General features: G+C 42.9%; 1 protein-coding gene across 1 annotated transcript; it reads right to left on the reverse strand.

The window, feature by feature from the left end:
• Window positions 1-38273: 38273 nt before the first annotated feature.
• LOC149453981 (uromodulin-like) lies at window positions 38274-121656 on the reverse strand. Its single transcript, XM_089687967.1, has 19 exons — window positions 121537-121656; window positions 119507-119530; window positions 110840-110869; window positions 109942-110085; window positions 107120-107379; window positions 106916-107041; window positions 84165-84342; window positions 77783-77962; window positions 68047-68061; window positions 64815-65651; window positions 63170-63283; window positions 56846-57048; window positions 54009-54163; window positions 50676-50924; window positions 47682-47844; window positions 45288-45366; window positions 41835-41855; window positions 39967-39987; window positions 38274-38895 (listed from the first exon to the last, which is right to left on the reverse strand). Exons 1-19 carry the CDS (start codon window positions 121598-121600, stop codon window positions 38831-38833), a joined length of 2928 nt encoding a protein of 975 aa, XP_089544093.1. The 5' UTR covers window positions 121601-121656; the 3' UTR covers window positions 38274-38830.
• Between the last annotated feature and the right edge of the window lie 240 nt (window positions 121657-121896).

Genomic DNA, 121896 nt, shown 5'->3' on the forward strand with positions numbered 1-121896 from the left:
CAGGGACACAGAATTGTTACTCAGGGACAGACACAGAATTGTTACTCAGGGACACAGAATTGTTACTCAGGGACATATAATCGTTGAATTAAAGAGTATGTCAGACAACATGCAGAGGAGCGGCAGAGGAGGCAATGTTTTAGGAGCGAGCAGACGTGGCAGCAGAGGAAGGGGTCGAGGCAGCACTAGTCGCAGCCAGAGGCCATTGCTCCCGGTGTCATCCAGCGGTCGGGTCTCCACCGACAACCCTGCCGTCATCGATTGGTTGGCTCGGTCATCTTCCTCTTCCCAGGTCACCTCTGACACCTACAGCCAACGGTCGGTGGGTACGTCAGACACAACCGTTAGTTGGCATGGCCCGGGAGCAAGCCCACTGAAATCACGTGTCCTCGACCTGCCCCTGTCCTTTGGTGTTCCCTCACCAAGCGAAGTATCGCATGCTGTGGGCTCAGCCCCACTGTACAGTGAGGAAGAGCTAACAGAGGGCGGTCAGGAACGGGGGGAGACATCCGCCTCTTCAGCAGCCAGGCGAAGAAGTAGTGGCGAGGAGAGTGGCTCGGTAGCCGGTCTAGAGACAGGTCTATCTCCTGACCCACACGCAGCCGAGGGGGCTAGTAGTGAGGCGGAGACCCTAATTGATGATGATGAGGCTGATCGCACTTGGCAGCCTCGTCGTCATCAGGCTATTGCTTCCGCATCATCAGGAGAAGAGGGTGGCAGCTTGGCAGCGAGCAAAACAGTCGGTGGGTTGCCCAGGAGGCAGCAGGGTCGCAGCAGTGTCAGTGGAGGCAAACGGCCACGGAGTAGAGCACCAGCTCCACTGCAGCCTACCACCACGGCCAGTAGTGGTGCCGGTGTGCACGGAAGAAGTAGCAGTCAGCCAGTGAGGAGTATCGGTGGCAAAGTTTCCTACTCGGCGGTGTGGCAATTTTTCGTCAAGCCGCCCGAGGAAGTAAACGTAGCCGTATGTCGACTATGTGGCCAGAAAGTCAAGCGTGGCCAGGGGGCCCATGTTGAGACTACAGCGTTGCGGCAGCATATGCAGCGTCGCCATTTGGTGGCCTGGGAAAACCGTGATAAAGATACGGCGGTTCTGCCTGCCCCAGCCCCCGCTCCATCACCCGCTCCGTTACTTGCTCCGTCACCCGACGTCAATCGCCCTCTATCAGCCAGTCAAGGCTCCAACACCTCTGCTGAGGGGAGTTGTCGCTCATTGGCATCTTCCGCTCGTTCAGATGCTCCTTCTCCTGCTACTCCTCTTCACGGATTCCGTCAGCAGTCTTTCTTGGAATCCGTTTCCAAGAGACAACAGTTTGCGAGCACGCACCCGACGGTGCAAAAGCTGAACGTCCTCCTGTCCAAGTTGCTGGTGCTGCAGTCCCTCCCTTTCCAAGTGGTGGACTCAGCACCTTTCCGAGAAATGATGGCTTGTGCCGCGCCGCGGTGGAGAGTGCCAAGCCGTCATTTCTTCGCCAAAAAGGCAGTGCCAGCCCTGCATTCACATGTAGAAGAGATGGTGGGCCAGTCTTTGAGCATGTCGGTCTCTGCCAAAGAGCACGGCAGCGCCGACGTGTGGAGCTGTAACTACGGTCAGGGACAGTACATGTCATTTACGGCCCACTGGGTGAACGTGGTGCCGGCACAGCCGCACCAGCAACTTGGACAGGTCACGCCGCTTTTGCCTCCACGTTTGCACGTCCTTGGTCCACAAAAGATGTCCGCCTCTACCACCTCTTCTTCCGCCATGTCCTCAGCCGCCACCCCCGTGCCAAGTCCCATTACCCGACCGGCATATCACATGTGCAGGGCGCAACGGTGTCACGCTGTGCTGCACCTGGTATGCCTTGGCGAACGTAGTCACACAGGGGAGGAACTTCTCAGTGTAATGAACAGAGAAATCGACAGATGGCTGTCTCCGCGCAAACTGAAAATCGGAACCATGTTGACCGACAACGGAAAGAACATGGTGTCTGCTCTGCGTCAAGGAAGGTTGTGCCATGCGCCACAGGCAGGGAGTCCCTCGCATTCCTTGGCACAAATGGCTCATAGCATGCTCGGTTGCTTGCGTAGCGACAGCCGAATAATAACCATCAGACAGAGGGATGACTTTTGGCTGTCCACCTTGTTGGACCCTCGCTACCGTTCAAAAATGGTGGCCTTTTTCACACCTGCTGAGAGGGAGGCCAAAATAACGTACTATAAAAACCACCTATGTAGTCAGTTGGTCTCTGCCTTTCTGCGCCAACGTCCATCCTCAGACACTGTGGGCCCTGTGCGCTCGCGTTCTGCTGCCATGGCAGCAGGGGAGGGGTGGGGTGGTAGGAGCAGTGGCAGCTCCACCAGCAGCGGCTGCCTCAGTCTGCAGTCGATGATGAGTAGCTTTCTTCACCAGCGCAGTGAGGAAACTACTAACCAGCCGCAGCAGCAGCAGCATCAGGTGGACCTGGAGCAGGACCTCAAACAACAGGCTTGGGCCTACTTGGACAGATCCCTGCCAACCGAGGTAGACAATCCCCTTGACTACTGGGCAACGAAACTTGACCTTTGGCCCCAACTAGCTGAATTTGCCCTTGAAAGGCTGTCATGTCCGGCCAGTATCGTGGCATCTGAGCGCGTGTTTAGTGCGGCAGGAGGTATTGCAACTCCGCGGAGGACACGACTGTCCACCCAAAGTGTGGAGAGACTCACGTTTGTGAAAATGAATCGGGCGTGGATTAGTCTGGATTTCAAACCACCAGTTCCTGACACAACAGACTAAATCCGCCATGAATCATGCCCCAAACATGTGCCACTTTCAGGTCTCCTCACACACTGCTGGTGTGTTCCATTTTTTGTCATAGGGTGCTGGCAGATTAGGGGCCTCCCATTGCTGCTGCCAGGCCCGTAATCTGCCGTGGGCCCCTGTACCGCCTCCTCATGCTGCTGCCAGGTCCAGAGTCTCTCATGGGTCCCTGTACGGCCTCCCATTGCTGCTGTCTCCATCGCCACACTCTGCCATGTGCCACTTTCAGGTCTCCTCACACACTGCTGGTGTGTTCCATTTTTTGTCATAGGGTGCTGGCAGATTACGGGCCTCCCATAGCTGCTGCCAGGCCCCTAATCTGCCATGGGCCCCTGTACCGCCTCCTCATGCTGCTGCCAGGTCCAGAGTCTCTCATGGGTCCCTGTACGGCCTCCCATTGCTGCTGTCTCCATCGCTACACTCTGCCATGTGCCACTTTCAGGTCTCCTCACACACTGCTGGTGTGTTCCATTTTTTGTCATAGGGTGCTGGCAGATTACGGGCCTCCCATAGCTGCTGCCAGGCCCCTAATCTGCCATGGGCCCCTGTACCGCCTCCTCATGCTGCTGCCAGGTCCACAGTGTGTCATGCCATGTGCCACTTTCAGGTCTCCTCACACTGCTGGTGTGTTCCATTTTGTCATAGAGTGCTGGCAGATTACGGGCCTCCCATAGCTGCTGCCAGGCCCCTAATCTGCCATGGGCCCCTGTACCGCCTCCTCATGCTGCTGCCAGGTCCACAGTGTCTCATGGGTCCCTGTACGGCCTCCCATTGCTGCTGTCTCCATCGCCACACTCTGCCATGTGCCACTTTCAGGTCTCCTCACACACTGCTGGTGTGTTCCATTTTTTGTCATAGGGTGCTGGCAGATTACGGGCCTCCCATAGCTGCTGCCAGGCCCCTAATCTGCCATGGGCCCCTGTACCGCCTCCTCATGCTGCTGCCAGGTCCACAGTGTGTCATGCCATGTGCCACTTTCAGGTCTCCTCACACACTGCTGGTGTGTTCCATTTTTTGTCATAGGGTGCTGGCAGATTACGGGCCTCCCATTGCTGCTGCCAGGCCCGTAATCTGCAGTGGGCCCCTGTACCGCCTCCTCATGCTGCTGCCAGGTCCAGAGTCTCTCATGGGTCCCTGTACGGCCTCCCATTGCTGCTGTCTCCATCGCCACACTCTGCCATGTGCCACTTTCAGGTCTCCTCACACACTGCTGGTGTGTTCCATTTTTTGTCATAGGGTGCTGGCAGATTACGGGACCCCCATAGCTGCTGCCAGGCCCCTAATCTGCCATGGGCCCCTGTACCGCCTCCTCATGCTGCTGCCAGGTCCAGAGTCTCTCATGGGTCCCTGTACAGCCTCCCATTGCTGCTGTCTCCATCGCCACACTCTGCCATGTGCCACTTTCAGGTCTCCTCACACACTGCTGGTGTGTTCCATTTTTTGTCATAGGGTGCTGGCAGATTACGGGCCTCCCATAGCTGCTGCCAGGCCCTTAATCTGCCATGGGCCCCTGTACCGCCTCCTCATGCTGCTGCCAGGTCCACAGTGTGTCATGCCATGTGCCACTTTCAGGTCTCCTCACACTGCTGGTGTGTTCCATTTTGTCATAGAGTGCTGGCAGATTACGGGCCTCCCATTGCTGCTGCCAGGCCCCTAATCTGCCATGGGCCCCTGTACCGCCTCCTCATGCTGCTGCCAGGTCCACAGTGTCTCATGGGTCCCTGTACGGCCTCCCATTGCTGCTGTCTCCATCGCCACACTCTGCCATGTGCCACTTTCAGGTCTCCTCACACACTGCTGGTGTGTTCCATTTTTTGTCATAGGGTGCTGGCAGATTACGGGCCTCCCATAGCTGCTGCCAGGCCCCTAATCTGCCATGGGCCCCTGTACCGCCTCCTCATGCTGCTGCCAGGTCCAGAGTCTCTCATGGGTCCCTGTACGGCCTCCCATTGCTGCTGTCTCCATCGCCACACTCTGCCATGTGCCACTTTCAGGTCTCCTCACACACTGCTGGTGTGTTCCATTTTTTGTCATAGGGTGCTGGCAGATTACGGGCCTCCCATAGCTGCTGCCAGGCCCCTAATCTGCCATGGGCCCCTGTACCGCCTCCTCATGCTGCTGCCAGGTCCACAGTGTGTCATGCCATGTGCCACTTTCAGGTCTCCTCACACTGCTGGTGTGTTCCATTTTGTCATAGAGTGCTGGCAGATTACGGCCCTCCCATTGCTGCTGCCAGGCCCCTAATCTGCCATGGGCCCCCGTACCGACTCCTCATGCTGCTGCCAGGCCCATAATCTGTCATGGGCCCCTGTACCGCCTCCTCATGCTGCTGCCAGGTCCAGAGTGTGTCATGGGTCCCTGTACGGCCTCCCATTGCTGCTGCCAGGCCCGTAATCTGCCATGGGCCCCCGTACCGCCTCCTCATGCTGCTGCCAGGTCCTGAGTGTCTCATGGGTCCCTGTACGGCCTCCCATTGCTGCTGTCTCCATCGCCACACTCTGCCATGTGCCACTTTCAGGTCTCCTCACACTGCTGGTGGGTTCCATTTTGTCATAGGGTGCTGTATGGCCTCCCATTGCTGCTGCCTCCACCGCCACACTGTGGCTCCACACTCTGGTTTTGGCCCCGTGACTGCCCAAATGAGTGAAGTGTGCGGTGATTCTAAGATCGACGGCACTCATCTGCATGTCATACTGACTGATAGTATTATTTCTCTTCCCCAGCAGACTCCAAGGGCATTTAAATTAAAGGTACAGTGTTCTGCACTAATATAAAGGCTCTCTGAAGCCTAGAAACACCCTTTTATAAGTTAAATTCGCAGCGAATATATTCGACTCGAATCGAAATTTTTTCACGAATTCGCCGAATCAGTCGAATCGAATTTTTGAATAATTCGCTCATCTCTAGTATCATTATATTACTTTGGTCATGGCGGGGTGTTAAAAAAAAATCATTAATTAAAAAAAATAAAATGTAGTTTAACCACTTCCCATCTGGCCACTGTATATAAACGGCCGGATGGTGGCAGTGCTGGGGCGGGCTGGCATTCATAAATGGCACCCACCATTTTGGATTGTGCGCGCTCCCTGGGAGTACGCGGCACCTCAATCTGGTGCCCGCTGTGTCCTCTGGACACTGCGGAACATCAATCGCTGTACGGGACCTCTGTGTGAGGTCCCTATCATGTGATCACTGATTGGCCAATCAGTGATCACATGAATAGGTGTAAGCAAGATGTCACTTCTGACATATTTGCTTACTACGTGTGAAATCTGTGAATGATCACAGAGATCACATGGTACAAGGCTATTCACAACAGCCTTGTACCATGTGACAAGCTGTGACCAATCTCAGCTCACACAGAGAGAAAGAGAAATGATTGCTTTTACAGCCTTTATGGGTGTAAAAAGCAATCAGTGTAAAAAAAAAAAAAATCATCACCCCCCACAAGTAGTACAGTGTCACTATGGTGATACTGTACTGCTAGGGTGACAGTAAGTTTAAAAAAAACATAAATAATATAAAAATAAATTAAAATGTACACTATTTTGGAAAAATTATAATTTTTGGTTATAAATTAATTTGGGTTATTTTTTTTTACTAAAAAGATAACTGAATACATTTTGGCCACGATTTATGAAAAAAGATTATTTATTTGCAAAAAGAAAAACACTTTTTGTAAACATTTTTGGACTTTTTCATTTATATAGCAAAAAAATAAAAATCCCAGAGGTGAATAAATACCACCAAAATAAAGTTTTATCTGTCTCAAAAAAGCTAAAAAATTCATACGGGTACAGTGTTGCATGATCGCGTAATTGTCATTCAAAGTGCAACAGCACTGAAAGCTGAAAATTGGCCTGGACAGGAAGGGGGTAAAAGTGTTCGGACATGAAGTGGTTAAAAAAAATTGACTTTATTTTCTGGATCCTTCCAAAGCCTGGAGAGGCTGTCTGCTGATTCTGGGTCACAGGAGAGCACAAATAAGTGCACTCCTGTATACCAAGAGAAGTATGCCCAAAAAGCTTTTCTCATACTTCTTTTTTAAGACGGTTGAGCATTTCTTGGTCCTCCAGTCTGTCTTGTGACCCCAGTTGTTTTTTTTTTGCTTAGAGGGTCTTCAAATTGTTCTTGGTAAGAAGCTAATTTCTTGGAAGAATAAAGTGTTCAAACGTGTCCGTGGATCACCCATAGGTAGCTCTGATACCCCATCCTTTGCTAACCTCTTTATGGGTTATCTTGAATGTCAATACTTATACCCTTCAGAGCAGCGGTTCTCAACCTGGGGGTCGCGACCCCTTTGGGGGTCGAACGACCATTTCCCAGGGGTCGCCTAAGACCATCGGAAAACACATATTTCCGATGGTCTTAGGAACCGAGACACCGCTGCAGTCTCCGGCGATGTGTGGGCGGGATGATACGCTGCTGTCACCTGGCCACACCTCCGGGATCGCTCAGCAGCTCCGCCTCCTCGCCGCTGATTGGCCACCGGAACTGTAGCTCAGGAGAGGCACACAGGCGGCCAATCACCGGCGAGGAGGTGGAGCTTGGAGAGGAGGAGCCGAGCGGCAGCGCGCGTACATCAAAGAAGACCGAGGGAGCTGCCGGAGCGAGTGAAGAGGAGAGCGGCCAGAGAAGGAAGACAGCTGACAGGTAAGTGAGAGAGCGAGCCCAGGCTGGAGCAGGGGTCAGCAAAGTAAGTATCATTGGTGTCAGTGGGAGGAATAGTGCCCCATCATTTGTGTCACTGACACCAACGATGGGGCACTATTCCTCCCCCCACTGACACCAACGATGGGGCACTATTCCTCCCGCCACTGACACCAACGATGGGGCACTATTCCTCCCCCCACTGACACCAACGATGGGGCACTATTCCTCCCCCCACTGACACCAACGATGGGGCACTATTCCTCCCCCCACTGACACCAATGATGTGGCACTATTCCTCCCCCCACTGACACCAACAATGTGGCACTATTCCTCCCCCCACTGACACCAACGATGGGGCACTATTCCTCCCCCCACTGACACCAACGATGGGGCACTATTCCTCCCCCCACTGACACCAACGATGGGGCACTATTCCTCCCCCCACTGACACCAACGATGGGGTACTATTTCCCCCCCCCTGACCCCAATGATGGGGCACTATTCTCCCCTCCACCACACTGACATCAATGATGGGGCACTATTCCTCCCACTGACACCAATGATGGGGCACTATTCCTCCCCCCACTGACACCAACGATGGGACACTATTTCCCCCCCCCTGACCCCAATGATGGGGCACTATTCCTCCCACTGACACCAATGATGGGGTACTATTCCTCCCACTGACACCAGTGATGGGGCACTACTCCCCCCACTGACACCAGTGATGGGGCACTATTCCTCCCACTGACACCAATGATGGGGCACTACTCCCCCCACTGACACCAATGATGGGGCACTACTCCCCCCACTGACACCAATGATGGGGCACTATTCCCCCCACTGACACCAATGATGTGGCACTACTCCTCCCACTGACACCAGTGATGGGGCACTACTCCCCCCACTGACACCAGTGATGGAGCACTACTCCCCCCACTGACACCAATGATGGGGCACTACTCCCCCCACTGACACCAATGATGGGGCACTACTCCTCCCACTGACACCAATGATGGGGCACTACTCCTCCCACTGACAGCAATGATGGGGCACTACTCCTCCCACTGACACCAATGATGGGGCACTACTCCTCCCACTGACACCAATGATGTGGCACTATTCCTCCCACTGACACCAGTGATGGAGCACTACTCCTCCCACTGACACCAGTGATGGGGCACTACTCCCCCCACTGACACCAGTGATGGAGCACTACTCCCCCCACTGACACCAATGATGGGGCACTACTCCCCCCACTGACACCAATGATGGGGCACTACTCCTCCCACTGACACCAATGATGGGGCACTATTCCTCCCACTGACACCAATGATGGGGCACTATTCCTCCCACTGACTCCAACGATGGGGCACTATTCCTCCCACTGACACCAACGATGGGGCACTATTCCTCCCACTGACACCAACGATGGGGCACTATTCCTCCCACTGATACCAACGATGGGGCACTATTCCTCCCACTGACACCAACGATGGGGCACTATTCCTCCCACTGACACCAACGATGGGGCACTATTCCTCCCACTGACACCAACGATGGGGCACTATTCCTCCCACTGACACCATCGATGGGGCACTATTCCTCCCACTGACACCAACGATGGGGCACTATTCCTCCCACTGACACCAGTGATGGGGCACTATTCCTCTGATCTAAAACAATCCCAGAAAGACTCTGAAGCAGTGGTTCTCAACCTTTCTAATGCCGCGACCCCTTAATACAGTTCCTCATGTTGTGGTGACCCCCAACCATAAAATTATTTTCATTGCTACTTCATAACTGTAATTTTGCAGTGGGAGGAGTAGTGCCATGTCATTGGTGTCAGTGGAAGGAGTAGTGCCCCATCACTGATGTCAGTGGGATGAATAGTGCCCCATTGTTGGTATCAGTGGGAGGAATAGTGCCCCATCGTTGGTATCAGTGGGAGGAATAGTGCCCCATCACTGATGTCAGTGGGATGAATAGTGCCCCATCATTGGTATCAGTGGGAGGAATAGTGCCCCATCGTTGGTATCAGTGGGAGGAATAGTGCCCCATCACTGATGTCAGTGGGATGAATAGTGCCCCATCACTGGTGTCAGTGGGAGGAATAGTGCCCCATCACTGATGTCAGTGGGATGCATAGTGCCCCATCGTTGGTATCAGTGGGAGGGATAGTGCCCCATCACTGATGTCAGTGGGATGAATAGTGCCCCATCACTGGTGTCAGTGGGAGGAATAGTGCCCCATCACTGGTGTCAGTGGGAGGAATAGTGCCCCATCACTGGTGTCAGTGGGAGGAATAGTGCCCCATCATTGGTATCAGTGGGAGGAATAGTGCCCCATCGTTGGTGTCAGTGGGAGGAATAGTGCCCCATCGTTGGTGTCAGTGGGAGGAATAGTGCCCCATCGTTGGTGTCAGTAGGAGGAATAGTGCCCCATCGTTGGTGTCAGTGGGAGGAATAGTGCCCCATTGTTGGTGTCAGTGGGAGGAATAGTGCCCCATCGTTGGTGTCAGTGGGAGGAATAGTGCCCCATCGTTGGTGTCAGTGGGGGGAGGAATAGTGCCCCATTGTTGGTGTCAGTGACACAAATGATGGGGCACTATTCCTCCCACTGACACCAATGATACTTACTTTGCTGACCCCTGCTCCAGCCTGGGCTCGCTCTCTCACTTACCTGTCAGCTGTCTTCCTTCTCTGGCCGCTCTCCTCTTCACTCGCTCCGGCAGCTCCCTCGGTCTTCTTTGATGTACGCGCGCTGCCGCTCGGATCCTCCTCTCCAAGCTCCACCTCCTCGCCGGTGATTGGCCGCCTGTGTGCCTCTCCTGAGCTACAGTTCCGGTGGCCAATCAGCGGCGAGGAGGCGGAGCTGCTGAGCGATCCCGGAGGTGTGGCCAGGTGACAGCAGCGTATCATCCCGCCCACACATCGCCGGAGACTGCAGCGGTGTCTCGGTTCCTAAGACCATCGGAAATATGTGTTTTCCGATGGTCTTAGGCGACCCCTGGGAAATGGTCGTTCGACCCCCAGGTTGAGAACCGCTGTTTTAGATTATGGCAGAGATTCATTGGCCTCATCTTTCTGATCTATGAGGAGGCTGTGCCAGGTTTATTGAAGTTTTCTGATTTTCCTAATTCGCTTTCCAGGGATTATTTTCAACTTATCCTATACATCATCTTGCAATACATTTTGAAAGCTGAGTCTAAATGCATTTCATCAGTGCTCACCAACACCATATGATAGAGGGTTTACCCATCATGTAGTTTATGAGAGTTATAAGAATCTGCTCTGCAACATGATTGCGAGAAGAAAGTTGAAAACAGGTTTCTGAAATTCAAGAACTGGGATACCCTAATCGTACAATTGATCAAGCTTTGACCAAAGCACTAGAGAGAAGGAGGACCCCTCAACAATCACCTAGACCATGTCCTTTTTCATACAGGCATTTAATCAAATCTTTTTAAAATGTTCTTACAGAGAAACAGTTCGCTCAGCTATGTTGCCACTTTGAGAAACACCGTAGTGATAATAAAACATCTATTTAGACTTTGCGCAATGGTAGGGAAACCTGATTTAAACAAACCAGCGCTGTGAATTTTGCCAAGGTTACATATCAGGTGCATGAGATGAAAAATATGGCTAGAAGGGTTGTAGAGGCGGGCCTGCACAAATGCAGTACTGCCTAGTCCATGAACTAAAGTAGGAGGGCTGTTTTTGATAACTGGTATGGAAACAGTTGCAGTACCAAGCTGGCATGCAGGGAATGGTCATGTGCGTCTGTGTGTGTGTGTGGGGATGGTATGGGGGGACATTCTTCAGCTCTGGCAAAAATTTGGCATGGGAAGATTGCAACTGGTAGGTTGGAGGAGGTGAGTGCTTCTTTGGGTTTAAATGGGTTGTAAACCTCCAGTCGTGAAATCTGAATAGAACAGAGCACATACACTGAAGAAAATAAGTATTTGATCCCCTGGTGATTTTGAATGTTTGCCCACTCACAAAGAAATGGTCAGTCTAAAAATCGAATGGTAGGTGTATTGTAACACTGAGAGACAGAATAGCAACAAAAAATTCAAAAGAAATGCATGTCTAACAAATGATGCACTGAACGCATGTTCATGAGGGGAGGAAATATTTGATCCCCTATCATTCAGCAGGATTTCTGGCTACCAGGTGTCTTTCATAAAGGTAACAAGCTGAGATTAGAAGCAGTCTCTTAAAGGGACTGCTGCTAATCTCATTTTGTTACCTGTATAAAAGACACCTGTCCATAGGAGCAATCAAACAATCAGATTCCAAACTCTCCACCATGGCAAAGACCAAAGAGCTCTCCAAGGATGTCAGGGACATACACAAGGCTGGATTGGGCTACCAAACTATTGCCAAGCCGCTTGGTGAGAAGGTGAGAACAGTTGGTGCAATCATTTGCAAATGGAAGAAACACAAAACAACTGTCAGTCCCCCTAGGTCTGGTGCACCATGCAAGATCTCACCTCGTGGAGTGTCAATGATCATGAGAACAGTGAGAAATCATCCCAGAACTACACGTGAGAATCTTGCCAATGATCTCCAGACAGCTGGGACAACAGTCACCAAGAAAACAATTGGTAACACACTACACCGACAAGGATTGAAATCTTGCAGTGTCCACAAGGTCCTTCTGCTCAAGAAAGCACATGTCCAGGCCCGTCTGAAGTTTGACACTGAACATCTGAATGATGCAGAGGAGGACTGGTTGAAAGTGTTGTGGTCAGATAAGACCAAAATCGAGCTCTTTGGCATCAACTCAACTCGCCGTGTTTGGAGGAGGAGGATGAAAGTTCGAGTTGCCAAATGTCAGCCACCAAACCTTAATGACATGGAGAGGATCTGCCAAGACGAGTGGGCCAAAATCCCTTCTGAGATGTGTGCAAACCTGGTGGCCAACTACAGGAAACGTCTGACCTCTGTGAATGCCAACAAGAGATTTGCCACCAAGTACTAAGTCATGTTTTGTGAAGGGGATCAAATACTTATTTCCCTCATGAACATGCAGATCAGTACATAATTTGTTAGACATGCATTTCTTTTGAATTTTTTGTTGCTATTCTGTCTCTGTTACAATACACCTACCATTCGATTTTTAGACTGATCATTTCTTTGTGAGTGGGCAAACATTCCAAATCCATAGAGGATCAAATACTTATTTCCTTCAATGTCCATATCTGTGACAAAACTTTTCTTTGTTTCAACAGTTGCTATGAAATCCCATATTATATTAATGATGATCTTCTTTACTCCTTTACTGCTGGCCACCAACCGAAAGTTTAATATTACAGCCAGAAAGGGCTGTACACTTGCTATGGCCATGGCACCGCCTGTCCCACCCTCCCATTGAGATCAATGGGGACTCATCATACCCACGAGCCAATCGCTTGGCTCACAGTTCCGGAGCAGTCCTACAATGTAAAATTGTGATTTAGCAATTTAAAATATACAAGTTAAAAAAAAAACAGGCAGTAGTGCCTCCCAGACGACTGTCCGCTGCTGCTCTACTACCCTCCGAAAAGTGATCCACCACAGACTGATTTTCAGAGGGTGGTAAGTAGTGATGGGCTTGACGTTCGAGTCAAACATCGGCCGTTTGCATGTTCAGCAAACACACGAACAGTAAGGGCATTTGGCAGGCTATATGCCCTCCGCGCCCTGCAATGCACTGCTCTCTGACACTACACTGTGTTTGGCCACCAGGTCAGGTGCAATGCTTTGGCCAATCACAGCACAATTGGGTGAAGCTGGATCTGCCCAATTGCTTACATCTGACTCGCAAATGTCAGATATTGGCAAGTGCATGGAGGTTGCGGACAGGTCGGCAGGCGTCAGGTTTTTTTTTTTTTCATTTCGGCGACGTCATGATTGACGATGGATTACAACGATGGAACCATTTTTTTTTACTTTTTTAAATAAAGGACTTGTCAAAAAGTATTGTGTTTTTATTCACATTTTACACTTTGTTTGGTGAATGGGTAGGGGTACTATGTACCCTATACTCATTCACAAGGTGGGAGGGTGGGATCTGGGGCCCCCTTGTTAAAGTGGGCTTCCAGATTCCTAAGTCATAAGTCACCTCCCACAAACCCCCATAACAACAGCCCAGAGTCCCTAGCAACATGGGAGGGAGAGCCATGTTGAGGGCATGTGGCCTGGTATGGTTCAGGAGGGGGGGCACTCGATCATCCTCATTCTCCCTTTCCTGGCCTTCTAGGCCTGTGCTCGGATCAAGGACCTGGTATGGCTTTTAAGGGGAATCCCACACTTTTTCCCCCATATTTAGGAAGTGGGGTTCCCCTTAAAAAAATCTGCCAGACCTAAAGGGCATGGTATGGCTTTTAGGGGAAACCCCATGCACTTTAATATTTTTTTTTTTTACTGTGGGGTCCCTCCTAACCTTCCTACCAGATCTAAAGGGTCTAGTATGGATTTGGGGGGGGACCCCACACTGTTTTTTTTGTTTTGTTTTTTTAAATGTCAGCCCTGCTGCAGTAGTACATGCACTAATTTTCAGGCAGCTTTGAGAATTTTTTTCCCCATAAACTTGAATGGAAAATACCCAAACAGCAAGAAAATAGCATCATGGGCCATTGGGCAAAGTAATGCACTGAGGCCCCTACCAGCCTGCTCCAATTTACGCATCTACCTCCAGGAATTAAGCTATAAATAGTTGATAGATTTAAACATATATTTATTAGTACTTTCAATAAAATTGATTTTAAACAATAAGAAAACAAAACATAAATCAAAGACTAAACACAAATGGCACAGTACAAGGGGGAGAGAGACAGAGGGCACACTACAGGGGAAATCAGTAGGGTACAATACTGGGATCAGGAGGGCACAGCACAGGTTCTGGGAGTGTCACCAAGGAGGAAAACCTGAAGTTAAAAGAGGAGCATGTAACATACCATGAAAACATTTCAGCTGCCCAAAATTTTTCAAACCTAAGAATTGCGTTAGACTGTGGAACTGAACTGACTGTGACAATTACAAATTCAATTTGAAATCTCAAATTTACTCGAATCTGAATTATCAAACTAATTCAAAAATGTAATACATTTCCCCACGGGCTCGCACTACTATCACATTATTATGCCATCTAAGGACAAATGGGACTACAATTGATTCTTTCCCCCTCTAGTGCCCAGTCCTGGAACTGCTACATCTCTTCCTGTTAGCAGAGTGCATTCAGCTCTTGTACAGCTGAGGATCTTGGGATATGTTGTCTTATGGCCAATACATACTGTGTTCCTGAGTGCCGATTGGACTCTTTCTGACAACACTCTAGAGACACTGCATGCACCCACCTATGCATCTCAGTATCAGGAGATCTTTGCTTTGAGCATTTACTACAGTCTATCTGTTTTCTTCATTGAATTACCATTACTCACTACTGTATATGGGCCCCACCATTGCTAGCAGATATCAAGGGCTACTCTCACACCAGGAACTTTAAGCATCTCAGGACTCAAATTACTATTTCTACTTAAAGGGACCTCTTCACACCTAAGCCATTGTTATTCAAATTAGGGTGTCTATACCCATTAATGCCAGGGTTTGTATGTATATATATATATATACTGTGTGTATGTATGTACTGTGTGTGTATATACAGTGTATGTATGTGTATATATATATATATATATATTATTTTTTTTTTTTAACTTAAAAAATCTTGCATTATTATTTCATACTGTTGAAATATGTCTGAACTCAGAGTCAGAGTTACCGGGAGGCTTGCAAGGTCAGGGAAATCATTGGGGACAAGCATTATCAAGTAGCCCCTGCAGGGGTAGCGCTACATTTTGGATTTGTTGATATTTGTTGCTATGTCTATTTGGAGATTTATAAACATCCGAATTTCAGATAATCAAAAATTTTATCTGAAAATCGATTAGTTATGAGGCACACATGTCTATTGAGGATACACAGGGAAAAAATTACAACGGCCAAACAATTCTAATATGAGTGCAATGAGGTGATTGTAGCTGTATTCGTGCATTTGCGACAGAAACAATTGAGTACTGTCCGTGATACTTTTTTTATTTGCACTAACATACAATTTTGAGGACAAGCTTTCAGGGTATGTCCCCTTCTTCAAGGTCCAAGCAGTACTATACAAATCACAAAGTTTCAGCAGAATGTTAGAAGGGATGAGAAAAAAAAAAGAGGTTAGAGATAAGATACAGCAAAAGTGAGGGGGGGAGGGGATACTACAATCACACAGAGGGAGTTAAGCTTGAGCTAATAGTCATAAAACTGTTGGATAATGATTGAGGAATCCCATGTCCAAATTCAGGCCGTTATCTCTTGTGTCAAATAGAATTATCATTCTTAGTTTAAAAGTTTTTCTTTCCTGAATAGATTTGAAATTTCCTTTAAGAACTAAAATATTGAGGTCTCCCATTGTGTAGCCTGGTTGTGCGAAATGGTGTCCCACAGGTGTGCAGAGGTCATCTTCTTTATGTTCCTTGATGGTATGTCTGTGCAAATCCATCCTTGTTTGCAACTTCTGTCCTGTTTCGCCAACATAAGATCCTTTGCTGCATTTTCTGCACAGGATAAGGTACACAACATTACTGGAGGTGCAGCTGTATGATCCGGAAATATTGAAGATCCCTTTAGAGTGTCTGACACTTTTTGATGGATTGATTTGGTTGCACAGTTTTCAGCGTTTTCCATTGCATGGTGTGCTTCCATTATTTGTGACATCTTGATCAGAAGGAAGTTTCCTACTGATTAGTTTATTTCTGAGGTTGGGGGGTTGTCTGAAGGCCAGTATTGGGGGTTGCTGGAATATTTCTTTCAGAGTTCCATCCTCTGTTATAAGTTGTAAATCTTTGATTATTTTTCTTATCCCTTCTAGTGCTGGGTTGTATGTGGTTACTAGAGGTACACGGTTGTTTGTTTTTTTCTCTTTGTACTGAAGTAGGTTTTCCCTTCGTGTTCTCAAGGCTGTGTTTATGCCGGTGTTGATAGTTTTGTCCTTGTAACCTTTCTTATGGAATGCGTCTGCTAGTGTCCCAAGATGTTTATCTCTGTCTCTTGGGTCAGAACATATTCGGTGGTATCTAATGGCCTGACTGTGTATGATGGCACGTTTCATGTGTTGGGAGTGGAAGCTCGAACTGTGGAGGTTGTTGCATCTGTCAGTGGGTTTCCTGTATATTGAGGTGTGAAGCGTATCATCCCTGATGTATACTGTGGTGTCTAGGAAGTTGACGTGTGTGTTTGTGTATTCCGTTTTTAGTTTGATTGATGAATGAAAATTGTTAATCAATGAGTAAAATTGTTTTAGGTGTTCTTCACCTTCTGTCCATATGATGAAAATATCATCAATATAGCGATAATATCTGTATGGTTTTTGTTCCATGCTGTTCAGGAATTTTTCCTCCAGGTCAGCCATAAATAAATTGGCATATTGGGGTGCCATTTTACTTCCCATCGCAGTACCCATACATTGAAGATAGATGTCTTTATTGAAGGCAAAGTAGTTGTGTGTAAGTATGAATTCAATAAGCTGTGTAACATCCTCAGCAGTGTATTTGTGGTTTGGGGAAGATGATAAGGATCTGTGACATGCAGCTAATCCATCCTTGTGAGGGATATTACTATACAGGGATACTACATCCATAGTCACTAGAAGTGTATTAGATGGTAATTGCTGTATGTTGTTAATTTTGTTCAGAACGTCGGTTGTGTCTTGCAGGAAACTAGCAGTATTCTTGACTAACGGTTTTAAAACTTTTTCTATAAAGCCTGAGATTTGTTCGGTGAGTGTATTCATACCTATTATGGGTCTGCCTGGATTTCCTGGCTTGTGGACTTTGGGCAGCATGTAGAAGTCCCCGATTTCTGGATGATCCGGAATCGCATTTATAAGTTCTGAATGTAGGTGGGCTGGAAGTGTTTTAATGAGACCTTTTAATTGCTTTGTAAAGTCCTGGGTTGGATCATAATCCAGTTTTTTATAGTAGATTAGTAGATGGCATTGTCCAGCTGCCTCTGGCCTTCTTATATGTATTTGTTTTTGTATCCATCACAACAATTGCTCCCCCTTTATCCGCTGGTTTGATGGTGATGGCCTGATTATTGCACAAATCGTGTATAGCCCTTCACTCTAGTGGTGAAAGATTGTACAGAATTTTCTTTTGCTGGGTGGATATCAGGGATGTAGCTCGCAATCTGAAGCTATCAATATAGGTGTCCAGTTTGGGGTTGTGTCCTTGTGGAGGTGTGAAGCAGCTGTTCTTTTTCTTTGTGTAGCACTCCATTGTCCTAGGATTCCTTTCATTATTGTGGAAATATTCTTTGAGCCTTAGTCTCCTGAAGAAATCCTCCATATCTGACAATAATTGTAAATGATCCAATTTGGTGGTTGGGCAGAATGTAAGGCCTTTGGAGAGGATGGTTAATTCTGGTTCAGAAAGTTTATGATTGGACAAGTTGATGATTCCAAGTTCCTCTGTTATATCCACATTTTCAGTCAGGTCAGCATTTACACAAGGGATTGGGATTAGATTCCAGGTCACTGATAGTAGGAGGTATAGATGTTGGGTTGCTTTTATGTTTAGGTTGTATCCAAAAGGTCTGCTCTTGGTGCAGCTTCTGAAGTTTTTTTGGTCAGCAAAGGATCTTATGTTGGCGAAACAGGACAGAAGTTGCAAACAAGGATGAATTTGCACAGGCATACCATCAAGGAACATAAAGAAGATGACCTCTGCACACCTGTAGGACACCATTTCGCACAACCAGGCCACACAATGGGAGACCTCAATATTTTAGTTCTTAAAGGAAATTTCAAATCCATTCAGGAAAGAAAAACTTTTGAACTAAGAATGATAATTCTATTTGACACAAAAGATAACGGCCTGAATTTGACATGGAATTCCTCACTCATTATCCAATAGTTTTATGACTATTAGCTCAAGCTTAACTCCCTCTGTGTCAATGTAGTATCCCCTCCCTCCCCCCCCCCCTCGCTTTTGCTGTATCTTATCTCTAACCTCTTTTTTTTTTTTCTCATCCCTTCTAATGTTCTGCTGAAACTTTGTGATTTGTATAGTACTGCTTGGACTTTGAAGAAGGGGACATACCCTGAAAGCTTGTCCTCAAAATTATATGTTAGTGCAAATAAAAAAAAGTATCACGGACAGTACTCAATATGAGTGCAACAAACTGCCAATTATTACAATACACAGGAAACAAACGGACAACCAATACAATATGCACACATCAAACTGGCATTTCTGTCAATATGTAGGAAACAAACAAGCAATAATGCCTTACGTGGGCAAGAAATTGGAAATCATTTAAATATACTGTTAAGAAACAAGCAATGATTACAAAACAATTTGTTACAATATACAGCCCTAACTGCTCTGTATGCAATACTTTGCTGTTCCATCAAAAATATATCCCTGTAGTCATTTGTATTACCCACATCCTCTATCCATAACTCCCTTGTTCTCCTGTAACCTACTCTGTTACCTGTACACACAGAGCTTGCACCTTCCTCCTCTTATCAGAGGATACTGACTCTACTAGGGAGCAGTGCTGGGGATATGAGCTTTGAGGGGCAGCAGTGCAAGGGATCGACTTTTACATTTATTTTACAGCTAAATACTTAATAGCTCAGTAGCTAACTACTTAATAGCTCAGTAGTAATGAGATGTCAGGCACATAATAATTGCAGACATTGAAAATGTCATACAGTTGGGATGAGTAGCAGCTCATGCTGTGTGTTAGAAATACACTATATTGTCAAAAGTATTGGGACGCCTGCCTTTACACGAACATGAACTTTAATGGCATCCCAGTCAGTCCGTAGGGTTCAATATTGAGTTGGCCCGCTCTTTGCAGCTATAACAGCTTCAACTCTTCTGGGAAGGATCCACAAGGTTTAGAAGTGTCTATGGGAATGTTTGACCATTCTTCCAGAAGCACATTTGTGAGGTCAGGCACTGATGCCGGATGAGAAGGCCTGGCTCGTGTCTCCACTCTAATTCATCCCAAAGGTGTTCTATCGGGTTGAGGTCAGGACTCTGTGCAGGCCAGTCAAGTTCCTCCACCCCAAACGTGTTCATCCATGTGTTTATGGACCTTGCTTTGTGCACTGGTGTACAGCCATGTTGAAACAGGAAGGGGCCAAACTGTTCCACAAAGTTGGGAGCATGAAATTGTCCAAAATGTCTTGGTACATTCCCTTCACTGGAACTAAGGGGCCAAGCCAAACCCCTAAAAAACAACCCAGACAGCCAGACAGAGAAGCGTGATTAATCACTCCAGAGTCCAGTGGCAGCGTGGTTTACACCACTGCATCCGACGCTTTGCATTGCACTTGGTGATGTAAGGCTTGGATGCAGCTGCTCGGCCGTGGAAACCCATTCCAAGAAGCTCTCTATGCACTGTTGTGTTAATCTGAAGGCCACACAAAGTTTGTAGGTCTTTAGCTATTGACTCTGCAGATAGTTGGCAACTTCTGCGCACTGTGCGCTTCAGCATGCACTGACTCCGCTCTGTCATTATACTTGGCCTACCAGTTCGTTGCTGAGTTGCTGTTGTTCCCAGCTGCTTCCACTGTGTTATAACACCACTAACAGTTGACCGTGGAATATTTAGTAGAAAGGAAATTTCATGGACTTATTGCACAGGTGGCAACCTATCACAGTATGATGCTTGAATTCACTGAGCTTCTAGGAAGCAGTCTGCATGCCTAGGTGCTTGATTTTATACACCTGTGGCCATGGAGGTGATTGCAACACCTGAATCCAATGATTTGGAGGGGTGTACCAATACTTTTGGCAATATATTGTAGCTTATTTATTTACAACTCTGCGTAAAAAAAAAAAACATGATTTAAAAAAATTTGTGGCAAACGAATCTTCATGAGTCACTAGGTTTCTTACAAATGCCTTGGGGTGTCTGCCTTCCAAAATATGCTATTTTTGTGGGGTTTTCTACTGTTTTGGCACTCCAGGACCTCCAAAAATGTGATAGGTAGTCAGAAAATGAGATGCTTACTTTATGCCCCTTGAAAGGATGAAGGTGCTCCTTGGATTTTGCACCCCTCTATACTGATATGCTGCAAAGAAGTTTCACATAATGGTTTCACATATGTGTTTTGGGGTGTAATTCCAATTATGTCCTTTCTGTGCATTTAAAATCTCTTAATAATTGACAATTTTCTGTTAAAAAAAAAAGTAATTTCATTTTTTTCCAAAAACTTGTGGCAAAAAACATGACCTTCAAAAGACTCACTATGTTAGAGGGTTTGTTTTGTAAAACTGGGTTATTTTTTAGGTGTTTTTCTTGTCCTGGCAGTTCAAGAAATGTGTTAGGTAATCAGGAAATCAGGTGCAAAATGTATGCTTCTTAAAAGTCGGAAGGTGTTCCTTGGATTTTGGGCCCCTGCATGCATCTAGGCAGCAAAAAATGTCTCATGTGGTATTGACATACTTGGGAGAAGTAGAAGAATATGTTTTGGAGTGTAATTGCAAGTATACCTATGTTGTATGTAAAAAATAACTTGACATCTCTGAAAAAAATATCACATTTTTAATATTCCATAAAATAAAAGTTCCATAAAATTATGGCAAACCGTTAAAACTTGCAAAACATTAATCATACCTCTTATTAAATATCTTGAGCCGTCTACTTTCCAAAAAGGGGTCATTTTGAAGGTATTTGTACTGTGCTGGCATTTTATGGCCATATTTTGAGGACTTTATAACTTTTAAACAATATAAATAATATACACTGTTTTTTTCCCCAAAGAAATGTAGCAGAATACATATTGGCCTAATTTCAGAAAAAAAGATTAATTTTGAAAAGCTTTATATCAGTGCAAAAAAAAAAAAGAATAAAGTAAAAACTCAGTGGCAATTAAACACCACTAAAAGAAAGCTCTATCTGTAATAAAAATATATAAAATTAATTTGGATACAGTGTTGCATGACTGAGTAATTCTTAGTCAAAGTATGGAGAGGAAGGAGTTGTAACAAACTGTTCTTCCAAGTAGTTTAACTGTGGGTTTTTATTTTAACAAAAACAGCTGTCAATTTTAAGCTGAGCCACACTGGGGTTTTTTCAGTGTACTGTAAATGTACACTAAGACAGCTAAACAAATTCTCTTTACTGCACAGCCTGCAAAGGGGATCTATGACAATGATTCAGAACTATCCTCTTGTACATCTGCTTTTTTAAGGGAAATGTCACAAGAGGTACAGGGTTAGTGTAAGGGGTGGACTGACAACTTATGTGGCTCCTGTGTCCTTGACCAAACTCAAAAAGGCCTATGAAAAAGGTACCAGGGGCATCTCATGGGGGCCCCTATTGACCCCGGACCCTCGGGCAGTGCCCGAGTTTCCAAATGGTCAGTCCACCCCTGGTTAGTGTCAACAGTGAACTCTGCAATCCTTCAACGATACTGTTCCAGATGCACACAGATTTTCTGTTTAAATCCCCTGTATCCGTGCAGGCCCAATTGACATGAATGGGACTGCCTGCACCCAGCCCTTGCATGGGTGTATGCTGTGGTAGGCCCATGTGAATGAGGCCTTAGAGGCCTGTGTATTCCAGATAATGACATGCTATCCTTCCATATTTTTTTTAATTGTTTAACCATCAGACCAGACTGTTTCACTCCGTCTCTGCACAGGCCATTTTCAGATTTCAGCACTGTCAAACTTTAAATGACATTTACTCAGACATGCAACATTGTAACAATGTGACTTTTATATCATTTTTTGAGACAGAGCTTTTTTTGGTGGTATTTATTCACCACTGGTTTTTTTACTTTCTGCTATATAAAGGAAACCGAACATTTTGGGAAAAAGTGTTTTTTTTTTCTTAGTTTCAGTTACAAAGTTTGCAAATAAATAATCTTTATTCATAAACTCAGGTCAAAATGTATTCTGCCAAATTTCTTTGGTAAAAAAGAGTGTATATACTATTTAGTCTCTTTGAAAGTTATAGAGTCTACAAACTATGGAATATACAGTATATTTGAAAATTGATCAGTCCTGATATTCTGATCTAATTTCTTGTGGCCCTAAAATGCCAGAACAGTACAAATACCTTACAAAATGACACCTTTACTTTTTGGAAAGTAGACCAACCAAGGTATTTAGCAGAAAGCATGGAGGGTTTTCTGAATTTGTAGCTTTTTGCCACAATTTTTTTGAAAATGAAATAAATTTTTTTTTTTTCACAAACTAGTCATTTTAACAAGTTATTTCTCACACATAGCATAGGCATACTTAACCCCTTCACGCCTAAGGGTAAAACAAATGTAAATGCCTAAGCACAATTCTGCAACGTTGACGTGATAGTAAAACGTACATATCACAACTACTTTGTACATCCAGGTGGATTATACCTTGATTTTTTTCAGGACAAATTGGGTTTTCATTTGGTGGTAAATGGTAATGGATATCTATTGATTTTTTTTTATTATCAAATGACACCTGGCCCAAAATAGTAGAAAAAAATATTTTTTTTATTTAGCTGTGTGTTTCTTGTTACGACCATAACCTACCACCAAAGAACAACCCAAAATAAATTTTCCAGCTCTTGACGATTGCAGCAATACCATATATGTGTATGTTATTTGTTGTTAGTACCCGTAGTACAGCCCAGAAACAATAGTGCGCATTTTGTTTTTCTTTTTTTTTTTTACCTAAAACACACTGACACCAATTTTTTTTTAAATCCTGACCTTTGACCCTGACCTTGATCTAAACACTAACCCTGGCACTGAACTAGTTCAAACCTTGATCTAGGTATTTTTCTTTATTTTTTATTTTATTTTTTAATATTTATTTTTCTTTTTTTATAAACATTTTTTTTCTCTCTATGCCAGGAGTTATACAATGTATCTCTCTTCTCCATTCATAGAGAGAGAAAAAAAACAAGGTGGCCGGGCTGCACAGTGACTGATCACTGTGATAGCCAATCAGAGGCTATCACAGCAATCATGTGACCCGGGAGCACCGATCGTGCTCTCAGTGACACCACGATCTCAGTGCTGGGAGTGCGTTGAGCGGCGCGCTCCCAGCAAAAAGACAGGTAAGCAAAAATGCGGCCTCACGGAAAAAAGCCCAGTTCCGTGAGGCCGCATATTTGTGTGACGTCGGCGGGAAGGGGTTAAGAATAAAACTCCAAAAAACATTCTGCTACTACTCTTCCTGAGTATGTGGATACCACATGTGACACTTTTTCACAGTCTAACTGCATAGAGAGGCCCGAAATCCAAGCAGCACCTTTAGGCTCTCTAGAAGCTTAAATTACACATCTAATTTCCTGACATTTGTAGAGGCTCTGGAGCACAAGAATAATGGAAATACCTACAAAATGACCCCATTTTGGAAAGAAAACACCCCAACATATTTTACAAGAGGCATAATGAGTCTTTGGAAAATATTTTTGGCCACACGCTTTAGAAAAATGTGCAAATAAAATTAATTTTTTTTTTTACGCAAAGTTGTCAATTATAAAGATATTTCTAACATGCAGCATAGGCATTCTTGGAACGACATCCCACTACACATTTTACTACTTCTCCCAAGTATGGTGATACCATATATGTGAATCATTCTCACAGCCCAATTTCCTGCCTACCTTTCACATTTTTGGAGGCCCTGGAGTAGAAACGCCCACAAAATGACCACATTTTTGAAGATTAAACACCCCAACGTATTTATTTTTTTCCCATATATCACTATAGACCAAACAATGTATTTGTTATTTCCTTTTTATCCCATTGCTGGCCTCTAGGCAATCCCAGTGTTTGTCTGAGGTGATTCCCGGGGTTTATGGGGGAAGTGCACTCTCTTCATTCAAAGGAGGGGTATTTGGACATGGTGATCTGTGGCCACACTGGTCACAGAAACCAATCTCTACTTCAATTGTGCTGTGAGTATTGCAAAATTTCAGCCATACGGATATTATGTGAGGGTTTTTTGTCTTTTTATTTTTTTTGTATATTTAAAAAAATGCTTTTTTTTTAAATTTTGCTACAGATCTTATTGTATACAGAGTTACCCCTGAAGAAGGAGCTCCTAAACGAGTCGGGTACTCGGTCTAGAGTCTCTGCTTGTATGATATATTGCTGCATATTATTTTTGTAATAATCGATTGATATGTGGAAACTATTATGTTTTACCTTTTTAGATACTATGTAATAAAAGTTATTCTTAATTGTTTTTAAACTTTATTCATATATTGCCTGAAAAATCCCAATCCTAGGGAGTTTTTTCTCTATTTTTTTTTTTTTACAAATTTATTTCCATAAAAAATTCACCGTCCCCAGGGCAGTGCAGTGTCACTATGGTGACATTATACTGTTCTGGTCAGAGACAATGTATGCTGCAATGGCACTCCGTGTCTCTGATCAGTAATCAGAGCAGTACAATGTCACCATAGTGACACTGAACTGCTCCAGTGACAGTGATTAGTGACAGGCTTTTTTTTTCTTCACTTTTCAAGGTGTGGAACAGTACCCAACCCTATACTACACACTGTCTCACAAGTGATCGCTGTGAGAGGAGAGAATTGACAGGCTGCAACGTCACAGCCTCTGTCTACATGTGTGATCGTTGGTATAGGTCACAGAGCTCACATGGGACAGGGCCAATCACAGCAACCGTGATGTGTGATCCTTTGTGTCCAGTGGACACACAGACCACAGATCACACTGCTGCATGACCTTAAGGCAGCCATGCGTACCCAAAATCGGAAGACGTATGTAGACCAGGAGAATGGCACTTGTCTTGCCCAACCTTACTTGTACAGTAGCATTTGCACACTTCAACTTGTTCTTGTTCATACTGATTCTCTCTGGTACCTGAACGGTGCAGTTATTTTATGTGAAAAAAGTAAAAAAAAAAACAAAAAACCTGAAAATAAAGAATGACTAGCACATGAATTAATTACAGGCAGATATGTGCATATATATAGCAGAATACATTTTTGCCTAAATCTATGGTGAAATTTGATTTTTAAAATTAGATATTTTTCTTTTTTTACTAGATATGTTTTATAGCAAAAAGTGAAACATACAGTTTTTTTTTCAAAATTGTCGGTCTTTTTTGTGTGTGTATATGTGTGTGTGTGTATGTGTGTGTGTATATATATATATATATATGTAATATATATATATATATATATATATATATATATATGTAATATATATATATACACAAACTGTGTGCATAGGGAGGTTTACAGCCCAAACGAGTGGTCTTCTTACCCAGGAAAGACTGAACCTGGGAAGGCCATAGGGTACAGATTTTTTTTTTTGTCTTCAAGGTGTCCAGTGTGAGGATGAAAATAGAACGCTGAGTGAGGAGAGACAGCTGCTCATATGGGCTAGGAAAGAGGTTATTCAGAGAGGGTGGAGCTGAGCCATAGTAGGTTGACATGGGGAGGCCCAAGAAATAAATATATATATATATATATATATATATATATATATATATATATACAGTATATAGTGAGAATTGGCAGTATTGAATACTAGGAATATTTCCAATAGTAAATTTAACCGCTTCCCGACTGCCCTATAGCAGAACTACTGCTACAGAGCAGCAGGGCTGTGCAAAATCATGTGTATGTGTGTGTGTGTATATGTGTATATATATATATATATATATATATATGTATGTATATATATATATATATATATATATATGTGATTTTGTATTTCCTGGTAGTTGGTGGCTACAGCTGTAGATCACCGGGTGCCCGCGATCGCTGAGCATCACTGATGGGGGAGAGGTCTGTATGTAAACAATACAGATCTCTCCCCTGTCAGCACCAGCATGCTGCTTTGTATTGCTCTGCATAGCAAAGCAATACAAAACAGCATGCCTCCCTAGTAAAACACAGCCCACAGTAAAACGCACACAGTTAACCCTTTGAGCGCCCCAGATGTTAACCCCTTCCTGCCCAGTGTCATTAGTACAGTGTCCATGCTTTACATTAGCACTGATCACTGTATTGGTGTCACTGGGAATGTCAGTGGCAGTTAGTCAGTTCCCCCCCAGTGTCAAAATGCCGGCCGCAATCCCGCTATAAGTTGCTGATCGCTCCCATTACTAGTATTAAAAAAAACCCTAATTCCAGTATATATACCGCCATTTGTAAATGCTACAACTTTCACTTAAACCAATTAATTTACACATATTGGTATTTTTTTTCAGCAAAGACATGTAGCAGAGTGGCCTAAATCTATGAAAATTTTTGATTTTTAATTTTTTTTTTTTTTTACTGGATATGTTGTAAAGCAAAAAGTCAAAAATATTGTTTTTTTCAAAATTGTCGGTCTTTTTTTGTGTATAGCACAAAAAAATAAATAACGCAGAGGTGACCAAATGCCACTGAAAGAAAGCTCCATTTGTGGGAAAAAAGGACATAAATTTGATTTGGATGACCGTGCAAATGTCAGTTAATGTAACGCAGCACAGTACCGCAAAAAATGGCCTGGTCAGGAAGGTGGGGTAAATCCTCTGGAGGGCAAGTGGTTAAATCCTGGAGCATAACCTTGGAAACTATAGAAACAACAACACAGGTAAATCTCATGGACTAAGCCACATTGTTATTAAGGTGCTAGATTCGTTAGAGCATAAAATATTTAGTAGATCTGCTCAAGAGCAATAAAGATCTCATTACACCATATCTCATCCTACCAGCCTATGCTAGGTCACTGGTACAAGCATTAGTGCCAAATGCTGTAAACAATTTGACAAATATTTCCTAAGTATTTGCTGCCATCTACTGGCCAGCATGAGAGTAACAAGGTAAAAATAAATTATAAGGAGTGTTGGAGTTCATTATTATTATTATTATTATACAGGATTTATATAGCGCCAGCGCTTTACAATATAAAGAGAGACAATACAGCAATGATACAGTTCAATACAAGAGGGTTAGGAGGGCCCTGATCTTTGGAGCTTACAATCTAAGAGGTCATAGTTAATCATGGTTACATAGTCAATCTGGTTGAAGAAAAGTTCATCTAGAAAAGAAAATACACATATGCACTGAGGATGTGCATTGAGATGCAATTTTTTGAGCGTGCATTACATTTCATTTTTTTGCTTTTTCTTTTTTAAAACACATTGCTTTTTCTTTAACTTAACATGGTTTGCATTGAATTGTGAAAACAATAAAATGCTGCTGCCTTCAGTGCATTGGGGTAAAATTGGCTTTTTGGTAGTCCATGCATTGGGATTGGCCAACTTTGGCAAATTATTGTGAAAATAAATCGGTAATTTCAGTGAAAATTTACCATTCAGAGAAATGCATTGGAACCAATGGGTAAGGCAAAATGATGGTGACATGACATGCCCCTCTCCCTCTGTATTCCTCTTGCCTCCTCTTAGAAAGTGCTCGGAGCTGAGAGAATGTCTGTTAAGAAGTGTTCCTCTGCTTCATAGATATGTTGGCAGACAGCCAAGAGGGGAAAGGGGGGTGTTCCACATGACCTTTCAGCTAGGGTTAGAAAGCACCTAGCACCATGGGACAAATAGTTAAAACAAATTTTAATGATAGTTCTTCTTCAAAGAACATGTAAACCCAACATTTTATATTTCCGATAAGTGTCTACTGTACCATGTATGTATGAAAAAGTCTCATGTTCTTTTTGTATTGCTTCCTTTGTGTGAAAACCCTGGTGTTCCTGCCAGTCCCTCTGCTTTCCTCTTAAAAACTGACCACACTAAGCAGGACACAACATGATCAGTTCTCTAGCTGTGCCTGCTCTCCTCCAATGATCAGACTTGTCCTGGCACTCTTCCTCTGTGCAGCCTTTCACTTGGATTGTCAGTGTTCTGCTGTTTCTCCTCCCCTAGTTCTCTGAGCTCATTATGCAGCTGACAACAGAAGAAAACTGATCACTTATAAATAAAAACAGGGAAAAGGTATTTGTAATTTTTGTTATTTATTTTTTGTATCTATACACAAATGTTTCGCATTGGGATTGTTTAAAAGATGAGAGTTTGCATATACTTCAAGAATACAATGGGCTTCCAATGATTCATGAGGATTATGTATTCTCCTTTAAATTATTATGGGCCTGTTATTGTGCCAAAAAATGGCCCATTGGTAGCTTGGAACATGACATCAGATACTGTATAACTAATATAACCACTACTCTTTCTAAAAAAAAAAAAAAAACACCCTGCTGGGATAAAAATAGAAATATATATATAGAGAGAGATCGAGAGAAAGATAATAGATATATAGATAGATCTATACTGTGTGTAGTTGTAAATACTCAAAGTTTTTTTTATCTTCATGCATTGTATGCATGAAGGTAAAAAAAACTTCTGTGTGTAGCAGCCCCCCAACCCCCCTAACACTTACCTGAGCCCTATCCCAATCCGGCAATGTCCAGGGACTCTCATTACTGATTGGCTGAGGCAGCAGCAGTAGCCATTGTCAATCACAGTCAGTGAGCCAATCAGGAAAGGGAGGGGGTGGGTTGTGAATGGACACGCAGAGCCGCAGCTCAGGAGCGCACCTGCTCGGGTGCCCTCATAGCAAACTGCTTGCTATGGGGGCTCCTGACAGGAAGGAGGGGCCAGAGGAGGAAGATCCGGGCTGCTCTGTGCAAAACCAGTGCACAGAGCAGGTATGACTTGTTAAAAAAAAAAAAAATTAAGACTTTAGTATCACTTTAACTGATACTAACTATAGTGCTGAAAAAAGGGTAAACTATTTTAGTCACTACTGACCACTAACCCTGGGGAGGAGGGGGCTGATTTTTTACTGCCAATAACCATCGATCCAGGAGGAATCTGTTACTGACTGCCAATGCTGGTGGAGGGGAGAACGTTTTAGTTGCCACTGAGCACCAGTTGCTTGTGGCACAGTAGTTAAAAAAGTATGTTGTGGGTACTTAGACTGCCAAATATGTATGCAGTGTATATATTGAATAGTTACTCTATTTATCAATAATCTTTTAAGTCACATCTAGCAATCAGCCACAACTTGTTTACTATTGTGAAGAGGTCTTCTGTTGAAAGGAATGCAGATGTCGTAGGAGGTTGATGTGCATTTGTGTCTTAGTTAAAGTGTTACTAAACCCAGGACCCTGCATTCACTATATCTGGTCTCCCACAGTACATAGAACATGGAAATGCAATTATTTTCGTAAATTAAAACTACTAAATACCTTTTCTCATCAGCAGTTAGAGCAGTCTTGTGACTTCTATCAGTGTCCAGCAGAGCACTGGTTAAAGCTTGTAGGAGGAGTTTTCATTTTTCTCTAGGAGGATCCAGGACTCCCAACCTCTGTCTGGACAGTGCTGATTGGCGCTGTGCTGATCACATGCACTCTCCAAGAAAAGAAAAAAAAAACCTCTCTTGCAAGACACACCAAACTGAGCAAGTGCAGAGTGTCTCCACATGATATGCCTTATCAGGAGATAAAAGGAGGCACTGGAAGAAGAGGAGGATCAGAAAGTCAGGATCAAACAGCCTTTTTACACAATGCAGAGGATTAACCCCTTAGGTTCCACAGTGAGAATAACAAGCATGCTTTACTGCATATACAGACTGATTGTACTGTTGTGGGTTTAGTAGCACCTTAAAGGTGCTGCAGCAGTAACAAGCAGCATACTTCATATTTCTGTGCTTATACAGCTATTATTGTATATTAAATTCTCATTTTTATACAAGTTTATTTAATATGGAAGTGGTGTGTGTGTTGGGGGGGTAGTAGGGAGTCATTTCAGTGTTTTCCTCAAGCAGTCGAAGACCAAGGTTAATTCGTGCTCATCGAACAGAATTATCTTTCTGATCCAATGCCGTCCCTTTAACTAGGCTGTGGAAAGGCTGCTGATCCGTACTGATGTGTTTGCAGTAACACATTCTTATTTGCAGATGTTTTCTCACAGGGGATGCCCTTGTGTAACATCGATGCCCTAATTAAGACGTGCAATGCTCCCTAATTACGATAGCACTGGATAAGGAAATATAAAACACACTCTGCTTGGGAAAGTGTAGGAAAGTGACTTGGTAAGCGATACTTTGGGCCTCTTTACTAGTCCACTGAGCAAACTGGCCTAAAGGAAGCTGGGATCAGCTTATGCTCCTGAGATCATATTTGGAATGCAAGGGCCCATCCAAACTGCCACATTATTTGACTTGTGTAAACTGGTCAACTCACCTTTATTTCATTTGAATGTGTTTTATTTTGAGGTTTTGCAAATTAAAAAAAAAGAAAAGAATCAAATTGTTGTTACACAGACCTGGAGAAAACTAGAAAAAAAAGTGAAGGGATGGTCTCAGCAGTAACTTCTTCTACATTCCTTTTGGTCACGTACCTGGTGGTGGAACCTGATGTGGAGATGAAGGTGTCCTCTTACACCTCCTGTTCAGTGCCTCTGGTAGAGCAGACAGGAGGCATGAGAGCCAAGAGTGGCACGAGTGTAAGCCGTGTACCGGGGTGGAATCCCCAGGATACAGTGAAGTCACGAACGAGGAATGCAACCCCAACACCAGCTTTTGCCACAACAAAATTTTACTTAGATGTGGCAAATAAACACAACCACAAATGCTGGAAACATACAATAAATTTACATACACCCAGCCCAAAGGCTGAGAACCTTGTGCTGCACAGCACAGCGCCTCCTGATGGATGAAGGTAGAAGGTGTAGTTATTTACCGACTGGCGGGCACAACTAAGCTGCCACACCTTACCTGTTATTACCCTAAAAGAGCAGGAATCAGTGTATGGGTGTACGGTATGGGCTAGCCTGCGCTGCAGCACAACAGCTTACAATCTTACACAAATCTACAGTATTCCCTCTCCCATAACTGGTCCTGTAGCATGTGCCTGAGTATTCCTTCTGAGCAAAACACCAGTCTGGCTTGAGTTTGTGGGATTTTATCAGCTCTCCAATGTGAAATGTCACTTTAAGTTATGGAGTCCTTCCAATGATCAGTAATAACACTTGTGGCCTGGCACAAATAGAGACCCTAACTAACTAACTATAGGCCTGGACTCAGTCTTTAGGCGCCAACACTGAAATGAGGGGCGTGCACGATCTTACCGACCCGGGTCTGCTTTGCATCCGCTGGTGACTCTGAACAGAACAAATGTCTCTCCAACAAGCATGCGGTATCGCAGTGTATGTTGCTTTGTTCCTCTGCTCTCATCAGCATTCCTGGCAGCAATCTTCCTTTCTTTGAACAGGATCAGGGTCTTGGACACAATCAGCTTCACTTAGCTGCAGCTCTGGTTACTGAGGTATGCCCTCACACCTGGATGCCATCAGATTCTCTGCTCACACGGCTCCTGCATTCACCATCCTCCAAAACATGGCTTCTGTCTCTCCTTCCTGTTCTCTAAACTCTGTGTGAAAAACCCCACCTCTTCCTGAATATAGAAATATCTATGCAGTCTGAGGCTGTGTTAGGAAAACAGTGGCATCTTGTGGTTAAACCGCAGAATGTCATTCCAGAACATTTAATTTACTCCACACAATAATTTACTGCACACAAACAGTGTTCAAACAATGAGAGCTGTTTCCCCATCTCACACCCAGAGTTGAGATGTTGGCACCGGGGAGAGGAGAGAAGGGACAGTGCGGGTGAACAAGTCGTTGGACGCTGGGACAGGTAAGTGTGTTTATAGGCAGTTTCACCATTCCACCACTAGATGTCCTCTGTGCCTCATTTATAAATGAGATTCTTATACTGGAACTGAGCGCAAAAAGAGAAGGTTTGCTAAGACGTTAGAAAGGAAATTAAGAAATGTTACGTTTAAGGGTGGCCAAGCACACTTTTTGATTTTATTATCTGATCGATGTACAATTTGATCAAAATGATAATTTTGTTCGATCAAACTGATTGGCCAGATTGGAAATGTATTTCTTGTTTTGCAACAATAGGCATCCTTAAGATACTTTAATACATATGATTGTATTTCAACTAATCAGATTGTATGGTGGAAAGAAATGCAATTGATTAATTACAGTTGTAAGTTACAATTGCATCTTAACTATCAATCGAAATACACTTTCCCGTGTGTGGCATATCAGTTGTAGGGTTGTTGACTAGATTGATTCTTTCTATTCATCGGAGAAGTTGAACGTTTATCAAAGTGCATATGGCCACCATTGCAGTAATCACAAACCTACATTTGGCAGTATATAACCTCCCAGCATCCAGAAATTGGGGTGTGAGTTTAAACAGGAGTTTCATCAGACTGGAGAACTAATTCGGCTGTAGGAAGTATCAAAGTGTCACCAGCAAATCATAGCTGACAAAAAAAGCTTTTAATCAGAAAACAGGAAATTACGTGTTGCTTAACCTCCTTGGCGGTATGATTATTTCCGATTTTTTTGTGCTGAAAGCGGTACCATTTTTTTGCATGGAAATATGTAGTTTTTTATTGTAGGCTGTAATTTTTAGGAATAACTCACTGAAATCTGTATGAACAAGAGTCTAGTAAACATCCCGGGTATGATAAAATTTGAAACACGAAATCATAAATTATAATTTAATAATCATAAAAAATAATATAATAATAATAAATTTAATTCAATAATATAATCAAACCAAAAACACTGAAATTTGAAATACAGAGGCAAATTTGCACTACGCTGAGCAAAGTCGCAAAATCGTTTTCAGTGTCTGATGACTAATTTCCCCACGAATCATTACTCAATTCTGCAAGTGGTTCTGATTTACTATCGCTGTTCTCTAGCTGGTCTAAAACCGCTTTTGACATAAAGGAACGCTTTTTGGACGCCATGGACTTTTCTAAGTTTCCAGGCAGAAAGAACAGTCAAAATGCAGGCAGGGCACAGGACAAAGCAGTAGGGACAAAATGTATGTGAAATGCATTGAAACAGCAATGTTTTACTATGTAATAATTATTTTTAAAAAAATGACATTTTTTAAAAATTTCAAATTTGCCGCTGGCGCCCGTACGTCCCGACGTCACAGGGACCGGAACACGGAAGCCGGATGCCGGCATCAGCCGGAGGAGATGGCCGCGGACGCTGCAGGGGACACATCATGGGAGCGAAGGACAAGGTAAGTGCTGCAGGGACTCCCTGAGCAACGCCGCATGGTAAGCCCGAGTGTAGCTCGGGGTTACCGCTTTTGGTACTGACATTTTACCCCGAACTACACTCGGGAATACCGCTAAGGAGGTTAAAGCTTGTAGCTCCAAAAGGTCATGAGCTTCTTTGGGGCAGAGTCATGTGCTTTTGGTCCCTTAAGGCCTCATGTACACTGCTGCTCCTAAACATGCGTTTAGGAGTTTCTGGCGTTTTTCATCGACTCAATAAAAACCTATGTGTTCATGTACACATAGGCTTTTACCAGAGTTTAGGAGTAGCAGGGTTTAGGAACAGTTAAACGTTCCTCTCCTGAACGCAGAAGAAGCGCATTCAGGAGAGGAACATTTTGGCCAAAAAAATGCTACATGCGGCAAAACATGTCCAAACGCTAGCAACTTTTAGCGCTTGGGAGTTTGTTCATGTTTTGGAAAATACTCTGGCCAATCAAATGAAAAAAAAAACGTCCAAGCACTAACCGCGGTACCATGTATACATTCGTTTTTGCTGTGTTAGCATTTTTATGCTGCCAGGAGCTGAAACATCTAGGAGAGTTCATGTGTGCATGAGGCCAAAGACTTCAGTGTGAGTGCCTAAAATGCATGTAACGTGTTTTTTTAATTTAATTTTTTTTTTTGCACATTTTCATGTCTCTCCTCCTAGTAATTAGCTTTCCATTGGCTAAAACAAAAATAGTCAAGCGTGAAAACATGTGAAAAACAGACAAGCAGGTTGTGGCTGGGGCCCACTCACCCTGCACGTGGGGTTACCTTTGCATGTGTGCGTGCGCTCGTCAATGCCCAAGACCAGGTGGGGCCACATTCATGTGAACATCAAACATTATGGTGGTATCCTGACTTAGAGATGAGCCGTACACGGTGTGCAATAATATAACATATACAGATACTCTGTGAAACATGCTGTCCCAAGTTACTACACACTTTCCTTGATGTATGTTGCATTTAGTTGGGACTCCGCTGAACCTGTGCCCTCTCCACTAGTCCAGCGTACCTCTGTCACCTCACTCCCAGTGACAGAATGGGGTCCTGCTGAGCACTAAAGCAGACCTCATGTGCACTCTCACTTAACTCCTTCAGCTCTCCTGTACCATGCGGCTAGTCTATGGGGTCTCTGTACCACAAGTTTGGTCCTGGGTTTTAGACCAGGCTTAGAACATTAGAAAACATTACTCTCTTGTGTCAATGTCCATGCAAACATGACACAACTTTATCCAGGGGCGGACTGACCATTTGGAAACTCAGGCACTGCCCGAGCACCCGGGGTCAGTAGGGGGCCCCATGTGATGCCCCTGGTACCTTTTTCATAGGCTTTTTTGAGTTTCGGCATGGACACAGGGGCCCCATGATCCCTTATTGCCCGGGGGCCCCATGAGTTGTCAGTCCGCCCCGTCCCTAACTGTCTAAGCCTAGACTGCCCAAGTGTACCTTAATAAGGTGCATGTCAATGAATGGTGTTCTTCAAAACTGGAAGATTCCATCAATGTTCCAGTACTCCATAGCGCAGCAGCCCCTTCTCAGTTTCCTATGTGCCACAGCCCCTGGAACACAGTATATCATGTTTCGGTCCATCCGACGCCGCCAGGTTGCACCTCAGATTGTCCAGGAGCTCAGTGATGCCCTGGTCCAAACCCGGAGGAAATACCCCAGGACACCACCCATCCTCTCATTAGGAGCATGCCCCGACGTTGTCAGGCATGCATACAAGCATGTGGGGGCCACACAAACTACTGAGTACCATTTGGAGTTGCTGTGATGAAATTTCAGCAAAATGGACTAGCCTGCTGCATCATTTTTTCACTTTGATTTTTCGGGTGTCTTTGAATTCAGTCCTCTGTAGGTTGATAATTCTCATTTCCATCAAACGATGGGGCATCCTTATGTTCCTAACACATTACCCCGTCCATATCAGTATAGATCTCCAGTATGAGATTTTTCCCCGTTGAGATGTGATGTGTTTTCAAAGTGTTCCTTTATTTGTTTGAGCAGTGTATATTGTTGGGAAATTGATAACAGCAAAGGAGAAAAATTTGGAGCTCCTCATTTCAGATGACACACCCATTACCGTGTAGCCTCATAGACGGGGAAATTTCTAGGAAATGATAGATTAATCTTCCACTGATTTTAAAGTAGAACTCTGGAATATTTTTGTTTTAGTTTTGGGGAAAGTGAGGAAGGACTAACACAACTGCCAATTTCTATCTGTGTACTTATTGTGAATCTTTTTTCCCCTCATTTCCTGTGCCAGTGTTAGGGTCTCAAAGACAAACAGCAGATTTTTCTAATAGGGAAACAGACAACAGCAATGGAAAACATATTTTTTAATAAATTATGGAATTAGCACCCCTGATGATAAACAAGAATTAAGCTAAAGTTCCACTTAAAAAGTAACTCCATTTTTGTTAAGAAAAAAAACCCCAAAACAATCCCCTCTGGGTGACCAACGTACATTGCAGGGATTTTAACAAAAACGTTCTAAAAGATTCCTACCTTTTGTTGCCGTGACGAGTTTTTTTTTTTTTCACCAGACTGATTGCATACTCATTTTGAATGGAAGGATCTGGTTCATTTTTAATCAGCTGCTGCAATTTCTGTGTTTCAATAAAGAAAGCTGCACTGTCTGCATCCCTTTAGATGTATTTAACCTTTGTGGAGTATCTCACCAAAACATACTTTTCCATTGCAGGGGATGCCTAAAATCTGTTTTGTATCACAGTGCAGACTTCTAGGAAAATCAGTGAGCCAATCACACAAGTAGGAATAGGCATGTTTGTAGGTTTTCTGTACACCAACTGTGTGCACAATTCCCAGGTTGTTATATTGCATTGAATTTTACAGAAAATTGCAGAACTACAAATTATAAAAGAAAGGTGAGATGCAGTGGGGCAAAAAAGTATTTAGTCAGCCACAAATTGTGCAAGTTCTCCCACTTAATAAGATGAGAGAGGCCTGTAATTGGCATCATAGGTAGACCTCAACTATGAGAGACAAAATGAGAAAACAAATCCAGACAATCACACTGGCTGATTTGGAAAGAATTTATGTGCACATTATGGTGGAAAATAAGTATTTGGTCACCTACAAACAAGCAAGATTTCTGGCTCTCACAGACCTGTACCTTCTTCTTTAAGAGGCTCATCTGTCCTGCACTCATTACCTGTATCAATGGCACCTGTTTGAACTTGTTATCAGTATAAAAGACACCTGTCCACAACCTCAAACAGTCACACTCCAAACTCCACTATGGTGAAGACCAAAGAGCTGTCGAAGGACACCAGAAACAAAATTGTAGACCTGTACCAGGCTGGGAAGACTGCATCTGCAATAGGCAAGCAGCTTGGTGTGAACAAATCAACTGTGGGAGCAATAATTAGAAAATGGAAGACATACAAGACCACTGATAATCTCCCTCGATCTGGGGCTCCATGCAAGATCTCACCCCGTGGGTTCAAAATGATCACAAGAACGGTGAGCAAAAATCCCAGGGCCACACGGGGGGACCTAGTGAATGACCTGCAGAGAGCTGGGACCAATGTAACAAAGGCTACCATCAGTAACACACTACGCCGCCAGGGACTCAGATCCTGCAGTGCCAGACCTGTCCCCCTACTTAAGCCGGTACATGTCTGGGCCCATCTGAAGTTTGCTAGAGAGCATTTGGATGATCCAGAAGAGGATTGGGAGAATGTCATATGGTCAGATGAAAGCAAAATAGAACTGTTTGGTAGAAACACAACTTGTCATGTTTGGAGGAGAGAGAATGCTGAGTTTGCATCCAAAGAACACCATACCTACTGTGAAGCATGGGGGTGGCAACATCATGCTTTGGGGCGGTTTCTCCACAAAGGGACCAGGACGACTGATCCATGTACAGGACAGAATGAATGGGGCCATGTATCGTGAGATTTTGAGTGCAAACCTCCTTCCATCAGCAAGGGCATTAAAGATGCAACGTGGCTGGGTCTTCCAATATGACAATGATCCCAAACATACCGCCCGGGCAACGAAGGAGTGGCTTCGTAAGAAGCATTTCAAGGTCCTGGAGTGGCCTAGCCAGTCTCCAGATCTCAACCCCATAGAAAACCTTTGGAGGGAGTTGAAAGTCCGTGTTGCCCAGCGACAGCCCCAAAACATCACTGCTCTAGAGGAGATCTGCATGGAGGAATGGGCCAACATACCAGCAACAGTGTGTGTCAACCTTGTGAAGACTTCCAGGAAACGTTTGACCTCTGTCATTGCCAACAAAGGATATATAACAAAGTATTGAAATGAACTTTTGATATTGACCAAATACTTATTTTCTACCATAATTTGCAAATAAATTCTTTCCAAATCAGCCAATGTGATTGTCTGGATTTGTTTTCTCATTTTGTCTCTCATAGTTGAGGTCTACCTATGATGCCAATTACAGGCCTCTCTCATCTTTTTAAGTGTGAGAACTTGCACAATTGGTGGCTGACTAAATACTTTTTTGCCCCACTGTATATATTATATATATACACATTTTTTTTTTTTTTTACACTTTACTTATAGAACGTCAATTGAAAACCTACACTACACATTGTCCTTTACTTTTTTTTAATAATGCAATTTATTATATATACTGGATGGTCACATGAAATGATTGGCTCATTACACACATGCAGATTACATACAACAGTTATCTGTAAGGTCTCATGATTTGCCTTTGTCGAAAAAATTCAATTTCAAATCTATTCAAACACCATTTATTATATTTGTATGATATTTATTAAAAAGCATTTCTATAATATTTGTTTTCTATTCCAGTCTAATAGTAATTAGTGATAATTTTGGTCATCATAGACAGATAGAAAAAATGGTCATTACCATTAAAAAAAACAATTTTGATTCCTAAGATTCCCATTAACCCATATATATCCTCTATACATTATACCTGGGAGAAAGGTTATTAGTCTTATAGATGTTGCACAACGTTTGGACTTCCTTTGTTTTTTTGTTTTTTTTCTGATTTTCCTGTCTATGCAGGTCAGCAAACTTTTTTTTCCCCTCTATATGTCCCAATGTATTGTACATTTTATAATGTGTTCATCTTTTAAGTGATATAAGATTTAATTGATATGATGAGAACTCTGTACTTGTTGCTTCTTATATTTACCATCTTGCTGGGGCTTTGGCCTACTTTTCCTTTAGAAAATCTACTTTAGTGATTTATAGACTCCTCCACAATGTAGAGTTACACTGATCTACAAATCTGATGCCGATTCACACGGATGGGTCAGTATAATACTAGTACAATGCAAACAGGAAAACAATGGCGGAGATAAAAAGCTTTGCAGTTGGTACAGCAGTGCCTGAAAGACAAAAATAAACATAAATGGTCAATTAAAAAAAAGGTTTCCATAGGCATTGAATGATAATCACCCATTCTGTACATTTTCAGGTGACTCCTTGTAGGTAAGAAGTACTTCCAGATGAGGGTTCTTGGGAGTGACAACTATTTTTCCCTACCAAAAAGATATTACAAGAGAAATCTGTAGTGAACCTCCCCCTAGCAATATGTGTATAACAAATCCAACTGTTCTAATATAAGAGAGTGCCTACAGATTAATATGTCTAAGAAGATGTGATTATGCAAGGACATTCCACCCTTCTCTAGTGCCAATGGGCACCACTTGTTAAAGAAGAATTTTTTTTACAGAAGTAGATGTAGTACTTTGTCCCAATTTCCTAAGAGCCCTGTAACACTGGATGTGATGTCGGACAGGATGTCTTCCATTGGCAAACAGCCATCCAACACCAGTTAGAAAGGAGACAGCTGCTTTGCTACCAAACTTGTTTCTGGCTCCCAATAATGACAAGAGGAATGCAAAGGGAGGTGGACAGGCTTGAGTTAAACTGCTCTGTGAGGAATGTCATTGCTATTCAGGATCAGCCTAATGTGCGGGATAAGAGCTCATGCAGACAGTGTTTGTAGACTGTCAGTGGTCTGTTGCTTCAAGTATCCTTCCTATTCACTTATAGCAGTGTCATCTGTCAAGCATATGTGTAATGGGTTCATTTGGAGAATGAAACAGACCGAGAGCAGCTGAAGCTTGGCCAGTCTTCCAGATGGGCTCCAAACACACCTTTACATGAGAACTTAGGATGTTCTATATCCCATCATTGGGAAGGGGCTTCCTCAGATAAGACTAGTTTGTCTCATAGAATGAACAACCCCAATCCCTCTATACAAAGGAAGACCTCCACATTGAAATCCCACCTAACATCACTGAGTGTTTGAAAGGAACACACCTTCCCTGGAATAGGGATACAGATTACCTATTTAGTCCTTTTTATCTCAATGTGTTACTCCAACAGTCAACCAAGTGCAATCCACTATGACTAAAATGCACATCATTGTAACATTTACTTCAGTCTCTTACCTCCATCGGAAGACAGAACAGCTGAAAGTAAAGCATAAAAAATCAGACTTTTTTCATAGCAAAACTATGTTACTCATCTCATACATTCTAAAATAATCACATCAGGATATGATATCTATCTATCTATCTATCTATCTATCTATCTATCTATCTGATCACCTCTCCAGAGTAGTACAGTGTTACTATGTAACACTGTATTGCTCTGGTCACAGTGTGTTAAAAAAAAATGTAAAAAAGAAAAGAATGTAATAAAAAATAAAAATATTAAAAAAATTAAAAATAAATATATATAAACAGTTCCAGGAGTAGCCGCAGCACTCTATGCTTGAGATAAATGCCCAGGTGCTCACTCACAAATAAATCCATATAAATCCAGAACTTGTTTTAGATGCACTCATGGGTCTTGCAGAGGAGGAAAATCAAAAACTGCAGCATTTTTATTGTTAATGTTTCGATGAAGCTCAGTCCATTTTGAGAGAGATGGACTGAGATTCATCGAAACTTTGACAATAAAATCACTGCTGTTTTTTGATCTTCTCCCTCTGCAAGACCCGTGTGTGGCTAAAAAACAGTTTTGGATTTACAGATATATTTTTTTACATAATGTCACCAGTCAGTGTCCCTGATCACCACCACACCAGATATGCGATGGTGCTGTACTGCACTGGTGACAGTGTACAGAAAAAAATAGTGAAAAAGAAATTACATTTCCTAATTTTCCAAAAAAATGTTGACAAACAATTTCAACTTCAAAAAACTGCCATGCCTCTTGCCACTTGGGACTGTCTACTTTCCTAAAAGGGGTCATTCGTGGAGTATTTGTACTGTCCTGGCATTTTGGGCCTCAAAAAATGAGATCGGCCCTCAGTACATCAGGATTGATCGATTTTCAAACATATATCCCTTAGTTTGTAGACTCTATAACATTCCTACAAACTAAATTATATGCACTGCTTTGGATTATTTTCACCAAAGAAATGTTTCCGAAGTCATACATTTATGAAGAAAGATTATTTATTTGCATAATTCTGTAACCGATACTAAGAAAAACGCATTTTAAAAAAAAAAGTTCAGTCTTTTTTTGTTTATTTAGAAAAAATAAAAAACCCAGTGGTGATTAAATACCACCAAAAGAAATCTCAATTTCTGTGGAAAAAAATGAAGCAAATTTGATTTGGGTACAGCGTTGCATAAGCATGCCACAGTATGACAGCGCTGCAATCTGAGCATTGGCCTGGGTAGGAAGGGGGTGCCCGGTATTGAAGTGGTTAATTAGAAAAGATTAGGTATAGCAAACAAGATATACTCTGATTATATATCTGTTTGTCTTTGGATCAATTTACAAAGGAATTATTATAGGCTGGAGATACAAATGGAGATAACAGGTTCAGTACTTGGGTTTAGTATTATTAATATCAGGGATGAGAGGCGAAGAAAGGTATTATTTTATAGATTAATTTCAGTAGTTTCAACTCTGCTATATACACTCATAGCCTAAGTCTCCCGAAATATATTAATTAATCATAAATGAGGAGAAAAATTAGATAGAGTAAGTATCATGTTATACTCTATGGGTGGGGTTGACCATATTTATCTTTCAAGCTGTACTGTATTGTTAAAAAGTGTAGGAGAGATTATAAGGAAGGGGCACATTGAGAGAGGCCTCAGATAATACATAGCATAGTAAAGAAGTTTGAAAGAAAAGGGAAAAAGGGGAGGGAAGGCGTATAGGAGGGGATAGGGAGATCAAGGTGTCAGGAGGACAGAGTCATCAAGACAAATCTAAATTCACTTTTATTAAATAATCATATTTAAGGAAATTTCAATGTTTGCAGCTGATTGTAAAAAAAAAAAACAAACAAGCTCACCTCCAACAGATGACTCAACAGCTGAAAGTAAAATAAAGACAGAACAATTATTAACGTAAAAATACAATATTTGCTTTTTTTATACCTTTAAAGGTTTATTGTAATTCTAAAATATAGTTGTGCTCAAAAGTTTGCTTCCCCTTGCAGAAATCGTGAAATGTTGGCATTTATATTGAAAATATGACTGATCATGCCAAAAAGCTGTCTTTTATTTACTGATAATTATGATATGAAGCCATTTATTATCACATAATTGTTTGGCTCCTTTTTAATCATAATGATAACATAAATCCCTCAAATTGCCATTATCAAAAGTTTCCTTCCCCTAGAATGTTCAGCCTTGGCACAGACACACAAGGTGACACAAACAGGTTATAATGGCAATTAAAGGGTAATTCCCCACATCTGTGGCTTTTTAAATTGTAATTTGTGTCTGTGTATAAATAGTCATTGAGTTTGTTAGATCTCCTGTGGATGCACTGAGCAGACTACTAGCAGATACTCAGCAATGGGGAGCCGAAAAGAACTGTTGAAAGACCTGTGTAACAAGGTAATGAAACTTTATAAAGATGGAAAAGGATATAAAAAGATTTGCAAAGCCTAGAATATGATAGTCCATACTGTTCAATCACTTAGGCAGAAGTGAAAAGTTCAGGGATCTCTTGATACCAAGACAAGGTCAGGTAGACCAAGAAAGATTGCAGCCACAACTGCCAGAAGAATTGTTCGGGATACAAATAAAAACCCACAAGTAACCTCAAGAGAAATACAGGTTGCTCTGGATAAAGATGGTTACATACATATAGTTACATAGTTAGACGGCCTGAAAAAAGAAACGGCCATCCAGTTCAACCAAAAAAAAAGTTATAATCCTATACCCACAGTTGATCCAGAGGAAGGCAAAAACACAGCAAAGCATGATCAAATTTACTCCTGCAGGGGAAAAAATTCCTTCCTGATCCCCCGAGAGGCAATTGGATATTCCATGGATCAACTTTACCTTTAAATGTTAGTAACCAGTTATATTCTGAGTTATATATCCAAGAAAGATCCTTTTTTAAAGCATTCCACTGAGCTGGCCAGAAGCAACCCTTGAGGGAGTCTATTCCATATTTTCACAGCTCTCACTGTGAACAAACCTTTCTGTATTTGCAGATTAAATGTCCTTTCCTCCAGACACAGAGTGCCCCCTTGTCCTCTGTGATGACTTCAGGGTGAATAGCTCTACACCGAGTTCACTATATGAACCACTGATGTATTTCTACATGTTGATCATACCCCCCTTAATCTCCTCTTCTCAAGAGAGAATACATTCAGTTCCTCTAATCTTTCCTCATAGCTGATCTCCTCCATGCCTCATATCAGTTTGGTTGCCCTTGTCTGTACTTTCTCCAGTTCCCCAATGTTCTTTTTGTCAATTGGTGCCCAAAACTGAACTGCATATTCCAGATGAGGTCTTACTAATGATTTGTACCGGGGTAATATGATATTTCTCTCTCTGGAGTCTATACCTCTTTTAATACAAGAGAGGATTTTGCTCACTTTAGAAACCGCAGCTTGGCATTGCATGCCATTATTAAGCTTGTGATCTACCAGAACTCCCAGATCCTTATCCACCATTGATTCCCCCAGTTGTACCCCCCCTAGTATGTATGATTCATGCATATTCTTAGCCCCTAAGTGCATAACCTTACATTTATCAACATTAAACCTCATTTGTCACATAGTTGCCCAATTAAACAGTGCATTGAGGTCGGCTTGTAAGTTGGAGACATCCTGCAAGGACGTTATTCCACTGCAAAGGTTGGTGTCATCTGCAAAGACTGCATTTTTTTTGTAAGCAGCACAATATGACGATACTTGAACAAAAATGAGCTGCATGTTCGAGTGGGCAGAAAAAGGCCTTTACTGCACCAATGCCACAAAAAAGCATCAAGGTGTTGTCGGGCATAATGTAACTGGGCTTTTTTTGTGGCATTGGCGCAGTTAAGGCTTCTTTCTGGCAACTCGTCCATGCAGCTCATTTTTGTTTAAGTATTGTCATATTGTACTCCTGTGTTTGGTTCAGGTATTGTGATGATATGTGGGGAAAGAGTAGAATTGGAAATACAAGCTTTTAGTGAAGACATAAACTCAATAAAACTGTACATCAAGTTTACAATGGACGGCACAGAATAACAAATTGCTCTTTTATGTGTTACATGTCAAGAAAGGGTGTGGCTTGGACATATAAAGTGTCTGTAAAAGTTCATTTTCTTTTTAATTTAACAACAAACATGTCATACTTACCTGTCCTGTGCAATGGTTTTGTATAGAGCATCCCCGGTCCTCTTATTCTCAAGTCCTGCTGGAACTTCTGACCCTTCCCCCCTGATGAGTACCCCCAAGCAAGCTGCTTGCTCTGAGGGTACTCATGCATGCTCACGTCCGAGCCAACTCTGTGTGTCTATGAGACACACAGAGCGTGGTTCAGCCTCGCCAATGCTTCCTCCTCACTGGCTGTTATTGACAGCAGCAGGAGCCAATGACTCCTGCTGCTGTGTCTCAGCCAATGACTCCTGCTGCTGTGTCTCAACCAATGAGGAGGCAGGAACCTGGAAGAGCTTGTTATCTCATGCACATCTGTGGATCAGGATCGGGCTCAGGTAGTATAAGGGGTGGGGGGGCTGAAGGGGGGACCTTCACACTGAAGGTTTTCACCTTCATGCATAGAATGCATGAAGGTTAAAAACCTCCAGCCTTTAGAACCACTTTAAGTTTTCAGGAAGCTTACCCACCACCCAGTGAAAAAAATGGCCTTTATATGCTATTTAGCTTGTCACTAATATATTTAATTGCCTAGCAGACCAGTCACATTATTTATCTTTTTATTTATTTGATTGGATGAGACTTTGCAGTGACTTAACCTATACAGCAGACCAGTGACTGGTTTCTGTCCATTCACTAGTGGAGTAGCACAAGACTCTATACTGGCTCATATTGTGTTTAACTGGACATAGGATCTTTAGTCATTATACTGGGACATCCAGGAGCAGTCCAACTGAGGGGAGGGGGGTGCAGCAAACAAACATCAACACGCCCAAGTAAGAAATGGCTCAAGAAAGGTTCAACAGAACCAGAGAGCAGACATAACACCTATACCCAGAAATGGCATCAGAGGAGGTCTGACTATTCACCTGGTAATACTTAATAAACATGTGCTTAGAAGACCAGATGGCAGCCTTGCAGACCTCTGATGTTTTAAATGCCCATGAAGAACTAACAGATCCAATAGAGTTTGCCTTAACAGGAAAGGGAAGAATCTTATCTTTTAGAAATTAAGACTTTAGGCTTGTAGATGACTTGTCTAATCCACCTAGCAATGGTGAAAGCATGGCGGGAACATCTCACCTAAAAATGTATAGGATACATCTGATATTTCCAGAAAATCTCTTTATTAAAAATAGGTCTTACTTTTCTGGTGTATAGGTCCAATAATCATATTTTTCACATCAATATTGCCAACCGAAGCATATCTCATAGCTGGACAACTCTAAAACCAGAAAATTGGTCATCAAATTCTTACTCAGAAACAATAATAGAGATGTTATAGAGATATTACTATACAAGCAAACTTTTCTGTTTTTATGTTCATGATTATAAATTGTTTTCCCAGCTTTATGAAAAAAAGAGCCTTCGCTTTAATTTTACAGGTTATTCCACCAAATGTCCATAGCTGGCAGCCTCCTAGCAATCAGAGATGTTACAGTGAGTGGAGCCTGATGGGAAAGCTTAGATACCAATTCTCCATCCGGTCCACTCTCTCCTTGTAATTGACAGGAGCCAGTGGGCGGATTCCATAGCCGATAGTAGGCTGTCTGTTGGCTAAGGATCTATCCACTACCTGCTATCAATTACAAGGGGAAGAGGATATGATGGAGAACTAGTGATTGTGAATCCCCATCAGGCTCTCCCACTCCAAGATACAAAGTTCCCATCTGCAGCGTACCTATATGTCATGTAGAAGCACATCGGAATTCTAAAGAGTATCTTGGAGACTCTTCATGATTTCCTCTGATTGTGTTTGTGGAAACCTATAAGGCTTTAGATGAATGCTGCCTTTAATTCTTTTTAGAATTACCATATTTTTAAACCAGTTTAGTTTTAATTATCTGTAAAAATATTTCTTGTACCAAAACATTTAATAATGGATATACACTTGTTACTGATTTTGCAGATCATTCTGGATTTTCTAAAAAGAAAGATCAGTACTGATTATTAACGGATTGATGTCCGCCCACAGTACGTTCACTAAGGGCAGGTGGCACAGCCAGGCTGGATCATGTACAGGTACTCAATCCAGCCTCCACGGCTTCCAACTCCATGGCGGTAATTCATTGAAAACTGCAAGCTGACAGCCGCTAAGGCTGTCGGAACTTGCAGTTCATTCATTCACAGATGACTGTGAATGAATAATGCCACCATGTGAATGGAGCCTAGCACACTGTTTTCAAAAACTGACAGCTTTTATGGGGAACTTCTTGTACTTCTGTCAGTGGATGGGAGGGGAAGCGGGCAGATGTTGCAGTGTTGGGAACATGTTCCATATTCCACCCTAAAAATGAGTGGAACATGTAACATGTTCCCAAAGGTGAACTTATCCTTTAAGTGGAGCCCAACTAGCCTACCAGTATTCACAGTTGAAATGAAAAACTGTTTAACCTCCCAAAAACATTTACAATTCTTTTCAGTCTGATATGTGATTCTGTCAGGACCTGTGTCATTGAGACACCTGCTGGTGGTACTGTTGTTACTGGAATTGAAGGGTGTAGTTCTGGTGGCCACCAGAGGGTGTATCACAGTAGCTGGACTGTACAGGTAATTAGGCTGCACCTTATGTGGACTGCTGGGAGGTATATAAGCCTGCCCATAACTGAGGTTTAGTGCTTCAGTTTTTCTCCTGCAAGCCCTGTCCCTGCTTGAGCCTGAACTCTGTTCCTGTACCTGCACCTGACCCTGAGTCCTGTTCCTGTGACCTGCTCCATGCTCTCTTCACCCTGCATCTATCTCTCCCAGTACCTTGAACCCTGTTCCTCTTGTTTCCTGTCTTAGTCCTGACCTTTTCCTGCTTGTGTGTGCTTCCTCCGATTGTATGTAGTTAGGTTATCATTTGGTTTGCTGCACTTACACGTTTATTTTGTCACTTTACATTGTTATGGTTTATTTGTGTTGGTGTTGGTATTGTAAGAGTAATATTTATGTTAATAAACTCATTTAATCTAAGGCTGGCCATACATTATACAATTTTATTGAGATTTTTGCTTTAGATTTACCAAAAGCCATATAATATGAGGTCAAACCTAAACAACACTTTCAATTGTATCCAATTAGGCAGGCCCTTGTGCTACATAGTTGAAGGTAAATCTAAAGGAAATTGAGCAGAAATTGGACAGAAAATTGTAGTGTATGGCCAGACTTTATCAGGTACAGCCCACTGATCTGGTCATCCTTGCTCGATGCTTGCATTCCTGACAGATTCCCACCCTTCTACCACACCTCATATCTCATTTTCAGATTAGCCTCTCTAGCCTACTCATTAGACAATTAACCATCATCATCACTATGATAACTCATTGTCCAAACTGCAAGCAGGTGGCAAAGGACATTGTATTGCTGAAACAGTGGAATTATAGTTCTGGCTGTGCAGGGTGGCAGGGGTTCCTAAACCACAAGATTAGCCTAACAGATTAACAAAATCCCCTTTCAAGAGAAACAGTTCATATGTATCTATTTAGACTTTGGATTCAGCTGTTTTCCTGAATTCCCAACTTTAAAATATAGAACTGTACATTAACAATCAATACTCACAGTTGAGCAGACATTGCTGGAGGTGTCACACAAGCCGACCTGACAGTGTAAATAAATCTGATTTAAGCTTCCCATAAATTTAAACACTTGGAATAAAAAGCGACCTTTAAGGGACACTCCATTTTCCGAGACAGAGATTGTTGGGTCATTCTTGTTGGGGCATCTAAAAAAGATATTAACAGACAAAGATTAGAATATTTTCAACAATATCAAGATATAAATGTGAGTAGTTTCCTTTTTTGTCTATTCTTTTTCCTTTCAAAGTTTTCTTGTTCTGCAAGATCATTTTTATAAATATGAGTAGTATCCTTTTTATCAATATTCTTTTTCCTGTAGAAGTTTTCTTGATCTGCAAGATCATTTTTGGATTGTTCTGCACCCTTGATTAGATTCTGACACCAATGCTTTTACTTGACAGGCAAGTGCTAGAATGGGTTTGGAGTGCAAAGGGGAGGCCCATTCATTACACAAAAAAAGTCAAAATCATCTCAAACATGTCCTTTTCCTCTGTGTTGTGTTTTGGGTTTCAGACAAATAGTCCAAATAGCAATTGAAAAATGTAAAGAGACTTTAACAAAATCATGCAGCCAGTGTTAAAGATTAAAACGTTGCTATCTTCTCTCAACTTTTTTGTTGTCTAGCGAAATATCAAAGAACAACAAAAATACAAAAAAAATCATTGTAAAAAAAGAGCTAAGTGATTTTTAAACCTATTTATAGGGGATATTCTTTTTTTAAAATTGTATTAGTGCTTATGATCCTGCATTTTATAGTGAAATAAAGAAATAAAAAGAAAATTATTCAGAAATGTTCCTTTTTGTTTCTGTTTTTTTATTTCATTATTTGGCTGTTTTTTTGTTTTTCTTATTTTATATTTTTATGTATATTGGACTTTTTTCTCTGCATTTTCTGTTATATTTGTTATATATCAAAAAGTGTCAACTATAAAAGGCAGCAAAAATAAAGCTAAAAAAATGTACTATTGCAATAAATTGTTTGATTTGCTGTTTCTTGTCTAAAAATTCAGAAACAATTAATTGCTCCAAAAAGGTTGAAATGCACTTAAGATATATTCAAATTACCTAAATGTCTTTAAAAAATACCTTAAGCCGCAATAATTTTACATCCCTCACTGACACCAATGCTTTACTCCTGTAGAATTCTGCCAAAAACTAAAAACAGACAATTTTTCTGAAATTTTGGTAAAATTGGGCAATTTTGGGACAAGCACCGATATAAGGCTTGTTGCCTTGACCAATCCTTTTCCTGGTTGCTGACCATGTTTCTTCCTGTGGCCTGAACTGACCCATCTGTACATCCCATTGACTATGTTCCCGTGAGACCCCAGTCCCAGCCATCTCCTGCAGACAACTGCACTCATGAAAACGCAAGAACTCTTTTGTTCTTCCTTCCTTCAGTCTCCTATACTTCCTAGTCAGTGAGCACAGCATTCCTGGGGTCAGCCACATACCAGAAGGCTAGGCTTGCTTGGCTTATAGGAACTGGGACTGCTATAGGTGATGATACACTAAGCTATATTTCCTGAGCACTCATAAATAGGCGACCATTCAAGTACAGTACTTTGGTTTTGATACAATTGGTTGATTTGTGTGAAACACAAGATAAATTGTTTGGTATATAATCAGTCCAAAAAGTGAAAAATTCTCAAACATGTGGTATCAACACACACATAAAGAGTAGTAGAATGTATTTTGGGGTGTAATTCTAAGTATGTCCATGCTGTGTGTTAGATACTGTATATCTGTTTAAATTGAACTTAGTGTACAAAAAAAAGTCCTTTTTTCTGAATTTTACGAAAAACTTGTGGAAAAAAATGAAGTCTTCAAAAGATTCCCCATGCCTCTTAAAAAATCCTGGGGTATTTTATTTTCCTTCTCTGGGTGTTTCTACTGTTCTTGTGTTCCAGGGCCTCAAAAAATGTGATAGGTAGCTAGAAAATTAGATGTGTAATGTATCCCCATAGAATGCCTGAAAGTGCTTCTTGGATTTTTGTCCCCTCTATGTGGCTGGGCTGTGCAAAAAAGTCTCACATGTAGAATCATCATACCGTGGGAGAAGTAGTAGAATGTGTTTTGTGGTGTAATTCTAAGTATGCCTATGAATGAGTAAAAAAAAAAAAAAAACACATTTTCTTTTCTGAATTTTCCAAAAACTTTTGGCAAAAAATTATATTTTCATAAGCCTTTCAGAAAATACCTTGGAGTGTTTTATTTCCAAAATGTGGTAATTTTGTAGGTGTTTCTACTGCCCTGGTGCCGGGTACCTGAGTACCTTGTATTATTGTCACCCAGAGTGTATGAATGTGGAAGTGGTAATCTCCACCTTTATGGGCGGTGACTTTTCTAGCATCAGGTGATTTGACCACTCCTTCCCTTCATCATACAATATGGCCACCCGAGTAGCTCCGCATGGCTCTGAAGAAGAGGCAGGGCTTCGAAATGCATTAGCAGTTTGTTCTTGGAATGTTTTATTTCCAAAATGTGGTAATTTTGTAGGTGTTTCTACTGTCCTGATGCTTCAGGGCCTCCAAAAATGTGATAGGTAGTCAGTGTAATTTATGCCCCTTGAAAGCCCAAAGGTGCTCCTTGGACTTTGGACCCCTCTATGCATCTAGGCTGTGAAAAAGTCTTACACATGTGGTATCCCGATATTTAGGAGACATAGAAGAATAAGCCTATGCTGTGTGTGAAAAAAAATAACATTTTTTCATTTTCCAAAAATTTGTGACAAAAAATTAGGTCTTCCACAAACTCCCCATGACTCTTAATAAATACCTTGGAATGTCTACTTTTTAAAAAGGGGTCAAGAAAAATGTTTTTATTTTTTCCAAAATTTATATATTTTTTGCTTGTATTCATATTTTCATTGTTGCAGATCTAACCGGGTGCTCTGTATTTAATTGGCAACACAGGGAAAATGAAATCTTGATATATTTTTAGAAGAATAATATACAACACATCTAAATGAACTTACTGGTTTATTAGGATTTCATATCTGGGGCCGTAGGAATTGTCAGCTGTTGGGGTGGCATAGCAGTTTTTCATGATGAGCACAAACGGTGATGAAGCCGTAGCTCCGGTTACAATGACACCAACATATAGCATGGAGGAGGAGTCCAGCCACACTTGGGAGGCAGTATATGGGGCAGTGTAGCCTGAATCTTGGAATAGACCCATCGTAATTGTGAAATTTGCTGTTCCAGCTACATTGATAATAGCTGAGCTGTAACAAAATATAGTCATTTCATTAAATAAATTAAATTAATTAATTAAATATTAATAACCAAAAATGATAAAAAGACATGTTTGGGTGGATTTACTAAAGGCAAATAGAATGTGCACTTTGCAAGAACAATTGCCCCAGAGCTTATTAAATGAGGTTCACTTTGCAAAGAATACCCAATCACATGCAAGGAAAAAAAAAAAACACAGCATTTTTGCTTGCACGTGATTGGATGATGGAAGTCAGCAGAGTTTCCCCTCAATTACTAAGCTTTGGAGCAACTGTACCTACAAAGTTTGTTTGCCTTTAGTAAATCAACCCAGATGTGTTCATTTTTGCTCTTAGCTAGAAATAGTTTCTTTGATTTAGGATACATACAGTATTTTTTTTTTGCGCATAACACCAATATTAGGCATAGATGTATATCATCGCCAGCAAATGGTTAGCACTTCCGCCTGGCAGTAATAGGGTTGTTGGTTCAAATCCCAACCACGGCACCACCTGCGTGGAGTTTGCATGTTCTCCATGTGCCTGCGTGGGTTTCCTCTCGGTACTCCGGTTTCCTCTCACACTCCAAAGACATGCTGGCAGGTTAATTGGATCCTGTCTAAATTGCCCCTAGTATGTGTATGTATGAATGTGAGTTAGGGACCTTAGATTGTACACCCCTTGAGGGTTAGGGACTGATGTGACTGTACAATATATACTGTATGTAAAGCGCTGTGTAAATTGATGGTGCGATATAAGTACCTGAAATAAATAAACTAAATAAATAAATATCACTATCTTTTAAAAGAATTCATTCAAACCACGTCTCACTTTTAGAAGATTTGTAACCAGCCTCAGTCTATACTGCAAAGAGAATGTATTGTATGAAGATTGAGGCCAACTTACTAAAGGAGTAGAGAATTCTCATGCTATATATTTTGCAAATATTCATTCAATTTAATTCAATTTAATTATTAAAGTGTTACTAAAGTGTTACTAAACCCAGGACCCGCATTCACTATATCTGGTCTCCCACAGTACACAGAACATTTAAATGCAATTATTTTAGTAAATTTAAACTGCTAAATAACTTTTCTCCTCAGCAGTTGGAGCAGTCTTGTGACTTCTATCAGTGTCCAGCAGAGCACTGATGAAAGCTTGTAGGAGGAGTTTTCATTTTGCTCTAGGAGGATGCAGGACCACTGACCTCTGTCTAGACAGTGCTGATCGGCCCTCTCCCAAGAAAAAGAAAAAAAACCTCTCTAGCAATACACACCAAACTGAGCACGTGCAGAGTGACTCCACACGATACGTCTTATCAGGAGATAAGAGGGGGACACTGGAAGAAGGGGAGGAACAGAGAAGACAGGATCAAACAGCGTTTTTACACAATGCAGAAGATTAACCCCTTAGGTTCTACAGTGAGTATAACAAGCATGCTTTACTGCATGTACAGACTGATTTTGCTGTTGTGGGTTTAGTAACACTTTAAGTTAAAATTCCCTTTTTTGTTCTGCATATGATTAGATAATTAAAGTGAATATTCACACTATATCGATATTTGCACAACATAATTGCAAGTAAATTGATTATTTCTGCTATAATTGTTTGTGTATTTTTTTTATGCAGGATTCTATCTAGTTTTAAAGGGTCTGGGGTCATGGGCATAACAGCCTACATCCCATGTCACACAAAATACCATATATATGCTGATCAATATACACTCACTGACCATTTTATTAGGTACACCAGTTCTATTGCGTGGTAACACAAATTGCTAATCAGCCAATCACATGGCAGCAACTCAATGTATTTAGGCATCTAGACGTGGTGAAGACAACTTGCTGAAGTTCAAACTGAGTATCAAAATGGGGAAGAAAGGGGATTTAAGTGACTTGGTTGTTAGTGCCAGACTGGCTGAACTGAGTATTTCAAAACTTCACTGGGATTTTCATACACAACCATCTCTGGTTTACAGAGAATGGTCAGAAAAAGAGAAAATATCCAATGAATGGCAGTTGTGTGGAGGAAAATGCCTTGTAGAGGTCAGAGGAGAATGTGCAGACTGGTTGCTGCAACATTCAGATGGTAGGGCCAGAATATGGCAAAAACACCATGAAAGTATGAATCCATCCTGCCTTGTATCAACGGTTCAGGCTGGTGGTGGTGGTGTAATGGTGTGGGGGAGATTTTCTTGGCACTAGCAAGGTGGACCCAATAAAGTGGCTGGTGAGTGTTGGAATGCATACAGTCCCTTCATTTCTCAGCTCATCCTTCACATGTGGAGGAGAAGCCAGGAAGAAATGAATATGGTCTGTATTAGAAGAGGACAGGGTTGGGTAGTTATTGATAGTTTCATAGTCAGGGCTTAAAGGAGAACAAAGCAATACTAAAAGATACATAGGGCATTAAAGGCAAACCATCTAAAAAAAATTTCAAGGGTTCTACTTTTTCTGTTTTTGATGCTCTGGCTCATTAAAATGTTGAATTTGTGGAGGTTACCTAAGTTAAAATGAAGTTCTGGCCGACCTGGATAGTAACAGACATTGTTCACAGCTCTGGTTGTGGGGAGCCCAGCAATGGCAGACCTTAGTCTGGTCTCCGAGAGGCACCACTGATTTGTGAAGACAAAAGCCACATAGAGAACTGAATACACTGTAAGTCAGGGTGTGTGGCCTAATCTTTATACCGGCATCAATTTGCTGCTCATTCTACATTTGCAGCTTCCCAGCCTAAGGCAGTTTGGTGACAAACCAGGGGCACCAGCCATATGGAGTTTGTATGCACTAATATGACATGCCCAGTTCCCTTCAGCTGCTTTACAATGTTTAATAACAAATCAGTTTGTACTTTATCACATCATCCCTAGATTCAGTATATGTCTGCCTGTGTGACCGGTAGGTAGACTGTAATCCTGATGTATAAAGTGGAGCCTGATGTATACACCACTCTGGAATATGTTGGCGCTATATAAACATAAGAAATACATTTCTACAGACTGGACACCAATTGGGCAGTCACAACATCTGCCTACAATCTCAGCTCATTCAGCACTACAATTGTATCTAGGAAAGGTACCAAGGAAAAGTGACTCACACTACGTAGGTGCTGACAGCGGTTAGAAGGCTGATCTCCATATTTAATGGATAAGAGCAATGAAAGTCAATGGGGAACTCATCTCTAATAATCACTCCGTCAGATTGTGGTGTTAGGTATACAGTATTTGTATATGTGATATCAGTTCCATCGTTCTGAAAAAAAAAAAACATTTACAGTAGAAAAATGAAAAACTAAAATCCAGGCAATTTTTTTTTCATTTAAGTGAATAGGACATATTGTATGTTATTGTCAGGTAGTCATGTATCCATCATCTTTTCTTTGCAGCAGTGGTTCTCAACCTTCCTAATGCCGTGACCCTTTAATACAGTTCCTCATGTTGTGGTGACCCCCAACCATAAAATTATTTACCCAGTAATTATAATTCATGAGTGTCGTTTTACCTCCAATATTGCTGCTTTCAACACAGTAGCTGCTTTTAACAGAGTAGCTGCTTTCAACACAGCAGCTGCTTTCTACACAGTAGCTGCTCTTTACTCATCGGAAATATGTGTTTTCTGATGGTCTTAGGGGACCCCTGTGAAAGGGTCTTTCGACCCCCAAAGGGGTCATGACCCACAGGTTGAGAACCACTGCTTTGCAGCCTGCTGCTCGGTGTCAGCTGCCATCTTAGCCAAAGTGAGGCAACAAAACACATCAGTATATCAATAAAGTGACCAATGATTGGTTTACTGATCACTTTGTCTGTCTCTGTTGTATCCTCCACCATATAGATCATCCAATACCTGGGCTGAGTCACCTTTTACTGCTCATTTGGGTTTCCTATTCTCCAAGGGGAAATCCAGGGCTCCGTTACATTGTTACAGCTCCTGACCCTGATCTCTTCTAAGGCTGGCCATACATGGGTCAAAATTCGACCGATTTTTCATCCGAAAATCAGACCTAAGAATAATCGGCCGATTTTTGCTGTTAGTGGGTCAATGGCACCGGCCGATTTTCGTGGTTCCTCCCCTTTTCGGTGATCGGGCATGTTGGAAAATTCATTAAAAATGACCGATTTTTGATGATGGTCAAATCGTACGATAGTTTTTCCGAAAAGAATATGCGCATGATCAGTGACCTGGAAGGAACAGATGTTTCACCTGTTATATGGGGTGAATTTTATGACTTGGTCAGCCAATTTTCTAAATCATTGATGGCACCATCAGATTACCGAGGAATGATGTTTTTGATTTTTCAGACGAAAAATCGTTCAGAATTCGAATCATGTATGGCCTGCATAAATATTTCTGATTTACAAATGAGTTTATTGACTCTTATTGAGAAACTGGCAATCAATGCACATTCAGATTCCTCAAATGAGAATTTTAATTTCACACTAGTATTCACCAGACTTTTGGCTTTTGAATTGGGCAGAGAATGGGGAGAAGGGATGATGGGTAGGTGAATATCCCGGGGTTTACTTACTTTATCTAAATACCCCATTAGTGGTTTTCTGCTATCAGAACACTAGAGGAAGTGGAGCGACATCCAGTCTGGTGTGTCGCTCGGTGGGTGTGTGATTCGGGCGGAGACTGAGGGGGTGAGGTGGGGGGGTTGAGAGGGGTTGGGCTCCGTTTCCGCCATCCCCTTCTGCCAATCCCTCCACTGGCTTCCGATTGCGCAACGGATCAAATTCAAAATCCTAACACTGACGTACAAAGCTGTCCACCATACTGCCCCGAACTACATCACTGACCTAATATCCAAGTACCACCCAGCACGCACACTCCGCTCCTCACAAGACCTCCTTCTCTCTAGTTCCCTGGTCTCCTCCTCCCATGCCCGCCTCCAGCACTTCTCCAGGGTGTCACCCATCCTCTGGAACTCCCTGCCCCAACCCATCAGATTATCACCTACTCTCCTCTCCTTTAGGCGCACCCTGAAAACCCACCTCTTCAGGGAAGCCTACCCCATCCCCTGCTAACTTGCCGACCTCCTCCACTCTTCCTACCACTCCATCCCCCACAGCTATCTCCTCCTGTACCACCATCCCCTCCCTCCTAGATTGTAAACTGGAAAGAGCAGGGCCCTCGATCCCCTCATGTTTTGCATTGTATTGGTATTGTTCTGTCACATGTTCTGTCCCCCTTTGTAATGTACAGCGCTGAGCGAACTACTGGCGCTTTATAAATACTGTATAATAATAATAATGTATATTAGAAAAATATCAGGTATATGCTTTATTTTAATGAAATCATGTTCTTGTCTCTTGAAATACAGATAGGTTAATGAATGCATATCCAACTTGTCTCAAATGATGCAATTGCAGAAGTTTTGCCTGTTATATGGGGTGAACTTTATGACTTGGTCTGGCCGATTTTCTAAATCATCGATGGCACCTATATATAAACATAATCATGAAGTAATTCAAAAAGCAACTTAAAAGAAACATCCATGCACTTAGTGTGAATAGCAGCAGGGTCGCTCCATGTCCTCATGTCATTTTCTCAGAGTCCATTGAAAACATTTTTTTTTATGACCTGACTTCTCTATCATTGAGCTGTTCATTGAGTACAGATCATTAAATACACTTAGTGAAGTTGATATAATGCGGTGATGACTATGTTTTCATTCACACCTGTGCAAGAATGAGTATTTGTTTCCAAACAACATATAACCCTTGAATTGTAATGGGAAGCGAGAAGCCTTGGATTACAAAATGTGGACAATGGTAATGGAAACATTTCCTGAATAGAACATTCAGTTTAATTAAAATATGCATTTTATCTTTCTGTGTTTCCAGGATGATATCTTCACTTTTAGAATTAGGAAGTCTGTGTAACAGGACACCTATTATATCAAATCAGATTACTTGGTAGTCGACATCTACGTACCCCAATGGTTCCCCCACAACTACCATTTGCTGGCCGTGCGATGAAAGTGGTGTAACTTTTATCACTTCTTTCAGTGATTCCTCCACAGGAATAGTCTTTCAGATGAAAGAATGAGGTGTCATAACCCAGTTGCTCCAGGAGACATTTGCTGAACCTCACTTCTATATTCTCCAGACCACAGGTGACTTGCGGTGTACGGTCATCTACATAAGTAGAAAGAAGGAACATATTGAATGCTGAAAATAGGATGTCAAAGTATGAACCTAATTCAATGTCCTCCTAGGAGACCAGTACTGCAAAGATTAATGGTGTCCATTAACACAAAAACTGATTTTTAAAGGGGAGGGTTAATTTATATAGAGATCTCCTCTAAAAGAACCTGTTTAGAGCTGAAGGACATGCAGATGGTGCCATTCAGCCATGAGCATAATAACCAATATCTTTGGGGATAGAGGGACAAGCACATTGCTAATCTTTTATTCATAATGTTATCAATCTGAGCAAAAAAGCAAACTCTTGGATTAAATGAACCCAGGAACACTGCTGCTTAAGTGCAGGCTCTGGCTATGGAAATACATTTATTTATATATAAATTGGACTCCAAACCCTGAATTTCTGACTTCTGCCCAGGTCACCACTAAGCTCCAACCCCTCTTAATGTCATGCCCCTCCTCTTGCTATTCAAGTGTAAAAAGCCACAGCCTTTTATTATTCACTAAGCATTGGGATTTGGAAGAAGAATGGCTGGGGGTGTTGCTTTGAACAAAGAGGGGCCATGGATTAGTGCTGATTTGGATAGAAAGCAATGTTCTTAGTAAGGCTTGAACCTAAAATCTAAGGGGCTCAACAAAGGCACATAAACAGATATGAGGAAAAGAAATGGAATGTTAGCAATATTAGACCAGTAGGAGTTTGAAACAACTTTTTTTTAATTAATTGTCAAAACTAAGAAGCGTGCATAATCAGCCCGCTACAAAGATACCAGACTAGCACAGGCTACTATGTCGTTTTCCCCCATGACCTGTTCACTTATTAAGCATCAGTATTCTCTAAGCTGAATGCTAATCTGTTTGTAAATAAAATTTGCCTTGTTGAGCCGAAAATGATCCTATCCTGGGCTAACTATATTTTTTAAATTAAAAATAAATATTATAAATACAATAATTGGATCTATTTTTTTTAATTGTCGGTACTCCAGCATATTATGGAGAGCTCCAGCTAGCAATTTTGCCTGTTGTCCTCAAATATTTGGAATGGGCTTGGATGAAAGGCACTGGATTTATGGTGAGTACCAAATGGGTCTCTCATAGTGGTGCATCGAAATGAAAATTCTGGTGCCGAAAACGAAAATTCAAAATGCACTCTGCCAAAAACCGAAATGTGCAGTTTTTAAAAATTAATATATATTTTTGGGAAAAAAATACACTTTGATTAAAATAAACAATATATCCCCCAATTTTTTTGTAACATTTGAAAGAGGTTGTTAAGGCGAAGAAATAGATACCTAACATGTCACGCTTTAAAATTGTGCACGCTCGTGGAATGGCGTGAAACTGCAGTACTTAAAGATCTCTGTGGGTGATGCTTTAAAAATTTGTACAGGTTAGCAGTGTAAAGTTACAGAGGAGGTCTAGTGCGAGAATTATTGCTCTTGCTCTGACGTTCGTGGCGATACCTCACATGTGTGGTTTGAACATCATTTATATATGTGGGCATGGCTTACGTATGCGTTCACCACTACGAGCGAGCACGGGGGACAGGCGCACTTTAAACTTTTTTTTTTTAAATTATTTAATTTATTTTATTTTTTTGGTACTGTTCATTTAAAAAAAAATGAATCACTTTTATTCTTATCACAAGAAATGCAAGCATCCCTTGTGATAGAAATAATTAGTGACAGTTCCTCTTTATGGAGGGGTATGGGGTCAATAAGACCCCATATCTCTGCTCTGCAAAGTAAAGCATTGGATCAAAAAAAAGCATTGATCTAGTGCTTTACAAAAAAAATGGCCAGAACCGGAAGTGACATCGCTGCCAGTCCTCCAAGGGCATAGAGATGTGTGGCGGCCATCTTGCATTCACACATCTATGCCCAGCGCCGGTATCGATAGTTTTTCAGGTAAGGCCGAACTACCGAGCAGCAGCCGGTGGTGGTAGTGGCCGGCGGTGAGGGGCGGGCGGTGGTGAGAGGCGGGGTTTTTGCGGCACCTGTATCAGTGCTTTTTTTTTTTCATTTCGACCTACGGCCGAAAGGGATCTTTTTGGCCGAAACAAAACCAAAATTTTGGTGCATCCCTAGTCTCTCTCATTCTTTAAAAAAAATGTTTTTAAAAGAATGCAATGACTCCAGATAGGCTTCTTTTAACCTAAGAATCGCCTGCGCAGAATCCTTGGAAGAAATATAGGAACCAAAGGGTGAAAGAAAACCTCAAACCATAGAAACTAGAACCATAATAGCTTAATTTAAAAGAATAAAAAGCCAATCTGACATAAAACTCACACGAATATAATAAAATAAATGAATGTCCACATAAAAAGTTCACATACGAAACTATATAGAGTGTATGTGAAAAGTATATATCCCAGGGTAAAATTCTGCAGCAGATTAACTTGTGACTCAACCAATAGTTAAAGTGCGCACTCACCGGAAGTGCATGGATAATGCGCATGTAATATAAATCCTCAAGGTAAACAGGCTAATCCGGTGGACTTTTCCTCTATGGTGCAGTCATCAAGCCGTTGGGAGTAGTATAAAGAATCTGCTGGATCCAGAGGTCCCCTTAGGATTGGATAGGTGCTCAGCCTGAGTACAGGGCTCCTTTTCCTCTGGTCATGCTTGTAACTCTGGGATAACCTGTGGGCTTAATAACTCCATGAAAGAGTTATTACTCCTTATTACATGCGCATTATCCATGCGCTTCCGGTGAGTGCGCACTTTACCTATTGGTTGGAGTCACAAGTTAATCTGCTGCAGAATTTTACCCTGGAATATATATTTTTCACATACACTCTATATAGTTTCGTATGTGAACTTTTTATGTGGACATTCATTTATTTTATTATATTCGTATGAGTTTTATGTCAGCATATATATAATTTGTATTATCATTCATTTATTTTATTATTTATTCATTTAGCGCTACACCTATATTTTTGTTTGGATAATTGAGAGGTTTTTATTGGTACCTTTTGGTGTTTTAGCAGCTGTTTTTAGGAGCACTCATTATCCTTTTATTATAAAAAGCCAATCTGCTTTGGGGGGCAAGCTGCATTCCATGATTCAGGGCTTAGGAGGGAAAAAATCAGCTCTCTGTCCTATTCATGTGTTCTAAAGAAAGCTGGTGGAGAATTTATCCAGCAGCCAATACTTTGCTACCAGAGTTATTTTTCTTCATAGTTTCTCTTTAGTATACATGAATTGGACTGCTGGAGTCCTGATTTGTCATAATTTGCAGCTTCTGAAGCCCTGGGGAAGAGGGTGCAGCCTGGCACTGAAGCACATTATTCTGCTGGTTTCTTTTGGATAACACTTTTTGGAATTCAGACCCACAAGTTCCTTAACCCTTTCGCTTCCAAGCTCTGTGCTCCACTTAAATGGCCAGACCATTTTTGCAATTTTTCCATTTTTTTTTTATTTTTACCTTACAGCTTTCAGAGTTTGTGAAAAAAAAAACCCTAAACCATACATTTTCTGAAAGTATAGGACCAGTAGAATAAAAACAAAGGTGCTACTGATTTTTTTAGGCCCTGTGATATTTACACAAATGTTTATCAAGACAATTTTTTCGCTAAAAGTACACGAAAATCTTTATTCACGGACACAAACACAGCAATACTTAAAACAAATTCCTTATAAATTCCTACTAAATAAAAAAATGTGAACTGCATTGAGTTAATAAATAACAAATATTTGTACATTTTAAATTGCGCCTTTTTTGTGAAGTAAAAACTGAAGGTACGCAAAACTGTAGATAAACACAATCTACTCTAAACATCTGAGGTTACCATTTTTCCCATACAGCTTTCAGAATTTGTAAAAGACCCCCCCACACCATATATTTTCTGAAAGCACAAGACCTGTAGAATAAAAAAAATGTGCTACTGATTTTTTAGGCTCCAAAATAGTTGCGCAAATGTTTATCAAATTGCTATTTTCACAAAATATACACAAATCATTATTAGCGGACATAAACACAGCAAAATGTACACATTTCCTGCTAAATTCCTACTGAATATATCTCTAAAAATATAAATCTATATATCTAAAACTGTATTCAGTTAATAAATTACAAAGATTTGTAAATTTTACAATTGTGCCTTTTTTGTGAAATGGTGAAAGGTGCGCAAAACTGTAAATAAACACAATTTACTGTAAAAATCTGAGGTTACCATTTTTCCCTTACAGCTTTCGGAATTTGTAGCAGACCCCCCCAAACCACACAGTATATTTTCTGAAAGTACATGACCTAAAGAATAAATAAAATGTGCTACTGATTTTTTTAGGCCCGCAATAGTTTGAAAATGTTTATCAAATAGCTATTTTCAGTAAAAATACACTAAAATCATTAGTCGTGGACGCAAGCACAAACATAATTTACAAACGTCCTGCTAAATTCCTACCAAGGCTTTGTTTACAAGGGGAGTACTAAAGTGTATGTCCATGGAGGGCCATGGTTACCTGTACAGGGATGCCCAGGTGTTCCATGCATCCTCGTGCAGGCAGACCTATTCAGCAGCGGCTGCAGGAACTCCCAACCTAACATCCTTGTGGGTTTGGATGCACGGACCCAACAGTTGAGACCAGGAACATGCAGCTGGACCCATATGGATTCAAATTGGGAGCACTGGCTGCGTCCATGTAGCTGCTGCTCCCAATTGACATCAATGGAACTTCTTGCATGGGGATGCACGGAACATCTAGGCATCCCCATGAAGGTAAACACAGCCTCACAGGGGCGAACGCTGTAGTATGCCCTGTGTGAACAAGACTGGTGGCAAATGAATGGGCTGCTGTGCTGCGTGTCCCTCAAGGAAAAGGTGCATACACCTTTTATAAACTGCATCCGCACAAAGCGGTTCCCTCGCCTGTGAGCGCAGTGTGGAATGAGATGCCCCCACGTCATGCAAGAGAAACATGATGCGACTGCGGGTGTTTGTGGGAACAGGTGTGATTCCTGTACCCGCAACCAGCCCACAGCCACGGCTAGTGTGAACCAGGGCTCTCTATGTTGTTTTTTATTTTTTTTTAGGTATTTATTTTATTTATTTATTTATTTTACAATTTTATTTTTAATATATAGTATTTTATTTTGTTGGGGGGGGGGCTTTGGTGAAATATTAGAGGTCTGACCTCTCTTTTTGAGACAGAGCAAAGGACTGAGTTCAGTCCCTTTTTCTGTAGCCTCAGCTGCAATGCACAAGAATGGATATAAATCTCTGCATAGAGAGTATTATTCATTCATAAACTGATATATAGTAAACACAGTTTACTATGTGTCAGTGATCAGTGAACACAGAAGCGATCAGTAGGGATCGCGGTCTGTGTTCATTAAGGAAAGGAAGGGGGCTTGTAAACACATGTCCATCCTGACAGTGATCTCTCTCTGCAGCAGCAGCCGTTGGGAGGGGGGGGATGGAAAGCCTGCTGAGAGCACTGTGGAGAGGGGTGCCAGCGGATTGGTGAGGGGGGGGGGTCACTGCACAGGGGGGTTGAAACATTTGCGGGGGGGCTTCCTTTGCCACTCCCCATGCAGCAAAAAAGCCAGCAGGGTACAGAGAATCGGTGCCACAGGGTTTGGTTAGGTAGGGAAGGGGAAAAAGAATGTAGCTCAGATGACTTGTAGGTAACAGTGGGGGGGGGGGGGGAATCCCAGAGAATTAGTAGCGGCGGGGAAAGAGTGGGGGGGCGCCACATTTTAGGTGAATACCTCTGATCAGTGGTTTGTCATCTATTGATAGGAGCTATTATTTTGCTCAAAGGTGTCTGCTGAACAGTTTTGGTATAAGCTCATGGTCACTTAGAGGAGGAATGCAGGTCCGTATGGTGTATGGACCTGGCCAGCTGGAAGCAATGCTGAAGGTCCATATGCCATACGGACCTGGGAGAAAAAAGGTTAAAAGCTGTTTTGACAGCTTACTGTACCTGGGACATAGGATGAATGACATGCCAGAAGAATGCAAAAGACTACCACAAGCGAAGATAGCCCCAAAAATTCACTGGGAACATTTCCTAGTAAATCCTTTATGAGTAGATCACTTAGAAAAGTTATGAGAGCTCCTTTCATAGTTTTCAATAAATGGAAATCCTGATGTTTTATAACCTACCTGCTAGATTTCCTTGCTGTGACCCATATTTACAGTAACAGCCAGGAACACCACCCACAATTCTACATTCCTCATCCGGAGCGCAGTTTACCCCTGAGCAGCTATATTTAGATTCTAGAAGAGAAGGAACACAAATAATGTTTTATAAACTGAAAGAAAAGACAGCACATATGAATCATACGTGTGTGTGTGTATACATTCACTATATTGTCAAAAGTATCGGGACACCCCTCCAAATAATTGCATTCAGGTGTTCCAACCACCTCCATGGCCACAGGTGTATAAAATCAAGCACCTAGGCATGCAGACTGCTTCTACAAACATTTGTGAAAGAATGGGTCGCTCTCAGGAGCTCAGTGAATTCAAGCATGGTACCGTGATAGGTTGCCACCTGTGCAATAAGTCCATCCGTGAAATTTCCTTGTTACTAAATATTCCACGGTCAACTGATAGTGGTATTATAACAAAGTAGAAGCAACTGGGAACAACAGCAACTCAGCCACGAAGTGGTAGGCCACGTAAAATGACAGAGTGGGGTCAACGCACGCTGAAGCATACAGTGCACAGAAGTCACCAATTGTCTACAGAGTCAATAGCTAAATACCTCCAAACTTCATGTGGCCTTCAGATTAGCACAACAGTGCATAGAGAGCTTCATGGAATGGGTTTCCATGGCTAAGCAGTTGCATCCAAACCTTACATCACCAAGTGCAATGCAAAGCGTCAGTTGAAGTGATGTAAAGCACGCTGCCACTGGACTCTAGAGCAGTGGAGACGTGTTCTCTGGAGTGACCAATCATGCTTCTCTGTCTGGACGTGTCTGGGTTTGGCGGTTGCTAGGAGAACAGTACATGCCTGACTGCATAGTGCCAAGTGTAAAGTTTGGTGGAGGGGGGATTATGGTGTGTGGTTGTTTTTCACGGATTGGGCTTGGCCCCTTAATTCCAATGAAGGGAACTCTTAAGGCGTCAGCATACCAAGACATTTTGGACAATTTCATGCTCCCAACTTTGTGGGAACAGTTTGGGGATGGTCCCTTCCTGTTTCAACATGTCTGCGCACCAGTGCACAAAACAAGGTCCATAAAGACATGGATGAGCGAGTTTGAGGTGGAGGAACTTGACTGGCCTGCACAGAGTCCTGACCTCAACCTGATAACATGCCTTTGGGATGAATTAGGGATGAATTAGAGCCTTTGGGATGAATTAGAGCGGAGACTGCAAGCCAGGCCTTCTCGCCCGATATCAGTGCCTGACCTCACAAATGGGCTTCCCATAGACACACTCGTAAACCTTGTAGTCAGTCTTCCCAGTTGGGTGGGCTAACTCAATATTGAACCCTACGGACTAAGACTGGGATGCCATTAAAGTTCATGTGCGTGTAAAGGCGTCCCAATACTTTTGGCAATATAGTGTGTGTGTATACATATATATATATATATATATATATATATATATATATGTTCTTTAAAAAGTGTCTGCACTTTTTTTAACTCAAATATAAAAAAAGTGTAGAAACGTTTTGTAGATCCTACTATATATACAGCATATATAGAGAGAGAGATAGTATGTATATTCTGTATATTGTATATATTGTTTTATAAGTGAAGACAACACACTGAATTATGCTTTGTGTCAATACTTACCTGTACAATAGGCAAAGTTGCAGCGTAGTGTACTCTGCAGCTTATAGACATAAAATCCTCCTGGACACATTTTTACAGAAATATTATAAGGTCGTGTACAGCATCCGCCATACCAATTGGAACAAGCTGTACGGTTAACAATGATGTCACTGACTGTAGGGTGAGAGCCGTTCATCCAAATGGGGTTAGATGTCCCACAGCTGAATCGTGGTACACAGTGTTCAGAGATTTGCTGGTCATATATTCCGGTAAACCGATACCATCCAGACAGACCATTGTCACAATGATACCAATCATACCAGTACTCCCCGTAACTATTAGAATCATATGTATTAGAAGTACTGCGCCAGGGGTTATTAAGTACGGTGTGATTGGAGCAAGGGTCAATACAGGAATATGATCCAATGTACTTAATGCAGTCTTCATTAGAATGACATAGTGTTCCTTGTAAGCATTCATTAATCTCACAGTGTCTTCCATCTCCGTAATATCCATCGGGACAAGTACAGGTGTAAGATCCAGCATAATCATTTGTACATATAGCTATTGGATCACAATCATTCTGAGAGCTGTCTGCACAGTCATCAATATCAACACAGCCAAATTCTTCTTTATACTGAAATCCAGTGGGACAATCACAGGTGTGAGATCCGACAGTGTTTACACAGGAACCATACCCATAATAATGACAAGTGTTTTTGGAGTAGTCCTCACATTCATCTATATCATTACAAGATGTTCCGTCTCCAGCAAATCCCTCTTTACATGTGCACTCCCCGTATCCTCCAAATTCCGAGCAAGTGGCATTTGGGTGGCAGTCATAATCAGAACAAGTTCCTAAAAAAAAAGAAAAAAAGTGGGGGGGTTTTTGTGTAGGTGGGTTTCTATGAAATAGAAACATACAGTGAACTAATGTCTGGAAATACATATTCTAAAAGACTGGGTGCTGCAACAGACTTTTTCAGTCAGGTACAATGAAAGAAGCTGCCCCCGCCAAAACACACTATATTTTACCTCTTGCCGTTAAACCTGACCTCCCCTCTGGCGTTGTGAAGTGCTGAACACATTATCTCCCCTGAGACTGTCACGAAGGTCTCTGACCACAGATCTACTGTATTAAATCTATCTGGGCTTTAACATTTTCATAAATGCAGATGAAGGTATCTCAGCAACAGATAAGTGTGATAGGTGAACATAGGTTCAGAATGGGGGTCATAGCATCAGTCTGGGAGCAAATAAGGGTCAGGACCCTCAATGTTTTGGCAAGATTTATTATTTATAAGCAAATTAATTCCAAAAAAATCCAGTCAACTGCTTTAAAAAAGCACAGCAACCTGATAAACACTTTATAGACATGCACAAACCTCATAAGCTTCTAGTGGAAAATCTTTCAAATTATTTCAGAAGTAACAAGGGTGATGGCTTCATTTAAACCTCCATTAACCATATTACACTTAGTAATAGATGACTTTCCCCCATGTGTTCAGATAGTGGTCACTTATATTCTTTGGAAGACTGGCAATCACTAGACATTGAAAACAAAACCTTGCTCTAAATCCATTTGAAGCTGTTGGATTGGTTCAATTTCGTTAAACCTTTGAAAAAATGTTAGCCATAAGGAAAGTTAAAAGTAATACTTTTGAGAATATCTGGAAGCCTTAGGTTACTTGGGTTGGAGCTGGGTGCCCACAATATAACAGATGACCCAGAGACAAGTTCTCTGTAGAGAATAAGATTTTATATGTATTGTACTGTATTATTTATAATCACTTTCTGTATAATTTCCTTTCTTCTATTGCAAATGTTTTGTGCAACAAATGGAGTTTCAGATTTGTTAGATTCCTTATCATTTCCTTCCCTGGTGTCAGTAATTTCAAATTGGGATGGTGGATTGAAAAGCCCTGGGACCCTATGTGGATTCTATTCTGTACCTATAATTGGTATTGCCACAGTGCTCTTATCCCAATGGGGAATCTGAGTGATGTGTAGCCTACTTGCATACACTGAGGGACCTCCACTGGAAACCTTGGGGGTATAATGGTTGGATCAAAGATTTGGAGTGCCATGTCAGAATGTTAAAATCCAAACAGAAAGTTTTATTCCAAACAAACTCAATAGCCATTGTGTTTCAGGGGCGTCAGCCAACCCCCCCATCATCAGGGCTTAAGAGAATGTCTTTTGCAGGACATGAGCTGGAAAAGAGATCAGGATAATTGTGTACCAAATGTCTCAATCTCCTTGCTGTGTTCATCATTTTCTGAAGGAGGATCAAGACTTTTAGTACACATTTATCCTGTTCCTATTCCCAGCTCGTGTTCCCTAAAAGCCATTTTCCTAAGCCCTGATGAAGACGTGGGCTGAGTCCTCCAGAATACGTTGGCTATTGAGATCCTTGAATGCTTTGGAATAAAACCCTCCATTTGGTTTTTAACATTCTGGTGTTCGCTCCAAATGTTTGATATAACTATAATAATTTCAGTTTGGTTTTGCTTCCTCATACATTGATGTATGATTTGATATTTGAAGCATAACACTCAACTTATTAACCCTGACGTGTTCTTTTACCTGTGATTTTCAATTTTTTTTTATGTAATAGTTCTCATCTGTTCACCAATCACTTTTCCTTTTACAAAATCTAATTAAGACTAATTGTAACAGAAAATAGCTCTGTGACAGAATAAACCCGCCCATTGATCACTTCTTAATTGTGCATCTGTTTTGATTGAAAATCTTTCTCATCTCAGTGTTAACCTTTTCTCAGACCTAGTGACCTACATAATTCATCAATCATTTGCACTTTGCTGCAGGGGTCACAGATAGAGATACAAACTGTTGCATAGACTTTGCTAACTGGCACAATGGGGTTCATTTACTAAAACTGTAGAGTGCAAAATTTGGTGCAGCTCTGCATAGAACCCAATCAGCTTCCAGGATTTTGGGAAAGCTTAAATGAACAAGCTAAAATTAAAAGCTGATTGGCTGCCATGCACAGCTACACCAGATTCCAATGCTTCAATACGTTTCCCCCTTTCAGGGAGTACAGGAAACATTCAAACCTTAAAAAGTAATAGTTGTAGAAAGCAAACCAAACTAAAAGCAGAAGTTTTGTTCTGTATATTCCGGGGGCTGATGACCATATTGAATATCATCTATAGACTGAGCTCTATACAGATAATACAGCTGTACTATTAACATATAAGGAAATCAAAAAGCTATTGGGTGTTGGGCTTACCTGATTTGTCCATCCCTACAAAAAATGTAAAAATAAGAACATTAGATTTTGTTTCTTGGCATGCATCTCTTGTAATCAGCAAATCATCATTCCAGATAAAGTGGCATTTTGTGACAACAATAATTGTAAAGTACTCGTTTACACTCTGCCAACAAAACATTGCTCATATTCCACTCTACATGATGCTGTACTATGTGCTCTTAGCATTACATTCATACCGAATTGGGGTCCGTGCTTTAAAAACATGTACTCAATGATTGGTATATTCAGTTCATGTTGATTTCCGTCCATTGAACAGACGATAATAAGTAGGTACGTTAGAGTGGAATTTGAGGATTTTGAACATTGCCAGAAGTGGAAAAACTATAGCCATAGCAACCTGAGCAGATTCTTTGGGGCTTTGGGGTTTGAGGGGGCCTCATAAGTGAGGCTGTTGAGGTAAATTATAATGTGAAGTCTGCGGTCTGGAAGAGCTGACATCAGACCTACAGGAGAAATCATTAGGATCCCTAGTCACGGATCCTTCTTGATTTTATCTATTTTGTTTTGCCGTTTTAGCAATGTAAATTTATTGCTCATCCAATCAAAAATGAACCCTTTATACCTAATGCAGTCTTCTTGAGACTGTAATAAAATGCAAGAGTGTCTCTTCAGTAGAAAAAAAAAAAAGTCAAAGCATTGTCACAGCTAGTTCATGGATTTGTTGATAAAGTCATCCAATTGCCATCATTGCACCTACATTGTCTTGGTGGTCACATGGCATTAGGTATAAAGAAAGGGGTAATGGTTACCTTTAAGGTTAAGTTTTGGGTCACCTTTAAAAAAAAAAAAAAAAACTTTCCTGGGGCTGGTGGACAACCTGGCACATCACAGAGCTTCTAGGGCTCTTCTTGTGTTATTGTTGTTTTATGCTAGAAAAATGATTGTGGGACATATGGGCGGAGTCCTTGCTTGTCCACCACTGCTGAACCCGAAAACCCAACTTGACCTACTCTGAGATGGGAAAAGTCCTATGGTCTTCTTTATGGTACACATGGAGATCCATGCTCCGCTATCTTAGTACTGATACGGGGTGTACTCACCCTGTTTTTGAACCCCCTGAGATGGATGATGTTCTCATTCAGACTTTCTACGTGGAGTTGAGCATACCTCTTAATTACTTGTTAGAGTAGGGTATGCTTGGATGTTGTATACTTGTTGTGCCAAGCCTGGGTATGCCCAGCAGGCTCTGTTTTGTATTTAAATATTTTAAATGCAATAAAAAGAATTAGAAAAAAAAAATTGTAAACCTATTTTTTTAAAACAACAAGCATATCATACTTACCGGCTCTGTGTAATGGTTGTGAGCAGAGCAGCCTCAAACCTCCTCCCATTCTTGGCTCCTCTCTCCTTCCAAGTGCCCCCGATAGTCACCCACTTGCTATGGGGACACTCGTGCAGGCTTACTCCTAAGCTGCGCTGTGTGTGTTCATTGACACACAGAGTGTGGAATGACCAACCCCCCACTGCCTCTTCACTGGCTGTAATTGACAGCAGCAGGAGCCAATAGCTCCCTCTCTTGCCTCTCTGTCCAGTGAGGAGAGAGCTCCCAGGAACAGTGCTGGGTAGAGATCGAACTCAGGTAAATATAATGGGGGCTGGGGGGGGTTTACACAGTTTTTTTTTAAATGCAGAGAATGCATTTAGGTAGAAAACCCTTCGGCCTTTAGAACCACTTTAATGCCACTTTTTCATTTGACTACAATGCTGTCATTGTAAAAATGCCACATTTTTCACATATTGTCCTATTTTAGCAGAAATTGTAGCAAATTGAAAATTCCAAATCTTGCCAAATATAACTTAGAGATGAGCGAATTTCTCAAAAATTCGATTCGGCTGATTCGGCGAATTCCAGTGTGAAATTCGATTCGATGCGAATTTCTTCGCTACGAAGATGACTTATAAAAAGGGTTTCTAGGCTTCAGAGAGCCTTTAAATTAGTGCAGAACACTGTACCTTTAATTTAAATGCCCTTGGAGATGAGGAAAGAGAAGGAGAAGGAGAAGGATGAGAAGAAGGAGAAGGATGAGAAGAAGGAGAAGGAGAAGGATGAGAAGAAGGAGAAGGAGAAGGATGAGAAGAAGGAGAAGGAGAAGGATGAGAAGAAGGAGAAGGAGAAGGATGAGAAGAAGGAGAAGGATGAGGAGAAGAAGGATGAGAAGAAGGAGAAGGAGAAGGATGAGAAGAAGGAGAAGCATGAGAAGAAAGAGAAGGATGAGAAGGAGAAGGATGAGAAGAAGGAGAAGGAGAAGGATGAGAAGAAGGAGAAGGAGAAGGATGAGAAGAAGGAGAAGGATGAGAAGAAGGATGAGAAGAAGGAGAAGGATGAGAAGAAGGAGAAGGATGAGAAGAAGGATGAGAAGAAGGAGAAGGATGAGAAGAAGGAGAAGGAGAAGGATGAGAAGAAGGAGAAGGATGAGAAGAAGGAGAAGGATGAGAAGAAGGAGAAGGAGAAGGATGAGAAGAAGGAGAAGGAGAAGGATGAGAAGAAGGAGAAGGATGAGAAGAAGGATGAGAAGAAGGAGAAGGATGAGAAGAAGGAGAAGCAGAAGGATGAGAAGAAGGAGAAGGATGAGAAGAAGGAGAAGGATGAGAAGAAGGATGAGAAGAAGGAGAAGGATGAGAAGAAGGAGAAGGATGAGAAGGAGAAGGATGAGAAGACGGAGAAGGAGAAGCAGAAGGAGAAGGATGAGAAGAAGGAAAAGGAGAAGGATGAGAAGATGGAGAAGGAGAAGGATGAGAAGAAGGAGAAGGAGAAGGATGAGAAGAAGGAGAAGGAGAAGGATGAGAAGAAGGAGAAGGAGAAGGATGAGAAGAAGGAGAAGGATGAGAAGAAGGATGAGAAGAAGGAGAAGGATGAGAAGAAGGAGAAGGATGAGAAGAAGAAGGAGAAGGATGAGAAGAAGGAGAAGGATGAGAAGAAGGAGAAGGATGAGAAGAAGGAGAAGGAGAAGGATGAGAAGAAGGAGAAGGATGAGAAGAAGGAGAAGGAGAAGGATGAGAAGAAGGAGAAGGATGAGAAGAAGGAGAAGGATGAGAAGATGGAGAAGGAGAAGGATGAGAAGAAGGAGAAGGATGAGGAGAAGAAGGATGAGAAGAAGGAGAAGGAGAAGGATGAGAAGAAGGAGAAGGATGAGAAGAAAGAGAAGGATGAGAAGGAGAAGGATGAGAAGAAGGAGAAGGAGAAGGATGAGAAGAAGGAGAAGGAGAAGGATGAGAAGAAGGAGAAGGAGAAGGATGAGAAGAAGGAGAAGGATGAGGAGAAGGAGAAGGATGAGAAGAAGGAGAAGGATGAGAAGAAGGAGAAGGATGAGAAGAAGGAGAAGGAGAAGGATGAGAAGAAGGAGAAGGATGAGAAGAAGGAGAAGGAGAAGGATGAGAAGAAGGAGAAGGATGAGAAGAAGGAGAAGGATGAGAAGAAGGATGAGAAGAAGGAGAAGGATGAGAAGAAGGAGAAGGAGAAGGATGAGAAGAAGGAGAAGGATGAGAAGAAGGAGAAGGATGAGGAGAAGAAGGATGAGAAGAAGGAGAAGGAGAAGGATGAGAAGAAGGAGAAGGATGAGAAGAAAGAGAAGGATGAGAAGGAGAAGGATGAGAAGAAGGAGAAGGAGAAGGATGAGAAGAAGGAGAAGGAGAAGGATGAGAAGAAGGAGAAGGAGAAGGATGAGAAGAAGGAGAAGGATGAGGAGAAGGAGAAGGATGAGAAGAAGGAGAAGGATGAGAAGAAGGAGAAGGATGAGAAGAAGGAGAAGGAGAAGGATGAGAAGAAGGAGAAGGATGAGAAGAAGGAGAAGGAGAAGGATGAGAAGAAGGAGAAGGATGAGAAGAAGGAGAAGGATGAGAAGAAGGATGAGAAGAAGGAGAAGGATGAGAAGAAGGAGAAGGAGAAGGATGAGAAGAAGGAGAAGGATGAGAAGAAGGAGAAGGATGAGAAGAAGGATGAGAAGAAGGAGAAGGATGAGAAGAAGGAGAAGGATGAGAAGGAGAAGGATGAGAAGACGGAGAAGGAGAAGCAGAAGGAGAAGGATGAGAAGAAGGAAAAGGAGAAGGATGAGAAGATGGAGAAGGAGAAGGATGAGAAGAAGGAGAAGGAGAAGGATGAGAAGAAGGAGAAGGAGAAGAAGGAGAAGGATGAGAAGAAGAAGGAGAAGGATGAGAAGAAGGAGAAGGATGAGAAGAAGGAGAAGGATGAGAAGAAGGAGAAGGATGAGAAGAAGGAGAAGGATGAGAAGAAGGAGAAGGAGAAGGATGAGAAGAAGGAGAAGGAGAAGGATGAGAAGAAGGAGAAGGATGAGGAGAAGGAGAAGGATGAGAAGAAGGAGAAGGATGAGAAGAAGGAGAAGGAGAAGGATGAGAAGAAGGAGAAGGAGAAGGATGAGGAGAAGGAGAAGGATGAGAAGAAGGAGAAGGATGAGAAGAAGGAGAAGGAGAAGGATGAGAAGAAGGAGAAGGATGAGAAGAAGGAGAAGGAGAAGGATGAGAAGATGGAGAAGGAGAAGGATGAGAAGAAGGAGAAGGATGAGAAGAAGGAGAAGGAGAAGGATGAGAAGAAGGAGAAGGATGAGGAGAAGGAGAAGGATGAGAAGAAGGAGAAGGATGAGAAGAAGGAGAAGGATGAGAAGAAGGAGAAGGATGAGAAGAAGGAGAAGGAGAAGGATGAGAAGAAGGAGAAGGATGAGAAGAAGGAGAAGGATGAGAAGAAGGAGAAGGAGAAGGAGAAGCAGAAGGAGAAGGATGAGAAGAAGGAAAAGGAGAAGGATGAGAAGAAGGAGAAGGAGAAGGATGAGAAGAAGGAGAAGGATGAGAAGATGGAGAAGGAGAAGGATGAGAAGAAGGAGAAGGAGAAGGATGAGAAGAAGGAGAAGGAGAAGGATGAGGAGAAGGAGAAGGATGAGAAGAAGGAGAAGGAGAAGGATGAGAAGAAGGAGAAGGAGAAGGATGAGAAGAAGGAGAAGGATGAGAAGAAGGAGAAGGAGAAGGATGAGAAGAAGGAGAAGGATGAGAAGAAGGAGAAGGATGAGAAGAAGGATGAGAAGAAGGATGAGAAGAAGGATGAGAAGAAGGAGAAGGATGAGAAGAAGGACAGTTCTGTGACAGTTTCTGTCTATTTCTGACAGTTCTGGGACATTCACTCCATACAGCTGTTTCAACCGCTGTATGGAGGGAATGTCATGGAACTGTCAGAAATAGACTATTAATGACAGTTCTGGGACTGTCCTTCCATGCAGCGGTTGAAACATTGTATGTATTTGTTTCCATAAATGGATCCATTTATGGAAACAAATACATACAATGTTTCAACCGCTGTATGGAAGGACAGTCCCAGAACTGTCATTAATAGTCTATTTCTGACAGTTCTATGACATTCCCTCCATACAGCGGTTGAAACAGCTGTATGGAGTGTATGTCCCAGAACTGTCAGAAATAGACTATTTATGACAGTTCTGGGACTGTCCTTCCATACAGCGGTTGAAACATTGTATGTATTTGTTTCCATAAATGGATCCATTTATGGAAACAAATACATACAATGTTTCAACCGCTGTATGGAAGGACAGTCCCAGAACTGTCATTAATAGTCTATTTCTGACAGTTCCATGACATTCCCTCCATACAGCGGTTGAAACAGCTGTATGGAGTGATTGTCCCAGAACTGTCAGAAATAGTCTATTTCTGACAGTTCTGGGACATTTACTCCATACAGCTGTTTCAACCGCTGTATGGAGGGAATGTCATGGAACTGTCAGAGTCCCAGAACTGTCATTAATAGTCTATTTCTGACAGTTCCATGACATTCCCTCCATACAGCGGTTGAAACAGCTGTATGGAGTGAATGTCCCAGAACTGTCAGAAATAGACTATTTATGACAGTTCTGGGACATTCACTCCATACAGCGGTTGAAACATTGTATCTATTTTTTTCCATAAATGACATTCTGCAGATACACTTAGAGGAGCGCTGCAGATACACTTTTTGCCGGCTTGGAATTATTCTTATTTTCATCCTACTTCTTCTTTTTCTTCTTATGAGGATGAGGATGAGGATGAAGAAGAAGAAGTAGGATGAAAATAAGATTAATTCCAAGCTGGCAAAAAGTGTATCTGCAGCGCTCCTCTAAGTGTATTTGCAGAATGTCATTTATGGAAAAAAATAGATACAATGTTTCAACCGCTGTATGGAGTGAATGTCCCAGAACTGCCATAAATAGTCTATTTCTGACAGTTCTGGGACATTCACTCCATACAGCTGTTTCAACCGCTGTATGGAGGGAATGTCATAGAACTGTCAGAAATAGACTATTAATGACAGTTCTGGGACTGTCCTTCCATACAGCGGTTGAAACATTGTATGTATTTGTTTCCATAAATGGATCCATTTATGGAAACAAATAGATACAATGTTTCAACCGCTGTATGGAAGGACAGTCCCAGAACTGTCATTAATAGTCTATTTCTGACAGTTCTATGACATTCCCTCCATACAGCGGTTGAAACAGCTGTATGGAGTGAATGTCCCAGAACTGTCAGAAATAGACTATTTATGACAGTTCTGGGACTGTCCTTCCATACAGCGGTTGAAACATTGTATGTATTTGTTTCCATAAATGGATCCATTTATGGAAACAAATACATACAATGTTTCAACCGCTGTATGGAAGGACAGTCCCAGAACTGTCATTAATAGTCTATTTCTGACAGTTCCATGACATTCCCTCCATACAGCGGTTGAAACAGCTGTATGGAGTGATTGTCCCAGAACTGTCAGAAATAGTCTATTTCTGACAGTTCTGGGACATTCACTCCATACAGCTGTTTCAACCGCTGTATGGAGGGAATGTCATGGAACTGTCAGAAATAGACTATTAATGACAGTTCTGGGACTGTCCTTCCATACAGCGGTTGAAACATTGTATGTATTTGTTTCCATAAATGGATCCATTTATGGAAACAAATACATACAATGTTTCAACCGCTGTATGGAAGGACAGTCCCAGAACTGTCATTAATAGTCTATTTCTGACAGTTCTATGACATTCCCTCCATACAGCGGTTGAAACAGCTGTATGGAGTGAATGTCCCAGAACTGTCAGAAATAGACTATTTATGACAGTTCTGGGACTGTCCTTCCATACAGCGGTTGAAACATTGTATCTATTTTTTTCCATAAATGACATTCTGCAAATACACTTAGAGGAGCGCTGCAGATACACTTTTTGCCGGCTTGGAATTAATCTTATTTTCATCCTACTTCTTCTTCTTCATCCTCATCCTCATAAGAAGAAAAAGAAGAAGTAGGATGAAAATAAGAATAATTCCAAGCCGGCAAAAAGTGTATCTGCAGCGCTCCTCTAAGTGTATCTGCAGAATGTCATTTATGGAAACAAATAGATACAATGTTTCAACCGCTGTATGGAAGGACAGTCCCAGAACTGTCATTAATAGTCTATTTCTGACAGTTCTATGACATTCCCTCCATACAGCGGTTGAAACAGCTGTATGGAGTGAATGTCCCAGAACTGTCAGAAATAGACTATTTATGACAGTTCTGGGACATTCCCTCCATACAGCGGTTTCCGGCAAAAAGTGTATGTGCAGAGTTCCTCTATTCTGCAGATACACTTAGAGGAGCTCTGCAGATACACTTAGAGGAGCTCTGCACATACACTTTTTGCCGGCTTGGAATTATTCTTATTTTCATCCTACTTCTTCTTCTTCTTCTTCTTCTTCTTCATCCTCATCCTCATCCTCTTCTTCTGAGGATGAGGATGAGGATGAAGAAGAAGAAGAAGAAGAAGAAGTAGGATGAAAATAAGATTAATTCCAAGCCGGCAAAAAGTGTATGTGCAGAGCTCCTCTAAGTGTATCTGCAGAGCTCCTCTAAGTGTATCTGCAGAATAGAGGAACTCTGCACATACACTTTTTGCCGGCTTGCAATTATTCTTATTTTCATCCTACTTCTTCTTCTTCTTCTTCTTCTTCTTCATCCTCTTCTTCTTCTTCTGAGGATGAGGATAAAGAAGAAGAAGAAGAAGAAGAAGTAGGATGAAAATAAGATTAATTCCAAACAGGCAAAAAGTGTATGTGCAGAGCTCCTCTAAGTGTATCTGCAGAATAGAGGAACTCTGCACATACACTTTTTGCCGGCTTGGAATTATTCTTATTTTCATCCTACTGCTTCTTCTTCTTCTTCATCCTCATCCTCATCCTCAGAAGAAGAGGATGAGGATGAGGATGAAGAAGAAGAAGAAGAAGAAGAAGTAGGATGAAAAGAAGAATAATTCCAAGCCGGCAAAAAGTGTATGTGCAGAGTTCCTCTATTTCTGACAGTTCTCTCACAGCTTCTTCACATGTACAGCGGTTGAAACATCTGTATCCTAAATGGAAACTAATAGATACAAATTGTATCTATTAGTTTCCATTTAGGATACAGATGTTTCAACCGCTGTACATGTGAAGAAGCTGTGAGAGAACTGTCAGAAATAGAGGAACTCTGCACATACACTTTTTGCCGGCTTGGAATTATTCTTATTTTCATCCTTCTTCTTCTTCTTCTTCATCCTCATCCTCATCCTCTTCTTCTGAGGATGAGGATGAAGAAGAAGAAGAAGTAGGATGAAAAGAAGAATAATTCCAAGCCGGCAAAAAGTGTATGTGCAGAGTTCCTCTATTTCTGACAGTTCTCTCACAGCTTCTTCACATGAACAGTGGTTGAAACATCTGTATCCTAAATGTAAACTAATAGATACAATGTTTCAACCGCTAAACATGTGTTCCTTCTGTCAGAGAACTGTCAGAAATAGCGGAGCTCACTGCAGGGACACTTTTGCCGGCTGATCGGGAAATGTTCGATTCGCGCACCCGAAGTAGGCAAAATTTCGGTTTCGCCGCGAATCGAATATTTCCTGAAATTCGACTCGAATTCCGGTTCGCCTGGTTCGATTCGCTCATCTCTAAATATAACCTCCAATGGTACTGGTTAAATGCTCCATATAGAGAGTTATAGGATACTTTATTATAGAGAAAGGTCAATAACAACAATAAATTGGTAGAACATCGTTCATCACCTTGCTAAAAATTGATTGTGAAGTTCCTGACAGTTCTACATAAGACAGCGGGTCAAAGAATTTTTAATAAATTGGGACACAGTCTGGATAACGAAAAAAAAAAAAAACAAGCAAGAGCCTGTGAGTTTCTTACACATTAACAATGCAGTGATGCTTTAAGAGGGTACTCCAAAAAAAAAAGAAAAATCTGTTTAATTTTGTACAACAATTTAAAAGAGAGCCTGTGCTGCCTTAACTGTAGCTAACTGCTGTAAATGGTTGATTTTCTATCTTCTATTCTAGCCTACCACAACAATCTCCATACATCGCCTTCTCTCTCAACCGCCATGGGGAGAGATGAACTCTAAGAGGGGGCTCCCTTTCATACCAGAATGGAAAGTACATTTTGCAACATCACAGCAAAAAGATTGGCTCAATGGAGGTCACTTGGCTCCTAGAAGACATTTTGGTGTCCGAACTGCCAAAAAACACAACAAAATCCAGATTCATATGTACCTGAATTTAATATATCCATGAAATCTGACCTGAATTTAACATTATCCAAATATCAGGACTGACTCTATTAGACAAGTCATAGGAGGGGACCTGTCAAAATCAGGATTATTTATTTAGACCGATATGATAGAACTTACCAGTAAATCCCAATATTTGAACAAAAAGTGATGAATACCCTTGAGCGTTCAGAATCCAGGATCCCGCAGCTGGACTTTTTACCAAATGGGAATTTAGAATAGCAACATCATAGAAGTAACGGTAGAAGACGTAATAGCTATAATAATATTGTGGATTTTTTTCAAATGTAAATGTGTGTCCTAAAATTAAAAAAAAGGATAAATAGATACAATTCAAATACACATATACATTGAAAACAAAGTTAACCACTTGCCCTCCAGAGGATTTACCCCCCTTCCTGACCAGGCCATTTTTTGCGATAGAGCTGCGTTACTTTAACTGACAATTGCGCTGTAATGCAACGCTGCACCCAAATTTATGTCCTTTTTTCCCACAAATAGAGATTTCTTTCGGTGGTATTTGATCGCCTCTGTGTTTTTTATTTTTTGCGCTATAAACAAAAAGACCCCAACAATTTAGGGTAAAATTTATTCTACTACATGTCTTTGCTAAAAAAAATCCCAATACGTGTAAATTAATTGATTTAAGTGAAAGTTATAACGTTTACAAATGGCTGGGTTTTTTTTTTTTCTACTAGTTATGGCGGTGATCAGCGACTCATAGCGGGACTGCGGCGGCCATTCTGACACTGGGGGGGGGGGGGAACTGACTAACTATCACTGACATCCCCAGTGACACCAATACAGTGATCAGTGCTAATAAAAAGCACTGACACTGTACTAGTGACACTGGGCAGGAAGGTGTTAACATCTGGGCAATCAAAAGGTTAACTGTGTGCTGTGTTAGTGCTTTCAACTGTAAGCACACTGCTATGCAGAGCCATACAAAGCAGTGTGCAGGAGCTGACAGGGGAGAGATCTGTAGTGTTTACATACAGTTCTCTTCTCCCCCGACGGTATTACTCAGTGATCACTGGGTGCTGGTGATTAATCACCGTCCGGGACCTAGTGATTGACAGCCAAGGCCACGAATGGTGGTGCGGGTAGGGTGTGCACGCGGTCCGTGTGTGCCCACTACCTGGAAATGCAAAACCACATATACAGACCTCAACTATGAGAGACAAAATGAGAAAAAAAATCCAGACAATCACATTGGCTGATTTGGAAAGAATTTATTTGCAAATTATGGTGGAAAATAAGTATTTGGTCAATATCAAAAGTTCATCTCAATACTTTGTTATATATCCTTTGTTGGCAATGACAGAGGTCAAACGTTTCCTGTAAGTCTTCACAAGGTTGGTACACACTGTTGCTGGTATGTTGGCCTATTCCTCCATGCAGATCTCCTCAAGAGCAGTGATGTTTTGGGGCTGTCGCTGGGCAACACGGACTTTTAACTCTCTCCAAAGGTTTTCTATGGGGTTAAGATCTGGAGACTGGCTAGGCCACTCCAGGACCTTGAAATGCTTTTTAACGAAGCCACTCCTTCGTTGCCCGGGCGGTATGTTTGGAATCATTGTCATGTTGGAAGACCCAGCCACGTTTCATCTTCAATGCCCTTGCTGATGGAAGGAGGTTTGCACTCAAAATCTCACGATACATGGCCCCATTCATTCTGTCCTGTACATGGATCAGTCGTCCTGGTCCCTTTGCAGAGAAACCGCCCCAAAGCATGATGTTGCCACCCCCATGCTTCACAGTAGGTATGGTGTTCTTTGGATGCAACTCAGCATTCTCTCTCCTCCAAACATGACGAGTTGTGTTTCTACCAAACAGTTCTATTTTGGTTTCATCTGACCATATGACATTCTCCCAATCCTCTTCTGGATCATCCAAATGCTCTCTAGCAAACTTCAGATGGGCCCGGACATGTACTGGCTTAAGCAGGGGGACACGTCTGGCACTGCAGGATCTGAGTCCCTGGCGGCGTAGTGTGTTACTAATGGTAGCCTTTGTTACGTTGGTCCCAGCTCTCTGCAGGTCATTCACTAGGTCCCCCCCGTGTGGTCCTGGGATTTTTGCTCACTGTTCTTGTGATCATTTTGACCCCACGGGGTGAGATCTTGCGTGGAGCCCCAGATCGAGGGAGATTATCAGTGGTCTTGTATGTCTTCCATTTTCTAATTATTGCTCCCACAGATGATTTGTTCACACCAAGCTGCTTGCCTATTGCAGATTTAGTCTTCCCAGCCTGGTGCAGGTCTACAATTTTGTTTCTGGTGTCCTTCTACAGGTCTTTGGTCTTCACCATAGTGGAGTTTGTAGTGTGACTGTTTGAGGTTGTGGACAGGTGTCTTTTATACTGATAACAAGTTCAAACTGGTGCTATTGATACAGGTAATGAGTGCAGGACAGAGGAGCCTCTTAAAGAAGAAGGTGCAGGTCTGTGAGAGCCAGAAATCTTGCTTGTTTGTAGGTGACCAAATACTTATTTTACACCATAATTTGCAAATAAATTCTTTCCAAATCAATCAATGTGATTGTCTGGATTTTGTTTCTCATTTTGTCTCTCATAGTTGAGGTCTACCTATGATGCCAATTACAGGCCTCTCTCATCTTTTTAAGTGGGAGAACTTGCACAATTGGTGGCTGACTAAATACTTTTTTGCCCCACTGTAGAAGCAATGATCTATATATTGTTTGCTGTGTATCAGAAGGGTCTGTGCAGTTAATGTATTTTAACAGAGATGAACCCACCAGACAAAATGATAAACTGGACATGGACTAAGGCTCCTTTTTGATTTCCAAACATTTTGCACTCATTTTAGACCAGGATATGGAGAAAGGGCAGGGGTTTTAATAGATCCAGAGCATCCCTAGGTACCTGTATTGAAATGTTTTGGGGTTTGCAGAATTGTATTATTATTATTATATAGGATTTTTATAGCACCAATCGTTTACACAGCGCTTTACAACATAAGGGCAGACAGTACAATTACAATACAATTTAATACAGGAGGAATCAGAAGGCCCTGCTCAAGTTTACAATCTAAGAGGGAGGGTCAAGGTAATAACTGTGGGGGATAGGCTTATGGAGAAAATGCATTTAAAGATATTGGGTAGGGGCAGAGTAGTCCTCTGTGAAGAGATGAGTTTAAAAGTGAATAGAGTAGGAGATGTTCAGACAGACTTTGGTAGGGAGTTCCATAGGATGGGAGAGGCTCTCAAGAAGTCCTGGAACCAGGCATAGGAGGTGGTGACAAGGGAACTAGAGAGCAGGAGGTCTTGGGAGGAAAGAAGAGAAGGGTTTGGTTGATATTTTAAGACAAGGTTAGTGATGTAGCTGGGGGCTGAGTTGTGGATGGCTTTGTTGTTGTTAGTATCTTTAATTGAATTTGTTGGGTGAGTCAAAGCCAATGGAGGGATTGGCAGAAAGAGGTAGCAGATACTGAACGGTTGCTAAGGTGGATGAGTCTGGCAGCAGCATTCATGATGGACTGAAGGAGGGATAGCCTATGTAAATGTTAGCCAATGAGGAGGGGGTTGTAGTAGTCGAGGTGGGAGATGACCAAAGAGTGAAGCTTGTCGTATCATTGTTTAGGAAGGGGTGTATTTTAGAGATGTTGTGGAGGTTGAGGCAGCAAGACTTGGACAGTGATTGGATGTGGGGCCAACAGGGATAGCTCAGAGTCCAGGATTACACCTAGCACCTTGGCAGGCGGGGACAGGTTGATAGTTGAGCCACTCAGCTTGACGTAGAAGACAGGGGAAGGGGCATGTGAGAGAGGAAATATTATGAGCTCGGTTTTGGATAGTTTGAGTTTCAGGGAGTGGTGTGACATCCAGTCTCATATGTCTGTCAGTAAATTAGTGATGTGTGAGGAGACTGAGTGTGAGCGGAGAGGTAGAGAGATAGATTTGGGTATCATCAGCATTGAAATGGTATTGAAAGCCATGGGAGTGAGGAAGTATAGATTGAGAATAGGAGAGGTCCAAGAACAGAACCTTGGGAAACCCCGACGGAGAAAGGTAGAGGAGAAGAGGAAGCAGAGTTGTAAGTGACACTGAAGGTGTGGTGAGATAGGTAGGATGAGAACCTGTGAAGACCTGGCCATGAACGCCTATAACAACTCGCTGTCAACCGCCCTTGCCTCGCTAGCGCCTTTAACCACACAAAACATCAGACCCCGACCGCTCCAGCCCTGGCAGACTGATCACACCAAAACTCTCAAACGGCGCAGTCGTGCGCTGGGGCGACTATGGCGCAAAACCAGATCCCAACTAGCATTCACCCGCTATAAATCTGCCTTCCATACCTACACCTCCTCCCTCCACGCTGCCAAAGAAGCCTACTTCCTGACCCTCATCAAGTCCCTCTCCTCCAATCCTCGCCAGCTCTTCTCCACCTTCAACTCTCTACTCTCCCCGCCCCCACCTCCACCCAGCACCTCACTCACCGCCCTTGAGATTGCCGACCTCCTCCACTCTTCCTACCACTCCATCCCCCACAGCTATTTCCTCCTATACCACTATCCCCTCCCTCCTAGATTGTAAGCTCCAAGGAGCAGGGCCCTCGAACCCCTTGTGTATTGCATTGTATTGTTATTGTACTGTCGCATGTTCTGTCTCCCATTGTAATGTACAGTGCTGAGCAAACTGTTGGCGCTTTATAAATACTGTATAATAATAATAATAATAAGAGTACAGTCACAAAGACCAAAGGAGTAGAGTTTTTTGGAGGAAGAGGGAGTGGTCTACTCTGTCAAAGGTAGCAGAGAGGTCTAGTAGTAGGAGTACAGAATAATGTCCATTGGTTTTAGTTGTTAGTAGAACATTTGTGAGTTTAAGGAGAGCAGTTTCTGTAGAGGGTTGAGGGTGAAATCCGGGCTGAAGGGGATCAATTAGGTCATTCTCAGTGAGATAGTCGGTTGTAGACCAGACGTTCAAGGAGTTTGGTGGAAAAGGGGAGCAAGGAGATGGAGCATAAGTTGTTAAGTCTTTTTTCCCTTTGCCTGCTCCACAATTGAGCTTTAAAGTGGAAATTCACCCATAAGGGGAAATTCCACTTTTCTGCCTCCTCCTCCTTTCCTCTATCACTTTTGGATAATTTCTTTTGGGGGGGGGGGGGGGTAGCAGGTACTTAGTTTTGATAGGCACTCGCTCCCACTTGCCTAGGCAATCTGTGCAGGAAGTTCCCCCATCTTTGCCTACAGCCTCCTGGAACATGTCACAGGTCCGAGGAGGCTGTGGGTCCATTCACAACACGCAGTGTGACTCATGCATGCACAGTGGGAAGCCAGGAGTCACAGCCACCTTAGCCACATTAGACATGGCAGCGCAGAGAATCTGAAGACAGGTGAAGATCTGGACAGGTGAGGAAAAGTACATAGTTACATAGTTTGGCTGAAAAAAGACAAAAGTCCATCCAGTTCAACCATTAAAAAAAAAGGTTATAATCCTACACTCACAGTTGATCCAGAGGAAGGCAAAATAAATTCAGCAAAGCATGATCCAATTTGCACCTGCAGGAAAAAAAATTCCTTCCTGAATCGACATGTGCCTGGCCCAAAGTGTCCTTTTATTAAAAGTTGGCAGGTAGAACATTTGTAGCTGCTGACTTTTATTTAATTTTTTTTTCGGTGAGGGGGGCTGAAGATCTTCTTTAAGTGCTTTTTCTAATTCCTTTCACTTTCTAGTTCCAATCTAGAAAACCAGGGCACCGAAAAGCATCTACAACATGATTGCAACAATTTAATCTTTGTGTGATACTTGGTATTATCACAGTCACATTCAATATACAGGATGTTAAAGGTGATGAGGCCCCACTATGGAACCAAACTGTGGTCAGAAGTGGCATCCATTAAATATAAAAGTGTTTCCGTTATACTGTCAGTCTACTCCAGGCTAAAGCAAAGCACACAAATCCCATACATTAATGTACACTTTTCCCTGATAAAGTGACCACTAAAGAACCATAGAACATATTAAATGTGTGTTTTAACTTGTTTTTATGATCAATAAATACTGACCTTCCTGAATAATCCATTTGGAAGCATTTTTTTAATTTTTGCATCTCTCTACAAGTCTATGGTAATGCAAAACCTGCTTGATGAAGTTAAATGTAGGTCAGAAGAAGGTTAATTGCAGGTCAAATCCACCTGTCACTGATTTCTGAAAGGTTCACAGAAGTATTTCAAACTGATTTCAATGTGACACCATCAACACAAGCTCAAAGCCCATCAACGAAGGCGCTTAGAATGAATTGGATCCAGGGTCACTAATGCATAAAATATGTTCACATCTCAGGTTTCTGGAGAACCAAGAAGAGATGAATTCCCTTTTACTAAGTTTGGGTTTGACTTTAAAATAAAGTGAAACCCGCTGACAGGACTCTTTCTGTGAATTTAGACATCAGTTTTATCCTCTCACAATTGCTGGGAATGATGCAGTACTGTATATGCATTCAGAAATTCTTACTGTAAATTTACAGTCAGGAACGTACCATTTGGATCAGAAAAATTAAGAGTGAATGTTTCATCTCCTGTTATCAGTAAATTTGTTACGGAAGTTGTAACGTTAAACAGGTCAGTATAATTGTCAGTGGCATTTTTGTAGACATTCAGGATGCGCACAGATGAATTTAGAGGTTTAGACAACAATAATTCCAATGAGTGCAATACCTGCCAAAAAATAAGAGAGAAAACATTTTATTCAAAACAAGCATATAAAATGTATAAAGGAATACATTTATGGGCACAAACCCTCCGATATCATTGAAACCCACATTTATTTCCCATATACACCCAGATATAGCAGTCTATCTCAGTATATCAAAGGCTAAAGATAACATTGAGCCATGATATTTGGTGATTTGTCCTACAGGAATTGGTCTAGTGGTCACTACTTTAATATCTCTTAGTTAGCCTTGACCATAGTGCACAACATACTGACCTGGGAACCAAAAAGGAGCCCTGGGTTGGGTGTTCTTGCAGTCTGAATCGGGTGTGATATGGCAGGCTCTCATTATCAGTGAAACACTATGAGACTCTCACTGAGCAAACATTGAGCTTTTACAGAATATATCAGTTCCCAGTTTCATCTAATGAGGTTTAAGAGAGAAAAAAGCAGGATCATTCCCTTTTTGAAACGCCGGCCTCTGCAAGATTTTCTAAATTTATTATATGGCCGCTGTTACATTTGTTGGCACCTTCTACTTTGAGTCAGTGAATGTTTTGAAAAGAAAAATCATCAATACTTAGGATAAGCTTCTGGTTCAGTCTAAACCCTCAAACTGAATTCTGGCTGTTCAAGGGGTTTGGCAAACAGCAAAGCTAAATGGGTGTTGGCCATGTTGAACCTCTGGATGCAGTGGGAAGTGGTACATTTAGTAATACCGCATCTAAATGTGCAAGCATCTTAACAACCAGTGACATATCCACACCTGGCCCATTCTGTTGTCAGCCTGCGATTTCTGGTTGACAGTTGAATGCAAACAAAGGGTTGAGGATAGCGTAAAACAAACATCTACATGTGCCAGCATCCTAGCAACCAGTGTCATATCCTCACCTGGCCCATTCAACTGTTAGCCTAGGATTCCTGGCTGAAAACGGAATGTAAACAAAGGGGTGAGAATAGTGTAAAAAAAAATTCATACCAGAACCTTTAGATTTGGTATGGATTTTAAGGGGAAACCTAAAGTTACATAGTCTGGCTTAAAAAAGACAAAAGTCCATCCAGTTCAACCATAGAAATAAAAAAAGTTGTAATCCTATACCCACAGTTGATCCAGAAGAAGGCAAAAAACCCAGCAAAGCATGCTCCTGCTGGGAAAAAAAATTCCTTCCTGATCCCCTGAGAGGCAATCGGATATTCCCTGGATCAATTTTACCTATAAATGTTAGTATCCAGTTATATTCTGTGTATCTAAGAAAGAATCCAGGCATTTTTTGAAGCAATCCACTGAGCTGGCCAGAAGCAACTCTTGAGGGAGTCTATACCACATTTTCACAGCTCTCACTGTGAAGAAACCTTTCTGTGTTTGGAGATTAAATCTCTTTTCCTCCAGATGTAAAGAGTGCCCCCTTGTCCTCTGTGATGACCTCAGGGTGAATAACTCTACACCGAGTTCATTATATGAACCACTGATGTATTTATACATGTTGATCATAACCCCCCCCCCCCCCCCTTAATCTCCTCTTCTCAAGAGAGAATAAAGCAATGAAAAATAACTGGCCCTTTAAAAACTTTGTGACCTCCTCTTCTCAATAGAGAATAAATTCAGTTCCTCTAATCTTTCCTCTTAGCTGAGCTCCTCCATGCTTCTTATCAGTTTGGTTGCCCTTCTCTGTACTTTCTCCAGTTCCCCAATGTTCTTTTTGTAAATTGGAGTCTATACCTCTTTTAATACAAGAGAGGATTTTGCTCACTTTAGAAGCCGCAGTTTGTAATTGCATGCCATTATTACTTGCTTCCATACAGGGCACTTTTACCCCCTTCCTGCCCAGGCCAATTTCCAGGTTTCAGCGCTCTCACACTTTGAATGACAATTGCGCAGTCATACAACTTTGTACCCAAACTAAATTTTTATAATTTTCTTCACACAACTAGAGCTTTCTTTTGGTGGTATTTAATCACCGCTGGGGTTTTTATTTTTTGCTAAATTAACAAAAAAAGACCAAACATTTTGAAAAAAAACCCACGTTTTTCTTTGTTTCTGTTATAAAAGTTTGCAAATAAATAATTGTTCTTCATAAATTTATACCAAAATGTATTCTACTACATGTCTTTGATGAAAAAAACCCAAATAAGTATTTATTATTTAGTCTGTAGGAAAGTTATAGAGTTCACAAACTATGGGATATATCTGAAAATTGATCAATCCTGAAGTACTGACAACCAATCTAATTTCTTGAGGTCCAAGAATGTCAGAACAGTACAGATATCCCCCAAATGTCAGAACAGTACAGATATCCCCTAAATGACTCCTTTTAGCAAAGTAGATGGTCCAACATATTTCGTAACAGGCATAACTAGTTTTTTGAAGTTGTAATTTTTTTGTCATAATTTTTCTGAAATGAAGAAATAAAAAAAAATATTTTGACTATTTTTTTTTTACATACTGTCACCAGTGCAGTACAGTGTCGTCATATAACTGGCATGGCAGTGATCAGGGACACTGACTGGTGACAGTATTAAAAAAAATTGATAATTCTTTTTAATTTTTTTATTATTTATTACATTGTTTTCTCTTTTTTTAAGATTTTTTTTTCATATTTCACTATGACCAAAGTAGTATAATGTTACCATAGAAACATTGTACTACTTTGGGGAAGTGATCTATTTTTTTTCTTTTTACACAATTTGCTTATAGCAAAGAATTACTTTGCTATAAGCAAGCATTTACCTGAATGAAATCGATTCATTCAGGATTTTTTTTTTCTTAACTGTGATTTGGCCACAGCTAATCACATGACACAGCTGGGCTGTGATTGGCCCATTTGGCCCAGCTTGTGCATGTGATCGCTGTGACCAATTACAGCTAGCCACACTTGTATATAATGGATGGCATGAAAGGAAGCCATCCATTGTATACAGCTGTAATGTGACCTGCTGTGATTGGTCACAGCAGGTCACATGGTACTGGCAAAGGGGCCGGTACACAGATCTGTCATCGGCCATGTCTGAGGTACACGACCGGTGACATATCACGCCGCTGCGCGGCTCTGCGGGCAGGCAAACTGTGCATGCCAGAAAGGACGCCATATGGCGTCCACCCGGAGGGACGAGCTGCTCGCCCGGCCGCCATCTGGCTATAGACCGGGCAGCAACTGGTTAAGCTTGTGATCTACCAGAACGCCCAGATCCTTCTCCACTATTGATTCCCCCAGTTGTACCCCCCCCTAGTATGTATGATGCATGCATATACTTAACCCCCAAGTGCATAACCTTACATTTATCAACATTAAATTTCATTTGCCACATAGTTGCCCAATTAAACAGAGAATTGAGGTCGGCTTGTAAGTTGGAGACATCCTGTAAGGACGTTATTCCACTGCACATCTTGGTGTCATCTGCAAAGACTGAAATGGGATGTTCAATCTCAGACCCTATATCGTTTATAAATATATTAAAAAGTAAGGGTCCCAACACTGAACCTTGGGGTACACCACTGATGACCCTAAACCATTCAGAGTATGAATCATTTACCAATGCTCTCTGAATACGATCTTTTAGCCAGTTTTCTATCCATTTACATATGGATTTTTCCAAATCTGTAGACTTTACCTTACAGATTAGCAATGTGGGGGGAACTGTGTCAAACGATTTTGCAAAATCCAAGTATACCACGTCCACCGCCACCCCTCTGTCCAAGTATACCACGTCCACCGCCACCCATCTGTCCAAGTATACCATGTCCACCGCCACCCCTCTGTCCAAGGTTTTGCTCACCTCCTCATAAAAAGAAATCAGATTTGTTTGACAACTTCTGTCTTTTATGAATCCATGCTGTCTGTTGCCTAAAATATTTTTTTACAGCAAGAACTCATCTAAGTGGTCTTTTTATTAAGCTCTCCAGTATCTTCCCAACTATAAGTTAAACTAACAGGTCTGTAATTTTGAACCCTTTTTAAATATAGGCACCTCATTGGCCTTACGCCAATCCAGTGGTACTATGCCAGTCATTAAAGAGTCCCTAAAGGTTAGAAACAATGGCTTTGAAATGACAGAGCTTAATTCTTTAAGGACCCGTTGGTGTATGCCATCTGGTCCAGCTGCTTTATTCACCTTTATTCTGTCTAAATATTTTTGGATCCTATCAATTGGACCATATGGAGCTGTGTCAATACCATGCCCATTATGGTCAAGAGCTCCCCCATGCTCCTTTGTATATACAGAAATGTATTAAATACATTTGCCTTCTCTTTGTCCCCAGTCTCTCACTCTAGATTATTCTGTAAAGGGCCTACATGCTCGGACCGGACCTTTTTACTGCTAATATATTTGAAGAATGTTTTGGGGTTGGTCCTGCTATCTTTTGCAATCTGTTGTTCGTTTTCAATTTTTGCAGCCTTTATTTCCTTTTTGCATTTTCTGTTATATTTTTTGTAATGTTTAAACTCCATTTTTATATTGAATAAAAGCTCTTTTCTTATTATTTATAGCCTTTTTAACTTTGGCCGTAAGCCACATAGGTTTGATTTTCAGCCTTTTAAACTTGTCCATGGGAATATATTTTGCAGTGTGTTCACATACAGTCTTTTTAAAGAACTCCCATTTCTGTGTTCATCAATGCCAATATTCCCTCCCAGTCTAAGTCTTGGAGAGCAGCTCTCAGCCTTGGAAAATTACCTCTCTTGAAATTGAGCGGTTTTATTTTTCCTGTATGTGCTTGCTGTTTACAGCTAACAATAAATTAAATCATGTTATGGTCACTGCTACCCAGATGTTCTTTTATATGAACATTCTTAATAAGCTCTGCATGGTTTGATATTACCAGGTCCAGCAGAGCATCATTCCTAGTAGGGGCCTCTATGAACTGTACCAAAAAATTGTCCTGTAGTAGGTTTAAAGATTTTTGCCCTTTAACTGTTCCTGCAGTACCATTACTCCAGTCAATTTCCGGGTAGTAAAATCTCCCATTATTATCACTGTCCCAGCAATTGCAATCTGTGCAAGGAGCTGAGTCTCCACCTCCTCATTAACACTGGGAGGCCTATAACAAACTCCAATGATTACCTTTGTAGTATGCACCCCCATGTGTAGTTCCACCCATAATACTTCAGCCTCATCACACTCTCCATCAACTACGTCCTCATTCACACTCACTCTGAGATCACTTCTCACATAGAGACATACACCACCACCTTTCCTATTTATCCTGTCTCTCCGAAAGAAAACATAGCCAGGAATATTAATGGCCCGGTCATGCAAAGAATGAAGCCAAGATTCAGCAATACCAATTAAATCATAGCTCTCTTCATGCAATAAAGCTTCCAACTCACCTATTTTGCTTGGCAGACTTCTGGCATTAGTGAACAAACTTTAATCGATTGACACTAGAGATGAGCGAATCGAAGTAGGCGAAGTGGAATTCGAGTCGAATATTGGAAAATTTTCGATTCGCGCCGAATCCGAAAAATAGCCTACTTCGGACGCGCGAATCGAAATTTTTCCTAAAATGGCGGCGGACATGTGCGGCGACGGAGCGGGGATGTCTGGGAAGGCGCACAGACAAGGCGCGCTGACCCATAATGCATTCCTTAATGACATGTGATCGCATTAGCCAATCAGCAGCCAGGCAGCCAGCACTGTGTAATGGTCGAGCTATAAATAGCGGCCATTTTAGAATTCTTCATTTGCCTCCAGTCATTCAAGAGAGGCAGACCGCTCTGTATTAGGGACAGAGTTAGGGCCACAGAAACGTTACTTGGGGACAGAGAAACGTTACTTAGGGACAGAGAAGCATTACTCAGGGACACAGAATTGTTAATGAGGGCCACAGAATCGTTACTTAGGGCCAAAGAAACGCTAGTTAGGGCCACAGAATTGTTACTCAGGGACAGACAGAATTGTTACTGAGTGCCAGAGAATTGTTACTTAGGGCCACAGAAACGTTAGTTAGGGCCACAGAATTGTTACTCAGGGACAGACACAGAATTGTTACTGAGGGCCACAGAACTGTTACTTAGGGCCACAGAAACGTTATTAGGGCCACAGAATTGTTACTCAGGGACAGACAGAATTGTTACTGAGTGCCAGAGAATTGTTACTTAGGGCCACAGAAACGTTAGTTAGGGCCACAGAATTTTTACTCAGGGACAGACACAGAATTGTTACTGAGGGCCACAGAACTGTTACTTAGGGCCACAGAAACGTTAGTTAGGGCCACAGAATTGTTACTCAGGGACAGACAGAATTGTTACTGAGTGCCAGAGAATTGTTACTTAGGGCCACAGAAACGTTAGTTAGGGCCACAGAATTGTTACTCAGGGACAGACACAGAATTGTTACTGAGGGCCACAGAACTGTTACTTAGGGCCACAGAAACGTTAGTTAGGGCCACAGAATTGTTACTCAGGGACAGACACAGAATTGTTACTGAGGGCCACAGAATTGTTACTTAGGGCCACAGAAACGTTACTCAGGGACACAGAATTGTTACTGAGGGTCACAGAACTGTTACTTAGGGCCACAGAAACGTTAGTTAGGGCCACAGAATTGTTACTCGGACAGACACAGAACTGTTACTGAGGGCCACAGAATTGTTACTGAGGGCCACAGAACCGTTACTTAGGGCCACAGAATTGTTACTCAGGGACACAGAATTGTTACTGAGGGCCACAGAACCGTTACTTAAGGACACAGAATTGTTACTCAGGGACAGACACAGAATTGTTACTTAGGGCCACAGAATTGTTACTGAGGGCCACAGAACCGTTACTTAGGGCCACAGAATTGTTACTCAGGGACACAGAATTGTTACTGAGGGCCACAGAACCGTTACTTAGGGCCACAGAATTGTTACTCAGGGACACAGAATTGTTACTTAGGGCCACAGAAACGTTACTCAGGGACACAGAATTGTTACTGAGGGCCACAGAACTGTTACTTAGGGCCACAGAAACGTTAGTTAGGGACACAGAATTGTTACTCAGGGACAGACACAGAATTGTTACTGAGGGACACAGAATTGTTACTTAGGGCCACAGATACGTTACTCAGGGACACAGAATTGTTACTCAGGGACAGACACAGAATTGTTACTGAGGGCCACAGAACTGTTACTTAGGGCCACAGAAACGTTAGTTAGGGCCACAGAATTGTTACTCAGGGACAGACACAGAATTGTTACTGAGGGCCACAGAATTGTTACTTAGGGCCACAGAAACGTTACTCAGGGACACAGAATTGTTACTGAGGGTCACAGAACTGTTACTTAGGGCCACAGAAACGTTAGTTAGGGCCACAGAATTGTTACTCGGACAGACACAGAACTGTTACTGAGGGCCACAGAATTGTTACTGAGGGCCACAGAACCGTTACTTAGGGCCACAGAATTGTTACTCAGGGACACAGAATTGTTACTGAGGGCCACAGAACCGTTACTTAAGGACACAGAATTGTTACTCAGGGACAGACACAGAATTGTTACTTAGGGCCACAGAATTGTTACTGAGGGCCACAGAACCGTTACTTAGGGCCACAGAATTGTTACTCAGGGACACAGAATTGTTACTGAGGGCCACAGAACCGTTACTTAGGGCCACAGAATTGTTACTCAGGGACACAGAATTGTTACTTAGGGCCACAGAAACGTTACTCAGGGACACAGAATTGTTACTGAGGGCCACAGAACTGTTACTTAGGGCCACAGAAACGTTAGTTAGGGACACAGAATTGTTACTCAGGGACAGACACAGAATTGTTACTGAGGGCCACAGAATTGTTACTTAGGGCCACAGATACGTTACTCAGGGACACAGAATTGTTACTGAGGGCCACAGAACCGTTACTTAGGGCCACAGAATTGTTACTCAGGGACAGACACAGAATTGTTACTCAGGGACACAGAATTGTTACTGAGGGCCACAGAACCTTTACTTAGGGCCACAGAAACGTTACTCAGGGAAAGACACAGAATTCTTACTCAGGGACAGACACAGAATTGTTACTCAGGGACACAGAATTGTTACTGAGGGACACAGAATTGTTACTGAGGGCCACAGAATTGTTACTCAGGGACACAGAATTGTTACTGAGGGACACAGAATTGATACTGAGGGACACAGAATTGTTACTGAGGGACACAGAATTGTTACTCAGGGACAGACACAGAATTGTTACTGAGGGCCACAGAACTGTTACTTAGGGCCACAGAACTGTTACTTAGGGCCACAGAAACGTTACTCAGGGACACAGAATTGTTACTCAGGGACACAGAATCGTTTAATTAAAGAGTATGTCAGACAACATGCAGAGGAGTGGCAGAGGAGGCAATGTTTTAGGAGCGAGCAGACGTGGCAGCAGAGGAAGGGGTCGAGGCAGCACTATTCGCAGCCAGAGGCTAGTGCTCCCGGTGTCATCCAGTACAGTGAGGAAGAGCTAACAGAGGGCGGTCAGGAACGGGGGGAGACATCCGCCTCTTCAGCAGCCAGGCGAAGAAGTAGTGGCGAGGAGAGTGGCTCGGTAGCCGGTGTAGAGACAGGTCTGTCTCCTGACCCACACGCAGCCGAGGGGGCTAGTAGTGAGGCGGAGACCCTAATTGATGATGATGAGGCTGATCGCACTTGGCAGCCTCGTCGTCATCAGGCTATTGCTTCCGCATCATCAGGAGAAGAGGGTGGCAGCTTGGCAGCGAGCAAAACAGTCGGTGGGTTGTCTCCATCGCCACACTCTGCCATGTGCCACTTTCAGGTCTCCTCACACACTGCTGGTGTGTTGAATTTTTTGACATAGGGTGCTGGCAGATTACGGGCCTCCCATAGCTGCTGCCAGGCCCCTAATCTGCCATGGGCCCCTATATACCGCCTCCTCATGCTGCTGCCAGGTCCAGAGTCTGTCATGGGTCCCTGTACGCCCTCCCATTGCTGCTGTCTCCATCGCCACACTCTGCCATGTGCCACTTTCAGGTCTCCTCACACTGCTGGTGGGTTCCATTTTGTCATAGGGTGCTGGCAGATTACGGGCCTCCTATAGCTGCTGCCAGGCCCCTAATCTGCCATAGGCCCCTATATACCGCCTCCTCATGCTGCTGCCAGGTCCAGAGTCTGTCATGGGTCCCTGTACGGCCTCCCATTGCTGCTGTCTCCATCGCCACACTCTGCCATGTGCCACTTTCAGGTCTCCTCACACTGCTGGTGGGTTCCATTTTGTCATAGGGTGCTGGCAGATTACGGGCCTCCTATAGCTGCTGCCAGGCCCCTAATCTGCCATAGGCCCCTATATACCGCATCCTCATGCTGCTGCCAGGTCCAGAGTCTGTCATGGATCCCTGTACGGCCTCCCATTGCTGCTGTCTCCATCGCCACACTCTGCCATGTGCCACTTTCAGGTCTCCTCACACACTGCTGGTGTGTTCAGTTTTTTGACATAGGGTGCTGGCAGATTACGGGCCTCCCATAGCTGCTGCCAGGCCCCCAATCTGCCATAGGCCCCTATATACCGCCTCCTCATGCTGCTGCCAAGTCCAGAGTCTCTCATGGGTCCCTGTACGGCCTCCCATTGCTGCTGTCTCCATCGCCACACTCTGCCATGTGCCACTTTCAGGTCTCCTCACACACTGCTGGTGTGTTGAATTTTTTGACATAGGGTGCTGGCAGATTACGGGCCTCCTATAGCTGCTGCCAGGCCCCTAATCTGCCATAGGCCCCTATATACCGCCTCCTCATGCTGCTGCCAGGTCCAGAGTCTGCCATGGGTCCCTGTACGGCCTCCCATTGCTGCTGTCTCCATCGCCACACTCTGCCATGTGCCACTTTCAGGTCTCCTCACACACTGCTGGTGTGTTGAATTTTTTGACATAGGGTGCTGGCAGATTACGGGCCTCCCATAGCTGCTGCCAGGCCCCTAATCTGCCATGGGCCCCTATATACCGCCTCCTCATGCTGCTGCCAAGTCCAGAGTCTGTCATGGGTCCCTGTACGGCCTCCCATTGCTGCTGTCTCCATCGCCACACTCTGCCATGTGCCACTTTCAGGTCTCCTCACACTGCTGGTGGGTTCCATTTTGTCATAGGGTGCTGGCAGATTACGGGCCTCCTATAACTGCTGCCAGGCCCCTAATCTGCCATAGGCCCCTATATACCACCTCCTCATGCTGCTGCCAGGTCCAGAGTCTGTCATGGGTCCCTGTACGGCCTCCCATTGCTGCTGTCTCCATCGCCACACTCTGCCATGTGCCACTTTCAGGTCTCCTCACACTGCTGGTGGGTTCCATTTTGTCATAGGGTGCTGGCAGATTACGGGCCTCCTATAGCTGCTGCCAGGCCCCTAATCTGCCATAGGCCCCTATATACCGCCTCCTCATGCTGCTGCCAGGTCCAGAGTCTGTCATGGGTCCCTGTACGGCCTCCCATTGCTGCTGTCTCCATCGCCACACTCTGCCATGTGCCACTTTCAGGTCTCCTCACACACTGCTGGTGTGTTCAGTTTTTTGACATAGGGTGCTGGCAGATTACGGGCCTCCCATAGCTGCTGCCAGGCCCCTAATCTGCCATAGGCCCCTATATACCGCCTCCTCATGCTGCTGCCAAGTCCAGAGTCTGTCATGGGTCCCTGTACGGCCTCCCATTGCTCCTGTCTCCATCGCCACACTCTGCCATGTGCCACTTTCAGGTCTCCTCACACACTGCTGGTGTGTTGAATTTTTTGACATAGGGTGCTGGCAGATTACGGGCCTCCCATAGCTGCTGCCAGGCCCCTAATCTGCCATGGGCCCCTATACCGCCTCCTCATGCTGCTGCCAGGTCCAGGCGAACGTAGTCACACAGGGGAGGAACTTCTCAGTGTAATGAACAGAGAAATCGACAGATGGCTGTCTCCGCGCAAACTGAAAATCGGAACCATGTTGACCGACAACGGAAAGAACATGGTGCATGCTCTGCGTCAAGTAAGGTTGTGCCATGCGCCATGTATGGCTCACGTGTTCAATCTGGTTGTCAAGCGGTTCCTAAAATCCACCATCCCACTGCAAGACATCCTTAAAATGTCACGTAAACTTTGCATGCATTTCAGCCATTCCTACACCGCAAAGCACACCCTCCTTGAGCTGCAGCGGCAGAACGGAATTGCACAGCATCGCCTGATCTGCGACGTTGCAACAAGGTGGAATTCAACCCTACACATGTTAGACCGCCTTTACGAACAGCGAAAGGCCATCACCGATTTCCTGATGTTACAAGCGGATAAAGGTACTCCCCTGTGTAACTTCGATGTCAGCCATTGGCAGCTCATGCGTGACACCTGCCGCTTGCTCAGGCCCTTTGAGGAGGCCACGCTATTCGTGAGTCGGCAGGACTATGGGATGAACGACGTCATTCCTCTGTTGCACGTCCTGGAACAAATGCTGTTAACAATGGCTGGTCAGGGTGCGGTAGACGTGGCGCACAGATCTCAACGCCACATGACCCCTGTGGGGGCAGGACAGGAAGAAGAGGAGGAGGTAGAGGAGGACATTGGTGCTCAGGAATTATTGAGTGAAATGGGTGGTTTTTCCACTCAGCGGACAGGAGTGGAGGAGCAGGAGCATCTGGTAGAGGAGGAGGAGGAGGAGACAGAGGACCCAGACGCACCGTGGCAGTATGCTGTGGAGATGGAGGCAGGGAGTTTCTCGCATTCCTTGGCACAAATGGCCCATAGCATGCTCGGTTGCTTGCGTAGCGACAGCCGAATAATAACCATCAGACAGAGGGATGACTTTTGGCTGTCCACCTTGTTGGACCCTCGCTACCGTTCAAAAATGGTGGCCTTTTTCACACCTGCTGAGAGGGAGGCCAAAATAACGTACTATAAAAACCACCTATGTAGTCAGTTGGTCTCTGCCTTTCTGCGCCAACGTCCATCCTCAGACACTGTGGGCCCTGTGCGCTCGCGTTCCGCTGCCATGGCAGCAGGGGAGGGGTGGGGTGGTAGGAGCAGTGGCAGCTCCACCAGCAGCAGCTGCCTCAGTCTGCAGTCGATGATGAGTAGCTTTCTTCACCAGCGCAGTGAGGAAACTACTAACCAGCCGCAGCAGCAGCATCAGGTAGACCTGGAGCAGGACCTCAAACAACAGGCTTGGGCCTACTTGGACAGCACCCTGCCAACCGAGGTAGACAATCCCCTTGACTACTGGGCAACGAAACTTGACCTTTGGCCCCAACTAGCTGAATTTGCCCTTGAAAGGCTGTCATGCCCGGCCAGTAGCGTGGCATCGGAGCGCGTGTTTAGTGCGGCAGGAGGTATTGTAACTCTGCGGAGGACACGACTGTCCACCCAAAGTGTGGAGAGACTCACGTTTGTGAAAATGAATCAGGCGTGGATTAGTCTGGATTTCAAACCACCAGTTCCTGACACAACTGACTAAATCCGCCATGAATCATGCCTCAAACTTGTGCCACTTTCAGGTTTCCTCACACACTGCTGGTGTGTTCCATTTTTTGTCATAGGGTGCTGGCAGATTACGGGCCTCCTATAGCTGCTGCCAGGCCCCTAATCTGCCATGGGCCCCTGTACCGCCTCCTCATGCTGCTGCCAGGTCCACAGTGTCTCATGCCATGTGCCACTTTCAGGTCTCCTCACACTGCTGGTGTGTTGAATTTTTTGACATAGGGTGCTGGCAGATTACGGGCCTTCCATAGCTGCTGCCAGGCCCCTAATCTGCCATGGGCCCCTATACCGCCTCCTCATGCTGCTGCCAAGTCCAGAGTCTCTCATGGGTCCCTGTACGGCCTCCCATTGCTGCTGTCTCCATCGCCACACTCTGCCATGTGCCACTTTCAGGTCTCCTCACACACTGCTGGTGTGTTCAATTTTTTGACATAGGGCGCTGGCAGATTACGGGCCTCCTATAGCTGCTGCCAGGCCCCTAATCTGCCATGGGCCCCTATACCGCCTCCTCATGCTGCTGCCAAGTCCAGAGTCTGTCATGGGTCCCTGTACGGCCTCCCATTGCTGCTGTCTCCATCGCCACACTCTGCCATGTGCCACTTTCAGGTCTCCTCACACACTGCTGGTGTGTTCAATTTTTTGACATAGGGTGCTGGCATATTACGGGCCTCCTATAGCTGCTGCCAGGCCCCTAATCTGCCATGGGCCCCTGTACCGCCTCCTCATGCTGCTGCCAGGTCCACAGTGTCTCATGCCATGTGCCACTTTCAGGTCTCCTCACACTGCTGGTGTGTTGAATTTTTTGACATAGGGTGCTGGCAGATTACGGGCCTCCCATAGCTGCTGCCAGGCCCCTAATCTGCCATGGGCCCCTATACCACCTCCTCATGCTGCTGCCAAGTCCAGAGTCTCTCATGGGTCCCTGTACGGCCTCCCATTGCTGCTGTCTCCATCGCCACACTCTGCCATGTGCCACTTTCAGGTCTCCTCACACACTGCTGGTGTGTTCAATTTTTTGACATAGGGTGCTGGCAGATTACGGGCCTCCCATAGCTGCTGCCAGGCCCCTAATCTGCCATAGGCCCCTATATACCGCCTCCTCATGCTGCTGCCAAGTCCAGAGTCTGTCATGGGTCCCTGTACAGCCTCCCATTGCTGCTGTCTCCATCGCCACACTCTGCCATGTGCCACTTTCAGGTCTCCTCACACTGCTGGTGTGTTGAATTTTTTGACATAGGGTGCTGGCAGATTACGGGCCTCCTATAGCTGCTGCCAGGCCCCTAATCTGCCATAGGCCCCTATATACCGCCTCCTCATGCTGCTGCCAAGTCCAGAGTCTGTCATGGGTCCCTGTACGGCCTCCCATTGCTGCTGTCTCCATCGCCACACTCTGCCATGTGCCACTTTCAGGTCTCTTCACACTGCTGATGTGTTGAATTTTTTGACATAGGGTGCTGGCAGATTAGGTGCCTCCCATTGCTGCTGCCAGGCCCGTAATCTGCCATGGGCCCCCGTACCGACTCCTCATGCTGTGACGTTGCAACAAGGTGGAATTCAACTCTGCATATGTTAGACCGCCTTTACGAACAGCAAAAGGCCATCACAGATTTCCTGATGTTAAAAGCGGATAAAGGTACTCCCTGTGTAACTTAGATGTCAGCCATTGGCAGCTCATGCGTGACACCTGCGCTTGCTCAGGCCCTTTGAGGAGGCCACGCTATTCGTGAGTCGGCAGGACTATGGGATAAACGACGTCATTCCTCTGTTGCACGTCCTGGAACAAATGCTGTTAACAATGGCTGGTCAGGGTGCGGTAGACGTGGCGCACAGATCTCAACGCCACATGACCCCTGTGGGGGCAGGACAGGAAGAAGAGGAGGAGGTAGAGGAGGACATTGGTGCTCAGGAATTATTGAGTGAAATGGGTGGTTTTTCCACTCAGCGGACAGGAGTGGAGGAGCAGGAGCATCTGGTAGAGGAGGAGGAAGAGGAGACAGAGGACCCAGACGCACTGTGGCAGTATGCTGTGGAGATGGAGGCAGGGAGTCCCTCGCATTCCTTGGCACAAATGGCCCATAGCATGCTCGCTTGCTTGCGTAGCGACAGCCGAATAATAACCATCAGACAGAGGGATGACTTTTGGCTGTCCACCTTGTTGGACCCTCGCTACCGTTCAAAAATGGTGGCCTTTTTCACACCTGCTGAGAGGGAGGCCAAAATAACGTACTATAAAAACCACCTATGTAGTCAGCTGGTCTCTGCCTGTCTGCGCCAACGTCCATCCTCAGACACTGTGGGCCCTGTGCGCTCGCGTTCCGCTGCCATGGCAGCAGGGGAGGGGTGGGGTGGTAGGAGCAGTGGCAGCTCCACCAGCAGCAGCTGCCTCAGTCTGCAGTCGATGATGAGTAGCTTTCTTCACCAGCGCAGTGAGGAAACTACTAACCAGCCGCAGCAGCAGCAGCATCAGGTGGACCTGGAGCAGGACCTCAAACAACAGGCTTAGGCCTACTTGGACAGCACCCTGCCAACCGAGGTAGACAATCCCCTTGACTACTGGGCAACGAAACTTGACCTTTGGCCCCAACTAGCTGAATTTGCCCTTGAAAGGCTGTCATGCCCGGCCAGTAGCGTGGCATCGGAGCGCATGTTTAGTGCGGCAGGAGGTATTGCAACTCCGCGGAGGACACGACTGTCCACCCAAAGTGTGGAGAGACTCACGTTTGTGAAAATGAATCAGGCGTGGATTAGTCTGGATTTCAAACCACCAGTTCCTGACACAACTGACTAAATCCGCCATGAATCATGCCCCAAACATGTGCCACTTTCAGGTCTCCTCACACTGCTGGTGTGTTCCATTTTTTGTCATAGGGTGCTGGCAGATTACGGGCCTCCCATAGCTGCTGCCAGGCCCCTAATCTGCCATGGGCCCCTATACCGCCTCCTCATGCTGCTGCCAGGTCCAGAGTCTCTCATGGGTCCCTGTACGGCCTCCCATTGCTGCTGTCTCCATCGCCACACTCTGCCATGTGCCACTTTCAGGTCTCCTCACACTGCTGGTGGGTTCCATTTTTTGTCATAGGGTGCTGGCAGATTACGGGCCTCCCATAGCTGCTGCCAGGCCCCTAATCTGCCATGGGCCCCCGTACCGACTCCTCATGCTGCTGCCAGGCCCGTAATCTGTTATGGGCCCCTGTTGTCGCTTGTTGGCATATTCCGCTCGTTCAGATGCTCCTTCTCCTGCTACTCCTCTTCACGGATTCCGTCAGCAGTATTTCTTGGAATCCGTTTCCAAGAGACAACAGTTTGCGAGCACGCACCCGACGGTGCAGAAGCTGAACGTCCTCCTGTCCAAGTTGCTGCTGCCAGGCTCGTAATCTGTCATGCGCCCCTGTACCGCCTCCTCATGCTGCTGCCAGGTCCAGAGTGTGTCATGGGCCCCCGTACCGACTCCTCATGCTGCTGCCAGGCCCGTAATCTGTCATGGGCCCCTGTACCACCTCCCCATGCTGCTGCCAGGTCCAGAGTGTGTCATGGGTCCCTGTACGGCCTCCCATTGCTGCTGCCAGGCCCGTAATCTGCCATGGGCCCCCGTACCGACTCCTCATGCTGCTGCCAGGCCCGTAATCTGTCATGTGCCCCTGTACCGCCTCCTCATGCTGCTGCCAGGTCCAGAGTGTGTCATGGGTCCCTGTACGGCCTCCCATTGCTGCTGTCTCTATCGCCACACTCTGCCATGTGCCACTTTCAGGTCTCCTCACACTGCTGGTGGTTTCCATTTTTGTCATAGGGTGCTGTATGGCCTCCCATTGCTGCTGCCTCCACCGCCACACTGTGGCTCCACACTCTGGTTCTGACTGCCCAAATGAGTGAAGTGTGCGGTGATTCTAAGATCGACGGCACTCATCTGCATGTCATACTGACTGACAGTATTATTTCTCTTCCCCAGCAGACTCCAAGGGCATTTAAATTAAAGGTACAGTGTTCTGCACTAATATTAAGTCTCTCTGAAGCCTAGAAACACCCTTTTTTAAGTTAAATTCACAGCGAATATATTCGACTCGAATCGAAATTTTTCCACGAATTCGCCGAATCAGTCGAATCGAATTTTTGAATACTTCGCTCATCTCTAATTGACACCTTGTTCACACGTATTTTGCATATTTTTTATTTTCATACAAATGGTAGCAATTCCACTGGTTGTTTGTAACATGGGAACCTTCTTATCATCTGCCATAGCCTCCCCCCATCTTTCCCCATTCCACCCACCAATAAGTACTGACCCCTGTCTGATCTGTCTTCCCCATTATAATCTAATTCTCCCTCCCCCCTCGATCCTAGTTTAAATACTCCTCCAGCCTCCAAATAAACCTCTCCCCCAACACAGCAGACCCCCTTCCATTTAGGTGCAGACCATCTCTAGCATATAGGTTACACCCCAATGAAAAGTCAGCTCAGTGTTCTAGAAACCCAAATCCTTCTCTCTTACACCAGGTCTTCAGCCATGCATTGAGTTCTCTAATCTCCCCCTGTCTTTCCTGAGTTGCGCATGGCACAGGTAATATTTCAGAGAATATCACCTTGGAGGTCCTTCCCTTCAACTTGCAGCCTAGTTCTTTAAATTGATTGTTAAGGAACCTACATCTTCCATGTATTTTGTCATTGGTTCCAAAATGAACCAAGACAGCTGGGTCATGCCCAGCCCCTCCCAGTAATTTTTCAACTCGGTCCACCACATGCAGAACCCTGGCACCAGGGAGACTGCAAACCATTCGGTTGAGGCGATCCTGGCGACAAATTATTCTATCAGTCCTTCTGATCAACTGTCTAGGCCTTCCTGCACTACCCTCACCACCCCTCCCAGATGGTCTGCCCTCCCGGCTGTTAGGAATAGCAGTGACATCCAGGGCTGCCACCCCTGAGCTTGCCACCCCCACATCTTCATCCAACTGGGCAAATCTGTTTGGGTGCTCAAACCCAGGGCCAGCCTTCCTTTTCTGTGAGCCCCTACCACTCCCTCTCATTGCAGTAACCCATCTTCCTACCTGATAATCCTGATTAGTCTCCACATCAATCCCATTAGCTACCTGCTCAGAGAACAGAAGACCCCTTTCAAGGTTGATAGCTCTGCCCAGTGTTGCAACTTTCTCCTCCAGACCTCTAACGCGAGATTCCAGAAGGGCAAGCCGCTAACATCTGTTGCAGCGGTATCCATCCTGGAGCTGTTGCTCCATTGCTGCATACATGCGGCACACCCTTAACCCTGCTAGCACTCATATCCCAGTTACAATATTAACAGGAAAGCTCAGTTGTCACTTACAGGTTAGTAGACTCCTGTTATAATCTCCTGTTTTCAACTAAAAAACAAGAAAAAAAACAATGGTCCTCCATACAATGCGAACCAGACCCTTTGCTATAGGTAAATGGAATCACTTGCCATTTTCTTTTTTCAAACAGAACAAAGCAGCTGGAAGCTGTCATTGACTGTAGTTGCAATTTAAGGGTTTTTGTTTGTAAATGTCAATTTTGCTGTAGAAGGCTATATATATATAATACAGATGTGTCACTTTACAGGCAGGTTTTGGCTTCAGGGGTGTTCGGATCTGGCACTCAAACTTTCATTAGGTTTGCAAACACCCCCCTAATGAGAACCCTGGGTATTTGGCTCATTACTACTTCTAACTTTCCATCTGTTTAGTAAACTGCAAGTTACACTTACTCTGTGTCTGATCACTAGTCTGATTGCCTATCCTGTTAAAACCACTTTAAGACCACCCACCCGCATTGTACTGTGGATGAGCATTTCCCATAGGCACAGTGACATACCTGTACATCTCTGCTCTCTTCTGGGTTCAGGAGCCCCCTCCCCACCTCCCGGTGGGATTAGACTCAGCAGGGTTTTGTCAGCAGGTCCCAGCCATTGATTCATGGCCAGGACCTGCTGATCAGCTGTGTCCAGTCACAGCCAAGAGCCCTGTGTTGACAAAGAACACAGGGCTCTGTACAGAGAGAAAAACCTCTTTAAAAATAGATTTTTAGTAAAAAGCAGCGCATAATACATTCATTAACACTTGTTAGGCACACAGGTAACCCCTTGATTATCCTATAGATGTTAACCCCTTCCCTGCCAGTGTCATTGGTATAGTGACAGTGTATAGTATTATCACTGATCAGTTAGTCAGTTCCCCCCCAGCATCAATGAGCGTCAAATTGCCGGCCAGACATCACAGTCCCACTATAAGTTGCTGATCGCTGTCATTACTACAGCAGTATAATACAATAAACAAGAAATGCAGTATACAGTAAATACCATCGTTTGTATACACTATAACTTTGACATAAATCAATTTACACTTACTGAGTTTTTTTTTTTTTTTTTTTACCATAGACGTGTAGCAGAATCCATTTTGGCCTAAATTTATGAAGACATTAGATTTAAAAAAAAAAAAAAAATATATATATATATATATATATATATATATATATATATATATATAGATATATATATATATACAGTGGGGATCGAAAGTTTGGGCACCCCAGCTAAAAGTTTGTATTAATGTGCATAAAGAAGCCAAGGAAAGATGGAAAAATCTCCAAAAGGCATCAAATTACAGATTAGACATTCTTATAATATGTCAACAAAAGTTAGATTTTATTTCCATCATTTACACTTTCAAAATAACAGAAAACAAAAAAATGGCATCTGCAAAAGTTGGGGCACCCTGCAGAGTTAATATCTTGTACTGCCCCCTTTGGCAAGTATCACAGCTTGTAAAGGCTTTTTGTAGCCAGCCAAGAGTCTTTCAATTCTTGTTTGAGGTATCTTTGCCCATTCTTCCTTACAAAAGTCTTCCAGTTCTTTGAGATTTCTGGGCTGTCTGTCACGCACTGCTCTTTTAAGGTCTATCCATAGATTTTCAATTATGTTGAGGTCAGGAGATTGTGAAGGCCATGGCAAAACTTTCAGTTTACGCCTCTTGATGTAATCCCCCGTGGATTTCGAGGTGTGTTTAGGATCATTATCCATTTGTAGAAGCCATCCTCTCTTTAACTTCAGCTTTTTCACAGATGGCATCAAGTTACCATCCAAAATTTGCTGAAATTTTATTGAATCCATTTTTCCTTCTACTCGTGAGATGTTCCCTGTGCCACTGGCTGCAACACAACCCCAAAGCATGATTGATCCAACCCCATGCTTAACAGTTGGACAGAGGTTCTTTTCATTAAATTCCGAGCCCCTTCTTCTCCAAACGTACCTTTGCTCATTCCGGTCAAAAAGTTCAATTTTAACCTCATCGGTCCACAGAACTTGTTTCCAAAATGCATCAGGCTTGTCTATATGTTCATTTGCAAAGTTCAAATGATGATTTTTGTGGTGAGGACGTAGAAGAGGTTTTCTTCTGATGACTCTTCCATGAAGACCATATTTGTACAAGTATCTCTTTATAGTGGAATAGTGTACCACAACTCCAGTGTCTGCCAGATCTTTCTGGAGGGATCGTGCAGTCAAACGTGGGTTTTGAATTGTTTTTCTCACAATCCTGCGAGCTGTTCTGTCTGATATTTTTCTTGGTCTTTCAGATCTTGCTTTAACTTCCACTGTTCCTGATGACTGCCATTTCTTAATTACATTCCGAACAGAGGATATTGACATCTGAAAACGCTTTGCTATCTTTTTATAGCCTTCTCCAGCTTTGTGAGCGTCAACTATTTTCAGTTTTCTAGACAACTGCTTAGAAGAACCCATGGTGCTGATTGTTGGGGCAAGGTCAGATGACTCTGGGCATTTAAAACCTTTGAGATTGACATAACCTGGTCTTCCCAGACGATGATTGAGAACAATCCATGACACTGGCAGATCTCAGCTTGGCAAAGGGGGCAGTGCATGCTATAAATTCTGCAGGGTGCCCAAACTTTTGCAGACGCCATTTTTTTGTTTTCTGTTATTTTGAAAGTGTAAATGATGGAAATAAAATCTAACTTTTGTTGACATATTATAAGAATGTCTAATCTGTAATTTGATGCCTTTTGGAAATTTTTCCATCTTTCCTTGGCTTCTTTATGCACATTAATACAAATTTTTAGCTGAGGTGCCCAAACTTTCGATCCCCACTGTATATACACACCGGTGTGTGTGTATATATATATAGATTTATATATATATAGATATATATATAGGATATGTTTTCTAGCAGAAAGTAAAAAAAAAATTTTTTTTTTCAAATTTTCATTTTTTTTTCATTTATATGGTGAAAAAAAATCAATTGGTGATCAAATACCACCAAAAGAAAGCTCTACTTGTGTGGAAAAAAATTATATAAATTTCATTTGCATATAGTGTTTTGCATGACCGCTCAATTATCACTTAAAGTAGCACAGTGCTAAATAGCACAAAATTTGCTGACGATGAAGAGGGTAAACCCTTCCGGAGCTCAAGTGGTTAAAGTTCTAATGGGTAAATTAAACAGTGTAAATTAGAAAGTGACTCGCTTCACTCTCATTTAATACAATAGGAAAATAGATTATATTGTGGTGTATACAAACAAAAATAAATTTTTCTGAGGACGTACTATCCTGAACACTAATCACTTGTAAAATATATCTGTGGCCACCAGGGGCTTGTGTTAAATATGTTAGGACAGGATTAACCTTGAAGGCAATTAATTAATGTAATAAAATATTATAACAACTAACAAAATATCTTGGTACAGGAGTAGTACATAACCCTTGGTGGTACACATGAACTAGATGGACCAAATATGTACAAAATCACATAAAAAGCAAGACAAACAGCAATGCTGAATGTACTTAAAAAGATTTTAGAGGCAGGGCTATTGTCTAATGTCAATTTGATATCTGCTGGGAAACCAAATACTGTAAAACAAGAAAAGAGAGAGAAAGAGGCACAACCTCATGACATAGCAGAACCTTGGAAGGGGGGGGGGGCTGCATGCTGTTTTTTTTTAACACAGAATTGCCAGCAATTTTAAAACTTTTTTTCCTTTGCAAATGTCAGTGCTACTGCAGCATGTTCTGCACATCACAGAGATACCCCTTCACAGGCAGGATTAGGACACCCACCAGTCATGTTATTTAAAAGGGCAGTGCCTACTCCCCCCCAACTATTTTTTATGCTCCCTTACCTATTAGCCCAGAAAATTGGCATTTTTAATTCAACAGATTCATTTTCCATTCATTTTAATGGTGTTTGGGTTGAGGTTTACCATCTGAAATTCTTTGAAGTTCACCAAACATCTGCTGAACTGAACCCAGGGAAGTTCTGAGCATTGTGAATTATTATCTCTAAAGCAGTCTACAGATATATACAGTATATTTGAATTTTAAAAAAGCCTCATCCAAAGAGAAGACCATCACCTTTCACCCAAAAGAATTGGCCTCTTACCAGAAATTTTGACCACCCAAAGGATTGGCCAAAATACACAGTATAGTATATCCAGCTGATACAGCACAAGGTCTTCAGTGCAGACTGTTCCCGGTCATAGTGTGCTCACCAGGCACCAGGAATCTTGCCCATCAGAACTCAGACTAGGAGAGAGAGAAGAAGAACAAGGAGCTTGTCAAAGTCTACTGCCCTGCAGTATTCATGTGCTAACAAGGAGCAAGCTAATACAAGGAGAAAGCAATGAGATGTAGAGTTTGCTACTCAGAGTATCTATAACTTGGAGACATGTCTGTGATTATACCAGGAGCAGTCTGCACTGAAGAACTTGTGATGTATCAGTTGTATATACTATACTGTGTATTTTGGCCGATCCTTTGGGCGGTCAAACCTTCTGGTAAGAGGCCAATTTTGGGTAGAAAGTGATGGTCTTCTCTTTGGATCAGGCTTTTTTCTTTATGCACCAACTTCTACCTGCATATATGAATCCTATATGGACTTTGCTGCCACTTATGTGCATTTATTATTAACCTTTTTAGCTATACCATTAAGATGCATGTATAGATAGCGCTGCAATTGTTTGTTATTATTTAAGTCTTTGCCTGTTTAATGTGCAAGCTGCTTTATCATGTTAATAATTTAGATTCTAAGTTCAAGTTCTTTTTAAACATATTTGAATTTGAGCCTCATAGATAAAGTGTCCATCACCAAAATGTTTTTGTCTTCACTAATACTGTATGCTTCCTATACTTCTAATAAACATCTTACCTTATAATAATCATTATAATACATAGGAATAAATTCTCCAAAACTAAAAGATGAAATGTCAGTAAATAAATCAATCTGGGAAGCACTCTGTATACAATCCCACCATGGGTAATAGAAAAAAAAAACCTGTAGAGAAAAATAAAATGTTTAGCTATGGATCAGAGATACGTAGATGATGTATGACTTTGCATGGAAGATTCTTACTTGGGACTTCTTTTCCTCCAGCAATGTATGAACATCAGACAGAAGCCGAGTGTCATTGTAATCTGCCATGGAGCCAGATGTAAATACCCAAATGATGGACTCAGCAGGGGAAATCTCCAGAGCTCTCTTCAACCCATAGAGGGTGGACTGATTGCAGTTTGATAGATGGTAATAGTAAATATAAGCAGTGTCATCCCATTCATTTCCTGTTATGCTTTCCAAGAAATCACTCTTGTCGTTGGTGATGGTTTCATTGGTTTCTGAAAGATAATTAATCTTTCATTAAGAAGTAGAATTGTAATGCTCAAAATAAAGTTATAAAGACTAATAGTAGCATAAGGAACGGTAAGAGAATAAAACTGCCCCTCACAGTCTTGATATCCTCAGCTTAGCAATGTAGTTTGGTAAAATCAACTGTGCTCAGAAAAAAACTTTGCACTTAAAGAGTCTAATTATATAAATGTTTAGTCTACATCACTTCTCTGTGACTGCCAAATATCTCTGAGTAATTTGATTGGCCAAAACAAGTAGTGGAATGTTGTACATATCACACTCTTATCCCGCATTGCTCATAACCTACTCCTTACTGCTGCACTCTGTATGCTGTGCTTTATGTTGTACTCTATACTATATGTTACATAATCCTGATCACTACACCCAATAAACTGTGCTGCTCATTACATGTTCTACTCCGTATGCTGTGCTATCCATTACATATCCCTGAACTCTTCACACTGTAAGATGTGCTATATATTACATACCCTTGACCTCTGCACTCGATAAGTTGTATTGTGCATTACATACTTCTGACCAAAGTGTCTGTTGTTTCAACAGTTCAAGTGATTGTAAAGCTTTAGGTTTTTTTTTTATTAAATAATAAACATGCCAATGGCTCCCACTGCTCTCAGCCAAGCCTGTGAGAGTGGGTAGAGGGTAGAAGAGCTGCTGCAGATGAGCACAGTGCTGGAATGAGATGGGTCTCCAGGGGATTTGTTATTAAAAGTTTTTTTTCCCTTAATACAGAGACTGCATTAAGGTAAAAAACCGTTTATGGCCACTTTAACCACTTCCTGACCACCCGATAGCAGTTTTCTTAACTGTGATTTGGCTACAGCTAATCACATGACACAGCTGGGCTGTGATTGGCCCAGCTTGTGCATGTGATCGCTGTGACCATTCACAGCTAGCCACACTTGTATACAATGGATGGCATGATATGAAGCCATCCATTGTATCCAACTGTCATGTGACCTGCTGTGATTGGTTACAGCAGGTCACATGGTACCGGCAAAGAGGCTGGTACCTAGATCTGTCATCGGCCATGTCCAAGGTACACTGCCGGTGACAGATCGCGCCGCTGCACGGCTCTGTGGGCATGCAAACTGCGCATGCCCGAAAGGACGCCAGATGGCATCCACCTGGAGTGGTGAGGGTTTTTGCTGGCCACCATTCGGCCATAGGCTGGGCAGGAACCGTTTAAGAGCAAAAAGTCCAAAATATTGTTTTTTTTCTCAAAATTGTCAGGCTTTTTTTTATAGCATAAAAAATAAACAAAATGCACGTGTTCAAATACCACCGAAAAAAGCTCAATTTGTGGGGAAAAAAGGCCATAAATTTCATTTGGGTGCAGCATTGCACAACCATGCACTTGTCAGTTAAAGTAACGCAGCACTGTAACGCAAAAAATGGCCTGGTCAGGAGGGGGGGGGGTAAATCCTCAGGAGGGCAAGTGGTTAATGCTTGTTTAGCATTCTTCAGCTATTTAAGGTCCCGATTAATGAAAGGCTCAGACAGTGTGTTACCTCTATGTCTATAATCTATTTGCAGAAAAGCAGATGAAATGAAAGAGTCATTATTTTTAAATATTACAGTTTGTCTTGATGTGTTTAGGGTCCCAACAAAGCAGTTACATTGGTGGGTCAGTGGAACATCTAGGACCTTCTGTAGACAGTCACCATAATTCCATATGCGTTTGAGAAGGGGTGTCAGTTCCTAAACCCCTCCTAACTATCACTTCAGAGGCTGAGTCAGGGGTGTATTTAACAGAAGGCAAACAAGGCATTTGCCTAGGGTGGCACTTTTCTGGGGGGCAGAAGCTTTTTACAGGGGGGCAGTACCGTCCCCTGAAAGAAGGAAAGGAAGAAGGGACACACGCAGCAAGGGGATCTAAGAGAGGCTGCAGGCTGTTAATGGTGTATGCAGAGCCTGACTCGTGTCCGGAGCTGTGAAGGTGAGTGTCTTATCTCTTGCCGGAGTGGGGGGGTGGCTTTGTTAGTGTATGGGGGGCGGTGGTAGTAAAAGGCTCTCTCGGGTGGGGGGGCTGGGGTGTTGTTCGTCAATGTCACGCTCTCTTCATGGGATAGAGGGGGTCTTGGTCGGTGTCAGGGTCTCTGTGGGGTGAGCCAATTTTTGTGTTGCATAGGGCAGCACGAAACCTAAATACACCACTGAGCTGAGTGAGTTATCAGGCAAAGGATTTGGACATCCCACAGGTCCTTATATGTAGGGTGTAGAATGCGCATCGGTTCAGGTGCAGGAAGAAAGGAAATGTGCATCAAGTCACGGGTGAAGGATAAAAAAAAGTGAGTGTTGATTCAGAATCAGAAAAGTAAAAAGCTGTACATTGGTGCCGGGATGGAGGGGGAAGAGCTGAGCATCAGTGCAGTGCCAGACAGTGAAGAAGTCCATGTGGGGTTGAGAGCAGATGGACACTTTGTGAAATTCACCTCAATGGTCAGCTTACCTGTACTCATAGACAGATACCACTGAAATATTGTAACATGTTACAATGAAACAACTAAAGTACTGATTTTCGTGTTTACCTGCATAGTCCAGGGTTACTGAAGTATATTGCCGTGTGACACAGGGGAATCTCGATGATACAGAATTCAGACCTTTCTCCAAGTAGTATGAATGTCCCCAATACAGCATATACGCATCAATCAATACAGTAAAGGAGGTACCCTCTGTAACACAAATTGATCAGATAAAACAATGTTCTATTGATAATTTATTAATCATATTTAGAATCACTTTGTAGCAAAGTCTCTCGGGTCTCTTTTGGCACTGAATTTGGCAAATGCATGTTGCTGGAGCTTCAGGTCAGCTCAGGATGGCGGTGACATGTTCTCTTTTTCTGTTTAGACAGTTCAGCAGTAGAATTGATAATAATTGATAAAGTTGAACTTCTTGAATGTTTGGACATGTACCAATGGAAAAATGTTTTTGTCTGGCACAGTGGTCATTGGGGGGGGGGGGGGGCTTAATGGTACCTGGAAAACCCCTTTAATTGGATGACAAATATCCATCTCTCTATATGAGTAAGGGAGGGTATATACCCCAACTTCATTTAAAAAAATGACCACAGTAAATAGACGCACATAAACATTAAAACATAATTGCATGTCGCCCAGCAGTGCAGATCTGTGTCAATCACAATGAACTACTTCAAAGCAAAAACCTGCTGATCCCGCTAACCCATTTACACCCATCTCCTCCACATCCCCACCCTGTGACTGAACAGCGAAGGAGAAGCATCACACAAATCTCTTTGTGACTCTTCTCTCTCCTTCTATCGGCATGCTTCATTCACTGCAGTACATCAGATTTGCTCCATGGGTTGCTTCTCCATCTTCCAATTTGGGTCTCAAAGAGACTGATGCCAAGTTAAATTCAGGAAATAGAGTTCTTGTATCAGAAATGCCTTACATGATGACTTACCCCTCTGTGTACAGCTGTAGCCTTCAGTACCTGAAGAAAATAAGTTATTTTATTTATTATAATATTCATTTTTTATGTATTTATAATTATTAGATCCCTGCAAAGCATTCTTCTCTACACAAAGTGGCAACAACGTCAACTGTTCTGTTTGCTTAAAGTCAACTACCCGCTCCCATCATAAAAGTCAACACCCCCCTCCATCATAAAAGTCAACTCCCCTTCTCATCATAAAAGTCAATTCCCTCCTCGCATCATAAATGTCAACTCCCCCCTCGCATCATAAAAGTCAACTACCCGCTCCCATCATAAAAGTCAACTCCCCTTCTCATCATAAAAGTCAATTCCCCCCTCGCATTATTAATGTCAACTCCCCCCTCGCATCATAAAAGTGAACTCCCCCCCTCGCATCATAAAAGTGAACTCCCCCCCTCGCATCATAAAAGTGAACTCCCCCCTCGCATCATAAAAGTCATCTCCCCCCTCGCTTCATAAAAGTCATCTCCCCCTCCCATCATAGAAATCAACTCCCTCCTCCATCATAAAAGTCACAACCCCCCTCTCATCATAATAGTAAACTCCCCCCTCCCATCATAGAAATCAACTCCCTCCTCCATCATAAAAGTCACAACTCCCCTCTCATCATAATAGTAAACTCCCCCCTCCCATCATAAAAGTCAACACTTCTTCCCATCATAGAAGTCAACTCCCCCTCACGTCATAAAAGTCAACTCCCCCCTCACATCATAAACATCAACTCCCCCAACCCATCAAAAAAATCAACTCCCTCCACGCATCATAAAAGTCAACTCCCCCCTCGCATCATAAAAGTCAATTCCCCCCTTGCATCATAAAAGTCACAACCGCCCTCTCATCATAAAAGTCAACTCCCCCCTCACGCCATAAAAGTCAACTCCCCCCTCACATCATAAAAGTCAACTCCCCCCTCTCGTCATAAAAGTCAACTCCCCCCTCACATCATAAAAGTCAACTTCCCCCTCACATCATAAACGTCAACTTCCCCCTGACATCATAAACGTCAACTCCCCCACGCATCATAAAAGTCAATTCCCACCTCCCATCAAAAAAATCAACTCCCTCCACGCATCATAAAAGTCAACTCCCCCCTCGCATCATAAAAGTCAACTCCCCCTCGCATCATAAACGTCAACTCCCCCTTCGCATCATAAACATCAACCCCCCCCCATCATAAAAGTCACAACCCCCCCCTCCCATCATAAAAGTCAACACTTCTTCCCATCATAGAAGTCAACTCCCCCTCACGTCATAAAAGTCAACTCCCCCCTCACATCATAAAAGTCAACTCCCCCACACATCATAAAAGTAAATTCCCAACTCCCATCAAAAAAATCAACTCCCTCCACGCATCATAAAAGTCAACTCCCTCCTCGCATCATAAAAGTCACAACCCCCTCTCATCATAATAGTCAACTCCCCCCTCACGTCATAAAAGTCAACTGCCTTCTCTCGTCATAAAAGTCAACTCCCCCCTCACATCATGAAAGTCAACTCCCCCCTCACATCATAAACGTCAACTCCCCCACGCATCATAAAAGTCAATTCCCACCTCCCATCAAAAAAATCAACTCCCTCCACGCATCATAAAAATCAACTCCCCCTCGCATCACAAAAGTCAATTCCCCCCTCGCATCATAAACGTCAACTCCCCCCTCGCATCATAAACGTCATCATCATCTCACGCCTTGACTACTGCAACTCTCTTCTCATTGGCCTACCCAAGTGCAGGCTCTCCCCGCTCCAGACCATCCTGAACTCAGCGGCCAGACTCATCCACCTCACCACCCGCTCCACCTCTGCCACCCCCCTCTGCCTCTCCCTCCACTGGCTCCCGATTGCCCAACGCATCAAATTTAAACTTCTAATCCTGACCTACAAAGCCGTTCATAACACTGCCCCTGACTACCTCACTAACCTGATCCCCAAGTACCACCCTACCCGTACCCTTCGCTCCTCACAGGACCTCCTTCTATCCTGCTCCCTGGCCTCCTCCTCCCATGCACGACTGCAGGACTTCTCCAGGTCCTCCCCTATCCTCTGGAACTCACTGCCCCAATCCATTCGACTGTCGCCTTCCCTCCCCACATTCAGGCACTCCCTCAAAACCCATCTCTTCAGGGAAGCCTACCCCACCCTCACCTAACGGCCATCCTCCCTCATTCCTCCCACCACTTCATCCCCCTCAGCCACTTCATTCCCCTCAGCCACTTCCTATTGTTCCACTACCCCCTCCCTCCTAGATTGTAAGCTTGAAAGAGTAGGGCCCTGTTACCCCTCGTACGCTGTCTGTTTTTGTTGTACTGTGCCATGTATTGTCCCCCCTATTGTACAGTGCTGAGCAAACCCTTTGGCGCTATATAAACTCGATGTAATAATAATAACGTCAACTCCCCCCTCGCATCATAAACATCAACTCCACCCTCCCATCATAAAAGTCAACTCCCCCCTCCATCATAAAAGTCAACTCCCCCTCCCATCATAGAAGTCAACACCCCCCTCCATCATAAAAGTCACAACCCCCCCCTCATCATAATAGTCAACTCCCCCTCCCATCATAAAAGTCAACACTTCTTCCCATCATAGAAGTCAACTCCCTCCTCATGTCATAAAAGTCAACTCCCCCCTGACATCATAAAAGTTGAAACCCCCCTCTCATCATAATAGTCAACTCCCCCCTCACGTCATAAAAGTCGACTCCCCCCTCACATCATAAAAGTTGAAACCCCCCTCACATCATAAAAGTCAACTTCCCCCTCCATCATAAAAGTCAATTCCCCCCTCCCATCATAAAAGTCAACTTCCCCCTCCAATCATAAAAGTCAATTCCCCCCTCCCATCATAAAAGTCAACTCCCCCCCTCCCATCATAAAAGTCAACTCCCCCCTCTCATCATAAAAGTCAACTCCCCCATCCCATCATAAAAGTCAACTCCCCCATCCCATCATAAAATTCAACTCCCCCATCGCATCATAAAAGTCAACTCCCCCCTCGCATCATAAATGTCAACTCCCCCCTAGCATCATAAAAGTCAACTCCCCCCTAGCATCATAAAAGTCAACTCCCCCCTCCATCATACAAGTCAACTCCCCCCTCCATCAAACAAGTCAACTCCCCCCTCCATCATGCAAGTCAACTCCCCCCTCTATCATACAAGTCAACTCCCCCCTCCATCATACAAGTCAACTCCCCCCTCCATCATACAAGTCAACTCCCCCTCGCATCATAAAAGTTAACTCCCCCTCCCATCATAAAAGTCAACTCCCCCTCCCATCATAGAAGACAACACCCTCCTCCCATCGTGAAAGTCAACTCCCCTCCTCCCATCCCAAAGGTAGACTTGCTCTCTGATCATGTTAAGTGCGTATATCTTTTTTCTCCTCCAGTATATTTTTTTTGGTTTTTTTTGCACAAGGTTTTAGACCTACAAAAAGAAAATGGATGAGTCCTGAATATGCTGGGGGCTAGGCCCTGTCATGAATATCATGAATATGCTGGGGGCTAGGCCCTGTCATGAATATCATGAATATGCTGGGGGCTAGGCCCTGTCATGAATATCATGAATATGCTGGGGGCTAGGCCCTGTCATGAATATCATGAATATGCTGGGGGCTAGGCCCTGTCATGAATATCATGAATATGCTGGGGTGTAGGCCCTGTCATGAATATGCTGGGGTGTAGGCCCTGTCATGAATATCATGAATATGCTGGGGGCTAGGCCCTGTCATAAATATGCTGGGGGCTAGGCCAGGGGTGGGCAAACTTTTTGACTTGAGGGCCGCAATGGGTTCATATATTGGGCCGGACCAAGAGTAGATGAATGATGTGTATGTGTCATCCATAGTAAGTATAGTAATATTCTCCCATAGTAAGCATAGTAATTAATCCCCCATATAGTAATTCATCCCCCATATAGTAATTCATCCCCCATAGTAATTCATCCCCCATAGTAATTCATCCCCCATATAGTAATTCATCCCCATATAGTAATTCATCCCCCATAGTAATTCATCCCCCATATAGTAATTCATCCCCCCTATAGTAATTCATCCCCCCTATAGTAATTCATCCCCCATATTAATTCATCCCTCATATAGTATTTCATCCCCTACAGTACTATTCCCCCCCAAATAGTAAGCCAAGTCCCCCCTGTGTCAATTCACTTACCTTTGCTCCGCGCGTTCCTCTCCCCGTGTTCCTGCGCCGTTCCGGTCTTCAGGGCAGACTGTGAGAGGAGCCTAGCTCCCCTCCCCTCACGTTCGTCATGCTGCCCCGCCTACACACATCCTGACAGCCACATCCGCGGGCCGGATTAAAAGGTCTGCCGGGCCGTAGTTTGCCCGTTGCTGGGCTAGGCCCTGTCATGAATATCATGAATATGCTGGGGGCTAGGCCCTGTCAGGAATATCATAAATATGCTGGGGGCTAGGCCCTGTCATGAATATCATGAATATGCTGGGGGCTAGGCCCTGTCGTGAATATCATGAATATGCTGGGATGTAGGCCCTGTCATGAATATCATGAATATGCTGGGGTGTAGGCCCTGTCATGAATATGCTGGGGTGTAGGCCCTGTCATGAATATCATGAATATGCTGGGGGCTAGGCCCTGTCATGAATATGCTGGGGGCTAGGCCCTGTCACGAATATCATGAATATGCTGGGGGCTAGGCCCTGTCATGAATATCATGAATATGCTGGGGGCTAGGCCCTGTCATGAATATCATGAATATGCTGGGGTGTAGGCCTTGTCATGAATATCATGAATATGCTGGCGGCTAGGCCCTGTCATGAATATCATGAATATGCTGGGGGCTAGGCCCTGTCATGAATATCATGAATATGCTGGGGGCTAGGCCCTGTAATGAATATCATGAATATGCTGGGGTGTAGGCCCTGTCATGAATATCATGAATATGCTGGCGTGTAGGCCCTGTCATGAATAACATGAATATGCTGGGGTGTAGGCCCTGTCAGGAATATCATGAATATGCTGGGGGCTAGGCCCTGTCATGAATATCATGAATATGCTGGGGGCTAGGCCCTGTCATAAATATGCTGGGGGCTAGGCCAGGGGTGGGCAAACTTTTTGACTTGAGGGCCGCAATGGGTTCATATATTGGACCCGGGGGCCGGACCAAGAGTAGATGAATGATGTGTATGTGTCATCCATAGTAAGTATAGTAATATTCCCCCATAGTAAGCATAGTAATTAATCCCCCATATAGTAATTCATCCCCCATATAGTAATTCATCCCCCATAGTAATTCATCCCCCATAGTAATTCATCCCCCATATAGTAATTCATCCCCCATATAGTAATTCATCCCCCATATAGTAATTCATCCCCCATAGTAATTCATCCCCCATATAGTAATTCATCCCCCCTATAGTAATTCATCCCCCCTATAGTAATTCATCCCCCATATTAATTCATCCCTCATATAGTATTTCATCCCCTACAGTACTATTCCCCCCCAAATAGTAAGCCAAGTCCCCCCTGTGTCAATTCACTTACCTTTGCTCCGCGCGTTCCTCTCCCCGTGTTCCTGCGCCGTTCCGGTCTTCAGGGCAGACTGTGAGAGGAGCCTAGCTCCCCTCCCCTCACGTTCGTCATGCTGCCCCGCCTACACACATCCTGACAGCCACATCCGCGGGCCGGATTAAAAGGTCTGCCGGGCCGTAGTTTGCCCGTTGCTGGGCTAGGCCCTGTCATGAATATCATGAATATGCTGGGGGCTAGGCCCTGTCATGAATATCATAAATATGCTGGGGGCTAGGCCCTGTCATGAATATCATGAATATGCTGGGGGCTAGGCCCTGTCGTGAATATCATGAATATGCTGGGATGTAGGCCCTGTCATGAATATCATGAATATGCTGGGGTGTAGGCCCTGTCATGAATATGCTGGGGTGTAGGCCCTGTCATGAATATCATGAATATGCTGGGGGCTAGGCCCTGTCATGAATATGCTGGGGGCTAGGCCTTGTCACGAATATCATGAATATGCTGGGGGCTAGGCCCTGTCATGAATATCATGAATAGGCTGGGGGCTAGGCCCTGTCATGAATATCATGAATATGCTGGGGGCTAGGCCCTGTCATGAATATCATAAATATGCTGGGGGCTAGGCCCTGTCATGAATATCATGAATATGCTGGGGGCTAGGCCCTGTCATGAATATCATAAATATGCTGGGGGCTAGGCCCTGTCATGAATATCATGAATATGCTGGGATGTAGGCCCTGTCACATTTTGGCTAAAGATTGTGTCCATTTGGCCTTGATACCTTTCATGCCTGGTAAGTAGGGATGGGCTCAATGTACCCAGGCTCAGTTCAAGGGAAGTTTAACAAACATATCACAATAGTGCTGAATCTATACCTCATTAAAGTCAATGAGAGATGAATCTGTAACATCAAGTAATCCCATTTTCAAGTCTAAATGTCAAGGGGTTGGCAAATCAATACATAGCAATGCAAAAATGTTTTATTTTGAAATATTATTTTGCATGGAGCAATGATTTTCATATTGCTTAAAAGAAAAACATAATATTCCTTTAACAAACCTGTTTGGGGGATTCCCAAAACTTTGCAGCTAAGGTGCACATCTCTGGGATGTATACAATGTATTACAGCAAGTGATATTTGCAAAGAAAAAATACCATTCAAATTGCTGGTAATTTTTATTTTCCTGCATACTTCCTTTTGTTTTGTGAAAAAATGGCATTGGAATCCCCAAGAATACACACCAGACCCTCATCGTGAATGATGTGGGCCTGTAATGCATTTTGGGGGTCCAAAAGCCAATGAAAAAAAAATTTACTCTCACTTTGCTGGTGTGGGGTCCTCCCAAAATCTATACCAGACCCTAATCTGAGTATACAGCATGGCAGGCCCCAGTGTTGATGAGGATAAGGGTCTCTTCCCCACAATCTTGGCTCAGTCTTTGTGAGGGTGTGGGAGGGACTTATCAAAATCTGGAGTACTGCTTTAAAATAAGGGGGCCACACGATATCCAGCCCCGTTTTCAAATGAGTAAAGAACCTTTTGGTTCTTTATTAAAAAGAAAAAAAAAATCAGCATTGCAATTACATTCTTAACTATGTTATCCAGCGATGTAGATCTTCATCATTCACAAATGATCTACTGTACACCCATCAATCACATAAAAAACAAAACAAAAAATAAAACAGCGAACCTGCCAACCCGTCCAGATAGTGATGAAAATTCATGAATCCATCTGACTTCTTGCTTCATGACGTCACACACGGCAGGAGAGGCTCATATATAAATGAGCCAGTTTGGCCTCAAGTTTGTTGGTTCATGGGGAGGTGGTGTCGTGGTGCTGGTGCAACATTGGTGAGACTTTAGACATACATTTTGAGCCTATAGCTTGTATGGTATATTTCGGGTCTCCCAGTTGTTATTATCTTATTTGTTATTTTTATTTATTTGTATGCTTTTTCCTGTTTGAAGATTGGTCCACTGCATTATGCGCAGTTGACTGTTGCCACCGTCCCTTTGGTGTTCCAAATTATTCTGATTGAGGTAAGCTTAGTAGTTATTTTCACTGTCTACATTATGCTACTGGTGGGTATGGTGACCCTCCCTTTGTTCCAATGTACTCTTTATCAATATTTAGTATCCAACTCGGGACCTGTGGTGCTCGGTCTTTTTCCCTATGCTATCAAACGTGATGGTAATAACTGTGTATGCTGAGTATTCAATCTGTGGTGTCCACCCTATTTCTTAAAGGTACATTTTTTTCACCTCAATCTTCCAAGCCTTTTTTGGAAACTTTCAGTGGCAGTTGATGCTTTTATATTTCTCCATATGCAGCCTTTGAGCCCCTTTACCAACCATCTAAGGCGTTTTTCTATCCAGGCTTGTTTGAGGACTCTATGTTCTATCAAATTGCACTATTACTGTTCTATATACCAATTGTTCACCTGAGTCATCTATGAAATATTTGGTAAGTTGCCATTCAATAATTTTTGAGTTATCTATATGATGTATATCACTTATAACTTGTACTAATCTAAATGTGTTTCACCTGTGTATTTATTCTGTTGCCATATTGTGTAATCAACATGATTTGTTGTTGTAGGTGTTATATTTAATATCTCCTGAAGAAGCCTGAAATAGGCGAAACATGTTGAGAAATATTACACCGGATACATATTACTGAACAAGTATTACCATTAAGTTTGGTATACTCAACTGTATTTCTTTTAATATTAGATTTTTTACTGTTGAAAAATAAACATTGTGATTTTTAGCCTATATCTCTTTTTCATTTATGGCACCCTCAAAATCCCGTTAATTTTGTTCTCCGTGCGAGGAGTTCATTCTCCTCCTCTTTGTCTTTCTTTGTATCTTTTCCTTTCTTCTCTTGGCATTTTGATACATTTTGGGATGTGGTGCCTTTGAACTCCCCTCTGAATCTAACTATTCTTGTTTCCTATGGCAGAGGAATATTTTGGGTTTAAGTGTCTTTCTTTCTCTAAGTGGACCTGTTTGACAGTCGGGAGTATAAATAACATTTTTCTTTACAAATACAACCTCCCCAGCCTAATGGTATCCCCAATTCTCTTATAAAGAAGTACAACTCCGGATAGAGAATCATAACTTACTGGAGCTCGGAGAGGTGGTGAACTCTGAAACAAAAAAAAACAGTTAAAAGATTAAAAACTGGAGAAAATTAACATTTTAAAAAATCTAATTTGTATTATTGGCTTGGCCACACCCTTTTTTGCAAAAGATGGAGCATTAACCTAAACATTTAAGTACTTTTTTGTGAACATTTAATGTATTTTTTACATTGTATACACAGAGCTGAAAATGGTATTTATTAGACCTATGAATATATAAATAATTGAGCTAGGGCACATATATTACCATGAAAGAAAGAAGCTAGCACTATCCAACTGACAAGATGGCCGCCACATCCACGTGCACGATGACGTGTGATGTCATTGCGCACATGGCAGCCATCTTGTCAGTTGGAAACAATATCAGTTGGATACAACTTTGTGGTATTATGTTTTGCCTCTGTATAAGCTTTAAAATGTGACTTTATCTACTGGATTAAAGTTCTGTTTACATTAATTTGCTACACTATGAGATGGCTTTTTTCCTTTGTTCTATTTATCCTTGATTATCGCTATCTATTTGGCTGGAGCTGATTGTCTATTAGGAGTAGTGCCATTGCGATAAATGTTGGAAGTTCTGCTGTGACGACCCATGGTGTTAACCTTACTGCGCTTTTTGACTGTTCCTAATGGGCGGTCAGAACATTTGGTAAGAGACAGTTTTGCTCTTTTGAGCACCATCTTCTAAGGTTCACCTATCGGGGACGCTCAAAGACCATCAGCTTTTTTCCATTTTTCCATTTATTTATACCATCTGATTGGACTTACATAGGCAATATGATGGATATGCTTTATTATTCATAATAGTTAGCGCTGCACTGCTATTTTGTATAGATAGGATTTGCATTCTCTTTGGCTCCAGTCACCAACTCTGAGCTATGAGGGGCCTATATACTCAGATTTTCTTTTTTACTATTAATGTAGTTAAATAATTTTTTGGAGATAAATATACAGCAAACCCCAGCGCACAGGAATACTTTCAAAAATTACACCCAGGTTGTAGATTGCTGCTGCGCACAGGTAAATTAAACCAAAAATTGAAAAAAAACAAAAAAAAGCACAAATCAACACCCTGCCTCAATTAGTACCTTAAATATCATACAGTGTAAAAATCAATAAAAATCAATAAAAAATATAAATTAATATAATTAATGTGACCCCAAAAAAAATTCTCCATTCATATTAAAAAGTGTCCAAATCAATATAAATAAAGAAAAAGTGCTTTCTCCCCAATAAATTGTTAAAAAATCAGATATCCAAACGAGATAGTGCTTCCACCAGTCACCAGTGAAAAACCAACATCAGCCGCACTCACCAGATGATGCACCTTTTAGGATGTTTAGGGATCCTAAGCCCCCTTTTTGAATCCTAAGCCCCCTGAAGGTTTCAAAAGGGGGGCTTAGGATCCCTAAACATCCTAAAAGGCGCATTACTCACCATCATCTGGTGAGTGCGGCTGATGTTGGTTTTTCACTGGTGAATGGTGGAAGCACTATCTCGTTTGGATATCTGATTTTTTCACAATTTATTAGGGAGAAAGGACTTTCTTTATTTATATTGATTTGGACACTTTAATATGAATAAAGAATTTTTGGGGGGATCACATTAATTATATTAATTTATATTTTTTATTGATTTTTACACAGTATGATATTTAAGGTATTGATTGAGGCAGGGTGTTGATTTGAGCTTTTTCTAGTTTTTTTAAATTTTTTTTGGAGTTTGTATTTATCTCTTTCACAACCTGTTTTTTGCGCTGGCAGATTGGTGTAATTTCACCCATAATTTATTTTATTATAAAGTTTTCTGGAAATCTGACAAATGACATATAAAAGTCAATGGTGATACACCTTTCACACATTCTAAGTGCAGGATCTACATCTCTCTTGTTTGATCCATAAATGTTTTACAGGGTGATAAAGCTAGGATATGTTGTCTGCTCTCCCCAATCAATCAATCAATCAATCGACCACCCAAGTTTTAACCACATCAGTTGACCTGAATCTACTCACCAGCCATCCCATGAGGAGCACATAGAAGGACCAGAAGGAAGAGAAGGGACATCGTTCTTCTCATTGTGGATTCTCAGTTCTGTATTGATTGTTCTCCCAACAACGTTTATTTTCTTAAATGTGAGATTTACTTTCCTGCCTCACTTTTATAGTGTTCCTCTACAAGCGATAGAGAATATACATTGTCTTTTAATTACATATTTCTTTATACTTTACTTATTTTCTCACACGCATTAATGTAATTGATAATATCCAAGGCATTGTTTTGCAGTTTTTAAATACCCTACAGACCTTGGGCCAACAATGTTAAATATTTCCTGCATTTCAGTTGGTGTAGATTTGTCTTCATTGTTAGAAACT

The sequence above is a fragment of the Staurois parvus genome, unplaced genomic scaffold, assembly GCF_062004578.1.
Source record: "Staurois parvus isolate SC_StPar_1 unplaced genomic scaffold, SC_StPar_1.0 ptg000442l, whole genome shotgun sequence".
In the NCBI taxonomy this organism is placed as follows: Eukaryota; Metazoa; Chordata; class Amphibia; order Anura; family Ranidae; genus Staurois; species Staurois parvus.

What these genes read in the sequence shown, in the direction of transcription:
- LOC149453981 (XM_089687967.1), bottom strand. Translation starts at nt 121,600, where the DNA reads ATGAGAAGAACGATGTCCCTTCTCTTCCTTCTGGTCCTTCTATGTGCT. An exon ending in CACCACCTCTCCGAGCTCCA is followed by an intron (nt 110,870 to 119,506) that starts GTAAGTTATGAT and finishes TATTTTCTTCAG; the next exon opens with GTACTGAAGGCTACAGCTGT. An exon ending in GTTGTGGGGGAACCATTGGG is followed by an intron (nt 54,164 to 56,845) that starts GTACGTAGATGT and finishes TTTTTTTTTCAG; the next exon opens with AACGATGGAACTGATATCAC.